The 144179-nt window shown below is 38.3% G+C and overlaps 1 protein-coding gene across 2 annotated transcripts; it reads left to right on the forward strand.

The window, feature by feature from the left end:
* Positions 1–30909: 30909 nt before the first annotated feature.
* On the forward strand, positions 30910–110162 carry MSR1 (macrophage scavenger receptor 1). 2 transcript variants are annotated; one of them, XM_045998562.1, is made up of 10 exons: positions 30910–31039; positions 42765–42871; positions 45349–45462; positions 51742–52154; positions 57271–57457; positions 66718–66798; positions 71942–72031; positions 76883–76936; positions 97408–97596; positions 108261–110162. In XM_045998562.1, exons 2-10 carry the CDS (start codon positions 42769–42771, stop codon positions 108392–108394), a joined length of 1365 nt encoding a protein of 454 aa, XP_045854518.1. In that variant the 5' UTR covers positions 30910–31039; positions 42765–42768; the 3' UTR covers positions 108395–110162. The 2 variants fall into 2 exon arrangements, with proteins under 2 accessions (XP_045854518.1, XP_045854519.1); XM_045998563.1 differs by lacking the exons at positions 97408–97596; positions 108261–110162 and adding an exon at positions 79103–80507.
* Positions 110163–144179: the final 34017 nt, after the last annotated feature.

Here is a 144179-nt window from a genome sequence, read left to right on the forward strand (position 1 = left end):
TGAGTGACATAGGATGAAAAAGAGTGGGAGCTCATCCACACTCAGGAAAGGAACCTGTAAGAAATGCCCTTTGATTTCTCTTATCCACACTACAGTCCTGATCTCTATCCTTCTGGAAGTCTTACTTAACTTTTTTGAGCAACTCCCTATTTTTCCAAAGAATTCCTTTGTACATCCTGTTATCCAGAAAGTATTTCTGGCATATTCAAAACAATATCCAGAACTACCAGAGCTTGCTAACTAAGCTTTAAAATATATATTAACACTTTTTCCAAGCAAAAGAGGAGAAAATCAAATAATATCAGAAATGAGAATTTATGACAATAAAAAATTTTTTACAAACTATAAATAAACATAAATCTCACGCTAAAATATTTGGATACATTGAATGGATGCATATCTGGAACAAAGAAATCAATCAAAGGGTTCAGAAAGAATGATACACCTAAACCGACAAATAATTGGCCTATAAGGTCAGAAAATTTTATTGCTAAGTTATTTTAAGTTTAATGTTTTTCTAAAAATTCTGGCTGATTCCATAAACTGCAAAGTGTTTAATAAGTTGCAATTGGAAAATGGGAGAAAAAATGTTTAACTTATTGTATAATTATGTAAAAACACCAAGAGAGTATTAAAGCCTCAAGAATTTAAATAGAAGATAGACACAAGCACACAATACAGACCGCAAACACATCTATGTGTGAATGCCTGTTTTTTTTATTCCATATCTCCTGTAATGAAGCAGAAGACAGAAGATACAAATCAATGCAAAACAAAACCTTACATTCAAATTTTAAAATATCACGTTAGATGGGCGCCTGAGTGGCTCAGTGGGTTAAGCCGCTGCCTTCAGCTCAGGTCATGATCTCAGGGTCGTGGGATCGAGTCCCACATTGGGCTCTCTGCTCAGCAGGGAGCCTGCTTCCCTCCCTCTTTCTCTCTGCCTGCCTCTCTGCCTGCTTGTGATCTCTCTCGCGCGCGCGCGCGCTGTCAAATAAATAAATAAATAAAATCTTAAAAAAATTAAAATAAAATAAATAAAATAAAATATCACGTTAGATAAAGCCAAAAGAAGAATACACAGAACCTCTTAAGATAGAACTACAAACTTTACAAAGTTATAAAAGAGCATGTAGACAAAAGGAGAGGCAGTCATTATTTTACAATTGAAAATCTGCTACATTATGAAGGTAAGACCCAGCAAGTCAGGGACCGTATCTGCCTTACTCATTTACTATTTAACTAGGGTTTAGCATTATGCTCTGTAGGTACTGGAGTTGGTATTCAATAAATAATTATTGAATGGTGGGGCACTGGGTGCTCAGTCAGTTAAGGTCTGAGTCTTGTTTTCAGTTCAGGTCCTGATCTCGGGGTGGTGAGATCAAGCCCTGTGTGAGGCTCTGTGCTTAGCAGGGAATCTGCTTGAGATTCCTCTCTCTTCCTCTCCCTCTACCCAGCCCCCACTCATGCTCTCACTCTCTCTCTCATTCCCTCTTCCTCTCAAATACAGAAATAAATCTTTAAAAAACTAGAAATAAAAACCACATAATAATCTCCAAAAGACCTGAAATTGCTTTTGACAAATTGTATATGAGAGAAAAAACTTTATAGAGAATAACCACAGTATGACACTCTTAAAATTAACTTTTTAGTTTTGAATACGTTTGAGAGAGCTGCACAAACTGAGAAGGAAAGAAAGTGGCCATTAATTACAGCCTTTTAATTTGCATCTTCTCCCATTGGTTACCCTCATCTCTGGCTCTGTCGCAACCCAGTTGTTCTATCTTTACGGCAGCCACAAGGGGGAGTTACTTGCTTCTTGATCCAAGGTCCCAAATTGGCTGTTCAAGGCTTAGATCCCAATTGTTTATCCAGTCATGCTGTAACCTGCCCTGAGTACCTTCCTGTTCCCCGCATTATTGATGATAGGCATCATTTATGCTGCATCTACTGTTTGTAGGAATAGTTTGTTGAATGTCTTTTGGGCTCTGAATTCTGTTTTCTCTTGTTCAGGAGAATCTCTTAGATTTTGATCTTTTTCAAGTTCCTAAATGCTTTTTAAGAATGGGTCTGTATTTATCTTCCTCTGTTTTGGGTTACTTGTATAGATTTGGTATATGTGCTGCCGAAGCGAGCACAAGTTACTTGTATAGATTTGGCACAGGAAGAGGAGACTTCCACACATGATCAGTCTGCTTTCTTGAACTGGAGCTATTATCTATGTTTCTTGAAAGAGACACACCTACAAGGGTACCTGAGTGGTTCAGTCAGTTAGGTGTCTGATTTCAGCTCAGGTCATGATCTCAGGGTCCTGGGATTGAGCCCTCATGGGGCTCCCCGCTCAGCAGGGAGCCTGTTTCTCTCCCTCTCCCCCTCTTCCCCCCACTCATGCTCTCTCTCTTTCTCTCTCTCTTTCAGATAAATAAAATCTTGAAAGAGAAAGAAAGAAAGAAAGAGAGAGAGAGAGAAAAAGAGAAATTAATAAAATACTGGATGACTTAAACAGCAAGCATTTATCCTGACAGTTCCAGAGGCTGGAAGTCTGAGATCAGGCATCAGCATGGTGGGTTCTTGGTAAAAGCCTATTTCTGGCTTGCAGATGGCTCCCTTCTTACTGTATCCTCACATGACAGAGAGCTGTGGTGTCTCTTCCTCTTTCAAGGGCACTCATCCCATCATGGCAATGAAGCCAAACTCTTTTCTTTCTGTCACTTTAAAACCCCCAGATTTAGGGCAGGGTAGAGAGCAGGATACATTCTTCTAATTGCATTTTTAAATAATATTTGAGTTCCTTAAACCTGCAATAAAAAGTAAATAAATTTTATATAGTTGATGTGCATGAACTTCCTACTTTGACTGTTGACATGAAAAGGAAATTAATTCTATAAAGGAGTGGGCACAATGTGTAAGACATCTTTAGAAAGAAGGAGTTCATGGAAAAGCATGAATACCTGAGCAAAAATCAGAGCTTGGCAATTCTATGACATAAACAGAGTCTAGGGGCAAAGCAATCTTAGAAGCTAGGGAATTAAAACCTGACTTTTGTCTTTTAATCTATGTGCACACATCTGCAAAATGTTGAGTAAATGCTGTAGTGGTACCATGGGGACCGTCAATATTGATGTTGCTTATGGATAAAAGGAAATCACCAAGGAAAAACAGACTAAGCAAACCAACTTCACTGTGTCAAAGAATTCCGATTACAAACATTTTCGAGAACTGCCCCATGAGAATATCTATTCATCATGCCTTTCCTTAAGTGTGTCATTACTTCTGCATCATTTTTTTCATTATAAATTGATTGATTTTTTTAATGATGTATTTGTACTTACTCTCTTGATCATGCTCTTTCAGCTCACAACTTCTAAAATGATACCATCCTGCTGGCAGGGTTCCATCAAACAGAACAATGCATGTAATTAGAGTTTGCTTTCTGTCATTCTGTCTGATACTTTAGAAGGAAATTGTCTACAAATCGCATTTTTGTTCGCGTAGATTGTCATTATGTCTTAATTGCTATTATGTGTTATGTTTACACAATATGAACAGACTGGCAGTTTGATAAAACATCATTTCACTTTCATGAAAACATCCACTTTAAATATAAGCAGTCCTCACTTTGAATGGTTGTGTGGGACAATGAAAATGATCATACCAGTTGAAAATGTGATAAGCAAGTTTAGTCAGTGACAAAAACTATGAATAGCCCCATTAACTTTAACTTTTGTCCAAACATTAAGAACTCTCTTATCATAAGCTATAAATGTATAGGAAATTTTTAAAAATAAGAGTAAAAATGTTACTTCCTTAATACACTGTAATTTTTAAATTTGAAGCATTGAAGATTTATGTCTTTTATTCCTTTATAAGAAGAAAATATATAAGGAGAAGGAACAGTAACACTTGCCTTTGGGTGATTATATGACATTATATAGAGGAAGCATTTTTTTTTATCTTGGCAATTTTTTATATTCTTTTCTAAGATGGAATACCTATAACATTTTATCTCTTGCTCTTAAGTCATGAAATATCTCTGAGAGTTCCTTTAATGTGAAGTTTTAGCCAGTATCAGTTCACCTAGAACATCTTAATTATTTTTGTCACAACCACTTCTGTAATTTTTGTTAGTTAGCTGGCCTTCACCTTGTTCCTTTAGTTGCAAGCTAGAGTCTCTTGAATAGGAGCTGGTTCCACTGTTCCCAGTCAGCTGTCTCTCTTAAACTCCATTCACACTTGATCTGAATTTGACTTCTGGCATAAATACTTTACATTTTCTTGTTCCTTCTTTCATCTTCCTTGGCAAGTTTCCTCTATGAGATCCATTTCTGTAAAATGTCATGTGAGTTTATCACTAGGAAACAAAAAGTCACCCCCCCCAACATGCTCTGCTGTCTGTGCATAAACCTAATGCCAGACACACAGGGATGACAAAGTCATTGCAGAAAATGTACGTGTTAGTTGATGTGTGTGGATCAAGGAGCTAGCACGGAGGGGTGCTTTACAAAATCACTCCTGGTGAAAACACTGTGGAAACTGAAAACTGACCCATGTGGCTGAGGGAGTAACATGTTTATTTAAACTGTGTTCATAAAGAACAAAACTCAACTGGGTAAATGTCAAAGATCTTAGCAGCTTTATTCAGTGGGTCATAAATTAGGCTGCATCCAAAGGATGGACGGAGCTCCAAAGATCATGCAAGGCAAGAGCTTTTTCGAGACCAAAGTGAGCAAGAACAATACTGGGCATTTGCTGATTTGTAAAAGCAGGGTTACTTTCTTCATAGAAGGCAAAGGGAAGTCTTGGAGCCTGTTGAGTAACTTGTGGCAGAGCAGGCAAGCACTGATTTATTGATGTAGACCCTCCTGTTCCAGGAGATCTGAGCATAAATATGTAGTGAAGTTTTGGTTTGCTGATGGGGGACTAGCATGAGTGACCATCGTGTCCCAATCTGGTTACTTTAACAATGGTAACTGAAAATGACTCATCAGATTATTCAAGGTGAAGATGGCCTGTACAAGGACATGAACAGGCTAAGTGTTAAAGGCTAGAACACAATATCCCATGTCAAACACACACACACACACACACACACACAAGTGTATGCACATGCACACTGGCTATCCTAACATCAGAAAAGTAGATCTTGTGAAATAGTAACAGGCTTAATGAAGCTCTTTATTAATAGCATTTTAATATTTGTTTATTTGCTTGTCAGTTTGTTTTTATTAAAATATTTTTGTAGGTCAAGGAGCAGGTGCTAGGAAAGCTGGAAAGGTTGATAAAACAGACAAGAGAGAGCAGAACTGATTGGGTAGAACTCAAACTACAGGATGGAATGGAATAGAGATATAATTTCTGAAAAGCAGGGATTGGTGGGACAAAGTCACCGTTTGACACAAGGGGCAGGGCTGATGAAGGCATCTGTAGGGAGGTGTGCACGCTGGAGTCAGTAACTGGAGGAAGTTCAAGCTTTTTTTCACATTTTTATCAAGGTTGCATGAGTTTCGATAATTTGTTAAGTGTTTGATAGAAGCTTGATTAGCTGCTGAGAGGAGAAAAATAAGGACGAGTAAAAAGATTGAGAGGTTATGAAGGCTCAGTCAAACTGGAGATGAGAATGTGTGTTCTGCACTCTAAAGCGTCTTCTCGGGTTCTCACCAGCCCCCACTGCCCAGGAAAAGGAGCTGAGGAATGAAGTCATAGATTTGATTAAAGTAGGAGAGTTGAGGAGCAGCCATTTAAAAAATAAAAGAAACTTTGTTGAAAGTGTTAGTGATCCGGTAGTTCTAATAGTTAATTTTTTTCTCCTGATGGTCAGAAATGATAAAGGCAATGCAGAATGGTAAAATGAAAAAAGCCTAAAAACCAAAGACCACAGTGCCTACAAAAGGTACATAAGTCATGGCTGGTCTTGGGTGAACTTGACAGATTCTCTCGTTCTCAATTCCAACTACCCAGTTGGAAGTTATGTCCGATGATGTCTGTCAAACATTTTTAAATGAAGATCGGTCCTTGGAAATATTATAGAATGCTATTTTAGAACTTTAATTATTATATCTAGAATATTTACACTGAACTGTGAGATTTTTAAAAAATATTTATTTTTACTTGAAAGAGACAGAGTGCAAATCTACATTCAAGTGGGGGAGGGGTAGAGGGAGAGAAGCAGACCCTCACTGAGCATGGAGCCCCATGAAGGGCTTCATCTCACAAACCTGAGATCATGACCTGAGCCCTGAGCCAAAAACAAGTCAGGCACCTAACCCACTGAGCCACCCAGGTGCCCCAAATTATGAGATTTTTTTTTTTTTAATCCCAGCACTACAGTTATTAATCAGTAGTACCCAAGTTAGAGTAAGTCACATGCAAATACAGTTAAGTGGCACACAGGTATCTCAATGATTTGAAAGCCACTGGTGAATTATAAAAGAAAATTAGAAGTTTTCCACCCCTTATGACTTGACTTGGATAAGAGCTTAAAACATGATATTGCAATTAGGGAGAGCTACGTTGTTTATGTTTAAGAGTAGCTGAACGCACAGGTAACAAACTCTAAGAAAGCCCATGGCTCTATGTTGAATTATGAAAAAGTATTTCTTGTTCTCTTTGTTCTACATTTGAAGTTTCCAAATCTTAAACAGTATCAATAGTTAAGTGATTTAATTCAGAATCATTGTAAAACAGTTCTTTATCCACCTAGAAAGAAAAAAAAATTATATATGATAATATCAGTGTTGTATGGCTATTCCCCTTATGGATGACTTAATTGTGTTCCTCACCTTTTGTTCATATGCTTACACTGGTTTGCATCCCAAATCTGGTTACTATTCACTTTCTAACTTATAAAACTTTGTATTGATGTCTGATACTGATACACATCATTATGTCAGCTGTAGAATAATGAGCTATTAACTTTATTGCCTTCAAACTGAAAGTCAGCAATTTTTCAGTTTGTTTTTCAGTTTTCATATAGATTTATAGTCCATCCTAGTAAGATTTGGAATTACTATATTCAGGCAATAATATAAAAGGAATCAGTATTGTTTATTAATGGTTGCAAAAAAATAAAATTATGTAAAAAGAGATTGGATTATCTGTTAAAATATTTTCTCTTAATGAGATTCTATTTCTATATTTTAAAATATAACAAGAATCAGAACATATTCTCATAATTTGAAGCCCCACATGGCTTATGACATGACATGAAATTTTATGTGGTTTGATTCAATTTATATTCAAATGCATAAAAGTTTTCAGAAATATTTACTTACTATCTTTATCAACATTAAAATGTGCTACTTTGTGTTTAATATACATTTAAAATGGTGAGAATATTCTCTTCTTTAGAAAGAATAATGGCTCAATAGCTTTAAGCTTGACATAGACATTATAGGACTAATACTCCTTTTTTTATGCTCTGATTTTTTAATATTGAAATTCTCCCCTGGCTTGAAGGTTCACAAGATCTAGCTGAGTTTTTACCCTCAGCATCAGCTGAAATTTTAGTATCAAAATATTACCCAGGAATTATTTAATTAAAAACTACTTTCAAATTGTGTGATTTTTTTAAAAAGGTAATTCACTCCTTTTTCCTTGCTTGGAATAGATTTCTTTCATATATACTAGAGTTCTGATGGTGGTAAAATGTTGAAAAAAAAAAACTAGTGAAGGGATCTTTTTATATGTGCAGAAAATGTTTTTAGTGGATATCACAGAACTGTGATGACCTGGCTTACGACGAGATCACAACAGCTGACTTCTTCCCAGCAAGTGCACATCTCTGAAATCTTTTATTTTCCTCCTCATATTTTGATGATTCCCTCCCTGAGTTCCCATAGCAATCCTTCCAAATTTAATTGTTGAATTCTTTTCACAGCTTCATTCCTAAATCAAATGCTCTCCAGTTTACTTGGTCCACATTCTTGTTTCCCTACCTTCATTCTGTTCTCCTCAAGAAATGCTACCTCCTATGCAAGGGTCAATAATTTGTCATGCTTTATTTTCGCCTAATTATCAAAGATCCCTTCATGGCATGCCCTGGGTCAACTAACCTAACATATATATATATGAAATATACAGAAATAGTACTACTAATAATAGCATTATTTCATACAATTTAAGTTTACAAAGAGCTTTTATGAGTTTTCTGATTTGATCAGGAACAAACTACTTTTTGAAAAAAAGATTTTATTTATTTCTTTGTCCGAGAGAGAAAGAGGGAGCACAAGTAGGGGCAGTGGCTGGCAATGGGAGAAGCAGGCTCCCCGCTGAGCAAGGAGCCCGATGTAGGACTTGATCCCTGGACCCCCAGATCATGACCTGAACCAAAGGCAGACGCTTTACTGACTGAGCCACCCAGGTGTCCCAGGAACTAAGTACTTTTAAATAAATGTTGTCGTGACTGCATGCATGAACAAATGTACTAATGGATACCATCAATATTTAGAAACCAGTAAGTACATGTTAGTTGTTTATATTAGTGTTATTTTAACATAAGCTCAGGTAATACTTAGTGTAATCTAATAAATTCCAGATATATTACCACTCAAAAGTAAACAGGAACACAAATGACAAGATCCAGTCCCTACCCTCCAAAACATGTCAGTAACTAAATGGGAGTGAAAGTCATGGGGCTAGGCTTGGATTTAAACCCACTAAGTTCACCTGAGAACTCTCATAATTAAAAACATCCATTGTGTTTCTTCTCTGAAATCAAATTTCTTATTTCTAATGAAGTAATGCCCCGGTGGACTTTACAAAAAATTATGAGAATTAAAAATCCAGGGGTGCTTGGGTGGCTCAGTCGGTTAAGCATCTACCTTCAGCTCAGGTTGTGATCTTGGTCTTGGTGTCGGGCCCTGTGACAACAGGGAGTCTGCTTCTCCCTCTCCCTCTGCCCCTACCCTCAGCTTCTGTGTGCATGCTTGCTCTCTCTTTCTCTCTCTCCAATAAATAAATAAAATCTTTAAAAAAAGAATTACAAATACATAGCAAAAACAATCTTTATATACTATCTTTTAGTTTTAATATTTATGAGTTTAACCTTTATTAAAAAATTTTGCACTATTGCCTAAGTTTTCATTTTATGTATCCTACATCACCTTTCTATACGAGCACCCACTGAGTACATTCTTTTCACAGCTCCTGTTCAACAAAATGCAGAGTAAATTCGATGATCCAACTACATTCTTGAATAATTAAGTCACACTGATGATGTCACATTAAGGTTGCTGTGTGGTCCCTGAAGTTTTCTCATTAGCTAAGTAATGTGCCTATACAACACCCTCCCAGCATGTGGTCATCTAAATTTGTGCCTCTGCTAATTTATAAATTGCGCCATATTCTGAGCCTTCGGGTTATTTGCAAGTTGTCAAACTTCAAATACCAAAAGTCTACTGGATCTTTTCTTGAGCAGATCAGCCTTCTCTTGACCTTTAGAACGTCTCACTCAAGAAGACTTAAAAAGTAAACTTCTTTTTCAGACATGCAAACTTAGCATATGGTTAAGGGGAATCTCATTATGCTATCTTTGGAACAGATGAGAGTCTATACCTGGACTGCAGTGGCCTGTAATGAGTGATAGGTAAAACAAATTAAGCAATAACTCTTCAGGCAAAAAAATTCAACGTGAAGTAAGTTAATTAACGTCACCTTATTAAATTTTATCCAGAGTTAGACATTGCTATGAAAAAGGGAAGAGTGATAAAGATCATAAACATTCCTTGCTTTTCAAATCAGTGAAGAAAAAAAAAAAAAAAAACATTTAAGAAGGGGCAGTGGCCATCTGACCAACAGTTGGGAAAGGAAAGCTAGACCCTCTACACCAACAAAGATGAAAAAATAAATTTTAGGGGCGCCTGGGTGGCTCCGTGGGTTAAAGCCTCTGCCTTCAGCTCAGGTCATGATCCCAGGGTCCTGGGATCGAGCCCCATATCGGGCTCTCTGCTTGGCAGGGAGCCCCCCCCCCCCGTGCCTGCCTCTCTGCCTACTTGTGATTTCTGTCAAATAAATAAATAAAATCTTCAAGAAAGAAAGAAAATAAATTTTAAAAAATTAGAATAAATGTTCCTTCACCAGTTTTGTTACTTAATTATGATGTATAATGCCTATATAGAAAAGTAAATGAAATGGTGTATATATAGTTTAACGAATTAGTAGCAAATGAAGATACATAAAACCCCTTCTCTGATCCAGAAATGGATGACTTACAGCCTCTCAGAAGCCCAGCATTCTTGTTCCCATTCCCAACATCATCACTTCCCCAGAGGTACAGAGGTAACTACTATTACAAACTTTGCATTTATTTCCTTTTCCATGCATACTTTTTACCACATGTACGCATCTCTGAAATAAGAGTCTACTCTTGCCTGTTCTGAACCTTATCTAACTAAAATCTTATGTGTTATTTGGATCTTGCTTCTTTTTTAAACAAGTTATAAGATGTATAAGATTGATCTGTACCATTCCCTACATCTTTAGTTTGCTCATTGGCTTTGCTGAATAATATACCATTATGATAATACCCTAAAAGACTAGCCTTCAAATGTGGTCCACTGATACCTTGTGTTCTCGAATCCCTTTCAGGGTGTCAGTGAGATCAGCTATTTTCATTGTAACAATATGAGCCTATTTGACTTTTTCACTATGTTTCATTTGCATCCATGTGTCAAAGTCACAGCTGGGTAAAATTGCTGGTGCCTTAATATAGTCAGTGCAGTGGCACCAAGCTAGCCTGGTACCCCTTGCTTTCTTCATGCCTGGCATTCACAGGAAAAATAATCCTGTCAGTTTCACAGCAGAGTAGCCTTGAGGAAGCCCTAAATGTTACTATGTTTTTAAACACAAAGCCCAAGTATGCTTTTCAAAGTATTCAGCGTGTTAAAATAAATGGGAATATGTGAAGCACTCTTCCTTAGACCAAAATATGAAAGAAAAACACTTGTGCAATCGTCTGAATTGTTAGCTCAATTAGCCACTTTTTCATGAAATACGTTTTTTACTTAAAAACTATTGGCAGACAAAATATGGTTATTGAGACTTGAGTATTTGACAGACATGTTCTCAGATAAGAAAAAAAGTGAGCTTACACTTCAAGAGAAAAGGGGGGATATATTTGTTGTCAATGACATAATTAATATTTTAAAGCAAAAATTTGAAGTTTTAAAAATGTCAGCTTGACAGATTCCCAAAACTTACTGACTTTTAAAATGAGGTCAATAGTGATATTTTTAAAATGTAATTTTTTAGAATATGTATGTATGAAGACAGGTATAAACATTTGGGAGATTTGCATAAAAACTGCATTCTCCAAATAACCCTATATAATGTTAGGAAATAAAGAAGAGAAAGTTTCATTCAAAGTATAAGATAGGTCAATAGTTCTCAATGTAATGGTGTAAAAAACAGTTTGTTAATATGGCTTCAGATTTAACATTTCAGTTAACCTTTAAGAAATCAACCCTTGGGTGGCTCAGAGGGCTAAGCCTCTGACTTCAGCTCAGGTCATGATCTCAGGGTCCTGGGATTGAGTCCCACATCGGGCTCTCTGGAAGCAGGGAGCCTGCTTCCCCCTCTCTCTCTGCCTGCCTCTCTGTCTACTTGTGATCTCTCTGTCGAATAAATAAAATCTTAAAAAAAAAAAAAAAAAGGAAGGAAGGAAGGAAGAAAGGAAGAAAGAAATCCTTAATCCTTGATGGAGCACCTAGGTAGCTCAGTGGGTTAAGTGTCTTCTCTTGGCTCAGGTCATGATCCCCATGTCCCCACGTGGAACCCTACATCGGACTCCCAAGCAGGGAGCCTGCTTCTCCCTCACCCCACTGCTCGTGGTCTCCTGCAGCTTTCTCTCTCTCTCTCAAATAAATAAATAAAATCTTTTTTAAAAAAAGAAAGAGAAAAGAAACCAACCCTTGTCAAATTGTGGTGTAGTATCAACATAGAATAACCACAATAGTCTTAACAGCTTTTAAAATACTTCTTACTTTTCCAATTATACATCTGTATGGTTTTTTCATATACTTTAATCCATGTAACATATTGCATCAGTGGAATGTAGAAGCTGATATGAGATTTTCCAGCTGTCTTCTAATAATCAAACATTAAGGAGATTTACATTTTGCATAAATATAAAGCAACAGTTTTTTGTTTTTCTGTGTGGGAATGTATTTTTCATAAAATACTTATGGATGTATGCAGTGGATTTATTCTTTTAAATAATTTTTAGATCTTCAATTTTAATTTCTGATATAAATATTAAACTCATCTAAAGGAAGCCCTTGGGTGCTCAGTGATTTGTAAAATTTTAAAGGTTTCCTAATAAGAAAGGGTTTGAGAGGGGCACCTGGGTGGCTCAGTGGGTTAAAGCCTCTGCCTTCAGCTCAGGTCATGATCCCAGGGTCCTGGGATCGAGCCCTGCATCAGGCTCTCTGCTCAGCAGGGATCCTGCTTCCTCCTCTCTCTCTGCCTGCCTTTCTGCCTACTTGTGATCTCTGTCTGTCAAATAAATAGGTAAAATCTTTTTTTTTAAGACTTTATTTATTTATTTGACAGACAGAGATCACAAGTAGGCAGAGAGGCAGGCAGAGAGAGAGGCGGAAGCAGGATCCCGATGCGGGGCTCGATCCCAGGACCCTGGGATCATGACCTGAGCCGAAGGCAGAGGCTTTAACCCACTGAGCCACCCAGGCGCCCCTAAATAAGTAAAATCTTACAAAAAAAAAAAAATAGAAAAGAAAGAAAGAAGGAAAGAAAGAAAGGGTTTGGGAATCAGTGTACCACAGTATCTATTCATTTTATTCCTAATAGATGTTTGAGTTGTTTCCAACTGGGCCTGTTACAAAAACATTTATTTGAAGATTAGGTTTGTTTACATCTCTTCCTGCATATGTGCAAGGATTTCTTTGGGGTGTTGGGATGGTTAATTTCATGTGTCACCTTGGCCAGCCTGGGCCTCGAGTGCCCAGATTAAACAATATTTCCAGGTGTGTCTGTGTGAGTGTCTCTGCTGTTTGAGATTAGCATTTGAGTTGTGGACTCAATAAAGTAAATTGCCCACCACCAGAGTATCAGTAGGACAGGGGCTAATTCCCTAGGGGCCTGAATAGTATTTGCACAAGTGGCTGTTCTATTCTCAGGCCTTCAGAGTTAGGCTAAATTATGCCCCTGGCTTTGCTGGAACTCTAGCTTGTAGATGCCGGATCATGGGACTCTTTAGCTTTCCTAATCACATGAGCCAATTTCTCTTAGTGAATCTCCTTTATCTATCTATAGCTACATCTATATAAAGAGGGATATCTCCTACTGGTTCTGTTTCTTTGGAGAACTTTGACTAATACAAGTATATACTTAAAAATGAAATTATTGAACTAGAATATCTTCTCTTCTTTTATATCTTTTGTTTTGTAGGAATATTTCATGTGGTCTGGATATCACATTTTTTTCATGTTAGGTAAATCCAAGTTTTTTCTCTCACTATGTGGCTTTTCGTATCATTTTCCTTACTAAACTATTGTGTATATGATAGTGAGTTGAGAAAGATTCTTTGAACCAAAAAAAAAGCAGAAAAAACAATCATAAAGGATTGATGGTTCTAAAAAATAAAAAAAGATAGTTCTGACTGTGTAAAAGTTTTTAAAAATCATGTAATAAAAACACCACAACAAGCATAATCAAATGCAAAAAAAGGAAATAATTATAATAATAATCAAAACATAAGAAATCATGGTTCTCCGTACATAAGTTCTCATAAAATCAATAAGAAAAAAAATTTTCCAAAAGACTATGCAATGGTAAGAGATTCATAAATTAATGTAAATTACCAACAAACTGAGAAGTTTAGGTTAACCTAACCTACAATCAGCAAAATGCATAAAACATATTCATAAGAAAAAAATTGTAATTATTTAATGGCAAAGTTAAAAATAACAGAACAAACTTAAAAGCGATAAAGGTTTAAGGAAACAGGTCCTTGCTTCCATGAACTGCTAATGGAAAGGCAAAATGGTACAATTCTGGAACACAACTTTGGTATTGACCAAATTAAGTTTTAATTTTAACTCAATAAAAACTACTCTTGGGGCGCCTGGGTGGCGCAGTGGTTTAAGCCGCTGCCTTCGGCTCAGGTCATGATCTCAGGGTCCTGGGATCGAGTCCCACGTCCGGCTCTCTGCTCTGAAGGGAGCCTGCTTCCCTCTCACTCTCTCTGCCTGCCTCTCTGCCTACTTGTGATCTCTCTCTGTCAAATAAATAAATAAAATCTTAAAAAAAAAAAAAGACTGAAAAAAACTACTCTTATCTATATAAATACAATTAAACATATGTTTTTGTGTCATAAATGTTGAAAGATATATGAAAACCAGCAATAATCTCACTGCATAGGAGAAACCGTTATAAATATTTTGGGGTATTTACTTTTATTCTATTATATATGTATGATTTTCAGTGGAGGCAGCATTGAAAGAGTATGGGGTAAGAAAAAAAAGAAAGGAGAAACATTAAAAGTGTCAGATTGCCTGGGATAACTTTAAGTTCACATAAATTCTCCCTTTGCTTTGAGATTTTAATCTGTTGTCTGCTAAAAGCAATAAGTTAACTGAAAAAAAAGCAGTATGTTAACCAGAAAATATGATTGCGATCCCTGCCGGTGGAATACTAATTAGCATTTCACCATATATAGATGTAGATGTGTGTATGTATACATCTGTGTGTGTAAATATACTTTCTAAATAACTTGTAATAGTTATCCTCTAATTACATAATTTTAATCAGCATTGCCATTATTTTTATTATGTTATCAGATGAGTTCTCTATGTTGTCTCATTTGATGTCTGTTCATCCCACCCTTCTTCTAGAAAGAGAGAGAAAGCAAACAATAAACAAATTTAAAAACTGCATTTAACATCTTCCAAACCTCCTCGGAGTTTGAGGCTGGGTACAAAGTCTCTGGCTGGTTTCACAAATCACAAGGTGGACGTGTGATAGAGGCTGTCCTCCTGGTGTCCTTGCCCAGAGCTTCCAGCAAGCAGCTACATGGAGCTTTACACCTTTCCTGCCTCAAAGGTCTGGAGAATGGTGTTCACTCTTCAGGTCCCAGGATGAGAGAATCAGTTGAAGAGGCAGAGGCCTGTTCCTGTTTCTCTGGGCCCAGATCTCTCCAGAGGAGACCTTAGAGGTGGTAGGTCCCCAGGGAGTCCATTTCTGAATTGTTCTGGGAGACATTCCAAAAGCCCCAACCTAGATTTGGCCCCTTTCAGCTCTTTCAACAATTTTGTGGATACCTTATTGTTTGAATGAAATACTTTTCTTCTTAGGGGTGCCTGGACAGCTCAGTAGGTAAGCATGTGACTTGTAATCTCAGGGTCATGAGTTTAGGCCCCACGCTGGAAGTAGACTTTATTTTTGGAAAGTGCTTTTCCAGGGCACCTGGGTGGCTCAGTCAGTTAAGCATCTGCCTTTGGCTCCGGTCATGGTCCTAGGGTCCTGGGATTGAGCCCCATTGAACTCCCTTCTTAGCAGGGAGTCTGCTTGTCCTTCTCCCTTCTGCCTGCTGCTCTCTCTGCCTCTCGCTTTTGCTCTCTGTCAAATGGATAAATAAATCTTAAAAAAAAAAAAAAATTCTGCTTAAAATTCCCCAATACACTGAGACGTATAGGTTTCTGTTTTAGTGCATTGAACTCTGAGTTAAATTAAAAATACTTAAAAGTTGGGACGCCTGGGTGGCTCAGTTGGTTAAGCAGCTGCCTTTGGCTCAGGTCATGATCCCAGCATCCTAGGATCGAGTCCCATATCCGGCTCCTTGCTCGGCAGGGAGCCTGCTTCTCCCTCTGCCTCTGCCTGCCTCTCTGCCTACTTGTGATCTTTCTCTCTCTGTCTCTCTCTCTCTGACAAATAAATAAATAAAATCTTAAAAAAAAATACTTAAAAGTTGATAAATTAATAAAAATAACTCTATAAGCAGGATTTAGCAAATTTTTCTCATTAACGGTCACATAGTAAATATTTTTAGCTTTTTGGAACATACACTGTCTAACAAAATATTCACCTCTGAAGTTGTAGTAAAAGCAGCCATAAATAATATGTAAATAAATTGTCACGACTGTATTCCAATAAAACTTTATTTATAAAAACAAGCAGTTGGCCATAAATCATTGACCCATATATAAGGATAAGATCATGAAAGTTATAATAAACATTTGAGTCAAATATCTTGAGAAACATAACTGTGTTTTTTAAATGAAATTATATTATTAAATTCTATGATTGAAAATAGATACACATATTTCTAGAATTTTCCTTTTGTTTCAGTAAATAGAAGATGACATTCAGATTCTGTAAATATAATGAAATTAATTTCATTCTAAAGCTATTATAAAATATTTCTGAGAGTTCTATAAAATTCATTTGAAATTTTAGAAAATATTCTTAGTGATATTTTGTGAAACTGAAGATTTACAGTGTTTTATTTTATTTGAAAGAGGCAAAGTTGCTACTCTAAGAAATAGTATTTTTAATACTAACATAAATGTAGTTTTTGCATATTTATGGCACGATGTCATGCCATTTTCTTTGCAATGTGTAATCCATTACTGAATAAGCTTTGCAATTATAAGATTCTAGTATGCCTTCCTACCCGAACTTCCACTTTTCATTGCCTTAGCCCCAAAATGACTCAAATGAAACTGTGATCTCCCAAATACTCAGGAAAGCAAGGAGAACCTCCTGTTGGTGAGTACTGACAAAGTCTTCCACATACAAGTTTCCCTTCCAGATTTTAAATGTAAGACAGGAGTGTCTTACAGAAGTCTTTCAAAATTTCCTTAGTAAGCATATTTTTGAAATGCAGGTGATGTCAAAGAAGTTGATATGTACCAAAAAGTACAGAAAATATACATTTCAAAGGCCCCAAAGTAGACACCAAAAATTAAATTATAATGACATCTCAACAAGAATTATAATAATACCAATAATGCTAATTAACACTGAACGATTATTCCCTCTGTGGAAGTGATGCAGACAGACTGAGTCTGGGAACCCAGGGAAGGGTCCCACGGGAGCCACTAAGACGGTCCTTGGCTTCATGAAGGATAGAAATCAAATGTGAGCCAAAAAAGTGAAAACAGAGTTTACTAAATAGTGTAAGTGACAGGTAGAGAATAGCAGACAGAACATCTGGGAGACTTGGAAAGGAAAGGGAAGGAGTCTTGACATTGCTTGGGACAAGGGATTTATATTAGGAAAAGGTCTAGGGTACCTGTCCCTCCAGGGATTCAGGTAAGGTCCAGTCGAAGGTGAGTGTCAGGTGAAGGATGGATTGTTCCATACCAAAGGCAGCATGAGCCAGACTTGAGTTTGAAGTGAATGTTCTGGATCATGTTTGGGATCTGCTCTTCTTAGGTGTTATCAGGTGTTTGGGGCCAAGGACAAAACTCAGAGAATGAATGACTTTTTTTTGCTTCTCCTCTGAAGTGGAAACATAGCTTCTTTGGCTTATTCAGAGGCAAAATATGGAGGATGGGAAAAATGGCAGAGAAGGAGCCTTTCTAAAAATGGAGCCCCTGTCCTTGCTCAGCAGGGAGCCTGCTTCTCCCTCTGCCTCAGTCTGTCGTTCTGCCTGCCTGCTTGTGCTCTCTCTCATTCTCTCTCTCTGACAAATAAATAAATAAAATTAAAAAAAAAAAAAATGGAGCCCCTGAGTGAAATAAGTCAAGCAGAGAGAGTCAATTATCATATGGTTTCACTTACTTGTGGAGCATAAGGAATAACACGGAGGACATGGGGAGATGGAGAAGAGAAGGGAGTTGGGGGAAATAGGAGGGGGAGACAAACCATGAGAGACTGTGGACTCTGAGAAACAAACTGAGGGTTTTGGAGGGGAGGAGGTTGGGGGTTTAGGTGAGCCTGGTAGTGGGTATTAAGGAGAGTAGGTATTGCATGGAGCACTGGCTGTGGTGCATAAACAATGGATTTTGGAAAACTGAAAAAATAAAATTAAGAAAGAATTAATTAATTAAAAAAAATAAAAATGGAGTCCCTTCAGTTTCCCTACTTCAAAAGCACAGCTATAAGGCTCATTTAATTTTCACAACAATCCTGATAGCTTTCTCTTTTATCCTTGTTTTAGAGATGAGGGAAACTGAGGCACAGTAAGATTAAATACATTGAGTAAAGTCCCATAACTAATAAGTGGTGTTTCTGGAATTTGCTTCCATATAGTTTGGCTTTAGTTTTTCCCCTGATGTTTTAATGTTTGACTTTATAAGCAAAGAAACTGATGATTTACATAACAAGAACCCTTTCAACCACTGTAAGATTTAAATCATTAATTTAAATTGCTGAATTATCAAGGACAAAAAGAATCTGTCAGGGGATAAAAGTAAATAAGAGAATAGAAAATGCAACACCCATTTCATTTACAATCAAAACCAACTCCTCAGTTAAGGTTACTGGGCAAAATGGCTTGCCAATATTAAAAATCAGCTACTAAAGATAAAAGAATGTGGTTAATTAGTTAATATTTCCTAAGAAATTGCTCTTTGAGGAAAAAAATTTAGTATTAATAAAGAGGATTCAATGATGTTTTTTCATTTTCAAATTTTAACGTTTTAATTTGCTATTAACAATTGAACAATGGACATTACTGAGAAGGTTCTAGATGCCAGGTGCTGTCATACATTCTTTACAGATATGAATTTATTCAATTCTAAGTTGTTGTTTTTTTAATCCTCATTTTACTGGTAAAAAACAGAAGTAAAATAACTTGCCTGATGTCACAGTTAGTAAATTCCAGAGGCAGGATTCCAGGCTCCCAAGGTTAGCATCCATACTTAATCTGGCATGTTATTTAAATAAGATTCTTGTGCATGACAATGAGTAAATTATCATAAGAAAATAAAAATATTTAGTCCCTGGAAAACAGTGAGAATTTCATAGTGTGTCTCTTGAATAAATAACACCATGTTTCTTTATTGAGTAGTTTTTACTAGCTGATTTATAGAATTTTGTCCTTAGTGGTCCCACCTTCCTCCTTTTCTCCTGTGTTGTATGAATATAGCAAGTGATTTGAATGCAAGGAATTTATTTCAAATGTAAATATAATAATGTCAGTAACAAATTTCTCCTTAATTGTCAGTAACAGTTCTCCTTAATCTGTCTCAGCTAGTTGATATTTTAAAACGTAAGTAATGCAATGTTTTTGGTGTAGGTTTTAAAGACAAGCTGGAATATTTAAAATGCCAGTGTCTACCATAGTAAAAAAAAAAAATAAGAAGAATAAATAAACAGACAAAATCTCTTCCATATGATGTAAAAGCAGCCAGGGAAAATTGTTCCCTTTGGTGAAGATCAATGCCATGTGAAGTCTGTGTAAATTTGTTGTAAGCATTATGACAGATGGGAAAGAGCTCATTTAAATTTCAAAAACTTTTGTCTCACAAAGGAATTTTCCTAAGGTAATTTGTATTCGCATCTAAATAATAGAAGGCTCAAGATTAAGCATGCAATTGCCATTTATGTTACAAAGAAAAATGCAATCTTGAGCAATTTACATTAGTTTTATTTCTTCATTTTTTCTGAATCATCCTCTTCTTTGAACTATTATTCAAAAGATGGTGGTGCTTTTTGTCCTTTGTGGGGTATCCTTCACTTTGGCTGATGATAAAAAATTGCTATTTCCTTTCATCCTTATTATCATATTCATGGTTCGCCTTAGTTGGGTGCTTTTTGGATGACATCCGTGCCCTGTAGAGAGCTGCAGGACACCATCAGATCTGTTCAGGCACCTGAACTAATTAACAAAATTCAAACTATTCTTTTTATCCTAGATTTGGTAAATTAAGGTGTTTACTTCTAAATTGTTAGGGATTGAGTGAATATTTTTAAATGGATCGTTATTAAAGATCACAAAGCATATCTCATATCCGTGTTATGTTATCTAATGAGAAGAAATAGAATATGATCAATTTCCATGTAAGAATCTATTTATTCAGGGGAATAAATAGCCTTGGGGAGAGAGCATGCCATTTAGAAAGCTACAATTGGAATAGTGTAAACTATTAGCATTTTTACTCTTAACAATTGAATTGAGAAAGGGGGTGGAAAAAAAAGAAATGAAAACTTCTGAACAATGGTGATTAGCCAGAGAAGAGTAATCAGGATGCTTGAGATTATCTGGTTTTTCTACATCAGCTTCTATTTGGTTATATCAACTATCATCAACACTACAACAGTAAGACGTTTGTTTAATGTAAGCAGCAAACAGCTTTACTGAAAGATTATCTGGTCCCTCCCACAATCAGCAGGAAAGCTGGAGAACTCAGCCTGAGAAAAAGGCATGAATCAAAGACAAACCACACAGATCCAAACCCTCTTTGACTTAAGAATGATGGCAATACCACCATCAACACAGGATTCTTGATAAAAAATCATCCTCTACACCCTCATTCCTGCCATTGCCATGGATTGTTTTTTTACCTATCCTGACAACTTTGTCATAACAACTCAAAACCCAGGCAGGACTTAGTCTTGGCCTAGTCTGACTCAGCATGCACCCCAGTTATCAAGGAACAGGGAGAGGGACCCTGGAGTTTGCATGGTCGGGAAATCCAACCTCTCCAAAAAGACAGTCACAGTGGGGAATTTACCAAATATGAAAAAGGTCTCTAATGCCATTTTATCAGGAGGCAGAGGCCCACATGGATCATCATTATCAGATTTACAGATAATACAATATGTCAAAGAAGGATAAGTTGTTCTGATTCAAACTGAATCTTTTACCTTCTGCTAAGACAATTACCCTCTCTTACCCTTTGTTTCCTGAGTTCTAAACTGGGATAATATTCTGTCCAGAACATAAAGTCATTGTAAAGAAGGAAATGAGATAAACTGTGTAAACATTCTTTCATCATTTTTTCTTCCATTCAAAAAAGTATTGAGGGATGCCTGGGTGGCCCAGTCGGTTAAGCATCCAACTCCTGATTTCTACTCAGATCATGATCCCAGGATTGTGAGATCCAGCCTAGCATTGAGCTTACGCTGGTCATGGAACGTGCTTGAGATTCTCTCTCTCCCTTTTCCTCTGCTACTCTCCCCTCTCTCCCCACAACAGCAATAACGAAAAGATGTATTAAGGGCCTATTATGTATGAGACAAAAATGCAAAAAAAAAAAAAGGAGTAGTAAAATTGATGCCCTAAACAATGTATAAATGTGAGATATTATCAACATTATCATCAACACTCTAATTTAAAAATATATTGAGAATATGCGTGCCCTTATTTATCATTCTGTTTAAAAAATAGGACAAATAGATGAAAAGTTAAATGATGGATAAATATGAAATGAAAGGACAGAAAATTAATGTAGAAGTATCCCCCCTACTAACATACCTCTTCTGAGACATATTCCTTCTCCCAATCCAACTATCCAGTTTTTGTGGTGAGTGAGGGACAATGGGGCTAGGTAGGGAAAGATAAGTAAGGGGCCGTGGAATCAGGCTCACAAAAATTCAAAAATGGGGGCGATGAAACCAGACATAAGGGAACAAACCAGACCACCCTGTCCTAGGAGTCAGAGGCTGGGGTCTTCTTATAACAGCTGCTTGTGACCAACTAAGAATTACCAGACCCTAAAACAGAAGCAAGCCATTGAAGTTATCATCACTACCCCTTACTCAATGATGCTATTAATAGAAATGTCAAAAAGATTTAAGTTCCTTGGGTAGCCTTCTATAAAACACCATTCCTAAAAGCCCTCAGTGGCAACCCTATCAGGACCCCTCTCAGCCTGAGAGCTTTTTCTGTATCCTTGCTTAATAAACTTCTTTCACTTTACTCACTCTCATTTGTCTGGGAGATTCATTCTTCAACTCCATGAGACAAGAACCCACCTCTGCCACATCAGTGAGAGGCAGTCTTACAAAACTCCCCTGTAGACAAAAGTGATTGGTCTAGTAATAAATCCCTCACCAAGCCTAACCAATCAGAGCTCATTCCTGAAGCCTTTAAACCTAGAACCATTTATAAAATATGCTTCTTGATCAGAAGCAATATTGCATGGTATACATCAGGGTTTTTTTGTTTTTGTTTTTGTTTTAAGATTTTTTATTTATGTATTTGAAACCAAGAGCAGGAGCAGCGAGGGAGAGGTGGGGGTTGCAGAGGGAGAAGCAGACTCTCCATGGAGCAGGAGCAGGGAGCCCAACAGTATGAGGCGGGATCCCAGGATCCTGGGATCATGACCTGAACTTAAGGTAGATGCTTAACCGCCTGAGCCATTCAGGTGTCCCTACATCAGTGTTGAAAGACAGTGTCAGTGTATCTGCTGACTGTGGAATTGGGAGAAGTACTGAAAGCAGGAGAGGCAACTCCCCATCCTAAACAAGTGTTTATCCCAATGAGATCGTACATTCCTCCTTGGAAAAGATCCAGTGTGATCAAGGTGCCATCAGGCAACTGGTTGGGCCATATCAAGATCTTTCAGTGTTTGCATCTGCTGTCGACAAATCAAAAACTCAGAAGCAGAAGTATCTGAATCAGCCGTGTAGTTCAGACTATGAATCACTTCCATCCCTGTTGCGACATTACTTTGTGTCTGCAGTGACTGGAGTATAAACCTGACTTTCACCAGAGAAAGTCATCTTGGCAAACAGATGATTGGACAGCCATGGTGGATGCCCTCTAGTGGACATTTATATGGGAAATAAATGTTTTTGTGACCTTGCCCATTCTGAAAATTTCATTTCCAAGTCCTTCCCCCTGAAATAACCACTTTGCAACATTAATATTTGATTGTGTCCTGATCTCACTAGTTCTCCCAGGGGTGCAATATGGCTTTTAGATTACTATCCTGGTGGGAAGGGAGAAGTTTCTATGGCTTCTATTTGACCCCTCCGCCAAGAGACTTTTTAACTGCACAGATCAAGAAATAAATGTGAATTCTGCCAACTGTTAAATATATTTTCAATACACATTTTGTGTTTTGGGAAATAACCATAGGATGGGTCTGTGGTCCCATAGGGTCAACAGTGAGATGGAGTTGGGCCAGAACAGTCCACATGCACACAAAAAATGGCATGAGTTGAGCCTCTATTTAACAAGTTTCTCTAAGTCAGCTTGGTTATTGCCTCAGAATGCTCTGGAGATCGCGTTAAGGGAAACTCATGACACAGTTGTTCTCAACTGAATTGTGTTCTCCAAAAACTCGAATATTGAAGGCCTCACCCCTAGTACCTGAGAATGTGACTGTTTTGGAGATAGAGCCTTGAAAGAGGTGATTAAGGTAAAATGAGGCCTTAATCCAATATGACTAGTCTCCTTATAAGAAGAGGATATTTGAACACACAAAGAGATGTCAGGGGAGTGTGATCACAGAGGAGTGACCATGTGAAAAGGAACCAAAAGGAGAGAGTCTCAGGCGAAATCAAACCTTGATCACCTTATCCCAGTGGGATAACCAACACCTTGATCTCAGACTTCAGTCTCCAGAACTGTGAGAAGTAAATTTCTACTGTTTAAGCCCTCCAATGTGGTGCTTTGTTATGGCAGCCTAGCAAACTAATACAGTCCTGTATTCATTTTCTACTGTTGGAAAAACAGACACAGACTTAGTGGATTAAAAGAACACAAATTGATTGGATTTTCTTACAGTTCTATAAGTTGGACGTTTAACATGGATCTTACTGGGCTAAAGCCACATTATCAGCAGGGCTGCTTATTTTCTGGAGACTCTAGGGGAAAATCTATGTCCTTGCCTTCTTTAGCTGCTAGAGGGCACCCCCTGTCTTTAGCTTGGGACCTTATACCTCCATTATCAAAGCCTGCAACCCTCTGCATCCCTGGTCATTCTTCCGTGGACCCATCACTTGCTCTGATTTTCTTCTTCTCCTTCCCTTCTCTACTTTTAGGGATCCTGGTTATCACACTAGACCCACTTGGATAATCCAGAATCATCTCCCTATTTGAATGTCAGCTTCCCAGCTACCTTCATTCCCCTTTACCCTAATAACATAACATTGTCCTGGGAATTAGGATGTGGATAGCATTCTGGGTTATTATTCTGCCTACCCCAAGTCCTATGACCCAGTTTCCGGGTTATCCCTCAAAGGGTCCATCCTTTAAAAATTAGTAGACTTTTGCTAACTCTCAAAGTTCAGGAACTAGCTGAGACATTAAAACCCCACGGTAGGGACCCCTGGGTGGCTCAGTAGGTTAAGCATCTGTCTTTGGCTCCATGACCTCAGGATCCTGCATCAGGCTCCTTGCTCAGCGGGAAGCCTGCTTCTCCTTTTGCCTCTGCCTCTGCTCCCCCCTGCATGTGTGCTTTCTCTCTCTCTCTGACAAATAAACAAAATCTTCAAAAAAACAAAAAAACCCACAGTATTAAGAGCTAGGTTTCTGCCCTCCAGACTAGGAAGTTTCTGCTTATACAGGTCATTGTAGATCCTTAAAAGTCCACCCAGCTTTCCTAGACAATCAATATTTATTTCATTTCTAGACAGTTCAGATGAGGTGAGAACTCTCCTCTCTTTCACAAATCTCTAGCTGGGCTGCCCATCTGCCAAACCTCATCAGAAGCCCAAGGTCAAGGAAGCTTTTGGTTTTAGTACAGGAAGTTCAGCCTCTTGGGGGAAATAGAAGGGTGGGGCAAGGTAAGAAGGTCTGCAGTAGTAAACGAGAAAAATTCAAACGTGCCATCACTCACATCAAGCCCATTATCAAGTCCCATTACATTTGCCTTTTAAGATATTTCTTATCTCCCCCCCATGCCCAACACGAGTTGCATCCACACACTGCCTCCAACTTCCCCTGCACTTTTGCAATAACTTTCTAACTTTACTTGCACTCAGTTGGACTTCCCACCTCCAATTTATTCTCCATGTTGCAAAGGCAACTTTCCAAATCCCAATGTGTCTCACTCACCCCACTACAAAACCGATGTCTTTCCACTGCTCTTAAGTTAAAGAAAAACTCCTCAACCCACGGGCATCCTACCTCTCCGCCATTTCTCGTTTACCATCTTTTGCTTTTTTTCAACCCTAGCCACATGGGTCTTGTTTCGGTCTTTGGGTCTTTGATGTTCTTCATGTTCTTGTCTCCCTCAGGAATTTGAATGCTCTTTTCCACCCGGGATGTTCTTTCTTTCTCTTCAGCCATTCAGCTTCCACTCCTTCCTGGAATGATGTGTTCTTCTCTGCGTTCCCGAATTACTAGATACGCGGTATTGCTCTTTGTCTCACTACACATTACCAACCTCCCATTTCAGTCTTTTCTGTGCCCCAGAGGAGATGCCAGAAACTGCATTGCTCAAAACCACCTTCCCCAGAAGGCTCCTGGTTAGAGTCTGTGGTGCTCTCAAGAGACGTAAAAGGCAAAAGACAAGTGAAGAGCTCTTTGTTCTCTGATATTTCTGTCATTTCAAATTGAGAAGGTTTCACCCTGAGAAGAGGATATGGAACAGGTGAAATTGCTGTACATAAATCTCCACCTTGCTCCCATTCCCTTGGCTATGGTACAAATCCCGTTTTCTTTTTGAGCATCTAGGCTGCCGTCTCCTAAATCCGGGAGACTTCTGGGTAAGAATACGCTTAATGAATTTTGCTCAGGCATCAGTTAATTGACACTTTTTACCAATTTTAAGCTTATTTAAACCACATGGGTCTGCCACTTTTAATTCTGAAGCTACACTTCCCTAAATTCAGGGCAGTGTGCATTCGGGTTTTTTAAAATATCACTTAAAAATGAGCTCACATTTACTTTTTTTTTTCCAAACTGGTTATTTTTGTGTCATTAAGACATGAATCACGAGGAAAGGGCGAATCGTTAACGTTGCTTTGGGGAGACAGCTGAGCTTACGAGGAAATTAGTCACTAGTATATTGTGCACGCTGTACCCCCTCCACTTCCCTAAGGGCCCAAGGATTGCGTGACTTTTAGGGCCTGGTGTGCACTTTCTTGCGTTTTTAGCCTGTGTTTTAATTTTGTGTTGGAAGTTAGAGACGACAGATCAGGTAATAGGAACCGAGGTTAACAGGCCTGTTAGTGTGAGCTTTTATGATGACCTGGCTAGGAATTGCGTTGTGCTTAGTATTTGCTGTATCTATAGCTGGTCTGGGGCTCAAAATCCCTCTGCTCTCCTTGTTTTTGTCTCCTCTGCTAACTTCGATTTCCCTATATACTTCCCTTAAAAAAGAACCTTGAAGTTCTTTGAGCCCTAATTCACTGTCATCACCCTGGAGCCCCATGATGGGGTTGTAAGGTATTTGGGAAGGGAAGGGCTCCATAATCCAGGACTTAATCCCTGAGCCTCTCCAGGATTGTGCCCCTCACACCTGTTCCTATCTCCTCCCCCTCAGGAAGCTGGAGTTGGGTGATTACCCTCCCTCTTGCCCAGGTGAGATAAGGCTCTGATGAAGTCTTCATTGTGGACAATGCTCTGGGTGTGTTTAAAAATGGTTACTTTCCCCCTCCCGCCGCCCAAGGCACTGGGTGATTTCCCTGGGCTCTTCCCTATAAAAACCTGGTGGGGTCCCTGGAGATAAACCCCAGAAAAGTGTGAGGGTTCCCTAGGACTGCGGCCCCAGGAGTCTCTGACGGTAGTCCCTGCTAGTCCTCCAACAGTTTGTCAAAAGCGCCAGTTCAGTGTCCTCACTAGTTTGTGGCTTCAGCAGCTTCTGTTCCAGGTAAGCTGATCTCAGCTATGTGCCTTTGTACTTAACCTGTCTAAAATGGGTGACCCTGGGCCCCAAGACCTCAGTTTATCTGATGGCTCCACAAAAAGACATTCGTTTTCAGCATGTTCAGCTTTTTTTCTTTTTCTGTTTTGTTTTGTTTTGTTTTCCAAATTTTAGGGTTTGTTTTGTTTTGTTTTCAGCTTTTTTTTCTTGGCGTTGGGACAGGAATGATGACTTACTTTCAAGCTCTTCACATGTTGAGGGGGACCTAGAAGTCTTTACTGCACTTTCTTTTATTTATTTTTATTTATTTATTTTAAAGATTTTATTTATTTATTTGACAGAGAGAGAGATCACAAGTACGCAGAGAGGCAGGCAGAGAGAGAGGAGGAAGCAGGCTCCCCGCCAAGCAGAGAGCCCGATGCGGGGCTCCATTCCAGGACCTGGGATAACAACGACCTGAACCGAAGACAGAGGCTTTAACCCACTGAGCCACCCAGGCGCCCCATGCACTTTCTTTAAAAACCTAAGTGTGGTAAAGTACACTGTTTCTCAAAGGAAAGTAATTATATTGGTCCCTCCACCTCGCTGAGTGTTTGATATATTATTTCATCACAATTTTATGTTAAAACAGAAACATAAATTTAGATCTAAATTCCATAGAATTTAGTTCCTAAGCACCTTTGAAATACGATGCATTTGTAAATTAAATTAAAAATCCTACAAAAGTACTGAAACTTGAATCAATAATATCACTTTAAGATTGTGTGGTTGAAACAAAATTTTTTTAAGGATTTTATTTGTATTTATTTGAGAGAATGAGACAGAGAGTGCACACAAAGGGTGGGGATGGGGGGCAGAGGGAGAAGCAGACTCCCCGCTGAGCAGGAAGCCTGACTTGGGGCTGCTCTGTCCCAGGACCCTGAGATCATACTCTGAGCAGAAGGCAGACGCTTAACTGACTGAGCCACACAGGTGTCCCAAACCAAATCATTTCCATTAGATTTCATAAAAAGAAGGTAGTGCTCGGTTCTGATACCACACTTCAGACTCTTAACTTCAATGAATACTTCAGTAGGAAACTTTTGTTTATATAAAGTTATATAAAATGTTATTGATAACATCACGGCTTTGCTCTTTTCTATTTATAATCCTCAAACAAGGGTCTGCTAGAATGCTGTTTTTCTTTTCTTTTTTTTAAGATTTTACTTATTTATTTGAGACAGCAAAAGAGATACCGAGAGAGAACACAAGCAGGGAGTGGGAGAAGGAGAAGCAGGCTCCCAGCTGAGCAAGTAGCCTGATGCCAGGGCTCAATCCCAGGACCCTAGGATTATGATCCGAGCCAAAGGCAGCTGCTTAACCGACTGAGCCACCCAGGTGCCCTAGGATGGAATTTTTTTAATATCAGTTTTGATGAAGCAGATTTTGGTGGTTCTTTAAGTGCATTATATTCACATGGAGAGATGTGTCCATTGCAACATTATGAAAACTTGTATTTAAATCACTGCTTTGGGTTCAGAATACAAAAAATGTTATCTTTGCAAATTCATCGCATAAATATAAGGTATAGCTTACCTTATCACTAATGACCTGTTGCAATTTTATATACATAAAAGTATCTCTTAATGAGTTTAAAAAAATATATATATATATATTTTTTAGTTCAGCATGCACATATCTCTACCACAATGAGCCTCATGAAACTGAAGTCAATTTTTTAAAAATATTTCATTTATTTATTGGACAGAAAGAGAGAGATCCAAGTGTGCAGAGAGGCAGGCAGAGAGAGAGAGGAAGGGAAGCAGATTCCCTGCTGAGCAAAGAGCCTGATCCCGGGCTCAATCCCAGGACTGTGAGATCATGATCTGAGCTGAAGGCAGAGCTTAACCCACTGAGCCACCCAGGCACCCCGCTGAAGTCAATTTTTTACTGTAAAACTTTATTTGCACATTGGCATAATGTTACGTAGCCTTCACGCTAGACACATATGTTCACAAGGAACCTAAATGAAGCCATGGGAATCCCAGGGCAGTAACTGATACTAAAGCCACTTTGTAGATGGTCTGATACGTACCCGTGTTTGTGGTTCGCTTTCCAAGACCCCTGAGAATACATACCCTGATCTCACACTGAGGAAAAAAAAAAAATGTCTTTCATCTTGTTTAGAAATCAGACTTTATTGGATTTGAGAACCAGCTCTGGTGACTCATAGTTCTGTGATCTTGACTGATATACTTAACGCCTCTAAGGCTCAGTTTCTTAATTGGGAAAATGACCTAACAAAGTTGCTGTGAAATCCAATGGAATGATGAATGTAAAGCCCCAACTTCTTGACATTCCTTGTGTTCTTTCAGTTAATCATCAGCTTGACCTGAACGTCTTCCACCTAGTTCTCTGGTAAGGTATCTTCCATATAGTAAGATGTAACAGCTAATATCATTGTTATGTAGTATAATAGTAACATATACATATATGTAGTTGACTCTTGAACAACACATGAGGGTTGGGGTACTGACTTTCCAACCCCCCCAACACACCTGAAGATATACATAAAGTTTTGACTCCCCAAACACTTAACTACTAATAGCTTACTATTGACTGGAAGCCTTAACAATAGTGTAAACAGTGGATTAACACATATTTTGTATGTTTTGTGTATTATACACTATATTCTTACAATAAAGTACACTAGAACTAAGAAAATATTATTAAAGTCATAAGGGAGAAAAATACACTTATGGTCCTATACTGTATTTACTGAGAAAAATCCCCATTGTTCAAACCCATTTTGTTCAAGGGTCATCTGTAATGTGTGTGTGGGGGGGGGGGGGTTGTATACAAATACACAGAGACCGTGTGGCTGAGGATTGTGGAAGTAATCAAATAGAGAAAGAAGTGGTTCACATTATGGAAGTAAAAATACATATTACAATATTACAGAGACATCCTAGAAATACAGTCCACTTGGACAGAAATAAATCTCATTAGGAGAGAATTTTGGAAAGTTGATGTCTTAGCTTCTTTTTCCCAGAGTCTGACTTTTCTAATCACATAGTGTTGACAGGGGCACATAAATTTAACAATATATGAAGGGGTTCTTAAACTGACGATATTTTAAGATGCCCAAGGACCATATTCTATAATATGACGTATTTACAAATGATTACAAAGGAAATAGAGTGAGTTCTGATGTGAGTCTCCAGTTCCTTTTCACGAAGAATTTGATGATAAATTTAAACTAATGTGATTAAGGAGTAGCCTAACGGCCCTTATGCTGACTCAATCTGCACCCATGACTATGATCCTAACTTCTTCTCCCGAGCTGCCTGCCTAAATGGCTCTTCTGCTTGCCTAAATGCCTCTGGTACTATTACTGTTACCCTTTAAGAATGGCTGTATGATACTGCTGATTTCTGTCTCCCAAGCACTGGGTGCATTGTTCCTGCACCTGCAGTCTTTCTACCAGACCTATTGTCAAGATCATGTTCTGTGGTGTCCATGGGCATCGTGGCAAGACTGTTCTGGTGGTCTCTTTGTAGGAAATATGATCCTTCCCTGTTAAAAGCACCAAGAAGTTTCTAGGAAACAATCAACACTCTTTCTCACAACAATTAGATCTAAAAATTAGCTCATTAATATAATGTTGTATGTTTTGTGTCTGTGTGTCCTACTGAAATTTGAATGTGATCAAATGAGATGCAAAGTGTAAATTCGGACAAGGTGGTAGAAGGTGAAAGAACTTTCTTTCCTTGAACCCCATGCCTAGGACCTCTTTCCTTCACTACACTCCTGGGGAAATAAATGAATTGTTAGGTGCTCAAAAGAGATCTTTAATGTTAACATCAGTATAGGTAGAGCTGGGAAGTGAACATTACTGGATTATTTTAGTAGGGATCCATCTCCTTCCTTCATGTGTTTTGTGTTTGAAGCTAGATATGAGGGATATACATTGAGTCTTCCCTCAGTGTAGAATATGAAAGAGAAGGTAATTAGAATTAATAGAAGATAAAGAGATTAAATAATAGAAAATGAGAACATTATAGAAGGTGTACAGATTTTATAAAAAGGGAAAATTAATCTGCCGCACGTCATTGACCCTGTTACAATAACCCTTTGTTTCTTTTTCATTTTACTTCTCCTCTTTTGTAATATCCTAAAGGGAAGAGAAATGAGTTATCTTACAAATTTAGATTTTGCAAACTTGTGCACTGATGAGAGTACTATTAAAATGCATTGTTAAGAAAAATTTTCAGGGCACAAATGTGTCATTTCCTTTCTTCATGAACCAGATGCTGAAATACTATGTGATAAAGATTTTAGGACTCAAATGTAAAGAGAGGGAAGTGGATAAATCAGTGCTGCTGTCTTTAGGACAAACGGTAAAAGAAGTTTATTTTAATGTTTTTCCAAAATTGCTTTTATATGGGTCTGCTCTATGTCTGTGTGTGTTTGTGTGTTTGTGTGATAGGTGAGATGTATATATACATATATATTTATTATATATAATGAATAACTTTTGGTAGCATTTTTTATCTATCACTAATAACTTGGTCTGGTTGTTTCAATGATTAAAAAAATAGAGATTTCCGCTAGGTTTTCTGTGAATAAAAAATGTATGTGTGTGCATAAATATATATGAAACATGCTAAGTAGTTCATAGGTTAAACTAGCAAGAAATTTTTGACATATAATCATCCATTTTTTAAAAAAATTATTGACCTTATTCAAGATATGATTGAGGCTCTTTTAATTAGTCTCATTTTCTTATAACCTATTATTACCTGTATTTGCTTATATAACAAATACCGGTTGGATATTTACTATAGGCACTTTGCTGAACTAGATGTAGAGAAGGGATCAGAAAAGTAGAACATAGTCTGTCTTCAGGAAGTTCATGATCTAAGGCAAATAATCATAATATAATCTGAACACCTTAAGTATTTCTAAGGGTGCTATAGATAACTACTGTGGGAATGTAGGAGAGACCAACATCCCTTGGGGGAAAGGATTTGAGAAGGTCTTCATGGAGATATTTAAATCTAGGTTCATTTTGAAGAATGGGTGAAATTTACACAGCATAAAATGGGGGTTAGCATTCTCATTGGCCATGTGAGAATAGTGATAGAAAAGTCACAGAACTGAGATTGTGTTTTATGCAGTATTTAGGAGCTAATATTCTGCAAGTACAGTACCTATATTTAAATCCAGCCTCCCTACTTCCTAGTTGTATAACATTAACTAGTTACTTAAACATTCTGGGTCTTAGTTTCCTAAGCTTGTAAAATGGAGAAAATACTGCTATATACCTCATGGAGAGTCTGTGAGGGTAAAAAGAAGAAAAGTCCATATATTTAAAAAAAAAAAAAAAAGGTACTTAAAAATAATTATTTATTTTAAGTTTTCATAATAATTCTTAAACTGATATTTTAATCTTATTTTACATATATAAAGGAAGTGCAATCAAATCAATGAAAGTATTTAATTATGTGGATAATTATGTGGGATTAATAATTCCACAGAGCTAGGAAATGGCACAATGAGGATTCAGATCTAGACTTCCAGTTCAAGGATGAATTCACTACCAAGGATGAACATCAGTGGCGTCAGGATATTTCCATTCTCACCTTAATCCCTTTTATGGATATATTCCTTAGGTATAAAGCTATTGGTTTTACAAATACATTAATTCTATTCCCATTCATATATATTTTTGACTGTACAAAATCAGAGTTTTTTTTTAAATAATGAGAAAGGTAACAGAGTTCTTATTTACCCCAAATCTTAAAGGTGAAATTAAGGGTGTGTTGGTAAATCTGATTTGGAACAGTCTTAGAAGAAAGAATGTATCTTAAATATATATTACATGTAAAGAGTTTATTCGTATCTATATTAAGGAAGTTCCACTGGGGCTTTACAAGCAACTGATATGAATAAACAAAAACTTAAGAGGACAAATAAACATATAATAAGAAATAATAATTACATGAACTATCTCTTCCACACTAATACTAAATAAGACAAAAGCCACTTTGAGATATCATTTAGCTCCTATCAAAATCTAAATGATTCTAAAATAAATATTATTACTGAGTAATGGTAAATTCGGCTTAAAACGGCCATGACTACGTAAATAGGATAGATACATTTGATGCATTACTATTTGGCCCATCAGTTTAAAGTTGAAAAAAAATCATTTGAAGCATACGAATATTGATAAGCTTTTAAGGGAAATACATAAGACCAGCTGGAATGGTATCCCCACGGTATCAACTGTGTAATATGGATACGTATGTACAAGGTTAAAATTGCATCTGAAAAATAGGTGTATTTTTTTCTTATATAAAGGTGATGGGACAACAGAATTTTTTTTTATTGAAGTATAGGTACAGTTGACATACAACATTACATTGGTTTCAGGTGTAAAATATGATGCTTCCACATTTACATACATTACGAAATGATCAGCATGGTAAGTCTAGTTACCATCTGTCACCATACAAATCATTTCAGTATTGACTGTGTTCCCTGTGCTGAACTTCACATCTCTAGTGACTTACTGATTTGACACTGGAAGTTTATGCCTCTGAATCCCCTTTGTCCAGTTTGCCCACCCCCAATTCCCTTTGCCTCTGGCAACCCTGGCTTGTTCTCTGTGGTTATGAGTCTGTTTGTCTTTCATTTTTTTGTTTATTTGTTTTGTGAACTTACGATATTTGTCTTTCTCTGTCTGACCTATTTCACTTAGCATAATGTCCTTTAGGTCCATCACGTATTGCCACAGATGGTAGTATTTCATTTTTTATGGCTGAGTAATATGTAGAGCTCTTATGAAGGACATCTTTATCCATTTATCTATTGATAGACACGTAGGTTGCTTCCGTATCTCTGCTGTTGTTAATAACATTACAATGAGCAAAGTACTGCATATATTTTTCCGAATTAGTGTTTTTATTTTCTTCAGATAATTTCCAGAAGTGGAAATGCTGGCTTATATCATATTTCTTTTCTTAATTTTTTGAGGAAGCTCCATACTGCTTTCCACAGTGCTTGAAACAGTTTACACTCCCACCAAGTGTTCCTTTTACTCCACATCCTTGCCAATACTTTATTTCTTTTCTTATCTTTTGAACACTAGTCATCCCAAAGTATGAAGTGATATCTCACTGTGGTTTTGATTTGCATTTTCCTAATAATTAGTGATGTTGAGATTGTTTTCCTGTGTCTGTTGCTGATCTGAATGTCTTCTTTGGGAAAATGTTTATTCAGCTCCCCTACCTCCCCCCCCCTTTTTAAATCCAGCTGTTTTTTGTTTGTGCAGGTGGGGTTTTTGTTGTTGTTTTGTTTCGTTGTGTGTTTTTGGGGTTTTTTTTTTTTTGGTGTTGAGTTGTGTGAGTTCTTTATATACTTTGAATATTAATCCCTTATTGGATAATATGATTTGCAAATATCTTCTCCCATCTGACCCAACTTATCTTTCGTATTGTTATAATATTTTTCTAATAAAAACAGGAAACACTGAAGGGTATGTTTCCAAACAGGTTAACACTGCAACACTTTCATTATGGTTTTCCTGTTACAGCTTCTGTAAACTTTTCACCCACTTCACAAAAGGCTGATATTGCAGAAATGTGTTTCACTTCTCATGAGAACATGCTTTTAATAGATTATAAAAACTAAAAAGATTTCACAATCCTTTTCCCGTGCATTGACACTTCATAGGAATTGTAACTAAATGTGAGGTTACTTTTTCTCTTTGGAAATGACATTTACAGACACATTTGAGTTGTTTGAATTGTTCACTGGGTGCTAACAAAACTTCGCATGTGTGTGTTCTCTAACATGACTAAAAATGACAACGATAATAATCATTGTAAAGAACTGAAGTAATCTGGTAAGTCTAACAAATGACTTTGAGGTAAAGTGAGAATACTGGGGGTGAAATTTTTTGTTTCAATTTAGTTATGCACAATTCAGAGAAAAACATTTTTTTGAGAAAAACATTTTATTTCATGATGTATAACAAAAAGACTTTTGAAAATTTCACATGAGTGAAATAGGTACTTTTCTTGAGGCATAAACTCAAATATGAAAAATAGTCATAATTGTTTTCATTTATTTACGTAATTTCTTTTTTTTTAATATTTTATTTATTTGACAGAGAGAGAGAGATCACTAGTAAGCAGAGAGGCAGGCAGAGGGGGAGGAGGAAGCAGGCTTCCCGCTGAGCAGAGAGCCCAATATGGGGCTCGATCCCAGGACCCTGAGATCATGACCTGAGCTGAAGGTAGAGGTTTAACCCACTGAGCTACCCAGGCACCACTATTTATGTAATTTCTTATTATGCATTTGTGTATATGATGAACACCTGCTAAGTGCTAGGAACTTTCTGCTTATTGAACCAAAGAGAGAAAAACTCCTGAATCCTGGATCTAACTGGGGTGAAAGGGGACAGATAACAGACAAGATAAATAAGGAAGGAGTATTTCATGTTAGTTGGTGATAAATCTGGAGGGAATAAATCCAACAAGGAAAGAGAAGAGGAAGTGAAAGAGATAGGTTATAATTTTAAATCTGCTACTCAAGAAAAGTCTGAAATAGTGAGGTTTTAGGCAGGACCTGAGTGAGATGGGAAGGTGTTCATGAGATTTGACCAGAGGAGTGACATGACCAGTAAGAGAGCTTTTAAAACAGTCCAGGTGAGCAAGACCATGGGGCTCAAGCAAGGATGGTTATAGCAGAGGTGATGAGAAGCAGTCAGTTACTCCAGAGGATTTGAAAACAAACCAACAAGAGATGATGACCAAAGAATGAGAGAAGGTGTGGGGGACAAGGAAGACCCCTAGGTTGGGGCCATGCTAGACATCCAAGTAGTGAAGTTATTAGGAGTTACATATACAGGCAGGAGAGGTCTGGGCAGGAGATAAAGATGGGACGGTTTGGGAGAAGAGGAATTAGCAGGGGAAAGTAAAACTCCCCTCAAGGAACTATCTTAGTGCAATCTCAGTCCCATCTCAGCAGAAAATCACGAACGGGACCACATTTCTGGTATACACTCAATGCCTTTCATTTTTATCCTTTTACTACTTCTGGGCCTTTTTTTTTTTTTTTTAAGATTTTATTTATTTATTTGAAAGACAGAAATTACAAGTAGGCAGAGAGGCAGGCAGAGAGAGAGGCAGAGAGAGAGAGGGGGAAGCAGGCTCCCTGCCGAGCAGAGAGCCCGATGCGGGGCTCGATCCCAGGACCCTGAGATCATGACCTGAGCCGAAGGCAGAGGCTTTAACCCACTGAGCCACCCAGGCGCCCCACTTCTGGGCCTTTTGAGTCTGCTTCTGCCTCTACTGTACAACTAAAACAGCTCAAATTCCATGTGGCAGGTTATGTATGTCCTTGTACATCTTGAAATTCTTGTTTCCTTTCCACGACCCTGACTTGTTTTTCTGTCATGATCTCAAAGGTTCTTTCTTACCTTTAGTACTAGTTCTTCTTCCTCTACTTGCCCATCAAGTTTATGTTCCTCATATTTCTTCTTTTTTTTTGTTTTGAAAAATACTTTCTATTCTGAATTTTTTGTCCTAGTCTTTGTTAAAGTGCTACATTTTTGAGCTGATTCATCAGTTTTTTTTATTTCTTCCTCTTTTTGATGCCCCTGGGTTCTCCCCTTAATTGCCAACCTTATGATACTAACCAAGATGCGGTGTAGATAAAAAATGAGCTGAAATCCAAAAATCGAGGTGTAGAGAGGGAGGAAAGGCTCCCGGGAAGTCAGGAGCTGTTTTGCCGTCAGCTATAGGTCCTTGTGGGTGACAGTAACCTAGAATAAAGCTCTGACTTCCGGTTTGGGTGCTGATAAGTTGCCTCTGTCTTACCAATATATGGCCTTATGTTTGTCTGACCGCATCATGTATGCCCAACTACACAACAAATAGAAGGTACTAATAAATAATTATAATAACAATCAGCTAATATGAATGGATGATACACCAACATCATGAATTCTAGAAAAAGAAAAGTTAGGTCAGTGTGGAAAATACGCCATTGTAACTAGTGATATTATTTAAAAAATCTGATTGTGCTACTTGAGATCTGAGCTGGAGACACTAGCTTGGTCAGTACGCAGTTAATACCCCAAGCCATAGAAGTAGATGAGATTCTCGGAAAGAGGATGGCATCTAAGAACAAAAGAAAATAATAACAGAAAACAGCAGCAATCTTAGGACAGCACCACCTATGATTAACCTAAACAGCTTTTTAAAAACATTTTTATGGAAAAGCATATGTCAGTGTTTCATACAGTTGATACTTCACCAGCCTCTATAATCACTGCCCAGAAAACAAACAAGACTTCCCCTGATGTACCAGAGTAGCCAGAATGGAATGTTTTCACGCATCATTCCACTCAACAGATTTTAGTGTTCATCTCCCTTCCAGCCCTCTGTACTTCTTGGGTTTTATATAGTCCAGATATGGTCGGTTGGGCTAGTCCATTTGTAGACATTTATTAGAGGGTTTTCTTTTTCAGAGTTTTTTTTTTTTTCTAAGATTTTATTTATTTATTTGACACACGGAGAGAGAGAGATCACAAGTAGGCAGAGAGACAGGCAGAGAGAGAGTAGGAAGAAGGCTCCCTGCTGAGCAGAGAGCCTGATGCGGGGCTCAATCCCAGGACCCTGGGATCATGACCTGAGCTGAAGGCAGAGGCTTAACCACTGAGCCATCCAGGGTTCCCTCTTTTTCAAAGTTTTAATAAATCTACCCAAAGAGACTGTAGTTTGAAATCCAATAACTTGCACCATGTTTATCGTCTGCATAAGGCCATAGAAGACAGATCAACACTTAGAGGCCTAAAACAAAAACAAAACTGAGCCTCATCTCTAGTTCAGGGTGAAAGGGAAATAAATAAAATATTCAATGGACAGTATATATTTTATCACTAGTAATGTAGACCAGGTCGCTACTGCCAAAGCAAAGGATAATTTTTTTCCTTAATTTGTATAGGTTATTTCCTCAATGTATTTTGGGTAGGTTGTGAAAGCCAGGTAAGTTCATGCAATCAGAGAAATAGAAGAGATTGATGAATAGAATGCCCCCAGCTGCATGCTTGTCTGACCTCGTCTGCTGGGCCTTCTGCCCCAGGTTGCTGCTTCTGTGATACTGACCTACTCTAGTCCCCATGCTGTCCTCGCCCTCCTGCTCTGTAATAGATTTCCCATCTGCTGGGTAGTCTTATCCTAATTCCTGCTCACTTTTCAAAACTTGGATAAAGGTATCATCTGTTGTATGTTCCAGCCTTGACCACCTGCTTGCTCAAAGAATTCATCACTCACTTTTGGACTATGTCTGTGCTGTGTGTGTGTGTGTGTGTGTGTGTGTGTAAACACACACACACACACATACATACATACATACATGCAATAGTAGTGAGATCACTGTCAGGTGTTTTTTTTTTTAAGATTTTATTTATGTATTTGTCAGAGAGAGACAGCACAAGCAGGGGGAGCAGCAGGGAGAGGGAGAGGCAGGCTCCTTGCTCAGCAAGGAGCCTGATGTAGGACTCGATCCCAGGACCCTGGGATCATGACCTGGGCTGAAGGCAGATGTTTCACTGACCGAGCCACCCACATGTCCCTTATAATCAGATGATTATAAGGATTTTATTCTTCCATATTAATGCATAAGATCTTTGGGGGTTGTGAATATTCTATGCACATTGATCTTGGCCTCCTAGTGACTTGCTCTGTACTTGATATAATGATACATAATAAGAATTTGTTGGATGGATCTGCGTGAAGGGATAGGTATTTCTTTCTTAAAGTCATTGATTGGAAATATCCTAATACCATCTGTTTTTTATTTGTTTTCATGGTGAGGCATCTAGCATTCTAGAGCCAACTTAAAAAAAAGAAAAATAGAATTCTTTCTTTCTCCCAAGAAAACTCCTTTAACTCTGTGGCTTATAGGAAACAAACTGAGGGTTGCTGGAGAGGAGAGGGATGCGGGGATGGGGTAACTGACTGATGGACATTAGGGAGGGCATGTGATGGAATGTGATGGAATGAGCATGTAACGACTGATGGCTCTCTGACCTCTACCTCTGAGACCAGTACATTAATTAATTGAATTTAAAGAAAAAAATTACAAATTTAGTTGAAAGAACATGTGGAGCTTCTAAACAAGAATATGGATGAAAATAACATTCATCCTGCTTTCTTGAGGCCAAGATTAGATCAGTAGATTATCATTCTGAATTTGCCACTGTCTTTCCTCTTTAAAATACTGAAATGGTAAGTTTTCTGTAAGGAGCATCCATATAGACTTTAACAGTTGTCAAATATGTATACATAAACACACAGGCAATGATTTGAGAAAGATCTCCAAAGACAACTTGAGGAATCTATATCATTGCTGAAATTCATGAAGATTTTTTTTTCATGAAAACAAATATTAAAAGCATGTTAACAATCAGATTGCTCAAGGCAAGTATGACAGAGAGGGAGAGATAAAGCTCCCAACCTTCCATCCATATTGGGGATTTATGTTGAAGAGTGGTTCTCAAGGAGAAATAGGTATTTGGAAATGTGTGGGGATAAAGTTTTTGGGATTTATTATTTATTTATTTATTTATTTATTTGTCAGGGAACTGTAATATAAGTAACATAAGGACTAGGAAACATTATTGACACTTAGAGGGTGGCAACCACAATAAAGATTGTCCTTCACAAAAAAGGGTTGTCCTAGCCACAATGCTACTAATGCTCCTCTGAGAACTACATTGGGATGTGGCCATCACTAGCCGCTGAATGGACCTGGCAAAGTGAAAAAGGAGGCTAATAAGGAAAAAGTTAGAGTGATTGGCAGTGTCTCAACAGCATGACATAGTCACCCAGCCCTAAGATTTGGTTCAGCTCAAGGAATCTACCAGTAAAGTAAGAATATAGAATAGAAAGAAGGAGGAGGGGAGGGGAGGAGGGAGAGAAAGGGAGGGGAGAAGGAAGGAAGGAGGAAGGAAGGATGGATGGATCTGAATCACGGACACCACTCATTTGCCAGGAAGTTCTTTATCAGAAGAAACACATCTTTTTGGTCACAGTATGTCCAAACATCCATCTTGTCAAAAACAAAACATATACATGACTAATATCTTACCAAAAAACATCTAGTCCCTTCATTCAGTAAATTTTTATTAAGTATATTCTATATTATATTAAGTATATTCTATATTATAACCTATAATAAAGAATATTATAGGTTGCTTTAGGCTCTGCTAATTGAATGTCAAATGAAAATAGACATGGGCCATCCTCTTACATCGCTCAAAGTCTAGAGAGATTTATCAGATTCAGAAGGTTCCATCTTTTTTACAAAAATATTCCCATCTATGGGGTGCCTGGGTGGCTCAGTGGGTTAAAGCCTCTGCCTTTGGCTCAGGTCATGATCCCAGGGTCCTGGGATCAAGCCCTGCATGGTCTTAGTAGGGAGCATGCTTCCCCCTCTCTCTCTGCCTGCCTCTCTGCCTACTTGTGATCTCTCTCTGTCAAAATAAAATCTTTAAAAAAAAAATTCCCATCTAGAAGACTGAGTAACATAAGAGATCTTTCCTTTGCATTTAATTGAAACTGGAGTTACACTATCACACAAAAGCCATGGTCATGCCCAAGGAGAAAGGGCCAGTAAGCAGCCTAAAAGGAAAAGACTTCTGGTTAATAGCAGGTATATATAAACATATACTTTATGAGCCCATTTTAAAAATTTTTTATTTAAATTCTAGTTAGTTAACATACAGTGCAACATTAGATTCTGGAGTAGAATTCAGGGGTTCAGCACTTACATACAACACCCAGTGCTCATCACCATTGCCCTCCTTAATCCCCCAAATTTAATAACCGCCCCATTTAGCCCATCCCTAACCCAACTCCCTCTATCAACCCTTAGTCTGTTCTCTATCATTAAGAGTCTCTTAAGGTTCTCCCATCTGTACCCCCCCAACATAGGTGTGAACCCATTCTTTATAAACTGAGTTAAAAGATAAACACCTTTGCCACATAGTCCCAATTGCTTTGAACTATAGTTTTAAAATGAATTCAGCTAAGCTTTCTTGTCATTTCAGTTTTTAAAATTATTTGTTTGTTTTGCCTGGCAAGTAAAGCTATCATCCAAATCAAATAATAGAATAAATTAAGAAGGGGGAAATAGCAGAAGAGTCTGCATCTGAATTATCCAATTTGGTTTCCTATAATGGTCAATTTCCCCAGATGTTTATTTCTTTCACTTTGTTTCTGCCTAAGAAAAGAGTATCTAAGTCCCTTCCCGTATGTCCCCTTTCTCCACAGTAGCCAAATCATTTAAAGATAGTCTTTGGTCTGGGGTGCCTGGGTGGCTAAGTGGGTTTATAGGAATTTCAGCCAGTCCACAGAATGATGTATATACAAAGATTGTCATTGCAAACTGCAAAATAAAGAATCGCCTTGGTAATATTTAAAAACATACATATATATTGACAGTTCAGTCACATCCTTACTTGTCAATACCTCTCCCCAAAGCTGGATGAATGTTTGCATTTGAAGATTGGCCTCCATTTCCTGGACAAGATGTGAGTCTGGTGTCCCAGAGCTGCCTGCGCACTCAGTTAAAACCTCAGCTGTACTAAATCCCTAACTCAGCATTAGAGAAAATAAGAAATGATCAGAAGATGTTGACTTTATGCTAAATTTATCAATCAAGTGAACTGAACTGTTTCCAAGAAAAAATCATACAATTTTTTCAATTGAAAAATAAAATGTGGTCTTCCGACTGGTGGCATTCTGCATCATTAAGAAAACTTATTGGCGGGAGGTGCACCTGGGTGGCTCAGTCAGTTAAGCCTCTGCCTTTGACGCAGGTCATGATCCCAGGGACCTGGGATGGAGCCCCAAGCCCGGCTCCATGCCCAGTGGGGAGTCTGCTTCTCCCCTTCTTCTGCCCCTCCCCATTCTTGTGCTCTGGCTCACTCTGCTCTTTCATATAAATAAATAAATAATCTTTAAAAAAAGAAGAAGAAGAAGAGAGAGAGAGAGAGAACTTGTTAGAATTGCATTCGTGATGCCCCCAACCATAAATATCAGAAACTCTGGATGAGCCCCATCAGTCAGGCCTCTCAAAGGACTCCTATGCATCTTAAAGGGATGTAGGCATAGATGGTGTCATAGAATAAAACTGTGCTTAAAAAGCTACAAAGACTTATCTGTGATGCTACCATTGTATGAGGGAAGCCCTGAAAGAAAACAACACAAAGAAGAAGAGAACAGGGAAATGAAGTTTTGCTGTGGTTTTAATCCAGTGGCTAGACTTTATCTTTCTCACACAATAAACAGATGCCTTGGCGAAAGAAAAACTGACTCATGAAGCTCTGATAAAAGATCACAGGAAATATTTGCTTCGAATTTTGCGTAACTATTTGTTTTATCCAGAACCTTTGATGAAAGATCACAGGAAATATTTACTCCAAATTTTGCCCAACTATTTGTTCTAAGGGAAATTCTTTTTCTTTTCAGCTAAACAGTTGTTTTCTGTCAGTTGGGAAAAGGTTGTTTTTGTTTTTGTTTTTAGGTAAGGAAGAAATGTTACCTCTCACTCTCAAAAAATACACATCTACACATCTGTAAACACAGATGTGCATTTGTCCATAGAAAGATACATGAGTAGATTTCATGCAGGTCTCTCTTTCAGTGTGAAAATTAAAATTTATGGGTAGATACAATATATTGCTAGATATGGCAGATAGGTAAATTTAATTAATCGTACTTGTTCCCTTGCTAAAATTGAATTTTGTTTTATTTGTTTTTTAAGATGTTATTTATTTATTTGAGAGAGAGAGACAGCGAGAGACAGTGAGGGGGGGGAGGGGCGTAGGGAGAAGCAGAGTGCCCGCTGAGCAGGGAGTCCCATGTGGGACTCGATCCCAGGATTCTGGGATCATGACCTGAGCCAAGGGCAGATGCTCAACTGACTGAGCCACCCAGGCATCCCTAAAATTGAATTTTAATTTTAAATTTCCACTTGAGACATTATGCCAAGGGCCCTAGACCCTTCATGTGTAACTAAAGTGTTTTTCCACATGTCTGACAGAAGTATGGAACAGTGGGATAGCTCTGTGGATCAACAGGATGACACTGATAACCACCCAGAATCTGTGAAGTTTGATGCCCACTCCATGACAGCCTTGCTCCCTCTGTGTGAGTATGAGTGGGGTGCCTGTGGAGCGTGTCCTTACAGTCAGTGACACAATGTAAAATTATAGTCGTGGGACTTACCTTACCTGTGTATGAATGTTAAGACTTAGTGGATGAGTAGGTCTTCTCCTGTTTTGAGATAAAATAGGAAATCAGCCTAGGTTGGATAGAGGAAGCTTTGTTGTAGGTTAAATTGGTCCACGGTGTTGAGGGAGTCCTCTGACCACTCAGCCACTGGACGAGGTCCTGGAAATAACTATACCCCTAACACCGCTAATTAATATTTGAAAATTGTGGGTGGTATGTACTTGAATTAGTCTCCTAGAGCTGCTGTCACACATCACCAGAGATTGGGTGGCTTCCAACAACATTTGTTCTCTCACAGCTCTGAAGGCCAGAAATCTGAAGTCAAAGTGTCAGCAAGCCAGTGCTCCCTCTCAAGGCTCTTGCTGGCCTCTCCCCAGCTCCTAGTTGCTCCTGCCAATTCGTATTGTTCCTTGGCTTGTAACTGCATCACTCCTGTCTCTGCTTCCGTCTTCACAGGGTCTTCTTCCTGTGCCTTTATGTGTGTTCTACTCTTCTTGTAAGGACACTGATCATGGGACAAGGGCCCATGCGAATCCAGTATGACCTCATTTTCACTTGATTATACCTGCAGAGACCCCGTTTCCAAATAAGGTCACATTCACAGGCAGTTGGGGTTAAGACATCAACGCTATCTTTTCAGCAGTGCTGAAACAGAGCTTTGCACGGTCACAAGAGCTCAAAAGAATCAGTATTCTGTTATATGTAGACAGGTTCTATGAAGGTGACAAGACAGAGTTGCGTTCAATTCTGCCAAGCTTTAAAGGCTGAATAGAGTCCACTGAAAGAGTAGGGTGGGTGAAAGAGGACCCACAGAAATTTCAGCCGGAGGAAACAGCACATGGGAGGGACAAGAAGGATGCGTTCCTACACAGACAAAGCTGAACTACAGTCCATAACCCCAAGGAATGACAGGTATTACGCACCACACAATCAATGGGTAGGAGAATGTGGCAAGATGAGACAAAAGGGATTAAGACCCTAGGAAAAGCTGTGTAAGGTAGAGATGTTGAGAGATTGAGGAGGGAGCCCAGAAACATTGGGGACAGAGAACAAGCAGCAGGAACTTTGAAGAGCTCCTTAAAAGGCAGAATGCAGCAGATCTGATTTTAAATTAAAGAAAAGGGAGATCACCGATGAGTTTCAGGCTCACTCAGCCTGGAAGGGTAGCCCATCTTGCTTGCTTTGTGGGTGGTTCTTTTTATTTTTTTAGTTCTTTCTCTTTCTTTTTTTGGTCTTATTTTTACTGAATTTTCTCTCCTTCCCCTTTCAATGCCTCGTAGAACATTATTGAATAATATCTAAACTTTTATTTTTGATTTGGGAACTTAAAACCTGAAAACAAAATCTTTTTTATTCTGCAATGAAAGCAATGGCCATAGGAAAGAAATTTTTAATGGATGTTTTATTCACCTAATCAGAGAAAATGTCTTCATCCTCTACTAAGATTCCCCTCCACATTGAGTTAACTTTTCCACAATTAGTACCCCATTATGTGAATCACTATTCCAAGTAAGTGGATAATATGAAAATATTAATATTTTCTGAAATACCCAGAGGATGAGTTTCATTGATCCATTCTGAAGCTTAGTCAAAATGTGAATAGTTTTCTCTCATTTTTTAATGCATTCAAATCATAAGAGGTATCCAAATACAGAATTATTGAGATGAAATTAGAAAAGAAAATTTGCATAATTATCATTGAAAACAGATGTCTCTTTTATCTGATTTAAACTCTGAAAAAAAATCATAATTATAGAGTTACTTGAGGAATGTGGTTTTTACTCAGAATATATTCCCACATGAAACAGAATAAAATTTATGTTTGAATATATTGGTATCAATATTAAAACATATCAGAAAAAAAATACCTGAAAATACTAAAATTTGTCAACTAAGAAATGCCCTCAAAGGAGACAAGTACAAGTTGTAGAGGACAATAACTTTGTCATGGATGTTTAGTTAATGGAAAGTAAATCAGATGTTCATAGTCATCCCTGTATTAGCTTTTCTTATGATTGTTCCTTTTGTTCCTACTGAATAAACGGGGGCAAACTTTTTGTTCCCCTTTTATTCCAATAGGCTTGGTCGTAATGATAGAATTGGAGATTACCAAAATGTTAATTAAGTAAGAAGAGTAAGTTTTCTTTTTTTTCCTTTTTAAAAGATTTTATTTATTTATTTGACAGAGAGAGAGATCACAAGTAGGCAGAGAGGCAGGCAGAGAGAGAGGGAGAAGCTGGCTCCCTGCTGAGCAGAGAGCCAGATGCGGGGCTCAATCCCAGGACCCTGGGATCATGACCCGAACCGAAGGCAGAGGCTTAACCCTCTGAGTCACCCAAGCGTCCCTAGAAGCATAAGTTTTCTAACAGCAGGTTCGACTTTTGTTTTTTCAGATCCTAAAAATGGCCCTACCCTTCAAGAGAAACTGAAGTCCCTCAAAGCTGCACTGATTGCCCTTTATCTTCTTGTGTTTGTAGTGCTCGTACCCATCGTTGGAATAATGGCAGGTACAGTATTCTAGAGTTTTGAAACTCAGCAACGCATCCTGTGAATTCGTTGTTGTAGAAACAAAAAGAAGCATTCAGTCTTTTGTACAGAGGAGATTCACTAGGAAAACATCCTTATCGCAAAGTGTTTCTGAAATTCATAAATTAAAAAAAATAGATTCTTTAGAGTTAATAGGTAAAAAAAAAAATAGAGTAGGGAATAGAAGATTGAGATACAAATACAGCTGTGTAGAGGTGCGATGGAATGGATTAGACAGTTCCAAAAAATATGTTATCCCCTGGAGTCCTATGTACTTCTCATGGTGGGTGATGAATTTTATGATAAGTATTCCAGCCGCCAATGTGAAGATATGAGCAGAACCACTTACATGCACAATGCCTAAAACAAAGCAAGACAGCAACAAGAAAACAAACCAGTTGTTTGAAAAAAAAACTCTTCTGCTCCTGGCACTGAGAGGAGAAAGAAAGATTCCTGCAAGTCCTCACAGAGAGGAGATCTTGCACAATAACGGCCTGTATTTCAAGAATATCTTAGGCTATTATTTAAACGTCTCTAAAAATAACCTGATGGCATCCCCTCAACCTAAAAAAACTAGAACACTTCAAAGGCACTACTTCTTTGGCAAGTCTAACCTGAGGTAGGGATGAATTTGAGGGTTTCCACAGTGGTGGGCAGCTTGCATATAACGCAGTCAGATTTATAAAGATTATTTTGCCTTTTTGATGGATTTCATTGGCATTTGAATTTACGTGCGTTGTGGCTCTCCTGTTTCTGATGGGCAAAATGTCTGGAAGTAGGCTCTACTAAGCAGGGAGTAAGATACATTTTTATGTGCATACGAATCAGCCTAACCCTAAACACGAGGCCAAACCTCCTCTGTGAAGAGGCAACCTAAAGGAATATTCAAAGATGGAGCCAGAATTTGCTAAGAAATGATAATAAAACCACAACAGCTTTGACAGTAGCTGTCACTTTTGGGCATTTGCTGTGTCCAGACACCAGGCCTTATAAATATTCCACAGATTATCTTAAGATTCCTTTACAATTACCCTCAGGCAGACATATACATATTCTCATTATCCACAAAAAGAAACTAAGACTGCTCAATGGTAGAGCATGCAGTTGCCACCATGAGTCTTGACTCCTAACCTCTGTGGTCTGCTCTCTTCTTATGTAATTGAATTCTTAGAACAAAATGGCATTGGCCAATTAAATACACACAGACACAGCAAAACAGTTTCCATAATTTTAGCCAAAAAAAATGTTTCCACAGGTAAAAATTAATTCCTGTTTTGGCCATTAAAAAATAAATAAAAACAAAAACCAACCACAACAAATGAAACTGACCAGCCAAGCAAACCAACCACAGCCATCAGTGGGAAAGGACCTGTTGTTACACGGCTGACTTCCTGATGAATTGAGATTATCTATATGCTGTTTATGTATATGCTTATGTTGATTTGAAATGCTCGGTTGAAAGACGCTTCATTGCTTGGGATCATTAGGTATAAGCTAGTAAGAATCTAGGTAAGTTCCATTGCTTTTATAGAAACCATGGCCTACGGAGTGAACGCCAGGGAATTGGAATGTCTATCTAACAGTCATGGGCAGAATGGGCCAGTGAAGTCTGGAAAGAATTTAGGGTTTTAAGCAAGTTCAAAATTTGGGGGCTATTAGAAAATACTACCAAGTTTCCACATTCATTGTTGGGTTGAAATGACTTATCCAAAGTAGTTTTGTTAGAAAAAAGAGTGAAAGAATGAGAGAATGAAAGAAAAAGAAAGAATTTGGTTCCCTAAAGCTATGGCAGCCACCTACTAAGACTGACAAGAAGTTAAAAATGTTCAAATCTTATACGTTCACATTAACACTCAAATTCACCACTACTCGGAATAGATCTCACTGTTTCTGTCACACTTGAATAAACAATTGACAATCTGTTTTCAACTTTAATTAAGTTACAGATCAGAATATTTTCCAAAACCAAAACAAAATAAATGCAATAAATATCTCTATTTGATATAAAAAATTATAAGTAAAGACAAACTATATCTCTAAAAGAAATTACTGTTTTGGCAAATATGAATTGATAGATGAAATAAAATTTTGTGCATAAAGACTCTATTTAAATTTAAAGTGTCTTATATGATGAAAGATACTTCTTAATGATGAAGACTGCTCCATATGCTATCATTTCTTAATGAAACTCCTGGATCCTATCGTACTACAACATAACGTCTCTGGCAATAAAATACAATCTAAGATTAATGCATATGTAATTGTTGCTGAAATACTGAAGATTCTTTAGCTCAAAATAATACAAATTTTTGGCAGGAGAAGATATTAGCAACATGAAGGAGTAAATGTGATCTGTGAAATCAAATACCACTCTTTCCCTGGGGGTTTGTGCAAGCCATAAAAGTTTGTCTCCTTCAAATGTGAAATAGAAAAGTCACAAAATGCCATCTTAATGAAAGAAATGAACATTTGAAGATCTGAAGTCTCTCATTCTTTACCTAGATTTATGATACAGAGTTAAACAGTTTTTTTGAAAAGTTAGGATTAGTTTTTATATAGGATTTGGGAAAACAAGAAGTGTTGTGTTTGTAAATCTGTAAGCAAAAATATAGTCTTTTGGTCAACTTTATGTTGAAGTCCATGTCAGATAGAAACCTTTGGTCAATGTGATATTTTGTCATTTCAAGTCTTCCCTTTCCATACTGTGAAAAAGATTTGCTTTATCTATGTGAAATAGAAATCATTTCCAGGGAAAGAAAAATTACATGGTTTGAGCAATTAGATCACTGTGCTTAATAAAATAATGTCAGAAACTATAGTGCTCATTGCAACGCCCAACCTCCCCCCAGTTTTTTTGTATTAAACAGTATTAGTTTCCCATCAATATTTTCAATATTGTGCATACAGACACATAAGTCACAAAATTTGAATCTAAAATATTAGTAACATGGGGCGCCTGGGTGGCTCAATGGGTTAAGCCTCTGCTTTCGGCTCAGGTCATGATCTCAGGGTCCTGGGATGGAGCCCTGCATCGGGCTCTCTGCTCAGCAGGGAGCCTGCTTCCTCCTCTCTCTCTGCCTCCCTCTCTGCCTACTTGTGATCTCTGTCAAATAAATAAATAAAATCTTTTTAAAAAATAATAAAATAAAATATTAGTAACAAAAAAGCTAAAAGCTATCAAGTGCTTATCATATGCCAGTAAACAGTATAAACACTTTACATATATTCGCTCATTTAATTATTTGAACACCGACTGTTAGTATCTATCATATAGTAAATAGAAGCACTGATAGAATAATTTGCCTCAGATCACAGATTAAAAAGGAAAGAACAAGAATTGCTTAATCAGGACATTCCACTTTAGAACCTGGATTTTTAACTGCTACTTAGAAAAGGCAATAATCATCATGAAAGGAACATTTTTAAGGGACACATTTGAAATAGTTTTGTACAAATTGTTAGTTTGGGTTCCTATTATAGTCAAAATCCATTCCCAGTTTTACATCCCCAGAATTCCTCAAGCAGTGCTCTATACATGGTAGGTGCTTAATAAATAAATCATAGAATTAAGTGCCTGAATGAGGCTATAAGTCCAGAACTTGCTCCCCACACTTAATAAATGTGATGAGATCCAACTAAAACATGTTTTTGTCTACTTCCTTAATAAATTAAGTAGTGTAAAACACTACACACTATGGATTATATAAAAATGTTGTCAAACATTTTATTCCAATAAGCTAATTTTAAAGAATCTCACTAGAAAAACATGATATAATTTGGCTTTTTAAAATTGGGATTTAATTGCATATATCACTTTGTACTTGTTCCTAATATAATAATAGCTATAATAGCAACCATCATCAACCAACTTCTTTAAGTAAAGATGGTGAAGACCATAACTGATCTAAGATATCTTTCATGGATAAAGCACTTTAGTTTGAACATAATTGTCCTAAGGGCCAGGTATGTGCTATGGGATTTGTATGCCTTACCTCATGCATCCTCAAAACCACTGTTGGAAAGAGTTACTACTTTTCCATCTTTGAGGAACTTAAGAAGCGAACTTTCCCAGAGCACACTAGCTAGTAACTGAGGAATGGAGTTAGGCAGCTTGTCTGGTGCAGTCACTCTGGAAAAAAGTATGGAGGTTCTTCAAAAAGTTGAAAATAGAGCCACCCTATGACCCAGCAATTGCGCTACTGGGTATTTACCCTAAAGATACAAACTTAGTGATCCAAAGGGGCACATGCACCCCAGTGTTTATAGCAGCAATGTCTACAATAGCCAAACTATGGAAAGAGCCTAAATGCCCATCAACAGATGAATGGATAAAGAAGATGTTTTATATATATATATATATATAGAGAGAGAGAGAGAGAGAGAGAGAGAGGAATACTATACAGCCATCAACCCCCCCCCCCAAATCTTGCCATTTGCAATAATGTGGATGGAACTAGAGGGCATTATGCTAAGCAAAATAAGTTAATCAGAGAAAGACAATTATCATATGATCTCACTGATATGAGGAATTTGAGAAATAAGACAGAGGATCATAGGGGAAGGGAGGGAAAAATGAAACAAGATGAAACTAGAGATGGAGATAAACCATAAGATGCTCTTAATCTTAGGAAACAAACTGAGGGTTGCTGGAAGAGAGGATGGGTGGGATGGGGTGGCGGGGTGATGGACATTGGGGAGGGTGTGTGTTGTGGTGAGTGCTGGGTGTTGTATAAGATGCTGAATCACAGACCTGTACCCCTGAAACAAAAAATACATTATACAGTAATAAAAAATAATAGCATCCGGCAGTTTATTCCTGAGTAAATACCAGCCTCTCATTTATATAACAGGTAATCTTGAGCTTGGGGTGGAACTAATTATCTTTTATGTGTTATTTCACTTAATTCTCAAAAATCCATAAGGCTGATACTATTGCCATATCATTTTTATTAAGAAAACTGATGTACCAGGTATAGCTGTTTGTGTAGATATATTTTTAAAGCATATATAGTTACTCTTTTTATTGCTTGATAATGGTCAATGTGAAAAATCTTATGCATTCAAAATAAATGAATAAAAACATATATGTAGAGAAAATAATAATATAGATGGAAATAGAGGGAAATAGGAAAAACAATCTTAACTGTCACTGATTAGGGATAAAATGGTACTTAACATTTTTTGTTGCGTGGAATTATGTCTTATTTTTATCTGCAGAGCTCATGCTTTTCATGATTCGAAACTCCAGACATACCGCTCTAGATCTTTTCTGAAGGATATTTACCTTGTTTAGAGACTATGTGCCCATTTGGACATACATATTGGCAACTATGTATATCCCCCAAATATAATTTAATAGATTTTTGTTTCTTTGTTTAGGAAATAATTACTTAAAAGATTTTTTTCTCAAAGCATTGGATATATTAGTAAAAATAGAGCAAATTAAGTGTAGGAGTTTTGTTAAATTTGGTAGATCCATACAGGTAATACAATGTAGGTATTAAAATTATTTTTGTAATAATAATATGCTAGTGAAAAAAAAGAGACAGATTTGATATACATACATTGAAATATTAGCATTCAATTCAGGATGGTGAGATTATGAGTAAGTTATTTTTCTTTATTATCTATCTTTTAAAAGTTTCCTGTTATGAATATTGATTTTATAATAGGTAAGGAGGAATCTTATTTTTTAAAGTGAAAAAAATGATTTGCTCAATTTCTTGTCCCACCAATAATAAATAGCCCTGCCTAAACTGAAAATGACAATTCTCTGCCAGCTTAAGTGACTGGATGAGGAAGATGAGCCAACAGTTTATTAGTACAGTGGATAACACTAATACTTCTATTTTTACTACGTATTGTTTCTGTCACATCATTTATTTTCATAACAGCTAACATATTCAACATGTTCGCTTCAGATACTGTGTTAAGCATTATCAGACCTGAGGAGTAGGATACAATGCACTTCATAATCTCACTGTCAAAGCCAAATGCAGTGGCCCAGAAGATGCATACAGGCAGCAATTCAGAAAGAATGACTTGATCCTGGAATAATTTCTGATGTAAAGTAGGACAAGGAGGCTGGCTGTCTTCCTTTCAACAATATGTGTAGTGTGGTTCACACATTGTATATTTAAAGTCAATACCCAGTTTAGGATAGCATTCAAAATGTTAGAATGGAATGGAATGATACAGAATGGAGTGATGTATGCATTAGAGGATATAGGCCATGACTCTGTTTTTACTTAAACATACAGCACAGCTCCTGAAGAGGGAAATGAAGAATTGCACAGTTGGCTCAATTAATGCAAACGAAATATCCCAAAGTCTCACAGGAAAAGGAAATAACAGTGAAGATGAGATGAGATTTCGAGAAGCTGTTATGGAACAAATTAACAACATGGAGAACAGAATCCAATATATTTCAGATACAGAAGCCAATCTCATAGATTCAGAGCGTTTCCAAAATTTTAGTCTGGTGACTGATCAGAGATTTAATGAAGTTCTTCTCCAGCTGAGTACCTTGGTTTCCTCAGTTCAGAGACACGGAAACGTGATAGATGAAATCTCCAAGTCATTAATAAGTCTGAATACCACATTGCTTGATTTGCAGCTCAATATTGAAACACTGAATGGCAAAGTCCAAGGCAATACACTTAAACAGCAAGAGGTAAGAGCTTTTGTATTAGAATGTCACATGCTGGGATTGAATCCATCTAGATCCTATCTGCTTAGACAGTTCAAGGAAACAAAATTTGCAAACCCCGTTTCAACATCATCTGACTTACCCTGATTTCTCTGGCAATGTTACCAGAAGGTTGTACGTGAATTTACCTACTGTCTTCTCCAGGTTCCCAACAAAATGAGGGTTATTTTTACATTGGATATAGACTCTCTTAAGCTATTTTAATTCTATAAATCTTGTTATACTTGAGACTGTCTAAACCAATTATAATTTTTAGATTATCTTAGTCCTAAATTTCTTCATCATCAAAGAAATGGAAACCTCATTTACATGAATAGCACATACTCTACATTTGTAAGTAGTTTGCCATTCCCAAGAAGTAGACATAAGTTTTAATGTGTAAAGATAACTATCATTAAAGAGTTAAATTTTGAATAATACTTGCAACATTTAATTTTTATCATAGGGCCAAATATACAAGATAAGAGAGTAAGCCATGTTTAGGCCAGCTTGTCAGCAAAACTTTCACTGTAAAGGACCAGGTGTGAAAGTTTAGTCTTTGGGGACTGTAAGGTCTCCCCTGTGACTATTCAGCTGTGTCATTGTAGTACACAAGTAGTCAGAAACAGTATGTAGACACAGGAGGGGAGCTGGGATCCAGTTAATCTTTGTTTACAAAAACAGACTTCAGCCCATGGATCATAATTTTCTCACCTCTGTTAATAGACTGTCCTGTGGCCAACCTACCAGATTGCTTTGTATTGATGGGAAAGATACTAAAAAGCAAGCCCCTTATTTCAAAATTGTGGGGTTTTTTGGTTGCTAAATAATTATAATTGTTCCATTCCATGAAAAATAAGCATGTGACTAAAATTGAACTACTGTTCTGAAAAAGTAATCTTTGTATTATCAAATACCTAAGACCTAAGATTATAATTAATGTGAAGCCTATAAAGTTTCCACCATCAGTTAAACAACATTGGCATCTTGGTAGTAGATTTTATTTGAATGGACCCATTTTTGATTAATGAAGTTGTTTTCTGTATAGAGACAGTATTAACAGTAGTGGCTTTTTAAAAATGGCTGTCACTTATTAAGGAACAGCAAACCTCTAAAGTCATAACATCAGATGAAAACAAACTAAATTATGGACTAGGAAACAGACAAAACCGGTTACGAAAGGAATAGTTTACATCTTTCTTTGTAAGGTACAGTCACTCAGGACTTTTGAATTTCACGTGATCCTGGTTTTAAGATGTCAGAAGACAATGTCATGACCAACACCAGCCTTGATAATCCATGTCACCTCTTCCAAAATCTGACTGTGTTTCTCACACTCTTAATAAGCATCTAAGTATATCAGTTACAGTTGAAATATCAAGGACTCTGGGGCAGCTGGGTGGCTCAGTCAGTTGGGCATCTGCCTTTGGCTCAGATCGTGATCCTGGGGTCCTCGGATTGAGCCCCAGTTTGGGCTCCCTGCTCAGTGGGGAGCCTCCTCCCCCTCCCTCTGCCTGCCCCTTCCCCTGCTTGTGCTCACGCTCTCTCTCTTTCAAATAAATAAATTAATTAAGTGAGTAAATAAAATCTTAAAAAAGTATCAAAGACTTCGGCTATAGAAGGGTAGAGAGAGTCACAAGGTAGTTAACTATCTACAGGACAGAAGAATATGGGAGACAAATAATACTTCAGTTATGAGAGTAATGACTGATTAAGCTGGAGGGAAAGAGGACAGGAGAAGAAATATTACTTTATGTAAAAGCAGAAGAACAGTGAAACAGGGCAAAGAGAAAGAAGATAGATCACATGACAGCCAAGATAGTATTTGGTATTGCTAATGCCCCAGATTTCAGTAGAGACTATAGGATTTCTATGAACTCACATCAAGAGTTGAAACCAAATTGGAGACTGGAAGAGAGTAGAAATCTTGAATGTATTTGCAGTGATAATTACTGGTAACAATCAAAATGTAGTGATCAGTGAACACTTTGAGTTTAGATAGATCACACTTATGTTTTTGAGGGGGTCTTGGCATTAGAAATGAAGGTAGAATCTTATGACAAATCAATTTGCAACTGAAAAAAGAAAGAAAGAAAAGAAATGAAGGTAGAGGGAATGGAGGGACTTCCAAAGTCCTTGGGGGGGGGCAGTAATCACTTGTAGAGATTTAGAAACTGGGTCAGGGCTAGTGTATGTATATGGATGTGTGTGTGTATGTGTGCACACATGTGTTCATTGAAAACAATTTCCGACTCTTATCCCCATTGCTTAAACAATTGTATTCATCTTCAAATTTTTAGCCCGATGCAGGAATAAGTAAATTAAATGAATGCCTGAATCAGTAAGTGCTGCTTGTAGGAAAGACTTATGAGCGATAGCAGCGTGATGCCCATCAAGGACAGACCAAACATCAGCTTGAGGGAAAAAAAGTACACTAGTGCAAAAGGAAAGAGAGAGGTGGGAATTCATCATGTCCACTGTTGATAGAACTGTAAGAATGCAAAATTAAATGCCAGTTTCCAGCAGGGCCACTGATGGTACAGTATGGAAGGCGTGTATGGCTGCTGAATAGGCTTTTAAAAAAATAATAAAATGCACTTTCCCTCTTCCCAGTAAAAATGATTTCAAGTGAAATCTGGCTAATACGAACACCATAGGTAGCTTTCAAAAAAGGGAACAAAAAGGCAGCTTCAGCTTTGTATGGAAAACATGCGCAAGTCCTGTTTTTTTGGTAGCAAAATCAACTGCCAGCCCCCCGCCCTCTGCTTCATGACTATCTGGAGCCCCCAAACGAACTGAGCGTATTTATTATGTTGCTCTGCTTTCCAAGCATCCATGCTCGCATCCAAGCTTTAAAAGTGTTTTTCCAAATTGTATTTACTTTTCTTGAAGGTTTTATTTATTTATTTGTGGGGGAGGTGGGGGAGGGCCCAAGCGAGGGGGAATGGCAGGCAGAGGGAGAAGCAGGCTCCCTGCTGAGCCAGGAGCCCTGATGCGGGACTGGACCTGAGCTGAAGGCAGATGCTTAACCTACTGAGCCACTCGGGCATCCCAAAATTGTATTTATTTTAAATGTTACATGAGTTTCAGGTATACAGTAGTGACTTGACAGTTCTATACGTTACTCAATACCACAAAATGCGTAGTCCCCATTCATGCCCATACATTATCACAGAATTATTGACTGCATGCCCAGTGCTGCACTTCCCATGATCATGACTTATGACATATGATATGGGAAATGCCAAATAGTCAGGGAAGGAGGAGAAAGACAGTAGAGGCAAGAGAATAGGGTTTTGGGGGGGGGGGCACAGTTAGAGCAGTAAAACCCGATAAGCTTCTATATTTCAATGTAGGGCCACCGAAGAGACCAATCTAGGTTACCTTTCATTTCCTTTCAAAGGCTTTGCACTCTGACTGCCTTGACCCCCACCCCGCACTTCAGCTTGTCCAGTCCAGTCAAGGCAAGTGTAATTTTCTCTTTGTACCTGGATTAGGGAGCAATATACCCCTTGCTTATTCCTCTGTGCCAGTGGGCAATGAGAACACACCAGCGGGTAAGCAGAGATGTCCTTAGAAAAAGTATGGAGCGTACCACGAAGACAGAGGATGGGGCAAAAGTAGAATAGAGAGACAGAAAATGTCACCAGAATGGACGAGAAGGCTTACTACATCAGAAACAGCCCAACACCCAGAGGAAAACCAAGCCAAAATCTTGAAAGGAAAATAAGACAAACATTGTCGAAAGCTTTATTAGGACTGTGTACATAACCTCATCATAATTTCAAAAGCAGAGTTAAGTAGAATGATTCATTATGTATTTATTCTTAACTCTGCAAACTGAAGGATGCTGCAGGTACACGGCATTTGGGCGCAAAAGTAGACACTGTTACGTGATTAGTAAGATTGAAAAAATAGTGCCATATATTTGGGGGCACCATGGCAGTACTGAACAGAAAGTAGTAACATTTAGCTCCTCTGATCAGCTCTACTTCCCAGAAGCTGTCCTATGGAAGCACTTGTGCAAGTGTGTAAATATATGTGTGTGTATGTATATATATATATATATATATATATATATATATATATAATGTTGTTCATTGCAGCGTTGCTTAAAGATATAAAAGTAAAAAAGTATGCAGCTCAAAACTTGATCTCTAGCAATCTTAAATTATGAAAAAGTACATTAATTCTACGAAATTATTGAAAATAATACAGTCTCTAAATACTTTCATAGGTAAGTATCCTTAGTATATTATTGAGTGACAAATGAAAGCATGTTCTAGAATGCGATATGATGTCTCCTATTCACAATCTATGTATGCATGTATGTATATAAATATACACAAAATATATATGTATTTGAAAATATAAAATAGCAATGAAACCTCACAGAGATAATAAAAATTAAAAGTAAGAGGGGTACCTGGGTGGTTCAGTCAGTTAAGCATCTGCCTTCAGCTTAGGTCATAATCCCAGGGTCCTGGGATTGGCCCCCTGATCAGGCTCCCTGCTCAGTGGGGAGTCTGCTTCTCCCTGTGCCTTTGCCTCTTGCCCTGCTTTTGCTCTCTTTCTCTCTCTCTCTCTCTCTCAAATAAATAAATAAAATCTAAGAAAAAAAATTGGAAGTAAGAGATTGTTAAAATTCTAGTTGAGATTTTACTGAATGTGAAAAACTATGAGAATTATGATGTTAAAGTTTATTACTGCTATAAAATATTTTAATATACAAATTCTACCAAATTCACAGAATTGGAATATGTAGCTACTCTAAGTACAGTGCAAAGAAATTTCACTTATGCTAAATTAAAAATTATACAAGATTTTTGTGTCATTTTTAGCATTTTGACATCTATGTTTGGGAACCCAAGCATACCTTGGGTATATTCAACTGATTTTATGGGGACAGAAGGTGCAATAATTCAGCCATTCAGTTCAAAGAGGACATGCTCCAAAACCAAAAATTAGTACTTTAAGACAGTTCTCTAATTTCCATATTCTTATTCCATAATGTTCTGTGATAATTTAAAAGAAAAAAGTACCTGGCTTTCAGGGCTTCTTTAACCTTACAGATTTGTGGACGCTTGCTTATATTTCACAGGACATGAGTAGATTAGAAGAGCGTGTGTACAATGCATCAGCAGAAATTATGTCTATGAAAGAAAAACAAGTGAATTTGGAAGAGGAAATAAAAGGAGAAGTGAAAGTACTGAATAACATCACTAATGATCTCAGACTGAAAGATTGGGAACACTCTCAGACATTGAAAAATATCACTTTAATTCAAGGTAAAATATTTTCTCATTTCTCCAGAAAGGAATATATTAAAATACACTGTTATTATGCAGAGATTTGGTGTTTGAAATCCTATGGTGCAAAATAGTTTTTAAGCGTATGTTTACTACAGATGTCCAGAGAACGTAAATACCAAGACACAGTGAGATAACAGTATCTTAATATTCTTTAATTGAAAGTGATTAAAAAAAATGTCATTCAGGTCTAATGAATCATTGTTCAAACTATCCCATATTAGTGAAGATGAATTCGAGTTTTCTATAAGGCACAAAATTCTCTACCTATCCACAAATCGATCTTGTTAATTCTGTTTTCAAAACCTCCAGAGTCTTTTTTACTTCTTACCTGACTGTGTTATAAATTAGAAAGCTCTTTGAACTCTGTAAAATAACAAAATATTAAGTTTGTCAATTTCTACTTTGGTTGCTTTTGGTAAACCATAGTAAATTGAATCTTACCGACTTTGAAATTAATATACACACCATATATATTTTTACTCTAGCTTTTATTTACATCTTAAATATTTTCTCATATTTTACTTTGTTTTGGGTTTCTTTTACATAAAGAAACTTTTTTAAAAGATTTTATTCGTAAGTAGTCTCTATACCCAACAAGGGCTCAAACTCACAATCCTGAGATCATGAGTTGCAGGTTCTACCAACTAAGCCAGCCAAGCATCCCAGGAAGACTTTTTAAAAAATGTTCAACCTAATCATTTCTTTTCACTGTACTTATTTCTACCATCTTATTTTGTACAGTTTTTGTCTAGTTCTATGCTCTGTTTGCTTTCCTTTCTTGTCTACTTTCAGATGGATTAAGATTTTTCTCATTGAATTTTTCTTTCCACCAAAGGCACCAAAATTTTTGGAGACTTTCTAATCTATTTCTATTTGGTTGGTAGTTGTCCTTGAACTTTATCTTAACAAAGTCTAACGTTGATCGATATCTTCACCTTGATCCTAAATATACAGGGAACTTTAAAAACTTTGATGGCCCCTTTCTCTTCTTTTCTGCTGTTTTTGAGTATACTTTATTCCTATTTTATGTAGTTTTTTTTTAAAGCAGGAATTCCATCAGTATTATTTTTCTTACATTATATAGACAACATTAAAATTTGCACACGAGTTTGCCAATTTTCCCTTCTTCTAAATGTGCCTCAGACATCACGTCTGGGATCATTTTCCTTCTTCCTAAAGTATATCTTTTGGAGGTTCATTTAGTGAAAGTCTAAAAGGTGAGACCTTTTGATTCCATTTTCTCTGTTTCGTCCTTGATCTTTAAAATTGTTCTGCTGCATACGTATTTCTTGGGTTGACACCTATTCTGGTTATTTCGATCCATATTTTGAGGATATCTCCCTGGCTTTTGGCTTTCCTTGCTGTTTTAAAAATGACTGCCAATCTGCTTGTCATCCTCCTTGTCTTCATTACCAGCAATTTCACTAGTTGTGTTTTTATATTGATAATTTATTCATTTTGCATTTATTTTTAGTTCTTATATTTATGGATTTAAATCCAGCATAAATTCGGGAGAGTTACCAGCTTCAGTCTCTGACTATTGCTTCTTGTCACAACCCTCTCCATCCTTTCTTCTGTAATTCTAATTAAATTCATGTTAGATCCTCTTATTCTAGCTTCCATGTGTGTTAAACTCCGATTTATAATTTTAATATTTTTATTGTATTAGTAATAAACAGAAATCCATGAGATTTTTGTTATATAACACTAATTTAGGGGAAAAAATCCTTTAAGTCTAATATTCAAGTGTTTACTAAAGTGTGAAGTAACACCAATTGTTTATTAAAAATGTAAAGCAAGTCCCAGAAAACTATATATAGTACTGTTTTGTTTCAAATGCTTACAATTTAGCAAAAGCAAATCATGAGGATTTATAGATGCATACATATGTAATAAGAATGCTGGCTTGTAAAGTGCAGGAAAGCCAGTGAAGAAGCACAAGATTCAGGTTTATGTTTAACTCTGAAAACGGAGAAGATGAATGCGATCGGGGAGGACCTAAACAGAGATCTATTTCTTGATTTGTGACATCACAGGGGTATTCTCTGTTTTATTGTGCTTTATAGCTTACTTACATGGAATGCATTGCATGCATTCTTTAATTATTATATTAACACAGATGACAAAGAAAAAATTGAATTAACCAGCATTCCCTTTAACAGTCAGACAAGCTCCACTTCGGATTTCAAATAAATATCCAAAATTTTAGAAATCCTAAACCAAACCCTTGATTCTGGAGCATCCTATCCCATCCAGTTCTCCGGATCTGTTGCTTCCCAGGCCTTATCAGCCATATCATCATCCAGCTACTTACACACTCCAAGATCTCGGAAGCTGTTACTGATGTCTTTCTGCCGCTTCCCTCCATCTCGGAGTCCTGTTAACCCTTCTCACACACATTATTTAAATAAAACCACTTCTCGCTATCTTGTCCGCTCCTACACTAATTCAAGCAACTATGCTTGTCCAATGCACTACATCAGCTTCTCAGTTGTTCCTCCTGATTCGACTTCTAATTCATTCTGTATTATGTAGAGCAAGAGAGTGGTATTTTAAAAAGTTCGTAGATGTTTAACTGTCATGCTTGAGCCCCTTCCATATTCTTCCCATCGACTTGGAATAAATCTAAATTCTTACTTGGTCTGAAACTTGTCTACTTATCTGCCCTCATTTTCCCATTTCCACTCTGGCACTCCTTCTGTCTGGCTTGGAAATCTGGAAAAAATGAAAGTGCTCCTTAAAAGTGTAAGTAACGAAGGAGGAAGTATTAGTTTCACTTCTTGCTGCCCTTTAATGTGCTCTAGACTCCCCCTCTCTCCAAATGTTCTTCTCTTAGAACTCCACTCCTTCCTGGATCCACTCAAAAACACCTTTTTGGAGGTCATTTCCCCCACCCCCATCCTTCTGTGTAACCATTTCCTTTAACTTCCTCACAGTACTTGCCACTCATGAAGTGGCTGATATACACTTTGGCTTATTTGTTTAGCATTCATTTTCCCTAATAGCATGTGAGTTCCATGAGGTTGAATTTCATGTCTCTTGTCAATCTCTCCCTACCCAGCACCCATTAGAGGGTCTGCTGTACAGTGGATGAGCAAATATATATGTATTGAATAAATAAGTGAAACTAGCACTTCCTTCTTACTGAGTCGTACTTTGTAATGACAGTGTCATTTTCCCAGATTGCCAGCATAGCAATTTTGTTTTTCTTCTTTCTTCTGAAAATGCCATTACCTCTTAGGTTCTATATCCTCTATCCTCTGGTTGCTTCTTTATATTCTTGCATAGACTTTTCTTACCACCACTCTACCAGACTATTGAAATAGCCTCCCAGTCATTTCCTTCCTCATTTCTTTCTTTTCAGACTGTAATCCTATCTACACTGGTGTTAAAATGCAGTCTTTCTGAAGAGAAACCCTAGATTATAAGCCTACCACTTCCTCCTTATACATTTCTCTCTGTGGCACTCAGGGTCTTCTATAATGTGTCTTTTAATCACTTTTGAATACCTGATTCCCTCCCTCTTCCCTTTTTGATACCAAGTACTTCCAGTGATTTAACTGTAATTCTAACACACCCAGTACTTTTTATATCCTGCTTTATGCCTTTGCCTTCCCTTAAATATCTTATCTTCTATTTCTGTCTGAAAATACCATATCTCTCATTCAATGTCCATCTGATATGTGAAGCTTTCTCTAGTTCCATCAGAGTAACACTCTTCCTGACATCTGTATCTTCCTTTATACTAAACATAGTTGTTTTTCATCAGAGAAATCATCACATGATAGTCATCTCAAAAAGTACCTTACATTGTCTTCTAGAGAAGTGTTGGCTTTTCTTGGAATTAATACATTCCTTAAAATTAGGGGCTATTTTTTTATATTCTCTACCACATCTAGGCATAAAAGAAAATTTTAATAAATACTTATGAAACTATAACTTGAGAAAAACAAATTGTACAAATTAAAGAGTGCCCTGTCATTTGTTGGTTGTCAGATTAGCATCTTTGTGTCCCCCCTTTTGATATTAACAGTTGCTAAGTAATCATGAAGATAAAAGAGACAAAAATATTTGAACTCAAGTAATTATAGTCATTAGAGTCTAAAGGATTAAATGGAATTTCATCACTGCAATAGTGAAGTAGTTTGGTAGGGGGTGAGACATAGCATGATTTCAAGAAACAAAGTTGGTGAACATTTGAGGAGAGGAGTTAAGAGAAATAAAATACAGTATGGTTCAGTGTGAGAAAAGATAACGTGATGTTTTTTGAAAAGAAATTTTAAACTAATTTTCTTGCCAGGATCTCAAAGCATATTTATATTCACACATAAACATATTCATGTCAAGGAAGAAGAAGAAACAATTGGTAGAATTTAAATTTGGAGATTTATGCAACCAACTTCCATGATTTTAAAAATAAAAAGTGGTTGTGGCTTTAACCACCATGTAATAGAAAAATTCATCCCAGGAATAATGGAAAAACAGATGCCAGCAATAAAGTACATTAAGTTGGGAATAGGATAGCCTAGAAGGTCAGGAAAGAAGTGGTCTATTTCTGGTTTTATCCAACTAGATTTAAGACCTTGGACTTTTGGACTTTAAGGTCTTACTCTTTCTGACCCCCCTATATGTATGTTTGACTAAGAAATCTTCAAGGCCTCTTCCAAATTAAAGATATCTAAGTCAATATGCATGAAAACTAAAAGGAAAGAAAGAGGCACATTTAAGTAATAACAGTCTAGCTATGAGTAGCAATAGCCTAGAAGATGTGGTAGATTTCTATGATGACAAGGAAAGATTAAGAATAAAGTAGAAAATGTGTAATCATAATGAATAGGACACAGAGACACATAGCTCTGGAAATTTAGGCAGACATTATTAGTTCTTTGGTATCATCTGAGGACTTGAAATGCTAGGATATGCCTGGGTTTGCTTTTCTAGTGAACTGTGTAATTTTGATCTCTGATATTTATGGTTACTGAGTATTCTAGATCAGTTCTTTTTGTGGCAATGTAGAAATCTAAGTTTCCCTTTAAAAAAAATCATAGGGAGGGAGCTAAGTAGTGGATTTTGTATGTGTGTGTTATAGAGGAAGTTGTCCATGGCAAATTATGGCTGCAGCATTTACGAATTATCCCTGGAACTTCGCAGTTAGATGGTATTAAATTTGAAGAAAAATAGTGTGAATTCTTCGGGCTTGATAGTAATTCAGAACAAAGGTGACTGCAAAGACACCAAGTCTCCTGACTTTTAAGTTCTTCCTTCTTTCTTCCATAACATGGCAGAATAGATAGCTGTATGTCTATATATAGTTGATAGAGGTGCTTTGTTTTAAAAGCTGGAACTGAAGTAAATATGCGGGTGAAATAGACACAATACATTCAGACCAGATAAAAATCTCTAGACTAGTCCAAGTGCAGGATGACTAGGTTGTGAGCTACAGCAGCGATGCAGAGGAGACCACTTTTGAAAGGTTGCGTGATAGTGTTGTGTTGACTGTGTGCTCAAAAGTTCTACACACAAAGCTAAGAGAAAACTGGTGTATTATCTGGGTACTTCTATTCACCCAAATATGTAAAAGACACTGAAAGTATTTATTGAGATACTTCCCACATTTTCTACTCAGGAGAAGAGATATAACAATGTATTAAAATGAAACATAGTGAGATTAATGTTACATGAAGAATAAAATAACAGTACAAATATAACAGCCAACACACCTAGTCAGAATTCTTTGAGGCCTAATTGATTTTCTTACTCTGGGAGTCAGAAACCTGGTATCAGTATTTCATATAAAAATACATTGGGGGGGGGGCGGCGCGTGGGTGGCTCAGTGGGTTAAAGCCTCTGCCTTCAGCTCAGATCAAGCCCAGCATCAGGCTCTCTGCTCAGCGGGGAGCCTGCTTCCTCCTCTCTCTCTGCCTGTCTCTCTGCCTACTTGTGATATCTCTCTCTGTCAAATAAGTAAATAAAATCTTTAAAAAAAAAATAATGGGGTGCCTGGGTGGCTCAGTGGGTTAAAGCCTCTTCTTTCAGGTCTGGTCATGATCCTGGGTTCCTGAGGTGGAGCCCCACATCTGGCTCTCTGTTCAGAGGGGAGTCTGCTTCCCACTCTCTCTGCCTGCCTCTCTGCCTACTTGTGATCTCTGTCTGTCAAATGAATAAATAAAGTCTTTTTTTTTTTTAATAAATAAAGTCTTTTAAAAAAATACAGAGGGAGCTTTGACTCAGAGTTATATAAAATAACCCATGTATTTGTTATAATTGGATTAATTCTCCAATGTTAGAGCTGTATACAGTTACTCCACAGAGTTATCTGCAAAATCATTGAAATGAAAGTGTTTCTAAAAGAGTTCCATCTCTTACTGGCTGAATAAATGGTGAAAACTCTTAACCACAGAGGCTAAGAGCCGAGATCTAGTCAGTCAGTGACTTGTTTCTTGTATCACACATTCTACTTTTTCCTGGAATGTTTGTGTCTTGCTTTAGAGCTCTAATTACTAAATCAAAATCTCTCCTAGTACACTTTTTTTCCTTTCCCCCAAAGAAAGAGTGGATTTGCTTCCTTTCAATTTGCTCAGCAAAATGCCGGCTGCAAATTGAGTCTGTGTGTCCTGCTTGCCCTTAACTTTGTCACTGTGTAGAGATGAATGAACTGCAGCCATGTTCATGATGGTGGAGGTGCACATCCTCCCTGATGTAGAACCCTGGCATTTCTTGGGCAGCATCTAAATATGTCTCCAACATGAAGCTATAGCTTCGGGGAATTTGTTTGCACATGATTATGTTACCAAAAAAAAAAAAAAAAAAAAAAGCAGTCAAACAAAATAAAAAGTACACACAAAAGAAGTTAATGTTAATGGTTAGTCTCTTAAGATCTAATTATGAATTATATTTTTCTAGGCTTTTGTATGTCCTGTAATAAGTAGAGTTTCTTTTGTAATGAAAGTACAATAAAATATTAATGGCCCACGATGCATATGCAGAGAAAGGGGCAATGTGCCATTGAGAATAACAATGATATCTTGAAAATTGAGTAACCATGGAAGAAAGGTTCTCCAATCCAAGTTGAACCTTGAAAAATGGAACAGATCAGAAAAATGGAGAGAAGCAGGGACAGGACTTAGAACATGAACAGAATACACTTTTTCATGAGATAATCTTCATCTGTTCACGTGGCCCTCTCTTCAAATTCTTCAGATATTTTATTCCCCCACCTAATTAAAATGTGTAAGCAAGTGCTCTCCAGCCAGTGATGCTAAAGAGAGTTGTGCGTCATATTTGGGCTATGCATTTGGCCAAACCACAGCGACTGAAAATGCCTCTTTTAAAACGTTGCTGTTTATTATTCTGTGGTATATCCAAGTTCATTTCTTCCTTTTGGAGTTGAAAAGAAAATTGCAAATTGTTTTGCTTGGAGGGAAGGTATTAATACTTGTCCTGTGCAGTTCCGTGTGGAAGAGGGAATATTAGCAGGGTAATGTTTAAGTTCCAAACTGCCAGGGGTGCCTGGGTGGCTCAGATCATGCTCTCAGGGTCCTGGAATAGAGGCCCGTGTTGGGCTCCCTGCTCAGCAGGGAGTCTGCTTCTTCCTCTCCCCCTCAGCCCACTCATGCTTTCTCTCTTGCTTGTTCTTTCAAATAAATAAATAAAAATCTTAAAAAAAAAATTCCAAAGTGCCATCATTCTCAAGAGGGGATCACTAGATATCCATTTTGCTGGGCACAGAAAATTCAAACAACTAAATCAGTATTGATTAAATTCAGTACTCAGGGGACACTTGGGAAATTGTAGGGCCAAGTAGTCAAAATTGTCCCTGCAGCCTCTCCAACTGATTTTATCATATCTGTATCTATTTAGGGATTCTACTTAATACAGTTACTTGGGGCGCCTGGGTGGCAGCTCAGTGGGTTAAAGCCTCTGCCTTTGGCTCAGGTCATGATCCCGGTGTTCTGGGATCCAGCCGCAGGTCGGGCTCTCTGCTCAGCAGGGAGCCTGCTTCCCTTCCTCTCTCTCTCTCTCTCTCTCTCTGCCTGCCTCTCTGCCTACTTGTGATCTCTCTCTCTCTCTGTGTCAAATAAATAAATAAAATATTTAAAAAATACTACTATTTAATACAACTCTAGTTGTAAAAGATGCAGGCATTGGGTTGCTGATCCCTTGTGCCCTTGAAAATGAGTGTATAACTTCTGAGCCCCCCAAAACTTCACTAATAGCTCACTGTTGCCTGGAAGCCTTAACTGTAATAGTCGGTTAACATGGTTAAGAATACAGCATGTAAGACATTTAACATACATAATATTCCTAAAGCTAGAAAAAAAGAAATATTATTAAGAAAATCATAAGCAAGAGAAAATATATTTGCAGTACTGTATTGTATTTGTCGGGAAAAAAAAATCTGTATATGAGAGGACCCACCATCCAAACCCATGTTGTTCATTTTTATTTGAAAAGTGTTCTTTTACTCATTTTCACCTACCCCCAAGTCTCTGCCTCTTACTCAGAATTCTCTTTCTTTTTTTTTCTTTTTTTTTTTAAAGATATTATTTATTTTTTTGACAGACAGAGATCACAAGTAGGCAGAGAGGCAGGCAGGGGGGTGGGGGAAGCAGGCTCCCCGCTGAGCAGAGAGCCTGATGCGGGGCTCGATCCCAGAACCCTGCGATTGTGACCTGAGCTGAAGACAGAGGCCTTAACCCTCTGAGCCACCCAGGCGCCCCTCAGAATTCTCTTTCATCTCATTCTCTTCATCGTTCAAATTACGGTTCCTAGTTTCTCAAAGGCATCTCAACCTTTGCTGCTCCCACGGATCTGCATGTCTCTCAGAGATGAGTTAGTCATTTCTAACAACATGGTTTTTGGTTGTCAACTATGTGTGGATCACACATGGTTTATACATCCTCACATATGTTCCACACAGCGTCTAAGTCCATACAGTGGAATCTGCCTAGTATGTACCCAATACTAAGGTGAGTTTATGGCATCATTGACTCCAGGGCTTTGCTCCTGGGTTCCAAGAACCTAAAAAAGTCCTGAGCATACGTAAGTATGTACTAGCTAGCTAGGTTGTGTATTTCTGGTGACCCTGCATTCAGGAGGGTCAGTCTTACTTATTCTGTGCTACTGCACAACAAACAGAAGACTGGATTTACCTGAAGAACGGTCTTGAAACATGACATATGCATTTTACCATTGTTTTAAAACTGTGATTGGAAATTGTCATTTATGTTTTAAAGGTCCTCCTGGACCTCCTGGTGAAAAAGGAGACAGAGGTCCCGATGGAGCAAGTGGTCCACGAGGCATTCCAGGTGCAGTAGGTATGGAAATAATAACTACTTCATCATATCCTCCGGGGACCGGTAATACACATCCACATATGTGTGTAGGGGAATCCCTATCTGTTCGTCTCCTGTGTAGTGCATGTGTGTGAGTGCTGTGTGTGTGTGTGTGCTAAGGGGGAGAGTAAATGTTTTCCGGTGGCCTAAGCATTATCATGTACCGAATGTAACTGACTTTTGCTTTTTGAAGAATGTTAAAAGCTTTAGCCAAAACCACCACATGGGGTTTTTTCATATGTCTGGGGAGTGCTGTCTGTGATACTGATCGCACACAGTATATGGCAGCCCTAGCTTTAGGTCACACGAGAAGGAGAATATGAAGATCATTTTCACCCTGAATATATATGCATGACACACACACAAATGCACGTGTGTGTGTGCACGTGTGTCAAAGGAAATTGGATTATATTCCTTACCTAGACCTTAACTGGACTATATCTGCTTAAACCCACAGAATCTAAATGTAAATATTGATGAGAATACAGATGACTTTTATCTTTGCTGTCAGCTGCTCTGTTTCTTACTTAGAGCAAAATTGTCTTAAATTATTATCCTCCGTTGATGTTGTAATCTTGAAAGCAATATTTTGAGAGAAGATAATAGAAGACAGAAAAGGTGAAAGAGCACGAACTTTCCTTGCTCTCCCCGAAATAGAGGAGACAGTAGCAACAACATGATTGTCATGTTATTCTTGGCTAGAAATCAAATACCCACATGCACTTTGAAAGTGGGGAGTATACTGCGTGCCTTAAGTATAATTAGAATGGTTCGTGCTGCCCAAACGATGTCTAAATACCATGTACTTCATCCTATTAGTCCGTCTTTTGGTTATATAAAATGTTCTTCTTTCTGATCAATACATCGACTAGCCCAGCTTATATAGAAAAATAGTACTTAAAAATGAAAGACTCGAATTTGACACCTCTCTGACCTTGACAACATTATGCTTAAAAACCCAGTACATAGTTCACATTTAAAAAGATTTAAAATTATTTGACATAATATCTATACATCTATTTATATGATTATATATAACATATATAATCATGTGTGTGTGTGTGTGTGTGTGTGTGTGTGTGTGTGTGTGTGCATATATATGTATATCAGGTGGGTTACTGGTATGCCTTTGAAAATATTGCCAGGTAAGAGTCTTTATTCAGAAAAGTCTTTCTACTTGCCGAGCACTCAGGAGATCCTCACAACGGTGCACTCGTGTCATAGCCGGGGAAGTAACCAGCATTCTGTCAGCTGTCAGAGCTAATACCGTCAGAGGTCTGTCAACTCCTGCATTACCAACCGCGGTTGTCAGAGCTTTCTAACTCAACCACGGAAGTTCAGTCTAGGCGCCAATTTGCTGCACAAAGTTTCATCTTGGGAACAGCTTTGGCAACTGTTTCTGAACTATGGATGTGTAAAATAGAAAGAGGGATTTAAAAGATCCAGTGTTTGTTAATACCCTAAAGAGATCCCATTGCAAAGCTGCTTTGATTCCTTTTCGTGAGGGGTTAGTCTGTTGCCGTTGGTGCTGCTCGCTGGCACAAATCAGTGTTATGTGGTTTCTCATGTAAGAGTTAGATTTCGTTGTTGGGGAATAAATGGACTCTTAAATGAACAAGTTGCCATTTGGTGTAGGGCACTGCAGCAGAAGTAGCCAGGCTACCGGGCATCTCTCCTCGCGGAGTCTTCCCTGCTTAATTGCTGCATTCTGTTTTGTTCTCTGCCGGATTGCCTAATTGCCCAGTAGAAGTACTGGAATCAGGAAGTAAAGAGTATACGATGGGCAGTCATATTTCTACTTCCTGATTACAGAGAGTTCATTCAAATCCCACCTGTACTTCTAGCTGAGCTCATTAAACTCAGTTTGGCCAACTCAGAGACCCCAGATTCACAACCATGTTATGTAAACCTGAGAAACTTTTAAAGGATTATTCGAGTGTCCCTAAATGATTAATGCATTAAACATACTATAGCAGTTACTCAGGTACTGGGCTAGACATTCTGTTAAAATTTGTTTTTTCTCAAAAATAACATAATCAGGGTGCCTGGGTGGCTCAGTGGGTTAAAGCCTCTGCCTTTGGCTCGGGTCATGATCCCAGGGTCCTGGGATGGAGCCCCGCATCAGGCTCTCTGCTCAGCAGAGAGCCTGCTTCCTCCTCTCTCTCTCTTCCTGCCTCTCTGCCTACGTGTGATCTCTGTATGTCAAATAAATAAATAAAATCTTTTTTAAAAAATAAAATAAAAAATAACATAATCGAGAGGTGCTCAGTGGGTTAAAGCCTCTGCCTTTGCACCCAAGAATCCAACAATGCCCACAAACTATGTACATATCATTAAATAAAATTAAATTTAGCAGCCTTGACAAAAAGCTGGTGAAAGTAATGATTGTATCATGAAGAAGAAGGAGAAGGAGAATAATTAGAGGGGGAGGAAATCACTTACCATATGGCAGGCACTTTTCAAATGTTTCACACTTATTAACTCTCTTCACCGTCACATCAGACTGACGATTAGGGATAAAAAATGCACTTTTTTAGAGAAGCACAGGGAAGTTAAATGACTTGTCCAAGATAATCAGCAGCTGTAAATGGCAGAGCAAGTCTTTGAACCCAGAAGGCATGACTTCAGAGTGCCTGCCCTTCCCCAATCTGCTGCACCACAGAAAGAAACCTGAATAGAGAAGCCTACAAACCCAGGATATGGGACTAATTATCAGACCAGCTTTCCATAAACGGTTGACTCTCTCCGGTCTTCTATTTCTGCCTCTACAAGATGACAGATGACGTGTCAGGTTCCTGGAAACACTAACCTTCCATGACTGGGATTCTGTGTACTCAGGTTGCCTCTGGGTTAGCAGCAGGTGTCAGACCCTTTCCTCTTGCCACAGGTTATTGTAACTAATTGTCACTGGAAAGGTTCAGAGAATCTGGTCTCTGGGAATAAAGTTCAGTCATGGTACTTAACATTTAGGGGTCATATTTTCAAACATGGCTAAACTGGTCATACACCTCTGTAGGCCATACAGAGTCTGCCTAAACATCTCCCATAACAGATGTCTAGAGAGCAAGTGATTTCTGTGAAAGTATCACATGTACCTCATTTACAGACTCATTTGTCTGCCCACTGACAATGTGACATAATTCCTAGTTGAGCAGCTGTATCCCGAGTATCCCTGTGATGTACTCAGGAAGCCATCTTGGGGGGGGGGGTTCTTCCCAATCCCCCTCTCTTAAGCAAGGCATCCTCTATTGCATTTCTCTTTTTTTCTAAAATTATCATTTCCAAAATTACCTTCCTTCTTTATTTGTTCACTTTTTTGCTATGTGTCTCCACACTGGAAGATCTATTCAGATAAGGACCTTTGTCATTCCAGGAATGAACAGGGACTGGCATAGGTGTGCTCAGTGCATTTTTGTTGAATTAATGGAACAAATGGTAAAAATGGATGTCACCAGTGAGTGACACTCTATAAAGAGTTGGGAATGTTCTAAGATTAAAAAAAAAATAAGAGAATATAAAGATGATGTTTTTATATGTAAACTTGAGTGACAGATCTTAATAACTTTGAGTACAGAGGTCAGACTGTCTTGCTTGGATAATGAAGAAAGAAAGAGTGTTACAATCAGTCAGCCTGTCTTGAGAAGTGATGTTAGTTCTTTTTTAGGTTGTATGCTATGAAGTCCAGCTAATAGATATAATAAGGGGGAGTGTGTGTGTCTGTGTATATGTGTGTGTGTGTATGTTTATGTGTTTTCAGTATATGAATCTATCTATGGATGATATACAGATGTATTGTTATACATATGTAGATATCTACATTTGTATTTTTAATACATATATATGGTTCATGAATATACATACATATACATAAAGTAATATGAATTGAAAAATTAAATTCAATTGAGATAGCCTAATTTTAGTAATATTTCTAAACATAATTTATCATTTTATTGCTTTGGATCTCAGCTTAATATCTGTTGGAATCAAAGTTTAGACTGGGTTGAATAATATTTCTTAACAATTTAAAATATACCTAACATTTCTTAGAGAATAGTTAGCACAATTTAACTGTCTATATGAATATACCTCAAGAAAAGATTTTTTCTTTTTTTTTATTCAATTAATATGTATAAGCCCTGCCTCCTGGAACTTTATGAACTAATGACAATATATTAAAAGATTGATATTAGAAAAAGATGCGTAATTTTTAAATTTTTCATAAAGTGCCTCCCAAGGAATTAACTGAAAATTGAATTAATGGGATCTCTGTGAACTGACAATAACATCTAAAATGAGATTTTTTTTTTTATAATAGTTTATTTCAAACTGCTGGGCTTCAGGATGAAATATGTTATTCTAGGGAAAAAACACTTTTATATGCAGTTTTCATGGTCACCACAGTAACTGGGGGAGGGGGAGAAAGGCTGCTTTCATTTTAGCACATAAAACCTGGGTTTGTATATTTATATAATATATACCCATAAATGAATCTTCATATACTATATGTACATACACACATTTATATATATATATATATATATAGTTACATTACTGTTTAGGATTATAGTAGAATATGTAAAGTCACATTCATAGAAAAAAGATTAATATATTCCAGAATTTGGACCCAAATTTTATATATATATATACATATATATATATATATATATATGTATATATATATATATTGCTTGAGTTTTGCTTTCTTGGGAATAAATTTTAAGAGTTCAGTTTCTGCCTTGTACATTTCGAAGTTACCATTTCAGCTACAGCGAAATCCTGCCATTTGAGGATTCCCAATTGAACTGCATAAGCCTTCCAGTCAAAACTCCCAAGATTAAAAAAAAAAAACAAAAAACCTCCCAAGGTTTTCCTTTTCTCATATGTTCTTATTTGTAAGAGCAGTATATTGTTTATTGAATATCTACCTTGTACTAAGTGCACTAATGTTTCTACCAATTGCTTGTATTATTTATCAGTGTCACACATGAAATTTTGGGAGGGAATACTATCCCATCATTTGAAGATTTGCCTATTGCATATTCAAAACTAAATTGTTTCATTATACTCACAAATCTATATGAAAAATGAATTATCACTGCTGTATTTTTCTTTGTGAACCATGTAGGTCCTCCAGGTCTTAAAGGTGATCGGGGAGCAGTTGGCTTTCCTGGACCTCGAGGATTCCCAGGGCCACCAGGGAAGACTGGAAGGACAGGTATTGTGATAACATACATTTTCTTTGTATACCAAAAGCAATGGCCATCCTAGTAGGAATAGTAGACTCACATGAAGTTTATTTGGGGTCTGAAACATTTTGAAACTAATTTTTCTCTACCTGAGGAAAGTTTCTATGCCCTAAAGGAAAATAGTCTTTAAGAAAGAAAGAAAAAAAAAAAAAAAACTATAGGGGATTTATAAACTCTACCCAGCCATAAATCACATGAAGAATGGTGTCTATCTTAGAACAAAGAGAATGGAAAGCCTAGCAAAGAAAAACAAGCAAAGTATAAATACCCTTTTAACCAAAACTGGCCAAACCCTGGAAAGTTATAGTTAGCAATCTACAGATAGGTCAGAAATCCTATTCTGTGCAAGATAAACTAACTGCTGTTATGTATTAGTTCTTAATAAACTACATTGTTCAAGCTCTTTAAAATTTATATGTGATGACATTTTTTCTACTGCTTAGGAAAAGGAAGTAGCCTACACTTGAACTGTAAAATTTGCGTAAAAATTTTAAAAAAAGAGACAAGCTTACTGTTTCCTAATTTCAAAGTAAATGATGACTGAGAGAACAGGATCCTTATCATTGAGGTGTTTTTTAAAAACAGTTTTTGTATTTTAGACTAGTTTTAGGTTTAAAGAAAAATTGCATAGAAAATACAGAGTTCTCATAAACCCACATCCAGTTTCCCTGTTAACGTCATTAACATGGTGTATTTGTAATAATTGATGAACCAATATTGATACACTATAAGTAATTTAAGTCCACAGTGTAGAATTCACATTCAGTTTTATACATTCTGTGGATGTTAACAGCTGTGTAACGACACATATCCACCACTGGAGTACTATACAGAGAACTTTCACTTCCGTAAAGATCCCCAGTCGTCTACCTACTCATCACCACCATACTCCTTCTCAACTTGGTACAACCACTAATGTTTTGATGCTCTCTGTAGTTTTGCCTTTTCCAGAATGTCATGTAGTTGAAATCCTACCGAATGTAATGGTTTCAGATTGGCTTATTCCATTGAGCAGAATGCATTTAAACTTCTCCATATCTTTTGGTGGCCTGATAGCTCATTTACTTATAATGGTCCGTATATTGTAATGTATGGATATACCACGGTTTGTTTATCCACTCACCTATTTGAAGGACATCTTGGTACTTCCAGGTTTGGGCAATCATGAATAAAGCTGGCGACATGAGTTGACCTATAAGTTTCATTGCTGTGTCTCATGGTAAACCTGTGTTTAATTTTGTAAGAAGCCACCAGAGTGTCTTCCAAAGTGCCGGAGCCATTTTGCCTTCCCACAAGCAGTGAATGAAAGTTCTTATTGTCACACATCCATCAGTGTTTTGGATTTTAGCAATTTTAATAGGTGTGTAGAGGTATTTTTGATAGTATCAGTGTTGATGGACTGTGTCAATGGCAGTTGCGCTTGGAGAAAAATCAGCTAGCCACAAATAAGCAAGCTACAATCAGACCCAGTTACCTGAACTGAATGGTAAATTTATATACCAACTCTCTCTAAAACTGACTAGCTTTAATCAGGCCTTTTTTGGCAAAATGGAAAGAAGCGTTCATTTGTTAATTTGTTTGAAATTATCTACATCCTTCACAAATTGCTGAATTTCCTAAATGGGCAATTTGTGTGCAATAGATACATATATTTAAAAACCCTGAATTTGACAAAATTGCAAAGCTACTTATAGTTTCCAAGATAATTCAAAATAATTCCATGAAGTGAGAAAACATATTTTATCTGTATTCTAAGTTTAAAGCTAAAATGGCATATCCATCTATTATCTCTCTCATATAGGTAGTCATTTATTATCTCTTGCAAAATCATGGTAAGATTTTGTTCGGGACTCTTTCTGGTACAGTCTATTTGTAACTTTCTATTTACATTAAATCATAAGGGGTATCTTCATAAATGAATATCACGAGGCACTCTGAGTAAGTCAGAGTTACTAGTCTGGCTTTCTGGAAAGTCTACCTAAGAAGTGGAAACATAGCAAAAAATTTAAGAATGTTAAGAAGGCCTCACTCCTTCTCACAACCATCTGTCTGTTAAATATGACCTTCCTACGTGGTCACTGACAACGTTAAGAATAATCCACAGAAGGGCACCTGGGTGGCTCAGTGGGTTAGGCCTCTGCCTTCAGCTCAGGTCATGGTCTCAGGGTCCTGGGATCGAGTCCCGCATTGGGCTCTCTGCTCAGCAGGGAGCCTACTTCCTCCTTTCAATTTCAATTTCAATTTCAAATTTCCAAGTGTCCTCTGTGAGGAGATCTCTGAATCTGGCTAGAGTGACATAAAACATTTGTATTTATTGATAAGAAGAAAAGTTTCATTTTATTATATTTTAAAAAGTGGTATAAGATAAAAGAGCAAAAATTTTTTTTAAAAAACGATTTTTTTATTTGTCATAGGATCCTAGAGCTATCAGGATTTAAGTGAGTCATTCACTCTGTGCCCTGGCTTGAGCAAGCTTTTCTATTCTGAAACTATCCCAAACCAGTTGTGGTATAAAAAGACTCCCAAGAATGATGTACAACTTCTTCCTTTTTACTAAATGATGCTAAAATGTTCAAATTAAGCTCATTTATTACCTTATCTCTTCTGAGAAGAATTAGAACTGATCATTACACCCTTTTAAATCCCCCCCTCCCAATTTTTGTTTAATATCTTAGTCTTTTTCCTCTTGGGAATCTGAAAGTTAGGTACTATCTCCCAAAAGTATATCATCAAAAAAATAGGAAGGGTTTTGAGTACTTTTGTAAATTTATGACTTTTTTGCCAATTTCACATTACCTGCAATGACTGAATCACAATTAAAAAGTGAATACAATGATGTACAGTGTAATAATATCTGCAAAACGATCAAAGGCATTCTCTCCATCATACTCTGATAAGGAATGGTTGGCATTTCATGAAATCTTCACAATAAAATTTTAATTGGAAAAAACCTACACTTTTTAAGTGCTCAATCTCAGTTCTCGTGTTACTTATCAGCATAATTTTATATTTTTAATTTGATAATTGGGGATCAAAAAATCTTTAAATCATAAATAAAAACAAATGTTCCCAAAGACAGATGAAGACAGAATAAACTAAATTAGGGAAAGAAACAAAAACAAAATTCAAATAAAGATTAAAACTTTATAGTAAAATTAAAAGTAATTGTGCCATAAAAAGTGAACAGAGATGACAACGTCCCTCTCATTCACCAAGACTAAAACCAGAGAGAGACCATTCTAGCTAAGCTTTGGGAGATGTAAAACTATACCATCTCTTCTAGTCATCTCTTCATGGACAAGATGCTTTATAAATATTGTTGCTAATTTAGGAGAACTCTCCAGTTGAGGGTGTTGTTTTCTCATTTGATGGAAAAATAAGCTTTTAGTTCAGGAAGGTTTGAAAATTTGTTTTGAGCCACATACTTGGTAAGTAACAGAGCAAAAGAATTCAAATAGAGATTTCTAAAATTGATGTTATCTACTTTTACAAAGCCATGGGTTTTAAACTATGCCCTGTTAGCTCTTGGATGAAAATGCAGAGGGTCTTAATTTTGTTGGGGGAAATCAAAAACATTAACAAAGATTCTGGCTTAAGAGGTACTCGGATCAGCCCCATGTATATGCCGAGAAGGTGGTTACCTGCAAGGTAAATATTTGAGGAATGTTAGAAGAAGAATCAATACACGAGAACAGCCCCACTCTCAGGAGATGACATCTTTACCATTTAAATCTCTTCTTGGTACTAAAACATGATCTTCTGGGTGTACCTTTGAAAGTGGAGCTGTGGATAAATCGTCACCAATAGCAAAGATCCAGGTCTTAACAGTGTTTCCGGTACCTATCTGAAGTCCTGACCCTCATATAAAAGGATAGCATTTGGGGGCACCTGTGGGGCTCAGTTGGTTAAGCGTCTGCTTTCCGCTTATGGTCTGGGATTCAGCCCAGCATGGCTCCCCCTGCTCAGAGGGGGGCCTGCTTCTCCCTCTCCCGCTGCCTGTTGCTCTTCCTGCTTGTGCTCTCCATTTCTCTGTCAAATAAATAAAGTCTTTAAAAAAATAAATGAATAAAGGAGAGCATTTGTACCACACCCTTCTGTAAACAGATGGGGTTTTCAAAGCCAAAGAATGTAGCCTATGGGCTTAGATGCCCTTGAGACCTTCCAAGCTTCCTCCAGGATGAGGTCATCAAGATCTTAGCATTCCAGAAATTCATTCACAGCCCATCTTTGGGATTCTCCCCTCTAAAGAAATGGAAAACCAGATAAAGTATAATGGGAAATACAGAATCAAGGTTTCAGATGAGATGCAGGAAACAAAGCTTCCTGGGGGAGGGAGAAGAACAAAGTTAAAGGAAGAAGAAAAACAAGATGAATAAGCCCAAAAAGTGCCTACCTCAATTTTGGTCTGCATTAGGAAAATGGGATATCTAATGCCTTTGTAAATAATTTGAGCTAATGGATGTAAGGGACCTACCCAGAACAGCGACAGGTTTCTCATAGGACTTTAAATTGACAGCCATTACATCTGAAACTAATGATACACTATCTGTTAACTAAGTGAATTTAAATAAGTTAAAAAGTTTTTTCAATAGTGAAAATAAGATGATAGCCGTTGTTATTATTATTATCAACATCAATATTATTACACTTGAATATTTACAGGTTGTGGTAAGTTGATTCTAGGTTACCTTGTGATTGATGCTCTGTCTACATTTAAAGCAATTCATTTTTGTCTCCATTTACAGCAATTAATTTTTTAAATAATTAAATTGTCTTAATTAAAAAAAAAATCGTTGCTTTTTTGTTTGTTTGTTTTCAAGGAAATCCTGGACCCAAAGGCCAGAAGGGGGACAAAGGGAGTGGAAGCATACTAAGTAAGTTTATGGGTCCTTGTTTTTATGTGTGCCTTGTCGTCAACACACTTGCCATCATAGTGGTCTGGGCTCAAGGCGAATGTGGGGAACTTCAGCATCGACCCAGAGAGTTTCTGTGGAAGTCAGCCACAGTTTTCTCCAAAAAAGCATGCTAATTGGAGTAAAACAAATAGATTAAATTATACAACTCTGAGTCTCATGACCCATTTGTATTTTGTTTTCATGATGAGCACAGTTTTCTAAAAATTCCACATAGAAAATTGTTCCATTTTCAAGCTACTTTCAGTCCGCTGAAGGAAAATCAAGTTTATGAATAGAAACAATTATATCCTCCTTACCTACTGACTGAGGAACTGAAAGGCTCTGGCTAGGAATTTGGACAATCTGAAGAACCCCGGCCAACCAATTCTCTGATGCCTGGGGTTTTTGTGTTTTGCTTTGTTATACTAAAAACTTGAAAAGTTATGTTCTATATCCTAGGCCTTCAAAATTGCAACAGAATAGATTTGACACAGGGAACTCTGTTGATGGGATGCTGACCTCATACACCGGCCCTTAAAAACAAAATATTAGATGAGATGTCTTTACCATGCCATGCTCTAAGTCAGTTGTTGTGTGTCTAGGCTGAATCCACACAGATCAAGGGAAAGGATTATGAAAAGGAACCGAGAAATCCCCCCTCCCCTGTTCCCAGTAGGAGCTGTGTATGATGTGTGTGTGTGGGTGTCTGTGGGGATAGCAGCCGCTACACACACACACACACCGTGATGAAAATCTCTACCCAAACAGGGTCTGCTTTAGATAGATTATAGCTAATCCTTTAATGTACCAAAACTCTAGCATTTTTTAGTTGTAGTTATTATTTTAAAAATAGAGTACCTATTATTTTCACCTGTGCTGTGTATGGATAGGGCCCTTAGACAATTCAGGATCACCACAGTGAATGCCAGCCATTCAGGTATATAATGTAACTACCTGATGCTTTTTACAATTGTTGCATTGTTGATGTCGCTTCCCCCTGAATTGACAACATTGAATATTGTGTATCTCCTCACAGTGCTTTAGCGTCATTCCGTGATTATTAGTGTTGTTACTATTATAGTAAGATAATGGAAACATTAGTAGACCTTTCATCCTTTGTGTCCATTTCTTCTTTAATGTGCTAACTTTTGTCTAGTGTAATACTTTCTGCCCTACCTAGACGCCTTTCTCCATGTCACTCTAGTTATTTTCACTTGAGCTCCTTGTGTAACTCTTTTCCCTAGCTTCCTGTTTATCTGTCTTTATCTCGGCCTTTATCTTTTTCTCTTTTTGCTGAGACTTTCCCGAGCTACTTATCCTTGACTCTGGGTAAGCTTGGCAGGTAAAGAACTTCTCTGTTTTGCAGTCTTTAAACCAAACACCCACCCAGTCTTCTGGTACCTGAGGTTACCAAATGCTTTGAACACTTTTTTTTTTTTTTTTTTTTTGGATCTGTTCAGAAATGGTTTCAGTTATAGCTATTTTCACGGCTCTTTTGAACTTTATGCTCACACTTTGTGAAAGCAACAATATATTTCTGTGTATAAATGTGTTTATGGCCTCCAGATTTCCCTCCATGCACCGCCCCCATAGAGTAGATATAACTCCATTATGTTTCAAAAAGAAAGAATCATAGACACAAACATCTGTACAGTATGTTCTGCTTTTACGGCACTGAGGTTAACGTGTCGTCACTTGCCCATGTCAGGACATGTGGCTCTGGCTCTTCTCCCTCAGTGACTGTGCAGTACGCCATCATATCGCTAGCCCGTAATACATCATTCTGTTCCCTAGTCATGAACACTTGATGATTTTTGTTGGCCATGGTTTGGCTTTAATAAGCAGTGCTCCATTCAGCAGTCTCATACATGACCTTGTGGAACCATTTTATAATAGAAAATTTACTAGGAGTAGAACAAATCAATGGTTCAAAGGTGATGTGCATTTCACAAGTTGATGGTTTCTTGTGAATGACTCCAGAAAGGCTATACCAATGTATTGTGCATGAAAGTGCCTGATTCTCTCCATCTTCAGTTAGTTCTGATAAATAATTAATATGGAGTTATTTTAATATATATTTTTAATATTTTTATATTTAAATATAAAAAGAATAATCACTGATTTCCTCTTTTACATCCGTGTCAGGACCGGTACAACTCCGTGATCGTATGTGGGCAGGGCCCTTTTAAGATCAGGTGGGTTGGGCAAGACACCTCTGCTACCATCTCATTAAAAGGCCCTTCACCTCCGGACAAGTCATCAGCACAACTGACTCCAAGATCCCTTTGTGGCTCCTCCAAATGACTTTGGTTCCTGTGTGGTGTGCAACTTCCACATGGCTTTCTCTGGCCCTTTGTGCTCTTTGGGCCTCTGTTTCCATGTTCCTACCTCTCCCCACTCCAGCACGCCATGATCACCACCACCTTGTAGCACCTTTAGCTGGAATGCCTCCCATGTACTGACTGGCGGGCTTCTCATGCTAGTTCTCAGAGCCAGGCTAGAAGCCCTCTGCCATTCACTCGCTTCATGTCTTTCTGAACCCAGTTTAACCCATTGGGTTCTAGGAGACATGGCTACTGATTCTAGGTGGGTTCTTGACATTCAAAAACAGTACTCTCAGTAACTGATAGAGATACATAAAAGAAAATGCATTTGTTAATTCACTCATTCATTCATTTATGTTCATCGCGTACTTCCTGGAGCTGGACACAGGAACTAATAAGATGACTGTAGCTTCTCATCTTACAGAGCTAATTGTCCCTGGAAGCCCTAGACATGTAAACGGGCAATTCTGCAATACAGCAGAACTATTTGAGGGGAGGAATGGGGCTCTACAGGTGTTCAGAGGAGATGGAGATTATTAAATTCCTTAAAATATTAAAAAGTAAATTGATTTTGATTATTGATTAGCTTAGTTTACTTTCTTATCTTCTTATTCTACAAATTACATCTTTTTTCCCTCCCAGTTTATAGTGAAGTAAAGTGGAGCTTAGACAGTTTATTGAACACATTTAGACCAAAAAAACAGAACTTGTTTCCTTAAATGACCTGGCTATCTCAAGCAAGAATATTTTGGTCATGAAAAAATAATGCTGAAATGTTTTGTTCTAAAAAGCCTCTTGTACGACTACACTTTAAATATTAATTATAGATCCTGAAGATGAAGAAATATTTCAGTAGACCTGGAGATATTTTGTGTGGGTGAAGAAAGGGCTAAAAATGAGAAAGGGGAAAAGGTAAGAAAAGACAGCCCCCCCCCCCAAAAAAAAAGGAACAGGGAAGATATAGTGTAGTGTGATATGTGTGTAGGTCTCTGTATTAATTAATTAACAGATCACATTTTCACACCTTTCATTTCTTTCAAAGTTTACAAATAGTCCCGAGCTTCACAGTCTTGAGTTTCTAGTAAATTCTAAGTCGTGTGTCTGTGTGTGTCTCAGCCCTTCCATTGCCTCTCCTGTAAAATGGACATCGTAACACCTACCTCACAGGGTTGTTGTGAGGATCACAGAAGGTATTGTGTGGGCAGAGATGCTCTGTAAAACCATTTATAAAGTGCTTTAAACACATAAGTTATGCTTCGCAATGGTCTCTCTGAGCTGGAACCACTCTTCCCTCCTGGTATCATGCAGACATGTAAAATCTGTAATCAGAGCAGGGGGGAAAGCAAAATGAAAATGCGAGAAGCCAAATAAATGTCACCGACGAAAAGAGAGATGCTAGAGAATAAGATAAGATTTTACCTTAGATAGAGCAACGCCAGTGTGACCAGATCGCAAATCAGTGAGTTTGTCTGAGCCGCGCCAGAGAATGTAAGTTATAAATAAAGAAGTAACTCAACAGAGTGCGTGCCAGAGGCCAGAAGCTGTCACCAGAGGTCAGAACAAAATGTCAGCCTCATAAAACAGGAGTCCAGGCTCTGAAGAATGAAGCAAGAGCCCAAGACTGCGCTGAAAAAACTCCAACAAAGGTTGAAATGAATTAGTTTCAGGGGTGCTCTGGGTCTGTACCTCCAAGATATCAGAGTCTCCAAGAAAAAAAATAAATTAATCTAAAAAAAGGAAGTAGAAGAATCAGCCAGGCTTCAGATGGTCATTATCAGAAAACCGGCAATGTTGACTGGCCTGTGAATGCAAACATGTGGAGACGAGTTGGATCTCTTTGTCCATAGTTTAATCAGGTGTGACTTCTCACCCTGCTCTGCATTGGGGGAACAGCGAAAACCCAGGGAGCCTTTTCTCTTGCCAGCAGGCCGCAGCATGACCCTGATCGCAGAGATCGTGAGAGGCAATCCAGGGGACTCGGTTCACAAGGTGTCTGATACCCCAGACCACAGATGATGGGAGAAGGGCTTCTCTTCTCTCTCTAGACAGAAACAGATGCTGAATGCCCAGTTCAAATGCACAAGTTAGACCAGCGTGAGTAATGTGCGGTGGAGAGAAGTGTGCCCCAGGCTCACATGCTTGTCTCAAGGGTTCATCTGTTCTCACCCAACTTGGAAGGGAAGGTGTTTCAGTCACGCAGAAACAATTCCTGCTGTGCAACTCAACACTGTGTGTGAGGCTCTGTCCTACACATACCAATCCGCAATGTGTCATTGGTTAGTATGTCTTCCTGTGCGGTGTTCATGCCGATAATTAGGATGTGAATTTAAAGGGTCTTATTTCGAAACTCATACCGTGATATGAAGTATCAGTTTGTCTTCCAGTTGATTTCTGCTGAGGACTCAGCACAATCTTAAGTGATTTCTGGTCTTCCTCAAAGCATTCAGTGACCAAAGTCAAACCTTCTCCTCCAAACACTAAATAATTACAACAGTGAACGCTTAGAGAACACTGGCTGTGCACCCAGAGCTTTTGACATGTTCTCCCATTTAAACCTCAGAAGAGACTTCGAGGTAGGTACTGTGATTATTCACATTTTTTAGGTTGGAAACTGAAGCGTTGTTGATAAATGGAAGAGCAGTAATTCAAAGCTAGATGTGTGCATTTCCAAAGGCCCCGTTTATAACTCGGGCTCCATTCAACAACCCCCACACTAGTTTTATGTCTTTTTACATGTCAATGCCACAAATACACAGCATGAAGATTGTGCAAAAAGAAGGAAGAGAAAGGTTTTTTTGAAGATTTTGTTTGAGAGAGAGCACAAGCAGGGGGAGCAGCAGGCAGAGGGAGAAGCAGGTTCCCGGCTGAGCAGGGAGTCCCATGCAGGACTGGATCCCAGGAGCCTGGGATCATGACCTCTGCCAAAGGCAGACACTTTTGGCATCTGAGCCAAAAAGCCAACTGAGCCACCCAGGTGCCCCGAGAAAGAGATTTATAATAAGCAATTTGGTTTTCTAGAATGGGCCTATAATTTCAAGACACTAAGGAGATGAAAATTCTTACAGTGTGACTTCCGGAATTTCAAATTCCCAAACAAGTGTTCTTGGTCCATATTTGTTGATGTTTCCACCTTCACGTGGAATCTTGTATCCCTCGATCTATGATTCAGAAAGATCGTTTCCCTGGACTACCCGCAAAACAGGGGTATCCATAGTAGGAGTCATTTACATGTGACACCAGAGGCAGGAGCTACCCCTTAACATCCGTTCTTGTTTTCAGTGCCTGGCTCAATTTTAACAATTGAGAATGAGGTTTGGTTGCTTTGATGTTCCTCTTCTGTTATTGAGTCTTGTTTTAACTCCTCACCGATGCTTCTCGGCAGCCCACTTTAGGACCGAGCGGAGTATCCGAGAGTATCCCGGAGCCCTTGGCTGCAGGTGACTTAGTTAAGTGCTGCGGGTTTTAGACAGTGCGTGCTGTTCAAAGCTTTAAGTGAGTGCACGCATTGTTGCTGAAACACAGAGCGTTCCATCAACGCAATAGATAGGAATAACTCATATGTCTTATAAACTGAAATAGCGCTTTAAATGAGGAATGGATCCCGCAGTCAGCATTTTGCCCTGATGAGTCCCTTTCCCAGCTGACTCACACAGCCCGACTCCTACCGGAACCAATCAGAAGGAAAGAAAAAAAGAAAAATCAGTACAGCTCCAGCTCGGTCTTTTGCACCAGCAAAATATGAAATTCGTCCCATTATAGGCTGGAATGCAGGTGAAATAGACCCAACATGGCACTTCCCACCATCCACAACCTCAGAGGATGAAATGGCTTTCCTGCTGCTCTTCAGAGAACTGGGTCCTGGCTTCCCACTCTGCAGCCAACATAGTCTTACACCAACACAAGCACTGCCCGAGTCGGGGTTCACAACCAATACTCGCCCCTGCCCCACCCTTACCCTAGCTTCTTTGGAAATGCATTGTCCTGCAGTGAGCATCTCAACACCAAAGTCACTAGAACCAGTTACTTGCATACCAAGTGTCCAAGAACTATCTCCCTTTTTGCTGTAACCTACAGACTTGCCCCTGTCCTGGGGTTCTCCAGTTACTTCCTTTCCCAACTTCCCCTGAATTACTCATGTCTGTTTGATCCACTCACTGCCAAGTGGAACATCTGAATCCCAGCAGCCTTTCAGATGCTCTTAAGGGAACTGGTTAAAGGAATCCTAATGCTAATTCTTTACCAAAATGGAAAACACGCCTCAGCCTAATGAAATTTTGTGTGATTCTGGTTTCTCATTTCCCAGAAATAGTCAAAGGTAAATTCTTTTACCTGAATACCAGTGTTTGTTTCTGTACACAATATTTTTACCAAACTCTGCATGGTTTATGGGCATAATTCATTTGTTCCCTATAAAATGATTATCTGTTCTATTCCAAAACATCTTCCATGCCAAAGTGTCCTGTTACATTCCCCTGTTATAATCTCTTACCTATTCTATCACCTATACCTAGAAACACTTTCTATACCAAAAAAATGTATCATATTAATCACAAAAGGTAGCCAAATGAATAATTATTACTATATTGAGACATCTAGTAGGTCCTCAGTAAACACTTTTGTAGTTTTTTAAATAAGAATTAGAACTTGTCGGGTGCCTGGGTGGCTCAGTTGGTTAAGCGTCTGCCTTCGGCTCAGGTCTTGATCTCAGGGTCCTGGGATAGAACCCCACATCGGGCTCTCTGTTCATGTGCGTTTTTTTTTTTTTTCTCTCTCTCTCAAATAAAATCTTTTTTTTTTTTTAAGATTTTATTTATTTATTTGACAGACAGATTTCAAGTAGGCAGAGAGGCAGACAGAGAGAGGAGGAGGAAGCAGGCTCCCCGCTGAGCAGAGAACCCGATGCGGGGCTCGATCCCAGAACCCTGGGATCATGACCTGAGCCAAAGGCAGAGGCTTTAACCCACTGAGCCACCCAGGCGCCCCTCAAATAAAATCTTGAAAATAAGAATTAGAAGTTCTAAGCCATTAAAGTAGGCCTTTCAGTGACAAAGTGAATATTTTTGTTAAAGAAAGATTTTTTTTTTTATTACCATGTTCAGATCATGACATAACAGGAATGGATGCTTGGTTCTCATTTATGAATTAAAGAAAAAGCTGTATTTTCAAATTTATACCCATCGAGGTACTCTATTTCTTATTTCGTTTGCAACTAGTCAAAAATACAAAACAGAGAAAAAAAGAAAAGACAAGAGTGTTCGGCTGCTAGGGGCTGCCAGAACAAAGACTGGGTGACGTAAACAACACAAGTCTATTCCCTCAGAGTTCTGAACGTTGAAATCCAAGATCCAGGTGCCCTCAGGACACTAGCCCTGTAGAATTAGGGCCCCACCCAAATGGCCTCAGGGAACCTTAATATATTTCCTTAGAGGCCCTATCTCTAGATGCAGTCGCCCTGGGTGTTAGGACTTCCACGGATGCATTTTGGGGGGATATAATTCAGCCTGTAACAGGAAGGATCCAGAACCGCTATCCCTCCCTGTGTGGGGGCAGTCTCCTGTCTGAGTCTTTGCTCTGCAGGCCTGGAACTTTCAGAATGAGGAAGATCTGCTTCAGGCGTCTCTGCCTCTCTCTCTGCCAACCAGTTCTCCAGGCCTAAATTGTATCATAAATAAATTTGAGACATTGTGCTGTTTTTGTAGTTATGAAAGCAATTTGACTTTTGTTTGTTCTTGTCAGTATTTTGTTTTCACATTTCAGGGATGTTCTTTTACATTATGGAATCCATAAAATTATAAAAATTGTGAGGCTAATGCTGTTTAAGTATTCAGTAACCAGTGGTGACTAGATTAACAAGAAACCAAATGACCTGGGAAGCTACTTCTAATGTTTATTTATTTATATATTTATTTATTTATATAAATTTTTCAGATTTTATTTCTTTGTTTATTTGACAGAGAGAGAGAGACCACAAGTAGGCAGAGCAGCAGGCGGTGGGGGGGCATGGGGGAAGCAGGCTCCCCGCTGAGCAAGGAGCCAGATATGGGGCTCAATCTCAGGACCCTGAGATCATGACCCGAGCGGAAGACAGAGGCTTACCCCACTGAGCCACCCAGGTGCCCCTATTTATTTATATTTAAAGATTTCATTTATTTATTTGACAGAGCACAAGCTGGGGTAGTAGGAGAGGGAAAAGCAGGCTCCCCCCTGAGCAGGGAGCCCACAGGACCCTGGGATCATGACCTGACCGAAGGCAGACACTCAATTGACTGAGTCACCCAGGTGTCCCACTTCCAATATTTATTGTCAAATAATCACCATCTGTGTATTTGTAAGAATTTTTTAAGTAGAAAGAAATGAAAACCTGCTTAATTAAGACATAGAATCTACTGATTCACATAATTAAGAATTCCAAGAGATGGTTTTGCTTCGGGCATGGTGGGATCCAGGAGTTCAAACTAAGTCATTTAGACTTAGTATCTCTCTCCCTTTCTCTCTCTCTCTCCCCCTCTATGTATATATGTGTATGTGTGTATATATATATATTGTATATATATATATATAAATTCATAGTTGATTAGGCTTTTGCTCTAGTGTGTAATCTTCACATTAGCCACATCGGAGAAAGAATGCCACCTTCTTTCCTTCAGAAGAGCTCTTGTTGCCTCTGTTTGGATACTGAATTTTCCCTTGAAACCACCGTAGCATTCAGAGAATGGGCACACTCGCTACCCAACCAGGTAGGGCCAATAGCAAGTGATGGCTTGGTCAGGATCCCCCTTCAGAATCTCAGAGTATAGGGGAAAAGGCCCTGAAAATGTGGACCAACCTAACTTTGCTATTACATACTGTTCAATAGCACTCTTGTTAAGTGCTGAGTGCCTATCGGACATCAACATATTAGGTCAATTCCTCCATAATGCGAGAGGTTTAGAACTGTCTTCAGTAACCACACCGTGTTCTTGTATCATTCCCCCAGTAGTTCTCAGGCTCTGGTGAGCATCAGAACGACCTCTAAGGCTTCTATCATATACGATGCCTGGACCCAACGTACATAGATGCTTATTTCAGGGCCTTGGGTTTGGACCAGTATGTTGTGATTTCCAAAAACTCTCCTTGGAATTCCGAAGCACAAGTTGTTGAAACTTTCTTCTTTAATACTGGAGAGATACTTTAGGGCTACCCTTTCCCAAGCACTAGGCCAGAAATCTGAATTTTTAAGAAATGGTAACACTGGTAACACTAATGTCTGCAGTGCAAAGAGTGACCCTTCTGGGCCAGGGCTCTGCAGGGCATTTCATGGGGTCTCCTTCACTTCACAAGAAACCTATTGCTCTGCTGTTTTTTCCCCTGAGGATTTAGAACATGAAGTAATCTGTGCAAAATCACACAGCTAGTATTTATGGGGAGGAATCCGAATCTTGGTTTATCTCATTTTTTAAACTCTATCACATTATATTGCATCTTGATTTTTTTTTAAATGATTTTACCTATTTATTTGACAGACAGAGATCACAAGCAGGCAGAGAGGCAGGCAGAGAGAGAGGGAGGAAGCAGGCTCCCTGCTGAGCAGAGAGCCCGATGCAGGGCTCGATCCCAGGACCTGAGATCATGACCTGAGCTGAAGGCAGAGGCTCTAACCCACTGAGCCATCCAGGCACCCCTGCATCTTGATTTTTTTAAAGATTTTTATTTATTTGAGAGAGCAAGAGACAGAGAGAGAGAGAGTACAAAATGGGGGAAGGTCAGGTGGAGAAGCAGACTCCCCGCTGAGCAGGGAGCCTGATGTGGGACTAGAACCTGGGACTCCCAAGATCATGACCAGTCGCCCAACCAGCTGAGCCACTCAGGCACCCTGTAACTTGACTTTCTTTCTCAAACCTCTTCAAAGTACATTCATGGACCAAAACAGTTCTCACAAATGTTCTGAGGTGATTACAAAAGATGTTAGAACATATGAAGAAATACAAATCGTCTAAGGTCATAAAGGAAGTTTGTAGCACAACTGAGACTAGGGCCCTGGTCTCCTGGCTTCTCACGTAGAGAAGCATCCTGTTTCCTATACAGACCATGCCCCTTCTCTGGTGAATAAGCACTGGGACCCTCTCTTTTGAAACAAAGCATTTAGTACCGCAACCTGAGAACCCACACTTGACAGTAGTTTTTTTTTTTTTCCTGCTTTTCTTTCTGAAACAAAATTTGCTACCCCGTAATTTTTTCTTCTTCTACTTTGATGACACTAAAACAGCCAAAATTTAAGCTAAGCAAATGGAAATAATGTTTCCTGAAGGAGAGAGAAACCACCGATTTGGGGGTTTTTTGAGGCATCAAATGGTCTGTGTTTAAATACCTGTGGACACAGCTGTTGGACAGAAATCATGGTCTTTCCTGTCAAATGATGAGGGAATGAAAATTTTTTTTATTTTTTATTTATTTCTTATTTTTTATAAACATATAATGTATTTTTATCCCCAGGGGTACAGGTCTGTGAATCGCCAGGTTTACACACCTCACAGCAGTCACCATAGTACATACCCTCCCCAATGTCCATGACCCCCTCCCCCTCTCCCAACCCCACTCTCCCCAGGGAATGAGAATTTATACACTAATGTCTCCCACGGATCCCAGCGAGGCTGTCCTGATAACATCCCAGAGCTCTGAACAGTTACAAGCATAAACAAAATACAGTACCCAAGGACAAGGAGAATGTATATTTTCTTTTAATTTACCTCTGGATCCACTTCAAGGGGCAAATACTCGGTTATTTTAGAAAATAATTTTCTCTTCTTAAAAAGTCAGAGAATCCGTTCTGAGTTGTCAGTCTTGCCAACAACTGGACAGATTAACTTTTCTTGGGCCCAATTTAAGACATTTTTCTCCACAAAATCCACACCTCAAAATCCCTATAGTTTATGACTTTGGTTTCTGAGAATAACATTCAGAATGAAATATAATTAATAATTCTGGCGCTATTTTTCTGTAATACTTTCTAGCCTAAAATAGATTTTTCGAAATGTCAATTGTCGGAGGTAGGTGTTATTATAGTATTGTATGAATAGGCAAGTGAAGGATCAAGTGGGCTAAATCACTATCAATGTCAGATTATAACAGATTAACAGATATAACAGATTATAAAGAGGGACACTTTACACTTTAAAGAGGAACTTTACAGGGTCTGGCTGAGGCCTGCATTTTCAGAATTCAGAATGATAATGTAATTTATGTCAGTTTGTGAGGTGCATGTTCTAAATTAGCCCTGTTCCGTATCTTCCTGGATTGCTTTTGTGCTGTATGGTTTTAAGTGAAGAGCAAAACTGTAAACAGTCTAAAAATAGGTAGGTAAAATTCCCCTTTGTTTTTTTTTTTTTTTTAAGATTTTTATTTATTTATTTGACAGACAGATCACAAGTAGGCAGAGAGGCAGGCAGAGAGAGAGGAAGGGAAATAGGCTCCCTGCCGAGCAGAGAGCCGGATGTGGGGCTCGATCTCAGGACCCTGGGATCATGACCTGAGCCGAAGGCAGAGGCCTTAACCCACTGAGCCACCCAGGCGCCCCTAAAATTCCCCTTTGTAAATGTTTTTACAGTTCTCCTAAGCAACTCTGAAAACTAAGACTCACGTAGAAATGAAGTATTAATAACAAAATTATTCTAAAATGGTAATAAATACTCTAATATATGCACATGGTCCTTTGAAGAACACAATCTGGTGTTTGAAAGGCAGACATGTCTGTTTAATTGGCAATTTGGAAATCCAGTAGTAGAGGCAAGATTATAGCTCCGGATACTCTGAGGACAGCTTACACTCCCAACCATGCTGGCCTCTCTTGGCTTACTCGGCCTTTCCGTTTTGTTTGTTTTTCCCCCACATAAACTTATCCTTCACCACCACAGCTTTGTGGGGATCTGCACAACAGGAAGGTATTCCTTTTAAACACAAAGTTCTTCATTCATCTGAAGTATTTACCAATTTTTTTAAGCAAGATTCCCTTAAAGTTTTATTTGATAATTCACCTCAAAAACTGACAAATAAAATATAGGAAATAATAACTTTCTGCTACTTTTTAATTTTCATACATGGAAGTAATTTACTCATACTCACAATTAAGTTAGATGTACTCTGTACCATCTGAGTTTAGCACCGTGTGTTTTGAAGAAACAGATTCTAAATTTTTATTTTAGTTATTCAGCAGTTCAACTATGGGTGTTCAGTATAATCATGGTGGACTTTGCTCATTTCCAGTCTAGCCAAAATATCTACTACCCAGCTATTCTGTAGTCCCCAAATCTTGAGGTTCAGTTTATTCTTTAATAATGAAATAAACTGAGCACAAAACTTGTGTTCTAAGGCAAATTCAAGTGCCTCCTGATTAAAATAATCTGATGAAAATACAGGAAATTGAGCACAAAACTTGTGTTCTAAGGCAAATTCAAGTGCCTCCTGATTAAAATAATCTGATGAAAATACAGGAAATTTCATATCCATGTGAAATCTCAGAATGTGACCTTAGTTGAAAGTAGCATCTTTGCAGGTGTGATTAAGCTAAGAAGAGGTCATATTGGATTCAGGTGGGCCCTAAATCAAATGACTAGTGTTCTTCTAAGAAGAGAAGGGCACACAGATACAAGAAGAAGACTGAGGCAGAGATTGGACTGATGTAGTTATAAGCCAAGAAATGTCACTAAATGCCAGGAGCCACGAGGAGCTAGGAAAATGCTAGAAAGGATTTCTCCCTGAAGTCCTCAAAAGGAACATGGCCCAGTGGATGTCTTCATTTCAGACTTCTGGCCTCCAGAACTGTGAGGGAATTGCTATTATTATTTTTTAATATTTTATTTATTTATTTCAAAGAGAAGGAAAGTACACATGAGGGGCAGGGAAGGAGAAGAGGGAAAGGAAGAAGCAGACCCCCAATGAGCAGGGGGCCCGATGCGGGGTTCCATCCCAGGACCCTAAGATCATGACCTGAGCTACCCAGGCACCCCTAAATTTGCTGTTTTCAGCCACACAATGCAATCAATCATTTGTTACAGTTGCCTCAGGAACCTAATAACCTAGGAATCTTTGGCGGTTGCTTTCTTTCCACACCACTCATTACACAATGAGCTCCATATCTCTCCCTTCAGTTGAGGAAGTACCCTAGCCCCTCCCCCTGGGGATCTAAGAGGATTTTACTGAAGGTTTAGTTATAATAGAAAAATGTAAGCAGAACAGTCTACAGTGTAAAGTTCAACCTCAGACTTCAGTCTTGAAATTCCCAGCCAGGTTAGACCTCAGATTTCCTCACTGGACATTCTCATTCTCTCCCCTGCCATCAGGCTACGCTGCCTACCGGCTCTCCACTGAGACTCTCCATCTACCTTGTTCTCTGCTCTCTCAAGGGATTTCCGAAACATTTGTCTCCTTTGACTTCCGGAGTAAAATTCAAAATCTGTTATGATAATTTTCCGGAGAAATTTAAATCGGCTTCTCCAAACATCTGATAACCCAGGTTGTGTCTTTCTTTCATACCTAAATACCTCCCTTTCTAGAGGAATTTAGCCACATTGTGAGGACTTCCAGGTTAAACCACAATCAGATTTTTAAAAATTTATTAATAGTTGGAACGCAAATATAATAAACACCAATGTAATAAATTTAACCCTAAATCCTAATTCCAATAAATGATAAGAAAAAAGAAACCATGACCATGAGGTAAATGATATGATAATAGCTGAAATAACTAAACTCCTCAAGGGTTATTTTTAGGGGCACCTGGGTGGCTCAGTGAGTTAAGCATCTGCCTTTGTCTCAGACTGTGATTCTAGGGTACTGGGATCAAGTCCTGAGCCCTGCCCAACGGGGAGTCTCTTCTCCCTCTCCCTCTGCCTGCTGCTCCCCCAGCTTGTGCTCGCTCGCTCTCTCTCCGTCAAATAAATAAATAAATATTTTTTAAAATAAGCTTACAGTAAACAAAGTAAAAAAAAAAAAAAATAACCCCCAAACTCGTTAACTTTTATATTTGGAATTATTTCTTCCAATTAAATGACAAAACCTTTTGTAAATTATCTGCTCTATTACGTATTTGTCTTTTGGTATCTTACATTCATAGAAAGATGAATAAACTATTACTATAATAAATATTTTATATAGTTTTCACTTTTCTAAAAGCAGACTTTTAAGAACACATAGAAATGATCAGTACCTATCTTCCCTTCAGAACTGGGATATAAGAAGAGTGAGATTGCTTGTAGAAAGTGAAACTACAGTGAATCAGAGTAGAGATATGTCAAATCACCTCACCTGATTGAATGTATTAACATATAAGGAAAAATGTGTTAACCAAACAGTGTTGGTCGGTCCCAGAGGCAAAATCTCACTGCTGTGTCTCACCGTAAATTAATAAATTAATTAAGCCAATAATTCACTGATTGCAATTTGACTTCCTATGCAGATTGCCCACAGGGAGAAAATGGCCTTGTCAAACAGATACAAATATTTCAGTTTTTGAGGCAATTACATTTCTCATTGTAAATTGAATTGACATTTAGTCCCAAGATTCTATTTAACATTAGTCTGCCAATAAAAAATAAATCCTCTGAACCTGCAAAACCATTTTAGAATGCATAAGGCTTCTGATCATCCCTCCACCTTGGGGGGCTCTCAGTAGTCGCATCGGTTTTTTGCCCCCATAATGGGATTCATGTTTAGCTCTGTTAAAGCAGTCTTTCCTTTATGATTTTCCCTTATTGCTTCTATACATAGAAACTGTATTTCCTGTAGAGACTTGTGAAATACTGGATTCTCTGTCTTCTGTTGTTTGATATTTTAAATGTTTACCAACTTAATCCACTCAGGCAATGCAGTTTGCACTTCTTGAAGAGCTCACAGTGATTCTTTCTTTCTTTCTTTCTCTTTCCTTTTTTTCCTTTTTTTCTTTCTCTCTTTCCTTCTTTCATACATGCATACATACATACATACCATAACTCTTCATGGATTCCTAGGTGAAAACCTACGTTCTGTCAGGTGCTGAAATATTAACTGTAAAGATCTTAATTTTGCGGAGGAAATTAACAAGTGTGCAGTGCTCTGGTGGGTCAGGAGTGCTATGGAAGTTGGAAGAGGGAACCCTATCCAAACCCTGGGATTGAAAGTAAAGAACTGGAAGGTGTGTGTGGGAAGGAAGGGTGTGGGGGAGCATTCCAGACAGGGATCAAAGCCCCAGAAATATGGGAGAATAAGGGTTATCTGGGAAATATAAGCAGTTATGTAACCAAAATAAAAGGAGCAAGAAGTGCAGGGATGGAGGGGTTCACAGTCAGACTGGATAGGAAAGCAGTGATGAGTCATGATGTTCTTTGCTCCAGGATCCCTGGCAGGTGTAACCCTACAGAAATCCTCTGTCAGGGACGCCTGGGCAGTTCAGTGGGTTAAAGCCCCTGCCTTTGGCTCAGGTCATGATCTCAGGGTCCTGGGATCCAGCCCCACCTTGGGCTTTCTGCTTGGCAGGGAGCCTGCTTCCTCCCTCTCTGCCTGCCTCTCTGCCTACTTGTGATCTCTGTCTGTCAAATAAATAAATAAATAATCTTAAAAAAAAAAAAAATCCTCTGTCATTCTAGCCTGCATATTGTGTGTTCCCCTGTACCAGGGGTTGGCCAGCTTTTTCTGCATGCAAGATAGTAGATATTTTTGTTGTTCATGCCAGAAGGTCTCAGTCACAACTATTCACCTCTCCTATTGTAGCCTAAAAGCAGCATTAGGCACTATGTAAACTAATGGGCATGGCTGCATTCCAATAAAACTTTTTTTTAAATTATTTATTTCTTTTCAGTGTAACAGATCTCATTGTTTTTGCACCACACCCAGTGTTCCATGCAATACGTGCCCTCCTTAATACCCACCACCTGGATCCCCCAACCTCCCACACCCCGCCCCTTCAAAACCCTCAGGTTGTTTTTCAGAGTCCATGGTTCATCTCCTCTTCCAATTTCCCTCAACTCCCTTCTCCTCTCCATCTCCCCATGTCCTCCATGTTATTTGTTATGCTCCACAAATAAGTGAAACCATATGATACTTGACGCTCTCTGCTTGACTTATTTCACTCAGCATAATCGCTTCCAGTCCCGTCCATGTTGATACAAAAGTTGGGTATTCATCCTTTCTGATAGAGGCATAATACTCCATCGTGTATATGGACCACATCTTCCTTATCCATTCGTCCATTGAAGGGCATCTTGGTTCTTTCCACAGTTTGATGACCGTGGCCATTGCTATAAACATTGGGGTACAGATGGCCCTTCTTTTCATTACATCTGTATCTTTGGGGTAAATACCCAGTAGTGCAATTGCAGGGTCAAAGGGAAGCTCTATTTTTAATTTCTTAAGGAATCTCCATACTGTTTTCCAAAGTGGTTGCACCAACTTGCATTCCCACCAACAGTGGAAGAGGGTTCCCCTTTCTCCACATTCTCCAACACATGTTGTTTCCTGTCTTGCTAATTTTGGCCATTCTAGCTGGTGTAAGGTGGTATCCCAATGTGGTTTTAATTTGAATCTCCCTGATGGCTAGTGATGATGAACATTTTTTCATGTGTCTGATAACCATTTGTATGTCTTCTTTGGAGAAGCATCTGTTCATATCTTCTGCCCATTTTTTGACATGATTATCTGTTTTGTGTGTGTGTTGAGTTTAAGAAGTTCTTTATAGATCCTGGATATCAACCTTTTGTCTTACTGTCATTTGTGAATATCTTCTCCCATTCTGTGGGTTGCCTCTTTGCTTTGTTGACTGTTACCTTTGCTATGCAGAAGCTTTATTTACGAAACAGACAGCAGGCTATAATTGGCCCCTGGACCCTAGTTGACTCATTACTGGTATAGAAGGGTCCCTTCAAAATAGTAAACAAACTCATGTTTGGAAATAATGCTCAAATGCACATCTGAAATTAGAGAGTATGTTTTGTCTATCTGCAGAAAATTATCCCAGTTTGTTGAGAACTTTTTGAGAAGGATAAGCATTAAAAAGGGAATTAGTAAAACAAATTTTTTTTCATGAATTAAGTAATTAATATCACAGATAATATTCATGCCAATGCTTTCATCACAAAACATAAACCTCAAAATGTTTTTAACTTGTAAAATTAAGAACTTATATTTATAAGTCATTTTAAAGAATGAACTATTTTAGGGTGCCTGGCTGGCTCAGTCAGAAAAGCAGGTAGTCTTGATCTCAGGGTGGTGAGTTCAAGTTCCATGTTGGGTTGCAGAGATTCCTTAAATAAACTTTTAAAATTAATAAATAAAAAATTAAAAATGCACTATTTCTTCTAATTTCCACAATGACCTCAAAAATCCTAAAGGCAGGATACATGTTTTATTCATATAATTCCTGGAACCCAGGAAAATACCTGGCACGAAGTTCTGTGCATTAACTAAGGACACATAACTAATAGCAAATAATCATTTTCTCTTTTTAACAGTTGAAAAATTTGGTCTTAGAGTGGTTACGTGGTTTAATAAGGTCACAGAAATCTGAACTAAAATCCAGATTATCCGACTCTTGGTTTTTTGCTTTTGTTATTCTCTGAAGTCATAGATCTAGAAAAGAACACAGATCTAAACACATTTATAATTAGTTATTGCATAAATACACTATTACTAAAATATCTTTTATGGTCCAGACTTGCTGTCTTTGCTCACAATTCACCTTCAACAAGGAAATGACTCCCCACTCTTACTCTAGAAATGTGTTAACTGTCTACAACCCAAGAAGCTGGACACCAAATATGCCACCATCTTGGTTTTGGACTTCCAGGCTCTAGAACTGTGAGAAATAAATGTCTGTTGTTTAAGCCAGCCAGCCTGTGGTATTCTGTTAAAGAGTGAACAGACTGAGACAGATACCAAAGTTTGAGACCTATTGTCCCAGGAAATGCAAGGCTTCTTTTTTTTTTTTTTTAAAGATTTTATTTATTTGACAGAGAGAGATCACAAGTAGACAGAGAGGCAGGCAGAGAGGGGTGGGGGGAAGCAGGCTCCCTGCCGAGCAGAGAACCCGATGCGGGACTCGATCCCAGGACTCTGGGATCATGACCTGAGCCGAAGGCAGCGGCTTTAACCCACTGAGCCACCCAGGCGCCCGGAAATGCAAGGCTTCTTAATAACGTTTTGGGAGATAAGGAATGCACACTGAGAATGCTTTCACTGAGTTATTTGGGTGATAAGACCATCAACTCATATAATCAAACGTTTGAATATGATGTGTGTTTGGTCACAGCGTCATGATAAACATATTATGCTTGGCTATATTTGACTTCTGTAAAAACAAACATTTGGGGGTAGCACTAGTTAATACTACATGACTATAATATTTTAAAACTTCAAACAATCCACTCCTGGATAATTGTTTCCTATTTTCTTAGGCAATTATAGTGAATGATTGGGTCATGTGGGTATTTTACCTGGTAATTGAAAGTTTGAATACTTTAATAACAAATTATTTTCCTTTTAAGAATGTTTTATACTCATTTTATTAAGTGAGGAATGGCTTATGCACTTGGGCATGATTACATTGGTTCAGTATTTTGCACTGAATTCTATTTTGGAAGAATCAAGAAAATAACTATAATTGTAATACTACTTATTAACATGTTAGCTTTTTATATTTCTGTATGGTTCAGTCAGTTTTGTCATAGGAAATGGCTGATTTTCTTTACTTGTTACTAGACTATGGTTTTAACAAAATTTATTCCAGTTAGAAAAAAAAAGTTACTGGATATATCTTGAATTAATTGAACTTTGTAAACTCATTTCCTAATACTCCATTTTCACATTGGAAGGATATTTTTGTTGATAGTTATAGCTTGGTTTTTTTGTACTACGGTGTTTCTCAAACTTATATTTGGAAAGATATAAACAGAACTGCACTTATTCATTGGCTTTTTATGATTATTAGAGAATACTGTTATTTTTATTTGGCACTATCTTAATTTTTAAAAAATATTTTGTCTCTACCTTTCATTCTGTTCTTCAGCCAAATGATTTTTAAACAAATACTTACCAGAATATAAATTCTTTAAAGAAAGCTTGATTCTCGGGGCACCTGGGTGGCTCAGTGGGTTAAGCCTCTGCCTTCGACTCAAGTCATGATCCCAGGGTCCTGGGATCCAGCCCTGCGTGGGGCTCTCTGCTCAGCAGTGAGCTTGCTTCCTCCCTCTCACTCTGCCTGCCTCTCTGCCTACTTGTGATCTCTGTCAAATAAATAAATAAAATCTTAAAAAAAAAAAAAGAAGAAAGCTGGATTCTCCAAGCGACCTGTATTTTTAATATTAATTACATACTTTTATTCTTCTGTCTCTAGGTTCATAATGTATATTTTTTAAAATAAGAGTCATTTCATATTTAAAATTACACATGATCAAAATTGTATAAAAGTTTATTGTATATAGCAGATTGACTAAACATTGAAGAACAAAATTATTTTTATAATTACAAACTTGGTATATTTCTTCACAGCATTTATTGCTTTAGCAATTTCTCAAAATATCCAAAGTAATAAATATCGTCACTATGGTTATCTTGATTCTTTCGGTAAAAGATAGGATGTTTGGTCATCTATTTTTGTGTTTATAATATTATAAAATATCTTCTCCTCGACCTCCTATATCAGAAACTCACTGGACTTTGTGTTGCAGTTTGTGTGTTACTGTGGCAAGAAAATAAATCAATTCATTATATAAATTTTTCCAAATAGTATGAAAAGTCTACAGGACATTAACAAACTTGTAGCTATTGAACTTTTAAGTCATTGGAATGTAATCTTTGACGTTTTCTCCTATGTATAACATATAAATTTTATATGTAACTTATAAATGTTGAAACAGAGAGAGTAGATTTTATGCTTCAGTTTTGACTAATGCAATACTTGTAATTAAACTCTTTACCAACAGGTGGTGCTAGAAAGTTTAATATTTATTGCCATAGTTCAACTATGGAAAAAAATGTTAATTTTTTAAGTATTAAAAAATTATAAAACAATATTAATAAAATAATGCAAATATTAATAATATAATATATAATATATAATATAATAATATTAAAAGTATAAAACAATATTTATATATAATTAACCACCACTTGTTTTTGTTACAGCTCCATTTAAGACAGTACGACTGGTTGGTGGTAGAGGTCCTCATGAGGGCAGAGTGGAGATTTTCCACAATGGCCAGTGGGGCACAATTTGTGACGACCACTGGGAACTGCGAGGTGGACAAGTCATCTGTAGGAGTTTGGGATACCAAGGCGTTCAAACTGTGCACAAAGGAGCTCACTTTGGACAAGGTAATTAAAAAGATACACACACACACATATTTAAATGAAATGTAGGCATTCTCTAATACATAGAATAAAGTAGCAGCAGGAACATACAAAATAGGAAGAAAAATCCTACATAGGAGTTTTTTGAATGGCTTTTCCTAGAAGGCAGAAAAGAAAAGAAAGATATTTTTAAAATGACACATGCTATCAGGCAATCTTTAATGTTTAAATTTGATTTAGACTCATCTGGTTAGGTGGAGAACACTAACATGAGGAAAACAGAAAGACTGATAAAGTAGAACAGGAGAAATAGCGACAAGTGAACTACAGACAATCCTGGGAAGCTCACTTGATGCGTCCGGGTTTTGTGGGCATCTGAGCAATCCCATGTGCTCACTCATGTTCTGTCTTTTGTGTGACTGGAGAGGAGGGCATCAGCTTGTGCTTTTACCTCCTGGTTGTATCTCATAGAAATGAGAGCTATCCTTTGTGCCTGCTGGAGCACCTGTGTTCTGAAAGGACCATGAGGAACCATGAAAGAGAAAGAAGCAATTACATGGGTTCTGCATACCTACTATTTATAATTTCTCCAAATCCTTTAGGACATGGTGAGAAATGAGGGAAGGGGAAAGTTACTTTCCCCTCTATTCGAGGTTGATAAAACATTGAATAATTCTTTTGTTGCGTGCATTTGTGTATTTTTTCCTGGATGGCTCAGTAACCTATAAATGTATTAGAGAGCTGGGAAGAAAAGTTGCAGAGGACAAAAGATTTGAATGTATACTCGTAACATTTTTAAGGTCTCATTTTTTTTTTTTTCTAAACGGGTACCTTACAATATAGGCTTTATGCATTATTAAACATACGAGTGCTTCAATCTTAAATGACAAGAGATTAGAAAAAAGTAACCATATAAATTAGACTTTTAAAGTCAATATTTTTAACTTATTTGTTCCACTGTCCAAATCTGATAAATAAGTAATTAACTTCTCTGAAGTTGATATTGAACAACAACAAAAAAAAATTGACCCTGTTGATTGTATAAGTGTTGTTTTAGACAGATATAGGCAAGAAGAAATTATGTGCAAAATTATAGAGATAAGATTACCTGGTGTTGTTGCTATTTTGTCTATAGTGATAAAATAGGGCAATGTGTCAAATCATATCAAAAAACTGCAACAGTTTAAGACAGATTTCTTAAATTCCGTAAAAGATATTAAGTAATGTTATGCTATGACTATGGGTCAGCATTGTGCTAAGCAGGTGAATAGTACTAATGAGAGTTCACAGTTATATCTTTGTTCCTTTACCTAAATGAACTCACTGTATCCGATTTAAAAGGTAAATTAAAGCAAAGATCCAGATTCCAAAGTCTTTGGAAGTCAGAAATATTTAGTCTCCTATGAAGAAGTGAGATAAGACAAAAGAGAGTGGCGCTGGTGAGAATTTCAGCCCCTGGCCCAGTTTTTTATTTGTCCCTTATAGATTTGAATAGAAGAAACAAAAGAAATAGAAAAGATCTGTAATTTGCTGCAACTAAATAGATGTTTGGAATTTCCATATGTTCCATCTCTACGACATTTTCAGAATTTTCTCCCCAGGTTGAAAAGTACGGGACTAAAATCATTCTTGCACCTGTAAAAAGCAAAAGGTTTTAAAGTCAATAAGCCTGACTTTTTTTTCCCCCAGAGAAGAAGAAAACAAAATTTAAAAATCCCCAACTCTTGGTCACTAGAGATCAAATGAATCAGTCAATCATTTAGCAAAACCAAGCTGCCAATCTGAGTTTCCAGTGTTGTATGGGGACAGAATTTATTTCTGTGGGAACTAAGACCCACAGCATAAAAGGCCATTTATTTCAAATACTTAATCATCTAAAACATTTCAAATGACTATTAGCATCTAGGAAGTGAAGAGCCATGTTGCAAATAGATGACAGACAATTTTCATCGATGGTGACTTACTCTCCTGGTAGATGGCTAAAATTCTTCAGTTTTAGGAATAACAACATGTGGATGAGTTATTAGGATGTGCCTATATTGACAAAGTGAAATATAGTTTGCCATTTGTTCAGATAATGTAATCAACATGAGCTAAATAGCTCCATCCAGAAAGAGAAAACTATCCTAAAAAAAAACTTACATCATGACTAATTTTATAGCTTACTTTATCCAAAGAGTTGACATTTAATTTTATATCTTTACAAAACAAGCCCCATATTGCTGTTTATTAATCTCTTATATCTTGAAGTAAACTGTTCATCTATTACAAAGGAAAAACCAAAGTCAGAGCAATAGTGGTAGCATATGTACCTTAATTAAGGGGAAACTAATAAGGTTTGGCAAAAAAATATGATCTGTGGAAGAATGGCAAACAAGATGTTCCCCAGTTTCATTTCTTCACTGAATATGAAGCTTAGTGCCTTAGATTTCAAAACTGTTTTCTTTTCATTGTTGTTACTGTTGTTTCAAATTTTTATTTAAATTCTATTTAGTTAACGTATAGTGTGATAAGGTTTCAGGAATAAGATTGAGTGATTCATCACTTACATGTAACACTCCAGTGCTCATCCCAAAAAGTGCCCTCCTTAATGCCCCTACCCATCTAACCCATCTCCCATGCACCTCCCTCCATCAACCTTCGGTTTGTTCTCTATAGTTAAGAGTCTCTTATGCCTTGCCTTCCTCTCTTTTTTTCCCCTTTCCTATGTTCACCTGTTTGGTTTCTTACATTCTACATATGAATGAAATTATATGGTATTTGTCTTTCTCTGGCTGACTTATTTCACTTAGCATAATACCCTCTAGTCCATCCACGTCATTGCAAATGGCAAAATTTCATTCCTTCTGATGGTTGAGTAATATTCCACTGTATATATATACATATATACCACATCTTCTTTATCCATTCATCAGTTGATGGACATTTGGGATCTTTCCATAATTTGGCTATTGTTGATGATGCTGCTGTAAACATTGGGGGTGCACAAAGCTGTTTTCCCTTGAGTTCCAAACGTAGGTGGTACACAGAATTGGAGATGATTGGCTTAACCTTGCACTAACATTAAGACCCATCTCATAAGTAAAATATCCTTTTCCCCACAGCCTTCATTCATTTCTGTTTGTATCTCTAGGAACTTCAGTTCTCAAGTACTGATAAGAAGAGATGGAAAAAAGTATTCTGAACTATTAGAAGAAAATGTTTTCCATTTAAATAATTAATGAAACAATAGAGTTTAGTCTTATGTGAATTATTTATTTGGCTGTGTGAAGACAGTTCTCTCAAGTTTTCTTTAGATAACTGACTGCTTCTCTAAGATGAGGGGCCATTTTTAGTAAGGCTGGGTATTTGTGGTAGGTGGTGATTCTATACATTATACTAGAATTTTATTATAGTGAAACAACCAGTTATGTCTGAATTTGGGGTTTTTTTCACATTTTTAAGTGCCTACTGGAGTGAATTGGAGAGCCTAAGAATTTTGTAACTAAGGAGATATGAGATGAAACCTTAGCTCTGCTATTTATGTCTCAGAGATTCCATTTTTGTTCCAAAAAATGAGAATAATAACACCCACATAAGATTTACTCTGAATCTTAAATGAGTTGGCATATAGAAAGCGCCCAGCACAAAGCCTGACTCATAGCATTGCTCGATACGGGGCACAGATCACTGCTGGCAACAGCTCCCGGTGTACAATTCCAAGGGTATTTGCCATCCTCTTTGAAAGGTCAAACAGTCAGATTAGTGTTAGGTTGTCTATGACATCAGTGATGTTCCATCTATGACAAGTGATGTTCCAAAATGTGATTTTCTACTCTGTAGAAGTGTGACTGAAGGAGTGCCCCATATGGGGACTCCCAACAGTGTCCTCAGTCTACTCAAGACAGACCTGCTCTGATGTCAACTCTGTGTAGAATTCCACACCAAAACAATTAAAGAATGATGATGAGAATTTTAAAATAATAAATAAAGCAAGATGAGCTGGGAGACATAATAGAACTGAGGCTATTTGTTCAGAAGTAAAAGAACCTAAGAAATAAATTTCATGATCTGCTTCATTGTATGTTGTATTTTCAGAAACAGGCTTCTATTGTAAGCTGATTTGGGATTAGACACGGCAAACAACCTTTTTATGTGAACCTGTTTCAACTCCTCCTTGTTTTTTCACTCCTCCACCTTAATTTATGGTTTCACTCAGGAGGAAAAGAAAAGATAATTCTGAACGCAGGATGGCAACCAGAAAGGAAACTTAGAAATATGAATGGAGGGGTAGGGGAAAGGATGAAAGAGTTGCATTCAGGTTTTAATTATTTGTCGTTCTCTTGGGAAAGTAAGAAGAATCGGTTTGACACTGTATTATACATTATTACTGGAACTAAAACCAGAGGAAAAAAGTTTAAATTTATACCCTTTGTGTTATTGCCCCCTTAAAGAAAAAAACACAATTTTCTGAACATAGTTTTCTCCTTCTCCCCCCACCCCCCCTTGCTTTTCTTCTTTCTGGTTTTAAAATAGCAAACCTGACTTACCAAAGATAATCCTTGTTAGCTTTAAGAACAATTACTTTGCAGCTACAAGCAAAATGATTTATAGGAATAAAGCTTAGAGCCCACTCCTATAAATAGGTTCTTTCCTTTGGACGCAACTTTTGCATACAGTGGAATGTAATCTTTCTTTTTCCTGAGTAGACAAAAAAGGTTCAAATTAAGGAAGCGTAGAGCAGTTGCTGGTGCTTGTCAGGATATGGGGTGGGGCAGAGTAGGGAGAGTGAGTCGCTTCTTTCCCTATGCAGGCTTTCTGGTCTCTGGTCCCCGTGACCTCTGGGCAGCAAACTTGCATGAACTCTATCAGACAGTAGTGGTCCTCCAGCTGTGTCTGAGCCTGCGCACTGAGGCAGGAAGTTGGAGCTGGACCCGGAGCAATGAGCTCATCTTCTGAGTTTACGGGAGCTTGTGCTGCAGCTCCAAACTTGAAAGCAGAACCGAAAGAAAATTCTAGGGCACCTGGGTGGCTCAATGGGTTAAAGTCTCTGCCTTCTGCTCAGGTCATGATCCCAAGGTCCAGGGATGGAGCCCAGCATCCTGCTCTCTGCTCAGCAGGGAGTCTGCTTCCCTCCTCTCTCTGCCTGCCTCTCTGCCTACTTGTGATCTCTGTCAAATAAATAAATAAAATATTAAAAAAAAGAAAATTCCAAGCACAAGCATCACCTTCCATTAGTACCCCTTTCACATTTCATAATCAGTTTTCTAAAGTGGAAGTTTTAAAAATACAAGAATAAACTGAAGGAGATAAAAAATATAACTGTCCCTCCGAACTTATCCTCCAGAGAATGGGAGTAAAAACGATGTCAGATATAAAATATATGAATGGGTCAGAACTCAAATTCTTACAGACTGCTCCCTGTACACTGAAAGATTTAAAATGTAGATGTTCAGGCGTCAGGTGTTAAGGAACCTGGTTTGAAGTCCATAGAGTTTTTAACTGTTTTGTGAATTTTATATTAAAAAGTTTTATGTTTAAAAACTCTATGGACCTGTTTTGTTACTTACGGTAACAAGGACAATACTAAGTATGTAATAGTATTGTTAATCAAGTGCATACTATATGATCTCATTTCGTGCTCACACTGCCTGTGAAACTAGACATGATAGCTCCAACTTACACAGAGAAATTTCTGTAAGTAAACTTGACACAGCTGTCCCCAAACCTGCCCAAATTTATATGCTGGTGGTTGTGGGGGAGGGGCCAAGATACACACCTTACCCTATGTCTTTCCATTCAACAGAATGTCCTTCTAAGTTCTTTACCCTTAAGAATTTCATTTCTACAGAGCTTGCTTCTTTAAAATCTTAGAATTATGGAATTTTAAAGGTAAATGAAGTCTCATAGCTGTTCCAGCCCCATCTCCTCATTCTGCCTCATTGCTAAAACAGGGAAAATCAGTGTCTTCCTCAGAACTGCTACACTAGAACATAGAACTATAGTTTACCCATCCTCGATTCTGATTCCCATTCTGTTTCTACCTTTGATTTTAAAAAACTCACAAAAAAACAAAAGCTTTTTTTTCTCTCAAAGAGGAAGCTGTTGAAAAAGCACTTCCCAACTAGAAATATTAAAAGTAACACAGATTCAAATCACCAAGCCATAACTAGATTTAATTAAAATTCAGACTTCTAACCAACAGTGGTTTCTGCCTCTCCACGTTATCTATTCAGCAGCTAATCTCAAATCTCATCACTGTACCATCTTTCTGGCTAATGTATAAAATATGATGACTTTTTTTTCCCCCAGAAAAGTGGTGAGTTATTCAAAATCAGATTAAAAAATCTCAAATCCTTCAAATAGATATCAGTATCTTTTATTTTTTTTAAAAGAGATTAAGAGGGAATGGTATCACCGGTCAAGCATATTCTCAGACATCACAAACCAACCTCATGAAATTCCAGGAGTCATCGCCAACACACTGATAGCTGTGTGCTTTTTGGAAATACAAAATCAGTCAATGTGTCCTCCCTCCAGCCCCCAAATTGTAAAGAAAATTGTAGATGTGTACATGGTTAGGTACATAAATAGATGGATGATACATAGATAGGATTAGAAAATTAAAAAAAAAAACAACCTAAACTGTACATATCAATTTTGCATAGTTTCCCACAAACTGGAAAGATAGTTCAGAGGCAAATAACAATGAAAGCAGCAATACTTAACATACATGAGAGATCGTTATTATGTAAAGAAATAAAAACAAACTTGTTTTTTAATCTTTGAGGTTTACATGAAGGTAAAATTTTATGAATACTGTGCTACCTTTGAATTAATTTTTAATGCAGAAAACAATTTGGAATGAGATGGAAAATGCATGTTAAATAAATTTTTCCCTTAGGCTCAATAGTCCTTAATGTATTAATATAAAAATAAAAACAAATCTTGGAAAATTATTTTTATAACTCTGTTCGGGCTTCTATGCAGTTAGTAAATAGCGCCAAGTTTTAAAATGTCGTCATGTTCTGTTTCTTGGTTGTATTCTCTGTTATTTGGAGAAAAGCACACATTTTTTTTCTGAGTCTCAGTTTATTTACCTGTGACGTGGAGATAATTGCCATTATTTCACAGGGTCGTTAGAAGATGTAAATTTTAAAGATCATATTTGAAGAGGTCTAGGGTGTTCCCTGGGAATCTTTTGCACACAGCTGAAGACCAGACTTCGAGAATCGCACAGCGGATTGATCCTATCCATGTGTTTTTGGTGGAAAAAGCACTGGGGTTCTAGAGCCAACGAGCAACTCTGCTAAGTACCTCTGTGACCTCAGTTGCTGCCTTTACCTACAACAGAAGCCTTCACAGTTCAAGGACGAATGGATTTTGATTTTGATTTTATTCACCCAAAACAGACTGGGTGAATGATTGAATCTAAGGACAAGGGGATTGCGTGAATCCTTGATGAAAGGCGCTGGCTCTGGGCAGACGTGGGGTGGGGCTGCTGGCTCCATCCTGGATTAGGTGCATGACCTTGGGCCAAGTTACTTATCCTCCCTGATATTCCCTTTCCTCAACAGCAAAATGGCACTTTGAAAGCACTTAAGTTTTGAAGGTCATTTGAGGATTCAATGAGAGAACATATCAAAAGTTACTTTGAATGTTTTCAGCCTCATCATTAATTCTTCAAAGAGTGGGCTTTAATGCTCATTATTATGATGACAGCTTTGGTATTCTAACATTCAGAAATTCCTTTACTGCTGTTTCTAAAAATTTGTGTTCACACGTCAGCACATTAATCGACTACATAATATCTATCTTCTGCTGCCCCTACGGGGATGCCCCAGCTGCTGCTATGGCCACTGGGAGGATTCTCGTTCTTAATTCTCTTTTCCTGAGTTGTAAGACTTCTGTGCTGCTGAGATCTAAATCCCATGACTTGATCTACAAAATGAGTGAAAGCATCACTGTGTCCTGCCAGAGAGCCAGACTGTTCTTGTCCCCCGTTATGACCAAGCCGCGTTTTGACCAAAAGTTTTACTTATGTTTATTTATACAATTTATAAATGTCTGTACATCTAATAAGTACAGTTTATAGATGTCCCACTGTTTGTGCTCTCTTCTGCATTCACGTGGGAGGAGCGTCACCATTTATGCAATTATGATTATTTGGCTATAATTTGAGTCACTGTTTGGGACTCCCAAAAAGTTTATATAGACTTTATATATTTAAAAAGAGGGGCACCTGGGTGGCTCAGTGGGTTAAAGCCTCTGCCTTCGGCTCAGGTCACGATCCCAGGATTCTGGGATCGAGCCCCACATCGGGCTCTCTGCTCCTCAGGGAGCCTCCTTCCTCCTCTCTCTCTGCCTGCCTCTCTGCCTAGTTGTGATTTCTCTCTGTCAAATAAATAAAATATTAAAAAAATAATAAATAAAATAAAAAAATAAAAAGAAACACATGCACAAATACACTCAACACATACAGACACACAAACACAAAAGAGACTGGGTTATACCTACTAAAAGCAACTTGGGAACAATAGCAGCATTCCTGGGAAGGTTCTGATTTTGAGATTATATTTCCCGGATCTTTTCCTTTTTATCTGCCTTAAAATTTCAAGCCAGAAAGGGCTCACTACCATTATAAACATTTCAAAAAATACTTGCACTCTCCAGGTTACTACTTTTATAATTAGCCAGCCGGGCAAAACTTTTATTTTCTAATAGAAACATTGTTTGGACACGAGTGATTTAATTACTATTATATGAAATGAACAATACCAAGTTCCTAATTATTTTGGTAGCATAAACCTCAATATAAGTTTGTCCCATGTTTGGATCTTTCTAGTAAAGAAACAAATTGCTAAAGATTAAGAAAATGCACAATTTATTTTAGAGGTGGAAATACAAATTTCCTATCTAATTCTAAGAGTAAATAAAAACTTGAGACTGCAGAGGAAATCTCTCCACAGGCAACCTGATAAATGTCCTTCTGGTTTACAGATTTTTTTTCTTTAATCCAACTTCCACATTTCTGTCAGACATACATTTCTAAAATATAGCTCTGATGACATCATTTCTTTTGGTGACTTAATATAAAATTCTGAATATTGTAAAGCATGGCCCTGGCTTTCTATCCAGCCTTCCCAATGAGTCCTTGTCCCCTCATGAATGCACTTTGTGTTTTAGATGCCAGGATACCATTGACTCTTATAATACATCAAGCCTTTTCAGGCTGCCCCCACTATATGGAATAACTTTTTTTATACATGGAAAAGCTCTGTCCATTTTTTAAAGATTAGGCCAAATGTTATCCACACAGTAGTTACAAAAATATTTGTAATTTTTTCATATCTGCACATACTACTGTATAATCATGCACACTGTCAGCCATTTACATAAATTGTTGCTTACTGAATTCACAGAATACTTGAAACATCGGGAAGAGTGATGTCATTATATGTGCCATTCATTATACATGCCTCTTTGGAAAAAAAGTCTTCATTTAGCACTGTGTCATAGCTACACAAGGTCTGTTTCTGAGCTGAAGTTATTTCTAAATAGGTTTTCCACAGCTCTGTGACTGGAAGAGAACCTTTCAACATCATATTGATCCAGATTGAAGAAATGTATTATTGATTACGCTGACAGGATTAAGATATTTATTTACCATCCACCAGTCTTGCTAAGGGGTTTCTTGAAGTTTAGCTGCTAAATCATGTTTCTTGATGGCATGAAATGTTCTCGAAAACTCATCAGGAAGTTTGCATGATATATATTTAACAAAACCCAATGCAATCTTTCATTTAGAAGTTTTTCAAAGGTTCCATTTCTAACTGTCTAAAGTGTAAAGGGGGAACTATTATATATGATACATGCAGAAAATCTTTAGAGAATACCAGAGAAATATTTCCAAACATTATTTTCAAAGTGAACTTTTTTTGGCATGCACGGATGCCTTTCAGAATGCCCTTGTTTTTGTATTCATTGATAAAATAATGTCCTTATCTTCAGAGTGGCAGTTAAGTTTGCATATTTAGTTAGCTGGGTATCTCCCTGGTAGCCTGCTGCTGACAGCCATTTTCCCTTCTAACGTGTCTGTGGAAGAGTTCAAGATGAAGAGAGTATTAGTGCTGCCATTTTGTTTTTGTCTACCTGTGCCTGCAATTAATAATCTATGGTCTTCTTTCAGGATAGTGTGTAAGTCGTTTGCTCATTTTATTAGTTTAATTAAAAATAGATAATATATTTGGTAAACCACGCATGTAAATGGCAAAACCCTGGAAGCCAAGAAAAGAACTCTAGTATATGGTAACATTTCAGAGAATGCCTCGTACAGATGCCCTCAGACCATCAGGTCACGGCATATGCCTATGATCAGTAAAGCTTATTTCCTTTCTTATTTCTAAAAACAAAACCAGTTCTGTTCAAACCATTCAGTGTTTTATTTAGGATTTCACTGAGCTGTGGATGTGCCTTTGTTACAGCGCTTACTCCTTTGTACTTAAGTCGTTTACTCACTGACAGAACATATAAGTTTTGGGGGGCAGGAGATTAATTTTTGAATCCTAAGAGAAAGCACAGAACTTGTATATAGATGATATTTGACCCTTTGTTGTTAAATTAGTATATAAAATGATGTTTTTTTTTACCCACTCAGGTAGAAATCCTAAAACCATACTTACTAACGCATTTTTATCTGACTTTTGCAGGTACTGGTCCAATTTGGCTGAATGAAGTATTTTGTTTTGGGAGAGAATCATCGATCGAAGACTGTAAAATTAGCCAATGGGGGGTGAGAGGTTGTTCACACGCTGAAGATGCTGGAGTCACTTGCACTTTATAATGTAGCGTACTTTCTTTCACCTTCGTGAAATCATTGTGGCAAAAATACTTTTACTATTTGCTCCATTAATATCAGTTCAGTGAATATTTAAGAGATTAGGAATTTTGTCTAAAGAAAAGGAATATTTTAAAATCACTGGATAAACATATTGGACACCTTCCTGCTTGCTATAGATCTGCATTTGAACCATTTCAACTTCTTTAGGTTTCTAAATGGAATTTCTAATATAATGACATATATTGAATGGAATATACGGAAGTTTAAGGCTTCTCGATTACAAATGCCAATGATAATGGAAACACCTTCCAGCCATTGACTTTAACTGATCTCTTCACAGAATGACAATTTTGTCATTTTTGTCTTCTTTGTAATCTAGTTAATTGACTTTAATTTAATCAGCTTCTTAATAATGAGAAGATTGGAAGAGTTCTTTTGTGCCAAGTTTGTGAAATCTCTAACCATACACATTTTTTGAGGAAACGTTTTATCTGGACATTAAGATTTCTGCATGTGCAGTAACTTGGCTGTTAGGTAGCAATGTTCATGATATATTCTGGGCATGATGAAAAACTTAGAAGATTTCACATGGTCAATAATAACATGATGATTAAGAAAACCAAAATGATTATTTTACATGATTATGTATTGGCAATTTTTGTTTGTTTTTACTGACCCATGTGTTAGAAAAAGGGCTTCTGAGAAAAGGCACAGGTTCCCCATCACTACATGTGTCTTGATAATTGGTGGATCAAAAATGTCATTTCAACATGGAGCTCAATTTGATGTGCATTTTAAATGAAGTTGAATAGTTGTTATCATTCCAGGATGCTGTGTTTAAAATGTAAATACACTTTCCAGTCTAAATGGCTCCACTTTAAATAACAGCATGCAAATGCCTTCAGCACAGAACCCAGTTTCAACTACCCTTCTTTGAAGCCTTTCATGGAGTCCATTAACAATTGCAACCAGAAAGAGAGAGAGAGAAAGAGAGACAGAGAGAGATATCTGTAGCTCTCAAGGAACAGTGACCCTACGCATGCCAAAACAGTACCTTACCAATGGTCAGCCCATCACCAGGGTACATCTTAGAAAGTGGAAGGCCACCTGGAATCCAGTGCCTGTCCCCAGCTGTCTAGGTATATAGGAAGAAAGACCAGGGATTGCTCTTGAAGCCCAATTGAGTATAACCTAGCCCAGAGAAGAATATACTTTTCAAGTTTCCTAAGTGCCACCCCAAGGGACATGTGATGAGGAAGTAGTACTAGTCTGGAATGGCTCCACTCTTCTCTCTTGAACGGTGATAAGCAAAACCATGGGCTGATGCATTCTTTTCACTCCTGAAGTCTCACTTCACAAATAGTAGCCAGAGTAGATTCCCTGCTTCTCGCTTGCAAAGGCAAAAATTCTCATGGAATTGGAAGTACTGGAAACGGCCTGTTGAAAATGCCCTTTTATCATGTTCCATTCTTCTACTTGTTAAACATGAGTTATTTTCTCCAATGTAATTTTGTGGCTAAGAGAATGGGCTCTCAACCTAGACAAACTGTCTCTAAACCCTGGCTCACATTCAGCGGGTTATTAAGTCCTTGGGTTCAACTGCATTGTCTAGGCATTTCCTTCAGACGGCAAACAAGATAGTATTTAAAGGAATCCTTTGCAGGGACCCCTGGGTGGCTCAGTCGGTTAAGCACCTGCTTTCAGCTCAGGTCATGATCGCAGGGTCCTGGGATGGAGTCCTGCATTGGGCTCCTTGCTCAATAGGGAGCCTGCTTCTCCCTTTGCCTGCTGTCCCCCTGCTTGTGTTTGCGCTCTCTCTCTCTCTCTCAATCTCTCTCTCTGCCAAATAAATAAAATCTTAAAAAAATAAATAAAAAGAATCCTTTACATAGCAGCCTACATGAGATGTCTGGGATCAGTGCTTATGGGTGGCACATGCTATATTGATGTAGGGTATATGGATACTGATTTTCCACCTATATATAGACATTTGTGTCCTTAAAACCAAGCAAGCCTTTTTTGTAATTGGGTTACTCAACTCAATCTGGTCTAGAAAAGAGCTTAACTTTGCCACTATATTTGGGACCTTTCCTTTGGAATGGTGAATTGCATTAACTCCTTCCGAAAGTGGTGATTTGGAGAAGGACTGATGGAAGAGAGAGTGGAAGGGGGGTGGGACAGAGGGAGGGAAGGAGGAAAAGGAGATAAAGAGGGAAAGAGGGAAGCAAAAAAGGAAAGACCACCTGACCAGAATCATTGCATTCCATTTATCTAGCCATGCATCAAAATAAATGCAGTGTGCATTAAAATAATTTTTTAAAAGAATAGGGAAGTAGAAAATAAGAATATCAGTTGATATTTAAGAACTAAACATACTTCCCCTCAGTTATCTGAACAAATAATTTCAAGTAAAAACTTTCAATTTTTCATAAATTTTGAACCATGGTAGTCTATGCTCAAAATGTGCACTTGGGGCATACACCTATTACAAATCATATAGTAATGCTTGTGATTAAGAGGGAAATGGAACACTTGCAGCCTCGGTAATGTATGTGTGATCAGGATTGCTAGGATGCTCATGCTTAACCCAGTCATGGTGAGAGATACAAACTTACTGTCATCGGATTAAAATAATAATAATTATTCATTCCCCAGAGTTGGAAAAGCTCAAGGTTCATGAAAGGTCAGGGGACCATGTTCACCAAATGAAATCAAGATTCTGGCAGAGAACGGGAACAAGTGAATGTCCATTAGGTGGACGTTAACAGTGTTTCCACAGGACGTACAATTAGGAGATGCTTCTGTTGAGATTTTTTTTAATACATTGAAATGGAATGCAGGGATTTTAGAAATATGTGTTTGGCACTAGATATAGCTTTTTATCAAGCATATAACCGCAATGTAGCCTGACTTTTTTAACTCTGCTTTTTCCTTCGTGAATATTAGGCGACAGATTTTCACAGGGTTTTCTTTAATCAAATCCATATTCTTGTCACATCACAAAATGGAACACTATATCAGCTCTTGTTTACTATAGAATACTCTAGTTTTTGAATTTTATTATAACATGTAAAGTTATTTTTACACTTGTATTATCTGTTAACAAAAAATTTGTTTCAGGTATGGGTTATTATTTAGAATATTTACCTAAACAAAAAGAAAAATTAGGAAGCATGACATCAGCAAAATGGTGGAACAGGCAGCTTCATGTGCTCATCCCCCACAGAAACATTGAGAAACAAGTACAAGCCGTCAGAACCAACCTCCTCAGTCCCCTGGAAAACAGTCAAAATTTTACAGCAACTAAGCAAATGCTGAGTCAAGAGAAAGGCAACTTTCAGACAACAGGGAAGTTCTGTGGCATTTTTACTCACCCTTGTCCTAACCACTCCCGGATTTGGTCATGAGACAGCCAATATAGAGGTTCCTCATTTGGAACCCTGGCCCCCGACTCCAGAGGACGCAGGGCAAGCCTTCTTTGCAAATGCTTGTGTGTGTAAGGGTGAACTCCCGTGAGGATTCCCTGAAGAACGGGTGCAAACTTATATTCAACCCCATTGTGCCCAACTTGGAACTCAAGCTGGAAAAGCAGCGTGCCTTGCTCAAAAACTCTACAGACTTCAATAACGACCCTTACATGCAGGGGCCAAAGGTTACAGTTGAGACATATGATAGATCGCACAAGAGCTGCGATCGAAAGCCCAGCAGAGCTTCTAAGGACATTTTTTTAAAGCCACGTGTACAGAGGACTGTAGAAAACTGCACGTGCCCAGGGCAAGATACATGCGCGACCGCAAAAACTGGGACAGGTGGCTTTTGTTGTTGCTGTTGTTAGTGTTTTTTGTTTGGTTATGGGTTCCTTGGGAAGAAGGGAGGCTTGTTTCTAGTTCCTGGCATTCAAAAACATTAGTGGAACCCAAGCCAAGCAACAGAAACTGCAGTGACCTCCCACAACATGGAACACTGTCTTTGCAAAAATCAGTTTCGGGAAGTAACTAAGCAAGTAGACTACTACAGCCTTCAAGGAAGAAACACAGAACAAACCATAGGGAAGGGGGAGAATCTGCCTTTTGGGGTTACCAAATGGTAGTCCAGGTTCAGTTTTCAATAACGACCAAAAAATCCCAAGTCATACAAAGAAATAGGAAAGTTACCCCCCGAAAAGGACAAAATAGATTGACAGAAAATGGTCGCTGAGGAAGTCCAGGGTTGGACGTACTCAACAAAGCAAAACAACTGCTAAAATATGATTTTTTAAAAAACACAAAGAACTAAAGGCAATCAGGAATAATGCATTAAAATGAGAATATCGATGAAAAGATAGAAATTAGAAAACAAGAAAAAAGAGTCAAACAAGTTTTGGATCTAAAATGTACAATTAGCAATGTGAAAAATTCACTAGAAGAGTTTAGCAGTGGTTATGAACCAGCAGAAGGAAAGAACTGGCTAATTTAAAGATAGGACAATTGAACTTCTTGAATCTGAGAAGCAGAAAGAAAAAAAAATGAGGAAAAGTAAAAAGAACCTAAGGTACCTGTGAGTCATTGTCTACTGGACGGAACCATGCATTGTGTCGTCCCAGAAATAAATAAATAAATAAATAAATAAATATGTGTCTGTGTGTGTGTCTGTACACACACACACAGAGAGAGAGAGAGAGAGAGAGAGAGAGAGGAGGAGAAAAAGCATCTATACGAGACTACCATTTCCAGAATTCTCTTTCCTACATTGTTCTGGGTCATCATGGGCCACACAAGACATTTTGCAAGGGAGTTTAGCCACAGTTACGGTTCACGTTCAGAAAGTCACTTCAGGGGCAACAGGGTCTGATACATGTCTACACTGCTACACTGCTCATCACTGCTCTGCTGGTTCACCAGCTTTGCGGGACAGCAGAACCTGGAACTCCTAGAGTTCCCTCTGGAGCCTGCCTGGGTTCCTCTCACTCCTGAGCTCGGTACGTGGTTAGCTTCCTGAGGAACTCGTCACCTTCTCCAGCAGGCCACCTGCACCATCAAGTCAAGGCAGGGAGAAAGGCAGGTTTCCAGCTCATCCGCGTGGGTTTCAGTTTGCCCTTGATCTCCTTTTGCATCCAACTGCCCTTCTCACAGGCTGACCCCGCTGACTTCAAAGCACACAGCACCGGACAAGGACTACTCAACCAGCAGCCCCCATCCACTGTTGTGTCAGAGCAAACCCCTTACATGGAGACGGGGAACAGTAGCTCTAGATTTTGAGCCAGTGGCTTTGGGCAGAAGCATGGACAGAAGAATAGGGGTATTTAATAATCGTAGTCATGGGCTTGCTATTTAGAGTCTCTTCTGTTTTGCCAAGCATACAAGTGAAAACTGAAAATATTTTTTTAAATATTTTATTTATTTATTTGACAGAGAGAGATCACAAGTAGGCAGAGAGGCAGGCAGAGAGAGAGAGAGAGGGAAGCAGGCTCCCTGCTGAGCAGAGAGCCCCATGCGGGACTCGATCCCAGGACCCTGAGATCATGACCTGAGCCGAAGGCAGTGGCTTAACCCACTGAGCCACCCAGGCGCCCCAAACTGAAATTATTTTTAATTACTTTGCCTGCTGAACAGTGCTTTCTGAAGGCAACCATCTCTGAGACAAATACACAAACGCAGGTTTTACTAGTTACATAAAGTATCCAACTTCTGTGCTGTAGGTTTTTCTACAAAAATGTGAGCTGGGGGCGCCTGGGTGGCTCAGTGGGTTAAAGCCTCTGCCTTTGGCTCAGATCATGATCCCAGGGTCCTGGGATTGAGCCCCACATCGGGCTCTTTGCTCCGCGGGGAGCCTGCTTTCCTTCCTCTCTCTCTGCCTGCCTCTCTGCTTACCTGTGATCTCTGTCAAATAAATAAATAAAATCTTCAAAAAAAAATTTAAAAAAATGTGAACTGCACCAAGAATTTTAAAAAGGGGATTTACTATATTACTTTAATAATTCTGAAATTGAATGTGACCTTCAGAGCTCTTTGGGGTTCCTTGAATGGAACTCCAGAATTCCATTCATGGAATTACCAGAATTCCATACCTGGAGGAATTTTAGGTGTGGGAGACAAACAAGACTGAAATACATTTGCTAATTGCCCATTAAGAACCTCCCTGGGGCCAAACAAGTTCACTCAAACCTGTAAAACATTGCAGTTTTTGTTTTTTTTTTCCAGAAAACATCTCTGATGCCTCATGCTTACAACACTACCCTAAACAGGCTGATAGAATTACTGACATAAATTGTTCATTTATTTTCTTTTGTCAAATCGCGTAGCATTGTCCCATTCTAAGGGTTCTAGGGCAGAGTAAATTGAAAACAGCTACTATTCTGAGTAAGCCCCTGCTATCTTTTGGAGAGTTAATATGTCCTATATCCACGTCAGCTGCCACAGTGATTGGGGATTAAAAGGATAACCTGAGAAGTTTCAAAACAAGAAAAGAGGGAAAGAAGGAAGGTCAGGGAGAAGGAAGAAAGAAGAGATCTGAGCAGCAACAACAAATTTGTTAATCATCTCTTCATTCTATGCTGAAAATTTTGAACAAGGAGGTAGGTCAGTTTGTGATATTTTTAAACATCTTATGCTAAAGAAATGAGATAACAAATGATTTGGGGGGGGGGCTTGTGGAACTGCAGTAGTAGACAATTATTTTTATCTTAGCATTCAACTTCTAAATTGAATTCCTACTCAAAACAGCTTCATTCCACATCGCTGTCGTGAGGGAATCAAGAACTTTAAGGGAACAAATTTATCATAAAAATTTCCTCCCAGTGGCTGTGTACTCAAATTATATTTGGGGGAAGATATCCACCCATAAACTTGATGTATGCTCAGCTAGAGACACCAGAAAAGCATTTCTTATTGTTGTTTTTGTTTTAAAATAGAATTACAATATTCTTTGATACTGAGAAAAACTGTCACATTAAGATAAAGCACAAAGGCACAACACTCTCTGTGCCTTATGCTCTTCTTGTAGAGCAATGAACTTAAATAATTCGTTATTGTTTGCCAGGTGCCCTCTACATGCGTAAGGAGAGCTGTGTCTTTTCAGGAAAAAAAGCTGATAATTATTAGGAAGCCGTAGGATGTGGTCAGTGTAGTGGGCAGGAGGGGGATGACCCCTTTTCTTTTCAGGCTCTGCCTTGTGCTGCCAGCACATTCTTTACGGAAGTCACTGAGCCTCTAGTCCTCACAGGCGAGCACAGGAAGCAGGGACGATTCCTTGTGATTTTGCTAACTCAGGATGTGCTTGCAAGGACCGGGTGTGAACTTGAATTACTGACAGGTCAGAAGTGACTCATTTTCGGGGCGCCTGGGTGGCTCAGTGGGTTGGGCCGCTGCCTTCAGCTCAGGTCATGGTGTCGGGGTCCTGGGATCGAGTCCCGCATCGGGCTCTCTGCTCAGCGGCGAGCCTGCTTTCCTCTCTCTCTCTCTGCCTGCCTCTCTGTCTGCTTGTGATCTCTCTCTGTCAAGTAAATAAATAAAATCTTTAAAAAAAAAAAAGAAGAAGTGACTCATTTCAGGCAGTCCTCAGCCTCCCCATGTCCGGTAGTGTTTAAAAAAAAAAAAAAAAGTAAAGAAATTGAGTTACCTTGAAGTTGGTTTTGTTTTGAAGGCTGTTTCCTTTACATTTTGATGCGACTCTGAGACCCCTACCCATGAGGGCTCCATTAGCATTAGAGCTATGAGAATACTCTGCAAATAGTTCACTATGTATCTAGAACTTTTCGTTTACTCAGACGTTTAGGAAGGAGGAATTGCTGTGTGAATCGGCTTAGTCTAATTTAGTGATGGAATTATAAAGGGAAAAACACATAAAACAACAAGGGGACATTTCCGAGGCCTCCTGGGGGTACTTGGCTTGCCTGGTGGAGACCCTCAGCTCTTGACATCCATAGGCCAAGAAAAAGAAAGGGGAGAAAAAGAGGAATTTTCAGAGACTGATCCTAAGCTGAGCCCCAGCAGAAATCCCAGATCAAGAAGCATTGGCCAAAATACTCCCAGATGAATCTGCTTCCTCTGCCTTCCAAAGATTTAAGCCCTTTCCTGAGTAATCCCTTTTTTCTCTTTACATAGTTCTTTCCCATCTCCCATTGCTTTACTTTCCCTGTCTCACTCCCGGAAAGGCTTGGGGTTTAACTTAAGGCTGTTAGGCTGAACCCGGCCAGTCCTCCAGATCGCCTGCCAAGGTCTTAATCCAGCCACTTACTCACTGTGGGTCCGCCAGCATCAGACAAGCACATGCTCACCCCGGGGGCAGGCTGTGGAAAGTTACAGAGAAGTAACAAAGCAGAGAGCAGAAGGGAAGAAACTTGAGCCCTGCTTAAGGAAGAGGTTATGATCTGACAGAGAAAAATGTGGTTTGCCACAGAGGAGATTTTATAAGCAGGGCCACGGAAGGATACAATTTGACCAACCTGAAGAGAACAGGAAGAGCTGAAACAAACAAACCAATTGCTCCAAGAACAAAAACTCCAACTCAGAAGACTTGAATTGCATTTAAGAGGCATCTGGGAACCACAGCAGTCATGGAGAGGGTAGGGATATCTAATGACGATCGCGGCTAGAAGAAAAGCTGGTTATCTGCAGACTTGAGGGCCTGGTGGTACATAACAGGCATCTGTTAGCTCAACTATGGGTTTATTTAAGCTGAAAATGATAATCCTCTCTATTGCTCCAGAGATTTAAAGCAGGTCACTAAATCTGGATTGGAGCCTCCCAATGCCCCTGTTGATTAATTAGCAGGAAATTAAGCAAACGTATGGCACTTTCTATGCTTAACATTTTTTTTTCTTCAAAACAATACATTTACACCTTGACTCTGACTTTGGTGTCACTGTGACGATAAAATTAGAATCTGATATGAAAATCTGTGGAAACTGTGCAGCCTAACTTTTTTTTTTTTTTAAGATTTTATTTATTTGACAGCGAGAGACAGCACAAGCAGGGGGAGCAGCAGGCAGAGGGAGAAGCAGACTCCCCGCTGAGCAGGGAGTCCATTGCCAGGCTGGCTGCCATGACCCTGGGGTCATGACCTTAGCTGCAGGCAGACCATTACCAGGCTGAGCCACCCAGGTGCCCCACAGCCTAACATTTAAATTAGCAGTATTATTATTACTGCTGTCCAGGATGAGAAAGTGAGAGAGAGGCAGAGAAAACTGGTCTCTATTTTATACTCAAGGCATGAGTCTAGCTTGGTATAATTCTGAGTATAGAATTATGTGTATAGGAAAAAATTTTAATATATGATAATATAAATTTCTTAGTGGTTCTGATTAATCACTGTGGCATAATTACCTTGCTTTATTGTATAATTCATGTTACGAGATTACCAGGTGCTGGCCTCGTTAGTAACAGAGACACTGCTTTAATTTCCATATTTTTCTTAAAAGGCTTAAGTAAGGCCCACCTTGGCCTATTATAGACACGGTTCTGTGTGGAAAGTTTTAGGAAAAGAATTTTGGGCACAGACCGTGATTGCTGATTCCTCTCTCAGCTTACCAGTACCTCTGTTGTCTAGGTCTCCTGGTCAGATGTGAGTTTGGGGCTGTTTCCCCCAGATAGGGATTTCAACTCCATAAACTTCAATCCGCGAACATCAATTCTCTAACCTATGTATATGAGGATAATAAAAGTACTTACAGACATCTGGCTAAAATCCATAAAATAATGTGAGAACACTTGAGAGTAATCTCTAAAGGTTGATATTATGTAAGATATCACTTAGAAGGGTTTCTCGACATCAAATGGTGAGGGAGTCTTTATTAAAACCTTTAATGATGAGGCTGATGGACAGAGTTTTATACTATATATCCACTTAAATTCATAGGTGTTGAAACTCTGGCTTCCCTGCTCTAGAGTCTTAAAAAAATACACTTTTAGGACATGAAAGTATGTAATAGGGTGCTAATTTAAGGAACTTCTTTTGAAGGATTACAAATGTGTTTTTATGGTTATCAGAAGTTCTTTATGATCTGGATATATATTATTTTCATTCCAAGGTCCATAGTGAATTACGAAGTGGGAAGATACTGCTTGTAGACAATTTTTCTTTGCTCTAATGTTCTTGGAACTGGGAAGTCTTTTTAAAATCATGCTTTAAATTTACATAAAATGGATTGGTTTCCCTCTCTACCAGCAGAGGGAGACCTAGGTCCATCCCTCCCAGTCTCTCCAGGAATTTTACTGGAGTGAAAAATCAGAACTAAGGCTTTACCTGTTCAACCCCAGGGTTCCCTGTCCTACTTTCTCTAAGTTCATTAAATTTAGGATCCGTCTTTGTGTTCCAAGAGTCCATTTCTTTTCCTTCCTTGACTCATTATGGACACCATTTGAATGTCATCATGCCCAAAATATCACAAACACAGAGTCTGATATTTTAAAGAAACAGGGAAGATTCCTGATGGCAAACAACTCAGAACCAAATAATAGACTCTCCTATTGTTGAAGTTTCCTACCATTGGAAATGTCTCCTTGGTTGACCTTACTGCCCCTTTGCTTCTCAAATACCTATGTCTTGCTCTCTCCTCTCAGGCTCTGACATGTTGCCTGATGCCTATTAATCATTTGTGCATCACAGATCATTTTATGTCATTTTTCTTTCACTATATCCCTGACCAAGGAGTCTTACTTTTTTTTAAATCTGACAAGCATTGACCCAATAGAGTTATTCTCTGAGAAGATGTTATGAGCTATTAATCATGTGGGTTAGTTTTGAAGAGACAACACCACCAAACATTTATGAAGAACTCAAAATGAGCAAGCATTTATCTGGGTTCTGTGAGGAAAACAAAAATGAGTAAAATAAAACTCTTAAACAAGAGATGGACAGGAAGAGTCACCATTGTTCTAGATCCAGGACTTCATTGTTCATAATCTGCAGAGGCTTTAGCAAATTGATAAACTCTGTTGCTTAATGACTCACTCTGGGTAGTTGTTGAAAGAAGGCTGAACTCATGTTAGAAACCCAATCTCCATCAAGTAGGTAGGATTTCAAATTACCATAATCCTGGTCTGAAGGCTTCCCAGGACCTTGGTGGGGGTATGTGATCCCAGCTAGTTCCTGCCAGCAATATCTCTGTTTCAGTCCAGCGGGAGCTTCTGGGCCAGTCAACCTGAATGTTCCCTTGTTGAATCAACCTCCTCTATCCTCATCTCTGGTATGGGAACTTATTATTTGTACCCCAGTGGAACATCCGTTCTCTTTATCTTAGCATTCTGAAGGGACGGAGCTCTCGTCACCCACCCCATCACTCTCATACACCAAACTCCTTGATCCTGCAGTATCTCTCCAGCTATCATTTGAAAGTAGTTCAACTCCTTTATCACTTTATTCTACTGGCAATGTAATGCATAGTATTACAGCCCAGTGCTTCTGAACAATGCTCCATTTACAAGATAATGTAACTACTAGTTCAAGCACAGAATTGTTAATAGGCCATAAAAAGGTATTTGTTCATATAAAGTATCACTCATTGCTTTCCTATCATACCCTTTATCTAAGCACTGTGTTAATGTCTCTGTGGTAATAATTTCATTTTTGAACTTTAAGATAAGTCTTTAAATGACTCTGGCATCTGCTTAGCTGAGGAGCCATAACCTTTCCTGAGTGTGGGTGCCAGACCCTATTAACTGGACTTTCTGAACACTTGGTGACTTCTCACAGCACACTTGCACAAATTAAAGCTCATGGAAAACCATTTACAACTTAAATAGGAGATGACTATAAATAAATATAACAACTTAGTTATAAAACTTTTGCTCTAGCTGAGTGTTCTCTCAAATAATAATGGTGGCATCTCGGAATCAATAGCTTTCGTAGAATGGAAATGGCTAGAAGATACTGGAAATAAATAGAAATGCAAAAGAGAGAAAACTGTTGATTTCCCAGCATTTGCAATTTCTGAGCATTTGTCAGGAAGGCAGAGTTGCAGAAGGAGGTGAAGGATGACACCCCCATTCCAGCTGGGATAGAATGAGACCCTAAGGTGGACTTGGTTGCTGAGCCAGCTTTGTCCAAGGTTCAGGCACAGGCTTTGCACTGAGATAGCTGAAATGATGCAATGGATGGCCCAGCCTGCAGGGGGAACTCAGAAATGGGGAATTGAAGTGCATACCCTGAGAGGTGAAAAGGCACAACAGAAGGAACACAGCATCCAAAGTACAGGAAACCTGGCTTCAAATCCGAACTTGGCATTTCACGAGTTGACAACTCAGGTACTCTGAGCCAAATCATTTAACCTTCCTTAGACTCACTGATCTTATCACTCCTATTAATGTCCTAATATTTAAGACCCATGGTATTCTTCTACCTCTTTGGACACTTCACCGAGGGTGGTGTGCTGTAGTCTGGTTCAGAGCTTGGAAGAGCAGACCAGATGTCAGCCTGTTTCGTCCTAAGTACTAGAATTGAGGCTTCTAGACCAAAGATGGAGCAGGGAGGGTCCTAACAAGGGAACAAGGACTTCTGAAAACTCAAACTGATATTAACAAGGCAATGAAACAAATCACGCTGGGCCACCTCGGAGCCTGCAAAGTTGGGGTAGAACCCAAGTGGGATGAGCTAGATGACCCCAAGTGTGGTGAGCAATTGGGATTTTAGCATTCACCTTGGGACATGGTGAGCCGCTGAGCTCTGTAGTAAGGATCGTGAGCACAGCACCCCACAGGAGGCAAGGGGCTGGCACTGTTGCTATGTCCCAGCCTAACCAAACCAAGGTAGCAATTACATTCTAAGAGATTTTCTGTTCTTCTGCCTGGAGGTTGTTCCAGAAGAGCCTATCTCAAGGTGAGATTGGTATTCAAACCAAAGGCTGTTTTGTCAGTAAAAAAGAGATGACTCCCTCTTGACTTCCCTTGTGGATTTATGAATAAACTCCTCCACTATTTCTCCACTGAGCCCTTAGAAAATGGTCTTCACTGCTTCGGGGTCAGTTGCTAGGCAGTTTCTCCTAGGTTGTGTTTCCTGCAAGAGTTCCTTGTCTAGGCAGCTTGGTCACTGATGTGCCATTTCCAGAATCTCAGAGAAGATTCCGTAGGTTGTGTCGCACTGTAATAACATCCCCAAACACAAGCTGGTATGTTGAAACACCAAGAGACCGGGACTAAAAGTAGATTTTCGATTTTTTTTCTTAATTTATTTTTTTGACAGAGATCACAAGTAGGCAGAGAGGCAGAGAGAAAGAGGGGGAAACAGGCTCGACGCTGAGCAGAGAGCCCGATGCGGGGCTCGATCTCAGGACCCTGAGATCATGACCTGAGCCGAAGGCAGAGGTTTAACCCACTGAGCCACCCAGGCGCCCCTAAAAGTAGATTTTCAATTGCAGTTCTATACAACCAGGTCTGTATGCCATTCCTGAGCTCAGCTGCTGTGTGATTCTACCCCACTTCTTCCTCTGCCCCTCTCTGCAGGAAGGATTCAGGAATCCTGCTATTTTCCCTTTATTTCCCAACAACCTAAATCTGCACCAAGTGCAGGTGGTGGGACACCAGACGTGTGCCTCTGCTTCCATAGAGCCTCAGAGATTCTGGCCTAGCATGGTTGTGACAGTCACTCTTTGTGCTGCTTTTCCCACTTTTTACGTAGAAAATGGCATGACTTAAGCAAGTCCTCAACGTTACATGCTTGTCCCTGTATTTAACCTCTCTATCCCAATAAGAATCAGAAGTATGATTTTTTTTAACCTTAAGTATTTATGAAAAAATCTCATAAAAATCTGACAACTTCTGAAGAAAATTACAAACCTCTTTGAAAGGCATTTTTTTTTGAGTGTGTTTTGTTTGGGTGCTCTACGAGACATCAAAATGCACTTCATGTGGAACAGATGAGGGGAATGTCTAAGGGATAAAGAGGAAAAAAGGTAGGAGGGGGTAGACTGTGACTCGGGACTGGTAACTATGGAGGGAGAATGAAAAGAGGGAGGGTTGGCTAGGAATAGTCTTGGACAATAAAGCAATTCTAAGAGGTTTCTTCCAGGCCGATGGGGAGTCTCTGAACCAAAGATCCCTGTCAGAGGAGACCTGAATTAAGCCAGAATGGCCTGCCTTAGGACGCCTCTGTGAGTCTGGGGCAAGTGCAACATCATCTTCCTAAAGGTGGTGATAGATCCAGAGGGATAGCAACTGGGGCCTTCATCAGTCCACTATGTCCTTTACAGTAAGAAAGTGAGAGGGGCACGTTCATGGTCCCTACCACATACCGCCACAAAAAAGGAGCAAGAGATTTCATCTTCATGAATAGAGAGATTGGATCTCATTAAAAAAAAAAAAAACAAAAAACAAAAAACAAAAAACAAAAAAACTCCATTCTTCTCAAACCGATCTAGAGTCCCATAAGTCAAACGAAAATGGCAACAGGATTTTAAAATCCATGTGTTGTTGGTTTTTGTCCTTGTTTTTGTAGAACTTACTTAGGCTGACTCCGGGATTATATGGAAAAGAAAAGCAAAAGAACAGACACCCTTGAAGAAGAAAGAATGGGTGGGATATTTGCTTCTCCAGGTAGAAAAGTGTTATAGGACTATACTAATGAAGAAAAGAGAGTAACAGTTCTGGAATAGATAAACAGAGCAGTGGGATAGAATTTAGAGCCTAAAGTAGAGCAGCACGTATATAGAAGCTTGATATATGGTAGAAAGTTGTAAAGGATGTTCTTAATTATTATGCTAAGAAAAACAGTCATCTATGTATGGGAACCCGAAATGAAATCACTTCCTGATTTACACTGAACACAAAAATCAATTCCTGGTCAATTAAAGATTGAAAGGTTAAAGCCAGCCTGTAAAAAGAGAAGAAAAAATAATGCAGAAGGATATCTTTGTAACTTCCTTGTAGGTTAATACTTCTTTTGAATGGAACAAAAAAATACAAATTATAATGAAAAGATTGATAAATTTTACTGCATTAAAAAATTACAGGAATCTAAAGATATTAAGAAAAGGGACGCCTGGGTGGCTCAGTGGGTTAAAGTCTCTGCTTTCGGCTCAGGTCATGATCTCAGGGTCCTGGGATTGATCCCCACATCAGGCTCTCTGCTCAGCGGGGAGCCTGCTTCCTCCTCTCTCTCTCTGCCTGCCTCTCTGCCTACTTGATCTCTGTCTGTCAAATAAATAAATACATAAAATTAAAAAATTAAAAAAAATAAATATATTAAGAAAAGAAAGAAAAAGCAAGCCAAATATTGGAATGCATATAATAAGACAGTAATTGGTTTCCAGAAAGCTACAGAGCATGTAAAATCAATCTGGGGGAGAACAAGTGACTCAGGAGGAAAGTGGATGAAAGATATGACAGGGAACAAACCAGTGGTAACTAAGAAAGCAAACTAAACCACAATAAAATATTAGTTAACTTCGGGAAAATTTAAAAAGTCTAACACTTGCAAGGGTGGAGAAAAGAGAATTCTGCTGTTTCCAATGGGAATTTAAGTTATAACAATCAATTTATTGAGCAAATTTTCATTATCTCAGAAATTTTAAAATGCACATTCCTTATAGCTGGCTACTATACTTACAGGTTTTAATCATGTAGAAAATGGCATCACAGAATTGTTCATACTAGCATTGGAAAAAATCAACTGACAAAATTTTAAACTTTTTAAAACTTTTAAAAAGTTGTGGTGAGAATTTAGAATCCCATCATGGAGAGTTAAACAATACTTTCCTGCCCTACAGTTAAATAAAAGTGAGCTATATTAACGATAGCCTTGTTAAATGATACTGAGAACAAACAAAGTAAGTTAGCCTACCCCGAGAAATACTGCTCTTGGAAGTAAGCCTGTGAATCATCAAAAGTAATCTGCTTTTAAAACTTAGGATTCTATTATTTCAACACGATCAGACTCATCAGGATTCTCTTTAAGACCCTTACTCTGTGCCCCCAAGGCCGAAGACATAATGCTAAACCTTATCCAGGCTCAAACTTCTCTGCCTTCCAAGGCCCACCTTAAAATCATCCAGCCCAGTTCCTAAAACTGTAAACACTTTCTTTGCTTTCCTTTCTGAAACGCCTTTAAAACGACGTCAATCTTGCACCTTCCTTTACTGAAATAAGTCCAATAAACTTAATTTTACTTGATCAACAAATTTGTGGGGTGGTCTTTGGGGGCAGTCAACAGTAGTATATTTAAACAATGAATATACTATAAAAAGAAAGTTTTTAGAGATGTATGTACCAATATGAATAAATGTCATATAGTATTGACTTAAAAATAATACAATAAAACAGAAGTTGCCATAGAGAAATAGTTTAGCTCCAGATATATACAATTTAAATAAATGCAAATCCAAAGGAAGATTTATTTAAGGGTACATACAAATGTGATCAAAGTTGGCCAAATGCAGATACTATACACCAAAGTCAGGATGGGGGGAATAAGAGAGATGGGATTGCAGTCAGGAAATATACAGAAAGTTTTAACTGCGTTCGTCATGTTTTAACTCCCAAGATAAGTGGTGGCCTCCTAGGACTGCATCTCATTATTATTTAAGGCTCTTTTGCAATTTTAATTCTTTCATAACTTTTAAAGGAAAGGTATTGTTAGGTTATTGTTAGGGTGGATATTTGGAGGTAATTGCAGAAAGAGGGAACGATAGTATATCATTTATATAAAAAGTAAAAAGCATCCTTTAGATTTTAGGATCCAGTAAATTCTTGTCAATATGGTGACAGTGGTTGGGGTGCCTGGGTGGCTCAGTTGGTTAAGCATCTGACTCTTGATTTTGGCTCAGGTCATGAACAGGTTTGTGAGATCGAGTCCCACATTGGGCTCTGTGCTGGGTGTGGAGCCTGCTTAAGATTCACTCCTTCTCCCTCTCCATTCCTCCCCACCCCCCCACCACATGTCTGTTCTCTGTCTCTCTCTAATACACATAATAAATAAAATTTTTTTAAAAAGCTGGCAGGGGAATGGGAAAGATGGAGGGTGAGAAGAGATTGGAAACTGTGGAAGTAGAAACAGGGAATGGCTTTAAAAAACAAAATTCAACTGAATAAATTTGAGGATCTAACTGGCTTTTTGAGTGATTTGCAAATCAGGCAGCATCCCATCTGGCCAGTAGGGGGAGCGCTACTGCACTGTAGACAAGGAGAGGTTTTCAAAGTCAGAAAGGGAGCTGGAAGGAAAAAAAAAAGGAATTTATTAGCAAAGAACGTATCGTTTTAGGGGAGGCTGCCCTCCAAAGGGAAACAGAAGGGGGTGGATTATCTCCTGGCATTGACCAGGAAATCCTAGTTTGGCCGTTTCAAGGTTGTATTCCTATGGGGGTAGAAGGGGTGGTTTGAAACTGAAGATAGATTAGGCATTAAACCTTGCTTTACTGCTATGGGACCTGAACCTGAGTGACTCCATTTTGGGTCTATGGTTTTCTTTCCTTGTCCGTTCCTTCGTTCTTGCTTTCTTTTTTCTTTTCTTTAAGATTTTTTTTTATTTATTTGAGAAAGAGCAAGAGAGAGCACGAGCAGGGTGAGGGGTAGAGCGGGAAGCAGACTCCCTGCGGAGCTGGGACTCTGCTGGGACTCCAGGATCATGGCCTGAGCAGAAGGCAGATGTTCAACCGACTGAGCCACCCAGGTGCCCCTCTGGTTTGCTTTTTAACAATAGAGACAACTTTTAGGAAAGATCTATTTCACTCTAACTTTATTCTGCTGTAAGATGGTCTGGGCACAGTTCAAAAGCAAACCTAGCATGAAGTGGTTTATCATGTCTGCTCTTCTCTGTGTACACTGTCACACTTTAAACCAGCAGACCATGTAGTCGGCCCCTCTGCTGAGAGGCAGCAAAGCACAAGTATCCGTAGCGGAGTGTTTTGCATTTTTAGATACCTTAATTGCTTTGACTACAGGCTACTTTACATCAATGAGAAAGAGCCAAAAAGAGGTCAACAGGGTGGTTACAGTGGAGTAAATTTACTTAAGAGTTTTCAGTTGTTGACTTAGCTGTTGGGGCAGAGGAAGCCAAGGGGAGCCCGGAGAGGGATAGATCCAGGAATCAGGGAGAGACAAGGGAAAAGCAGGAGAAATAAAATAGTATGAGAAGTGAGGATTAGGAAAAGCCTTCCTCAATTTGCAATTACTGACCCATGAGAGCACATTTAATACTTCCTTTGCCTTCAATAAATACATTCACAATTAAAAACACATTATCTGTGCATAACACGTTGTAAAACTATTCACTCTCTTCTTGAAGCAGCCAAGCTCAAGTATTTAACCAAACGCTTACAAAAATGTTAATCCTGGGACAACAATGTCTGGAAAGTTCTGTACACCAAGTGAAGTCAGAAATAAATTATCACAAATGAAGGTTAAATTGCAACATCATACTAAAATATAAAGGTGGCAAGTAAGCATTTAATAGTAATAAAGTGAAATACAATTGATTTACTCTTACTGGAGTTGCCGGGTTTAACAAGTAATAATACAGAGTGGCTAGTTGAATTTGAATTTCAAATAAACAACAAATGTATTTTTGAAGTGTAAGTATGTTCCATGCAATATTTAGGACATACATTAAAATCATAATTTCTGGATTCCATAAACTTCCAGTTTAACTGAGCTTTCTATATTTTATCTGGCAGCCCTAGTTTGTAGATGCTCCCACTGGCTTTCCAATCTGAATTAAACATTTATGTTCTTTCTCTTTCTCACCCTTGATTTCATTTCCAATTTCCTGGTCCTATCTTTCTGTTTTTCTTACATTGTAGTTCTTTCTGTGAAGTAACAAGCTAAATAAGGTTTCATTTCTCTAAGATCTTCTACTTTAGACTAATGGCTTTACTCGCGACCTTCTCTGATTGATCTAGTCGTGCTTTATTTGATGTATCTGGTAATAAAGTTCATTAGCATGCTAGTCCTCCAAAATTAATTTTGTTCAGAAGACCTGGTCCTGGATTTTATGCCTTTGAATTGAAGGGGAGGAAAACAAGTATGTTTTTCCTCTACCAATCTTAGGTTCACTGGCTGGGACACTACAAATGAGAGACAAAAGACAAGTTAACAACAGAAAAACAAACAGGAGTTTTATTCATGCACACACAGCCCGGACACACAGGAGTGCCCCTTGATGACTACCTCAAAAGGCTGGTTAGACCCTGGAGTTACCCAGCATCTTAAATGAGCAATATACATCTGCAGGCAGTGGCAAGACAAAAGAAAAGGACTCAGAATTCTTGAGGGTGACAAACTGTCAAAAACTAAACATATGGGGAAATTAATGGAGGGTATGGACTAGTCAGATTGGTCAGTAGATTCCTTTGGTGCCATCTGTGGGCTGACTGAGGTCTCCAGTTGTCTTTAGGTGATTAACTTCTGTCTTCTGTCTTCTGTAGGGAGGTGGTGGGGGAGGGGGGGCGCACCTTCACAAATCTATGCCCTGCTTTTAGGCAAATATGGGGAGGGCACAAAGTTCTTATACCTACTTCTTCTGAATTGCCTTCAGTCTAAAATAATCCTCATGCCAAAGTGACCTATATGAGGTAGTGCATGCTGTTGCTGTTGAAATTTTGGCCTTTGAGTAAATGCAGTTGAAAACCACGGTATAGGAGGCACCTGGGTGTCTCAGTGGGTTGGATAACTGCCTTTGACTGGGGTTCTGATCCCGGAGTCCTAGGATCAAGCCCTGAATTGGGCTCCCCTGCTTCTGCCATTCCCCTGTGATCATGGTTATGCTCATTCTCTCTCTCTCTCTCTCTGTCTTTATTTTTTTTAAAGATTTTATTTATTTATTTGACAGACAGAGAACACAAATAGGCAGAGAGGCAGGCGGGGGGAGGAGGGGAAGCAGGCTCCCAGCTGAGCAGAGAGCCCGATGTGGGGCTCCATCCCAGGACCCTGGGATCATGACCTGAGCCGAAGGCAGAGGCTTTAACCCACTGAGCCACCCAGGCTTTAAAGACAGAGAATTTCTCTCTCTGTCTTAAGAAAGAAAGAAAGAAAGAAAGAAAGAAAGAAAGAAAGAAAGGAAGGAAGAAGAAAAAGCTTTAAAAAAAGAAAACACTGTATAGTATACCATCATTGTTTTCATTTAATAAGAAAGCAGTGTTATCTTAGCCAAAATAATTTTTAAAATTAAAATAATTATTTTGAATCTGCTCTGGGAAGTAGACATGGTTAAATACATTAATAAAGATTAATTTTTCAAAAGTAGCTCATATAAATTTATGCAGTCAAATGCTCTACCACTGAGCTATACCCCCTCATATGAATTTATGTACCAATTTCCATCAATCCCTCTTTGTAAGCTAAGGTCCAGTAAAACAGTCAAGATACCCATTTTTAAGGACCTCATCACTCCAAATCCAAATAGGTTTCATCACTTAATATTGTGGTTTAAGGATATATATGTAAATAAGGATAGAAATTATTTATTCCAGAGTAATAAATTTCTCTTGGTAAATTTTTAGTATACGTGAAGTTTTTCTTTGTTGTCAATGAAGATGTTTCAGTATATTGGATTTTCCTAAAACTTTCCTTATTTTATTATTGTACTCAAGTCTATTTCCTATGAAATAAACTATTTGCAACTTGATTTGTACTGAATACAACCTATATACATTTTAAAGTTTCTTTCTTAAGGTAAATAATCTTTCTTAAGAGAAACAGCATTCTACTCTTTTCCAAATGAGGTGTATTTCCACATTATTGATTATATTGAAATCAGATAGCTTTAATCTTCTCAGTAGCATCAGAAGATGAAGCAAAGGGCTTTGCAGTAAAGCTACCATGGGACTAGCCCTTGCTCCACTTCTTCCTGCCGGGTGATCTTATAAAACTGAATTCTGAATTTTAATTTTCGTTTTTGCGTCAGTGATCTACTTAGAACTACCTCATAAGATTTTTGTGAAAGGTAAAAATACTAATGCAAACAAAGCACTTAGCAAATTATCTGGCTTGTTCTAATTGCTCCTGGCAGTTCTCTTTATTGGGAAGTCAAAGCTGATTCCTTCTGTCCTGTTTCAGGCAGCACTGATTTCTATTATATGGACATTGCAAGCATTTGGAATTCCTCACACCTTTCCTATAGAGGGTGAGTACCTAGCAAAGTAGGGTCTGAATGTTCTCAGAAACCTCCCAGTGCCCATTTCCATTCTTCCTTGTCCAGTTTGCCCTCCTCTTCCTGTCACAGCTGCCCAGTACCTTTACGTTGTCCCCTATCAGAGGTGTCAAAGAGGACGGGGATAGAAACTTCCTAAGCAGATATCACTTTTCCAAATATCCTACCAAACTTAGATCTTCAGGCCTACTTTCTTACAAACCCTACCTCTGTTAGCTTTTATATGATACATTATTTAGAACTCAAGTGTGACTATCAGATAAAATCTCTTACCTTTCCCACTGTGGCAGAGAATATTAGCCTTTATCAAACCTATCTGTCGTCCTCCTGGGAATGAAGTTGCAGAGAGTATGGCCACACCCCCAAGCTCTCACTATAAAGAAACATGAGAAGAAATGATATACGTCATTCACAGGCCTGGTCCTCAGCCATCTCCCTCTGTGCCCCCCTCTTCCTCTTCCACTATCAATCTGGAAGATACCACTAACGATAACCTTAGAAGCCATATTATAGGAATGACAACTTCTACCAACTTGAGTCCTACTGGATGATAGGAGAGCTACCAACCAATCAGAGACCCTTATGTGGGTGAGAAGTAAAAAAAAAAAAATTTTTAAGATTTATTTATTTATTTATTTATTTGACAGACAGAGAGAGAGATCATAAGTAGGCAGAGAGGCAGGCGGTTGGGGGTGGGGGTGGGGAATCAGACTCCCTGCTGAACAGAGAGCCCGATGTGGAGCTCGATCCCAGGACCCTGGGATCATGACCTGAGCCGAAGGCAGAGGCTTAACCCACTGAGCCACTCAGGCACCCCAAGAAGTAAAAAAAAAATTTAAAGATTTAATTTATTGGAGAGAGAGAGAGAGAGAACATGAGCAAGGAATGGGAGACACCCTGCTGAGCAAGGAGCCCAATATAAGACTCGATCCCAGGTCTCCGGGGTCATGACCTGAGCTGAAGGCAGATGCTTAACTGACTGAGCCACCCAGGCACCCTAAGAAGTAAAATTTATTTTGTTAAGTCACCAATATTTTGGGGTTTTTCTGTTATGGCAACTAGTAAGTGTTTCCTTACCCTATATATATATATATTATCATTTAACATGAGCTTTATTTTTTAAAAAAGATTTATTAATTTATTTGGGAGAGAGAATCTGAAGCAGGTTCTGCGCTGAGCATGGAGCCAGAAGTGGGGTTCGATCTCACAACCCTGAGATCACGCACAAACTGAGCTGAAACCAAGAGTTGGCTGCTTAACATCTGAGCCACGCAGGTGCCCCTAGCATGAGCTTTAAATTAACCACCCAGAAGAGACATATATAAAATATGAAATAAAACAATGGGATTTTGAGGTGAGGAATACTTTTAGATGATCCCATTTTTCTGTTGTCTCATTGGCTCTTTCGGCCTGTATTTGGAAGATATAATCTGGAGAGGTGAGAATCACACTCTCTCTTCTGTGCCACAGCAATCCAGCTGATCTATTCATCTATATTTTCACTATGACCATGAATATAACATATAATCTTGGGTGAGGACAGAAAGCCAGTATGTTGTTGGTGGATCAGGAGGAGACACTGGCTGACTGGAATGAGAAAGGATAAATTGCTGTCCCCTAAGCCTATCTTCCTCCCATTAGATTTAGGATGGAAGACTACAGTTGAAAGGGATAGTTTGTTAAAATCATCATGAGCAGCAAAATTTATATAAATAAAGTAAAACAAAGGGTGTCAAATATAATTACGTGCGCGAGGTAAGAGGAAACTGACCTAATTAGTCAGGGACATCCCTACGGTGTTCCTTCCTGGATCTCTGCTTATATAAACAATCTGGTTAAAATGTATTAAAAATAAGTGTGAGGAATAGCAATTTAGTGATAACATTGAGAATAATGGGTACAGAAAAGGTACTAACCTATTTTCTTACTGTCCAATCGGTGCATGTGAAGGCTGTTTATGATGCACTGGTACCATTTTTTTTCCTGTTCATGTCCAGAAACCATTTTTTTCAAGTCTTCTCAGAAGTCTTTAGCCTATTAACGGCCTTACTCTGTTTGTAAAATGTGATCTCTTTCAATGCTGACCACACTTCTGCATTCGGTGGCTAATAAGTAGGGAGCATCTCCCATATACTTCTAGAGAGTAAGAATTTAGAATTGCTTATTTCTTAAAGATTAAAATCTAATAGGTAAGTCAAAGTGAATGACAATAAGTATATGTGAACTCAACTCAGATGTTGGGAATACAAAACTAACATCTTGTAAAAGAGCGAAGTGTCATGGAAAATTAGAAGGAAGAGAGAAAATAATTATTGGAGTTATTGAAATGAAAATAGGCAAATGGAATCACACTAAGATGACTTTCTGAAAGAGTTTCATATTTAAGAGTTAGAAGGGAGGTATTTTCCAGGTAGTAGGAAAGTACACAGAACTGACTTCAATGCAGTCTGGTATGTGCAGGGGTTAAGGGCATCAGTGATTATTACAGAAGGACACAAGAATATCTTTCAAAACTAGGGAGTAGGAAAGGATGTGTTCATGCCTACCTGGGTGACTGAGAACCTAAATGTGGAACCTAAAAAAAAAAAAAAAAAAAAAACCCTTAAAAAATGTGGAACAATTTGAGACTGTTACAGAAGTAAAGATGGCCAAAGATGCCCATGTCTTCATTCTCCAAAGCTGTGACTATGTGATATTACATGGCAAAGGGGAATTAATGTTGCAGATGGAACAAAGATTGCTGATCAGCTGACCTTAAAAAGGGGAGCTTATTCCATGTGAGCCCAACAGATCATAGGAGTGACTAAAGTAGATGAGCAGGTCAGAGGGAGGCAGCGTAGGAACTCAGTCTGCCATTGCTGGCTTTGAAGTTGAAGGAAGAAAGCCCTTCACTAAGGAATGCTGGCAGCCTCTGGAAGCTGGGAAGAGCAAGGAAATGGGTTTTCCTGCAGAGCCTTGCAAAAAGGAGAGCCTCCCTATCAACACCTCGATTTGAACACAGTGAGACTCATGATAGACTTTTGACAACAGTGCTGGGAAGTGATAACCACGTTGTCGTAAGCCACTGAGCTTGTGCTCATGTGGTATTCTCTGGGCTTCGAACAGTGACCAGTGTGTCAGCATTCCAGGACTTGCAGGTGTATCACTCCTGTCTCTGCCTCCAAGAACCCCTTGGCTCCTTCCTGTGTCTCCTTTCCTTTTGTGTCATTCTTATACCATCATTCATTATTGGATTGGGGCCCAAACCGGAAAATCCAGGATGATCTCACATGCAGAGCTACCAGGAAAAGAAAAAAAAAATGATCCTATACTTCTTTTATTCTAAATTCTAAAAATACATGGCATATTACTGGGAAGGTAACATCAAAATCCAGATAACAGTGGATGGGTCAGTTGGAAACATGTGTGCAGGACAAATAAATGAATAAATAAAAGACTTAAAAGAGGACCAGTTCTTTGGATATCAACTATGTTATAAATTTGTGCAACATATCAATTGATAATAATAAAAAAGACAGTGGAATGAAGGGAGAAGAAGGAGCTGCCCAGTACAACCCTTGGGGGAGATTATTCCTCTTCCTAATCTAAAGGTGGTTCTTTTGTTTATGTCAGAAATGAGATTTTTTTTCTTATAATAGTTCAGAAAGATCACAATTATTTATTGTAATTTTTAAAGTTTGCATGACAAGTGCCAAGTAATGGATATTTGGAAACATTTGAACTGAGACTTTCAATTTTGTGATTTGGTAAAATCTCATGTTATCTCTAATTTAGCAAGAAAAATAAGTAAACAAAGGGTTTAAGTCATACAAAATGTAGAAAAAATAAAACTGGAATCCAAGAAAACTGACTCCAAGTTATTCTGTCTTAGACTACACTGCTTTTTACAAAGTTTACCAGCATTTAACCCTGTTACTTCAAAAAGTAGATTTTTTTTTTTGCATCTACAAAGTAAAAGTGCATTGCTGTACAGAGCCTATCCTGAGCTCAACTTCAGGAGATCTTGTAATTCTACTCTCTGTGGAGCAAGTGCAAGCATGTTGAGCTACTTTATATCCCTAAACCTCCCACCCCAGCTCTCCTATTCTTCTATACTCCTTCTACTTCTATAGCAGAATTTTCCTAGACTCAAAAGTTTCAAGGAGAGCACTGACCTCAGGCAAGCATACCTGCTTCACCGACTCAGCCCATGACATGGTTGTATGTGTGTCTACACAGTGAGTGGATGGGTTGCTGTGTAGACAGTGCACTACATTAAGGGGGACAGGTCCTGGTGGGAGGCTGATGTAGTCTCATTTAATGTTGCTACTGTGTCTTATGTCTTCACTTTTTGCCTGGGCCTTAGAACATTCTATCTCTAGCTTCCTATCTATTCTCTTCTTCACTGGGTTTGACCCATTTCCTTGTTTTCATTTATGGTATAAACAAGGTTCTAATGACAGTAACACTCTGTCGCTACTACCTTAGGCAAAGATATTATGAAATTTGGGAAATTAGCTTATTTGCATCTATTCCTTTTTTTTTTTTAATTTTTATAGTATACTTACCTCGGTGATGTGATTATTCATTAAAGCCAACTTGAAGTTATCTGGGATCAAAACACAGAAGACGCCAAAGAAGTTCCAGTACATATTTCTCTGAATTTTTCACTCCCCTATTTCTGTGAACACGATTTTGAATGCCACGGACAGCTCCACTCTCAGCCCATCTCCTCTCTGAGTAGAATGATCATTCTTTTCTCTGTTACTATTGAACTATCCTAACCTGGGGTTAAAATGCCTTTATCCTCTTATTTTAGCATGGGTCCATGTTCTTCTTTCCATTTATCCCCTTCTAAGGACCTCTTTCCTCATCCATTTGTCCCAAACAGAGAATACCTTCGTGCTCTCTGGAACTTTACGCCATCCCAGCAATACCCGCTTTCCTACCTGGAATGTAACTTACAATACCTCTACCCCCCATTAAGAAATTCTGTAAACCTCTAAGTTTCTATTCTTGCATTGATATTATGAAGTAAAAATATACATATATAGCTTCCGTTCATCTCTGTAAAAGTCTAAGATAGGCTGTGGTAAGCTATGGGCTGATATAGCGGCAGGAGAAAGAGTTACACTTAATACTGTGGTAGAGCTATTTGTCACAGGGGCTCAGGATACTGAGAAGACGGGTATGAATATTCCTCCCAGAGATTTGGCGGCAAGGATGGTCTGACAGCTGGGACTGATAGAGCAGGCTTCTAGCAATCATCTCTTTTATCACTGCTCCTTCAAATGAATGGATGGAATTTTAATCAGGTCCCCTGAGATAAATCAGCCTCTCAGACCCTTCCATGTCAATATTTCCTAAGATCCCCTATCTTTCATCTGCTACTAGTCTGAAAAATTCTTGGACCCAGCTGTAATCCATGGAGAAACTCATCTTTTGTCACCCAAGAGCAATCAAAAAGCCTTTTTCTTCTTCTTCCTTTCTAGCCCCTTTCTGTTCTGCAGGTAAAAATTGGTGGAAAGAGAAGAAGGAAGAATAATATCTTTGTGGAAGGCCTCTGTTTTTGCTTTAGGGTCATTCTTAGGAAAACAGCACAAAATTAACTTCTGTTGACAGAAAACTTAACAAGAGACTGTGGACTCTGAAAAACAACCTGAGGGTTTTGGAGGGGCAGGGGATGGGAGGTTGGGTGAGCCTGGTGGTGGGTATTATGGAGGGCACGTATTGTGTGGAGCACTGGGTGTGGTGCATAAACAATGAATTCTGGAATACTGAAAAGAAATTTTAAAAAAATAAAATTCAAAATTTAGAACAAAATATGGACCAACAAAGGACATTTTTTGAGTTCCAGAATTAGATAAAAAAATAAAGACACAGGACAAAGCATAAGTTATGTCACATTACAGACGTGATAACGCAAACGCGGTAGAGAAGGGCCCTTCTCTGCAGACGCCGTCCTAGATGTGGTTCCCCCTTACATCGCCTCCCAGCCGCCAGCAAGCTGCAGGGCAACAAGCTGTGTGAGGTGGCTTCTGTGGGTTCCACGACTTGAGGATTTCTCGGATTCTGCTGGGTAGAATGGACATGAGAACACTAACAAACAGGCTCAGATTCTCTGCTCCCCAGAACAAAGGTGGGACCCATCGCTTTTGGCGAGAGCTGTACCACTTCTGTTTAACAAAAGGTACAGGAGAACCGAGGAGTAGCCAACCGTGGTGACTTCAGCTGCCATAGCAAACCTTACTCGGTAGAGCAACCTGCCTCAGCAGACGGCAATAACTATTTTCTATAATATTGTCATCAGTGTTCTTCCAAGAGGCAGTTTATAGTTAAAAAAAAACCTTTGAAATGGTGGCCAACTTTCCATGGACTTTCTCTGTAGATCCCATTTCTAATTAAGAAATTATTCTCTCTGCAGGGGGCAAATTTTGCTAGATAGAAAATATCATCGATTCTCAATGCTTTTTGTATTATAAAATAAAGCATATAAATATTTCAGCTAAAATATTTTCACAGGCATGGTTTTTTTTTTTTTTTTTTTTTTTTTTGCTTCACTTCAGAGTACCTTTCTTCTATAAACATTTTTGTAAGACAAAAATAATAGGTTTCTATTTATGGTACTCTTGAATGTTTTGTGAACTTTAGATGCTATGAAATTATGGGGCTTCTCATTTCATTCCAGTGCAGAACGGAATGTAAATGCATCCAATTATAAAAAGGAACACCATTAAAATACTCTTCCCACATGTTGAAATATTTTTAAGCATACATATAATTTCAGAATTATATCTTCTACACCAAGGTTTCATTAATTAATTTGTTTAGTTCCACCCCTGCTCTTGCTGGGTTAACTTCCAATATCTTCCTGTTAGCCACCCCTGTTTCCAGGACACTTAGGCATTTATTGATATTTTTTATCTCTCTCTCTTTTTTTTTACAATAGCATTCATAATGTCCAAAATTGCACCTTTGACAAGGGGAACCCCAAGTTATGTTATGAGGAATACATCTTAAAAATGTAGAATTCTTCTAAATGATGAGGGAACAGTGTAATAAATTCTGGAAAATCTTCCCAGAGATCAGAATAAGTAAGATCATTTCCTTTCCACCTACTTTCCATACACATTTAAGATGGGTGCCAAACACAGTTAATGAGTTTTTCATTAAAACTCCAATAATCTTCCACAGATCACCCTGATTATTTGATTGCCAACTCCTACATTGATGAAAAAAACTTCCTAAAATCTTGGTTGTCAAGAAATTTAGCCTCTTACAAGATTTGGACAGAAGTAGAAAAATATGTGAACATGGCTTTTTTTTTTTTTTTAAGATTTTATTTATTTATCTGACAGAGAGAGAGACCACAAGTAGGCAGAGAGGCAGGCGGGGGTGGGGGGGGGAGGAGGCTCCCCGCTGAGCAGAGAGCCTGATGTGGGGCTCAATCCCAGAACCCTGAGATCAAGACCTGAGCCAAAGGCAGAGACTTAACCCACAGAGCCACCCAGGTGCCCTAGACAAGGCTTTTTAATGGGGGAAAAAAAAGTAGATAAATCCATCACTGACACTGGATAGGGAAACTTTTGCTCTGAACTAAAGCAAATTGACTAATGAAGGGAATGTTAGCTTGGATTCATGATAGTATGGCAGAAAATTAACTGGATGAAAGAGGGTGTAAGTCAGTATAAACAACTAAAATGGAAAAAGAAAAAAGGATTTGAATTTGATCTCAGAGTACCCCATATGAGTTTGATGGAAGAAAAACTGTTAAGTATGACAGGCATCCCAGTTACAATCAGTACTGTCACTGATCAACTTAGGTATCCGGAGAGTGTGGAGAGGTGATGGATGTCCTAAATTGATTTCATCGAACCTGTGAAGTTTGATATTGTTCCCAAGCAATGGGGAAGTATTGTTTATATTATACTTAGAGGGGTTCAGATAGAACTTGTTTAGCCTAGGCTGTTAAAATTGACGAACCATGAGAGACTATGGACTCCAGGAAACAAATGAAGGGTTTTAGAAGGGAAGGGGGTGGTGGAATGGGTGAGCCCGTGATGGTGTTAAGGGGGGCATGGATTGCCTGGAGCACTCAGTGTTATACGCAAACAATGATTCATGGAACACTATTTCAGAAACTAATGATGAACTGTATGGTGACTAACACAACACAACCACAACAACAAAGAAGTGAGGAAGTGAGGGTGGGAGGCTTGACTGATACTGTTCCTTCCAAGGCATAGACACAAACAGGACTGAGCCTCTGATACAACAGCCGCTCCCAAGAGACTGTTGGGCCTAGAGAGCTCTCTGGTGGTAAGTGGGATGGGAATTTGGGAAGCCTACTGTTTCCCCAAATGCTATTTGAGTCTTGCACACTTAATTTTTTTCTCCCTTTAGTTAGGCTAATATTTTACTTGGAAGTAAGATTCAGAGTAACAGCCTACAACCTGCAAATTTTATGAGATTTGAGAATGCTATCTTTTTCTTTAAAGTGGCTACTGAAAGCACTGATGTTTACCTGACTGGTTTGAATGGTACAGAATCACTTTCCTCCCTCTATAAGTTGGAAAACATGTTTCCTTAACTCTTGTAATTGAAAAATTTGCCATTATTTAATGTTTTCTTAGATTTTTTTTGAGTCATCAGCTCCTTTTCATATATATATATATATATAATTTTTAAAAAATTTATCCTTATGGTTTTCTTATTTCCCTAGTATCCTTGATCGATTTATAAGGTGTTATGTATAATTTACACAGTCTAGTTTTTGGTTTTTGTTTTGTTTTCCTTTGTTTTAGTTTCAGGGTTAAAGAGGGTTTTTGCTTGTTTGTTTGTTTGTTTTACTATGGTCCGTTCCTTTAGAAAAAACCCTTTCATTATCTCTAAATAATCAAAACTCACTTTTAAATTTCTTCTCATTTGTTTCTGAACTTAAAGAAAGGAGTAATCCTTTCCTTTAAAAGTCAATCCAGGGCCGCCTGGGTGGCTCAGTGGGTTAAGCCGCTGCCTTCGGCCCAGGTCATGATCTCAGGGTCTTGGGATCGAGTCCCGCATCGGGCTCTCTGCTCAGCAGGAGGCCTGCCTGCCTCTCTGCCTGCCTGCCTCTCTGCCTGCCTCTCTGCCTGCCTCTCTGCCTGCCTCTCTGCCTGCCTCTCTGCCTGCTTGTGATCTCTTTCTGTCAAGTAAATAAATAAAATCTTTAAAAAAAAAAAAAAAGTCAATCCAGAATGAGTGGCTTCTCTCTTTCTAGGTTCTTCTGCTCAGTTTTTTGTTGTTGTTGTTTTTATATTTTATTTATTTGACAGAGAGAAATCACAACTAGGCAGAGAGGCAGGCAGAGAGAGAGGAAGAAGCAGGCTCCCTATGGAGCAGAGAGCCGATATGGGGCTCGATCCCAGAACCCTGAGATCATGACCCTAGCTGAAGGCAAAGGCTTTAACCCACTGAGCCACCCAGGTGCCCCCTGCTCAGTTTTTTAATATCATCCTTCAAGTCGTCTTTCACTTGCCTATGTTTCTGTCTATTTTCCTACATGGCCTGATAGAGATTAATTAAGATATATGTTACAGCCTCTTCACTGGGGCAGATCATCACCATTTACGTACTGGAAAATATAATTTATCTCCCCATCTACTTTCCCATTATTCGGGGGAGCAGTTTGGCTCCTCCATTATACAGAGGTGAAAAGGCTTAGAGCAAATGAAAATATAAACTATAAGAGAAAGAAAGAAAATAGATAAACTGGTAAGTCTATAAGCAAATCTACTTTCCTGAGTTGTATATTAAGTGTAAAAGCAAATTTCTTATCAAAATAATTAATGGTGATGGAAACTTTTTTTTAGAGATTTTATTTATTTATTTATTTATTTGAGAGTATGAGCAGGAGGAGGGGCAGAGGGACAAGCCCCAACTAAGCAAAGAGCCCCAAAGTAGGCTGATTCCAGGACCCCAAGATCATGACCTGAGCTGACATCAGACGCTTACTGACTGAGCCACCCAGGTGCCCCAGAAAACTTTTAATGTAGCATATGCTGAGTAGTCCATGAGGTTTAGGGTTTGGGGAGCTAGAAAAGAAGGGCATACCTTCCATGCTTTTTGGTAGTTTGTAGTTTACACATGAGAAAACCTACAACAAAAATAATTATACAAGAGAATAAGAGGTAAAGCAAGGTCTCATATTTAACTGAGGAAAGTAAGTGGATTAAACAATCATAGTTCTAAGTCCAGAGAGGAGAACAAGGTTTTATTATAAAAATCAAAGCTCTGATACTTTTGTGTTATTTTTTTAAGACTCTGATAAATAGTGCAAACTTTTCTGTAAGTTTAAAAATATTTTTTGTATCTAAATTTTGAAGTCAGTAGCTCTTATTGATTATTGGCACCCAAACATCTGTGGTACTTAAAAAGGAAGTGTGGGATGTCTGCAATAAAATGTTTGGAATGTTTGCAATTTAATTAGAGACAGAATAATCATGAAATATATGCATAAAATGGCAGTCTTTAATAAGCATTCATCACCATTTAGAGCTGCAGAACAGAATACCTAACTGTTCAGACAATAAGGAATGAATAAATGCTCACTCCCGGGATGCCGGATGCACGGGGCAGACAGTCTTAACACAAGCAAGAAAACTGAAAGTGAAATTTAAGCCAGTAGCTAAAATCATAGATTATATTAAATAAATGATAAAATAGCAAGGTTTAAGATAAAGGTTATCAGTAAGTGTAAACCATTTTAGCTTCATTTTTTTTTTACAATTTTCTGCAATTTTCCACTTTTTCTGCTAAAGCTGTCAAAAAAGATGACCGCAATTTTGTATGAGAAGTTCTGCAATTTTCTCATGGCATTGATTAAAACTCAATGGCAAATATTTTGAGCTGCCCCCACATCCCCTTGAAAATGGATCACAATCACAACAAAATAACTGGAATTTTTCTCAAGAAGCAATATGCTACCATTAGGCATTGTGGGTGAAGGGAGAATGCGCTGCTCGAGCACCTCTATTCTGACACTCTTGTGGATCGCCTCTCCCCCCACCATTTTAGATTTTGATGAATTGGATGTACTCAGGATGTATGCTAAAAGGAGTGCACTTGAGTTCTGAGAAAGCCCTTGGTAAAGTGAATGACTGTGCAGACCACACATCCCCTGAACAGTGCTGACATAATAGCTTGACAGGCCAAGGTCCACTGAAGGAGATATTCCTGGGCTCACAGTTTCAGGAAATTTCTCCTAAATTATCTGCTAACATATCACAGACTAGAGAGTTTTGTTTTGCTTATAAAAATTTCCCTCAAAGTCTTCAATCAACTTACATGTGAAATGATTTTTTTAAAGTAAAATAAGTCACTCCATTTACTATCTTGAAAACCCTTAAGATGGAGTCTATGAAATTTCATTCCAAATTGTCCTATAGTCAAATGGACTAACTAGTTAAGTCTTCATCACCAGTGACCATTGTGCTGCCTACAAGATCCACTATGCCTACCGGGGAATGAATGGCCCTTTAAACTCTTATCTCTAAACCTAATGCTTCCCCTGACTAAACAATTCCACTTACTATCTGGCATGAGGTTATGCTAGCTACTCACGGTTCTACTAGTACTCTGAGCATTTCCATAGCTCTGTACACCTGTTTATTTTTTCCTCTGCCTAAAATGTCATCTTCCTTTCCCTGATGGACTCCTAAAAACTTAAGAATTGAAAACTTCCCCAACTCTCCCATTCTACCTTTTGTGTGTCCTGCCCCCCACTATTCTTCCCCTCCCAAGGAACTGCCCCTTTCTTTCTCTGGGTTTTCCTGCAGTACCTTGTACTTGTTCCCTTGTTGCCTTATCACAACAACACTATTTTAGTTTCATCTCCTCAAGGACAGGGACTGTGCTTGTATCACTGGAACCAAACATTGTGCCTGCCATAGAGGAGGAAGTCATCAAATAATTAGAGGAAAAAATAATTCAAAAGAAAGGGTCATGGAAGACAGAATAGCAGATAGAGAAATGAGGATAGAAGGGGTGCAAGAAGAAAGAGACAGAGGGAAGTGAAAGAAGAGGTGATGGGGGAATTGCATAATTAGAAAATAAGTCTTGGGGCATCTGGGTGGCTCAGTCGTTTGGGCATCTGACTTGATCTCAGCTTGGGTCTTGATCTCAGGGTCATGGGTTCAAGATGTGTATGGGCTCCTCATTGGAGTAAGCAAGTAAGTAAGCCTACTTTCAAAAAAAAAAAGTCTCCATCCATCTGAGTAAACTAAGTATGTCACTAATAAAAAATAAAAATTCAAAATGTGTTAATTTATGAAGTGTGATAATCAGAAAGTAGTAGATATCTATAAGATTGATAGGTGAAACTTAACCAATAAGTATGAAATGGAATCTATGAAATTTTATTCCAAATTGTCCTGTAGTCAAAGGGACTGACTAGTTAAGCCTTTGTCAACACTGACCTACTTTTAATGGAATCAAAAATGAAAATCAGGCAGCTGTCATCACTAGAGGTGAAGATAAGACATCAGTTTATCTGATCCTGAAATAAACATTTTTGAAAACATCCGAATAACTTCTATCTAAGACCATCATGAAAGGACTAGTGACATTTTTCCAAGCTTGATATTTTTTAGAATTTACTGGCAGATTAGAGTGATAACAGTGGTAATAATATGGTATGGAAAAGAGAGGAAGAAAAAAGCAAAGATACTTAACCTGAATATATGCACATCTATAAATTAATTTTATCTGAAGTACTTGTCTGTATCACTCACTCCCCCATCAACTTTAAAGGAAACAAGCAAATAATAATTTTAACATGGAAACAATTCATATATGTGAGAAAACCTTTACTATTTTAACAGAAGAGAATACAAAAACACAAGATCCAAGGCAGATTATCATGAGCCTATGAAAAAGCTCCAACTTCAGTATCCATCCCAATGAGGGAAAGGAGGGAAGGGTTAGGCTGAATAATTTATATCTTCAAATAATCTAAGCACCTCATTTTGTCAATAATCCCAACTGCCTCTTTACCAATCCTATTCATGGCCTACTAACAAATAAAAAAAATATGATAGACTGGAATTCTCTCATTTTTATTTCTCTATTGTCTCCATGTTGCTGCTGCTAATACACAGTGAAAAGGTCCCTAAGAGATGGTGTTCTAGGTAAGGGAATCTTCTCAAACCTCAGAACTAGGTGATTAGACCCTGGATAAATGGGTTTTCTGACCTCCCACTGAGGTCTTAGAACTTTCTGGAATTGGATTTAAAGCTTTTATTGCATTGGGGCGCCTGGGTGGCTCAGTTGGTTAAGTGTCTGCCTTTAGCTCAGGTCATGATCTTGGGATCGAGCCCCGTGTCAGGCTCCCTGCTCAGCTCAGAGTCCACTTCTCCTTCTCCCTCTGCTGCCCTCCTTGCTTGTGTTCTCTCACCCTAGCTCTTTTTCAAGTAAACAAATGAATAAAATCTTTAAAAAGTTTTTATTGCCTATTTCTTCTTGGCAGTGACACAGTTAAAGGCATGGAGAAGGAAATTCCATTTGCCTACAGCGTTAGTGGAAAGAACATGGTGAGCTGCTCAAGGGAAGAAACTTACTGTTGGTGAGTGCCTGGCATATTCAGTATTCAAAATTAGTGATAAATGGATCAATTAAGGACTGGGAAGCAGTGAGCAAGAGTAAGAATTGTATTCACTCTTTGCACAGCCTCTAACTGGCTATGTGAATGAGTGTTCCATGTGATTTAATTGAGTATCAGTTTTCTCATCTAAGAAATGGTAACAGCAACATGAGTTCTGGCTAATGAAGAAGTTATCCTGAGCTTCACATGACAACGAATGTGAAAGCACTTTTTAAACTTACTTATTACTATTAGAATGAGAACAAATGTACCTTTTGACTCAAGACCTGCTTACCTGGTCTGGTTTAAGAGTGTGTGTGTATGTATATATATATATACATATATATATATATATACATACACACATATACATATATATACATACACACACACTCTTCTCTTCACGGTCCTTTCATTTATGTTGTGCCTACTAGACCAGCTGGATTGGTTTGGTACTTTATGGAACCGTCTTAAAGCCCTGGTAAAGACAGCTTTGGAACATCCTCACCTGCTCCTAATTTGCATACAGTTCTGTTAAAAATTGCCTGCTTCACCAATATCTCAGAGTTCTGAGACATGTGTCTCATTTTCCTCCTCTCTGGTCTTTGAAGCCTAACATTAAATGGGCTCTAAACTCTCAGCAAATCCTTGACGAGTAATTTTTGGGTCCTGCCCTGGACCTGGTCTAGCTATGGGTCTTCTCTGTATCCTTATCCTCAAAGCTGATTCAATTCTCAGACCTCTTATCGCATCTATGATCATGAACTAGCCTCCACTTGCTGCACTAATGCTCACAAATAGCTCCTCCAGACTCTGGGTCTCAGAGCCAAGCTAACCCTCTTAGTAGAGAACATCAAAATCTGGATTCTACTTCCCATTGCATCTGAAGAAGATGATCTGGAATTTCAAACTTTTTTTTAATTTAAAAAAATACTGAGTTTTGGGGCACCTAGGTGGCTCAATCAGTGAAGTATCTGACTTTCTCAGGTTGTGATCTCAGGGTCCTGGGATGGAACCCCATGTTGGGCTCCCCACTCAGTGGGGAATCTGTTTCTCCCTCTCCTTCTTCCCCTCCACCTGCTCATGCACTCACTCTCTCTCTCTCTCTCAAATAGATAAATTAAATCTATTTTAAAAATACCT

Source organism: Meles meles, chromosome 2 (assembly GCF_922984935.1).
Source record: "Meles meles chromosome 2, mMelMel3.1 paternal haplotype, whole genome shotgun sequence".
Taxonomy (NCBI): domain Eukaryota; kingdom Metazoa; phylum Chordata; class Mammalia; order Carnivora; family Mustelidae; genus Meles; species Meles meles.

Excerpts from the sequence above, each read along its gene's own strand:
- MSR1 (XM_045998562.1), top strand. The coding sequence starts at position 42,769 with ATGGAACAGTGGGATAGCTCTGTGGATCAACAGGATGACACTGATAAC. Across the intron at positions 52,155-57,270 it reads ATACACTTAAACAGCAAGAG|GACATGAGTAGATTAGAAGA; the intron begins GTAAGAGCTTTT and ends TATATTTCACAG. Across the intron at positions 76,937-97,407 it reads AGGGAGTGGAAGCATACTAA|CTCCATTTAAGACAGTACGA; the intron begins GTAAGTTTATGG and ends TTTTTGTTACAG.